The sequence below is a fragment of the Thermobia domestica genome, chromosome 2, assembly GCF_964235325.1.
Source record: "Thermobia domestica chromosome 2, izTheDome1.hap1.1, whole genome shotgun sequence".
NCBI classification, from domain to species: Eukaryota; Metazoa; Arthropoda; class Insecta; order Zygentoma; family Lepismatidae; genus Thermobia; species Thermobia domestica.
This window is the reverse complement of record NC_137455.1, coordinates 144,015,115-144,159,293: the sequence shown is the minus strand read 5'-3', so window position 1 is coordinate 144,159,293 and position 144,179 is coordinate 144,015,115. Positions and strand designations below refer to the sequence as shown.

Sequence of the window (144,179 nt, the reverse complement as noted above, 5' to 3'; positions counted from 1 at the left end):
TCTTACCATTTTTACTTAGACTTATCTAACTAATTTAACAACCATTTCTCCTATTATTCCTCAATATATACCAATAGATAATGAGATAGTTTGGGGAAAAAAACTAATAATACAATTTGACAAACTGTAGATGAGTTACCTCGAAATTTTTCATGTTCACAGGTGATTCGAAAATGAACATCAAAAATGTGGAGCGGCAGTAATCATCACTTCAAGAAACATTCTGATAAGATACAAATTACCAACTTCTATGTCAATATTTGAGGGAGAATCCTTTCCTATTTGGCAGGCTCTGCTACATATAAAAATAATTAGATAACATCCATGTGCATTTGCGCTAATGTTCTAAGTGTACTAATATAATTATCAAAGATACATTTGGACACCAATACTTCATGGGTTACATTAAATATTTAATCTTTATATAAGACATTAATAGCAAATCAGAGATATACACAATTTATTTCCACGAAGGTGCATGTAGGAATAAAAATACCATCACAGATCTGGCTCCTAAGTTTACTTGTAATGAAGGTAAAGCCTACCTAATGAAAATACAGGTACCATATAATTATATTATAACAGAAAGTCAAAACACAATTATAAACCTCTGAAAACAACACAATCGGTGACAAGATGGATAACATTACTAGTTCTTACAGAGGTAACCCAAATTAAACATTGGGAAACTGTAAAAAAAATGAACGAGAGCAAAAATTATTCTATATTATAGAATGTTATTTCATACGACCTTAACTCCTACAAAAAATATCATATCGGAGAAAAAGAGTACATATCACTGCTGGTGCGGCAAAGGGCCAGGGACTCTAGAGCATATAATCTTCTCATGCGATTTATTTAAAAACAATGACAATATCTTCTCATAGTATTACATAGTCAACTAGTAATATAAGGAGTTAACGTACACGCCTTTGGCGTGGGAGACCCAGGTTCAAACAGCTAACAAACTATACAATCATCTAATTCAGAATGTATACTGTTCTGATGTAATACATCATAAAATAAATTGCATAAGTTTTTGTCAGTCAAACCACACCTAGTGTAAATATCAGTGAACTATCTTAAGATTATGTTAGAAGTTCATTTTAGTTAGCTTTTGGCCCTTTTGTACCCCTCCTCACTTCCCCATTACTTCAACCTTTACCCTATTTGAGCCCCGACAGGACGAAAACTAGCACCGATTAATGAACGATATTTCTGAACTAATAAACTTTATATTAAAAATATCATGCAATTTGTATTGATCTTTCACGAGGGGCACGACTAAATTTAAGGATGAAGTCCGTACGCCGTGTGATATAAAACTATTATTTTCGGTATAAAAATATACCCCAAAAGTGTCTGTCCCTCTTCTTGCACCATTGTCACTAAGTCAGTAAGTTAGTTAGTCAGGATTTATTTTATATACAAAGATAAATAATCCGAAACTATATACCGTAGTGCTCTTGAAAACAGCACCTGAAAAATATTTAAAGCAAAGATTTTTAACTTGAGTAAAGAGTGAAAGATCTGAAAACAAAAAGAAATTAGGAATGCAGTTACCGAAATCTACAATTAACTTGCTTTGTCGCGTCGCGTTTTATGATATTAACACTTTTCACGTCACAATAAACAATTGCAACTCAAACGATTTATGAATTAATATGCAAATAGCCGGGTGAGATTAATAATTTTAAACATCATCATGCTGTCAGATTCCAATCAGAAATATTTATTTTAAATAATTTACTTTTTAATATGTTATTTTTTATACATAATGCCACTGTTAACGTCTGTGCAAATATATGTGTTGCACATACGATAGACCCGACCTTGCACGCAAGATATTACAATTTTTAGTTATAACAAAACTATTACAATTACTTAACAATCTTATAAAAGACCCAGGGAGCGGCCAAGCTTCTGCTGTTTGTAGTTCTTCCTTTCTGAAATTATTTACATGTTATATGATGGAGGATAAATACTTAATATATGTAGATAACACAAAATTACATGAGGTATTAAATACTTAATAATAATAATAATAATAATAATAATAATATCTCAATTTTCAAATATCCTACTCTTTAAGCTGTTTTCTAAATTTGTTAAAAGTTTGTAGTTCTCTGATACAGTGTCACGGATAAGGCGTTCTAGGCCTTAATGCAATGATACCTGATCCTTTTGATATAATTTAATCGTGGTCTTGGTTTTTGAAGTGCTTTGTTTGTCTTTGCATAGTAATGGGTGGATGAATGCATAGTAATATATTCTTGCCATCGATTCCAGAAATATTGTTGATATTTTAAACATTAACCCAGTGTGTAGTGAAACTTTTTTCTGATTTGAGAACAATGTTTCTCCTACATGAAATGCTAATCAAACCAAACACCTAGATATTTCATATTTTCAATAACTATTACTTTTTGAGAGCTTATTGAAATAGGATAGTCATTAATGTTTTGCATTTTATGTTTGTTTCTGAAGAATACGCACTTAGTTTTATCAACATTTAGGATTAATTTGTTAATTCGAAACCATTGTGGTAATTTATTCAACTCAAAATTAATCATTTCTGTATTGTGTTAAGTTCTAATCCTTTCATGAATATATCTGTATCGTCTCCAAACAAACAGCAGCGGGATTCTTTTAGTACACATGGTAGGTCGTTAATATATAAAAGGAATAGGAATGGCCCAAATATAGAACCTTGAGGAATTCCACAGTTACTAATGATGTGACTGATGTGTGTCCATTCACAGTAACATAGTGGCCTGTAATTAGTTTTATGTTTATTTACCGCCTTTGTACGCTAGTATTACTTTTGCGTTTTTCATTCCATCAGGGAATATTCCTGTTTCTGATAGTTGTTGTGTTTATATGGTTATATCCTGCACTTGATTTGTTAGGTAATACCGTAATTATGCTACATATTTCAATTTCACTTACAGGTTTCAGAAATAGACTTGCTTCAACGTTTCCACATATATGTTGAAAATAGTCCCCTGGTAATGGTTTTATACTGGCCGCCAAGTTTATCCCAATTCCTGTGAAAAACTGTTGAACTCGTTTGCTACCTTTACCGAGTCATTAATGAGGGTTTGAAGTTCATTAATTTCAGCATCATTTTTCCTTTGTTTAAACATTTAGTGCCGATTTGTTTGCTCACACTTTTCTTAATATTATTCCTTGTTTTGATCATATTATTTATATCATATATGTTTTTGACATTCTCGTTAACTTTCTTCTAAGTACTGCCATATTGCTTTATCTTCCGCGAAGCCCTACATTGAATGGATTTTGAATACCTTTCCCAAAGAGTACCTTTCCTTTCTCTTAATTGAGTTAAGTATAGTCATCGTCATCCAAGATTGGATTTTTATGTTGTATTTATTAGTACATCTTTTCGTTACAGTGCATTCTTCTATATATTTCTCTATTGTTGTTTGAAACATTTCTAAGGCCTTTGATGAATATGCTATAGTGTACACTCCAGTTTCGGAACATTTTGTTTTTCTTTTATCTTCTGCTTTATTTTCTTGTAATCCCGAGTAGTAACTTACCGTACTCTTTTGTTTGAATTTCCTAATGTCAGCATTGTTGACATATACACAGGAAAGTGATCACTAAGGGATGTTGTAGTTGACCCTGACACTATTTTACTATTATCATATTTGTCCCAATATGGTCTATTATACTACGTATATTTCCTTGAATACGGGTGGGAACCGTTATACATATTTTGTTACTATTGCTATTTAGCATATGCATGTACTAGGCGCTTTCATGCTCATCATTTAAGTGAATGTTAATATTCCCTCTTATACGCTATATTTATTTTGGCTATTTTATTTAGTATTAAATTTAAACAATTTTGGAATTCCTAATAATTTTTATCATTTGACCTATAAATAACTCCTATGACAATGCTCTTTTTGAAATTGGGATTGGTTATTTCATCCCATAACATTTCACATAAGTCAACATTATTAATTTTATTTAAGTCTTCACGAATAAAATAATTTAATGAAGTTCTAATGTACAGGCCTACTCCTCCATGTCCTTTTCGGATGTTTTTTGCAATTATAATTTCTCAATTTGTTTACAAAATTATAGTTGGTCAAAGTTATATATTTTTTCTTCATATTTGAAATGAGTTTCACTTAATGAAATGTCATTGAACTCAGTTTTTATTTGACTTAAAATGCTTAAAATTCGTTGTACTTATTATTTAGGTTTTGAATATTTAGATGTAACAGTGAAAACTGATCGTCAGATGGGATGTCGAGCTCATTTGATTCTACACTCTTACAGGTTAAGAACAGGCTAACGTAGTTAAATATTGAGTCTTCGTTATCACTGTCGATCATACAAGGATTTTAGTTATTTTATACAATATTACTACTACTACGATGTTACTATTTTCCAATTTTTATTTATTTATTTTTGCATTGCTCAGATCGGAACCTTTCAGTTTCGGCACCTGAAAGTTTTTACCAAAACAGGGCTATCATCATAGCATTGCATCTTTTTCCTTAGTTTTTCATCATTCATTTATTTTTTATGAGAAAAATAGTGGAATTGGAAAGGAAGAGGAGAGGTGAGGAAAGAAAAATGAGACACACAGACAATGAAACAAAACAAAACGAAACAAATAAAATTTGAAAAGAATAACAAGTTTTCAATATTTATATGTACTATCTGATATATGATAAAAGATAAATATCAAAATTAGTTTATGCTACTCTCTGTTGTGTTGACTCGAGTTAAGCCCCAGCCCCCGCCAAGTGAACTTTGTGGTGGACAAACACCGTGTGCGCGGGTTTTCTCGGGGTTCTCCCGTTTCCTCCCACTTTCTTCATTCCACCATTTCATTCATTACCCATCATCACCATCTCCTTTAGCCTAACCGGCATAATCGTGCGACGTAAAACTCAAAGATTTCATTTCATTTTTTCGAGTTAAGCCTAACTCTAATCTTTCAATTTATTCATCATTCATATTCTTAAAAGCTTTACACTTAACCTTCTTTGTATGTTAGTAGTATCTCCTTTCCTGGTTCGGGTTTTTCAACATTCATTGCTTTTGTAGCTTTTATACTTAACCTTGCTTGTATTTTAATGTTATCTCTTCTCCTCGTTGTCTGGGTTTTCACCTTGTATGGCTTGTTTTTCACCTGTTTTGGTTCTCTCCTGTATGGTAAACACTTTCATTATGTGATCTTCACTATCACTTTTATTTGTTATTGATTTACCACATCCCCCTAAAATATTTGCTATAACACATTACACTAACACTTCGCTAACACTACACAACTTACGTATAGTTTTCATTCTTACGTGACCTAAAGCTGCATTTATGTAGGCATGATTCACACCTTAAGGTTAGTATTATTTTCACTTTTAACACTTACGCTATACCTTCCATATTATTTTATGTATTTATTTCACTTATTTCGCTTTTATTTTCTCTATCGTTCTACACTTTCACTTTCGCTTATTTTTAAATAATCAATTTCCAATGTTCTTCCTATTTTATATTTATATACATCTATTTTAGTGTATAATGTTCCCGGTTGGATTTCCATATAACGACAGACTTAGGCATACCGACTTGAGGTCCAGGGCCCACTTGGAGCACTTAGTGCAGGCCCTGGTCAGTTTTGTCCTTCCGCCTTGTACGCCCAGTCTGAGACCTGCATGCCATTTGAGGGCGGCAATGCAGATACTGGATTGTGCTTCCGTTCCGAAACATTTTTCATTAAAGATGTTTATATATTTACTATTCACACAAAACACACTTCCCGACACACGCGAAAGAAAAGCCAACAAAACACAACACACTCCCGATACATCCAGAGTTTCTATCCGGTTTTATCCGGGGATATATCGAGTGCACGCGTACAGTTTCTTTCTGGGACACGCGGAATGCCAACGTTCCTGGAGGAGTCCTCCGGTCCAGAAAGATTCACAGCCACTCTTCCATTCATTCAGCTAAACTATTATGACGTCATTCCTATTTCTTTGTATCTTTGGTTATTTACAGTTTTTAATCATTTGTCCTATTATATTGCCATCTTCTTAATTCTGAATAGTCCTTTGTTCTTTTGTTTAATATCCTGTACTCCTCTTCATTAGCTATAATTTCATTTATGTCCTTCCTTCTTATTAGATCTCTTCCCTCCAGCCGTTCTTCTAGTAATGGACACCATAATATGTGATGTTCTGGTGTGCCTATTTTTTCGCATTGACATCTTGGATGGTCTATCTGTCCCATTCTGCAAAGATGTTGTTGAAATGGACCATAACCAGTAAGAAAATGGACTAAGCTTGGATTCGGATAAAAATGTTTCCATGTTAATCTTATTCCAATATTTGGGATTATCCTGTATAATTTTCTTGACTTATTTGTATCCTGTTAATCATTATTCCAAATTTGTTCTATTTCAGTATTTATTTCATCAAGAGTTGTTGCTTCTCTACCTAATATTTCCAATAATTTAGTTGTATTTGACTTTTTAAACCAATAGCATGCAGCTCTTTTTCTAATTATCAGACTTATTGGCTTAAATCCCATCAAGACACTTAGAGCTATATGCTGTGTTGTGTTGAAAGTTCCACTTAATCTTATTATTGTAATATATTTCTTTGCGGTCTGTCAATACTTTGTCTCAAATGTTATTTTCTAGTATTCTGTGTGCCCAGACACTTGAAGCATATGCCATTGAAGAAATTAAAAATGTTTCTTGATATGTCCGAATTATTCGTCTTGGCAATCTGTATTTATAGTTTGCTATCATTACTAATTTATTTCCTACTTTGTGACCTCTGTCGACAATATATTTTATGTGTGGTCCAAAACTTACATTCTTGTCAACTTGAATTCCTAAGTATTTAAATACGTTGACTCTTTTAATGTTATTAGTTCCTGTTGTTTTCTTTTCAGATATGCGTAATTTAATTTTGTTTACACCAATTTTGAAGTATGTTGATAATTTGCTCTGTCTTATTTTCTAATTCATTACGTGAGTTTGCTGAGGTTATAATGGCTATGTCATCAGCAAATGCTGTAATTCGATCTGTAGCCACTTATATTTAGGGCAGCGTTTCCCAACCTCTTTCAACTTGCGGCACACTACGTTTGTTACTTGGATTCTCGCGGCACACTTATAGATATTATTTGTAAATATAAAACACAGTGATATTTTTCTGTGATTATTGATCTCCTTCTCCCAGAGAAGAAAGCTCGATCACTTGTTTTCCCGTGGTATATCATTATCCTTATTTTTCATTCTAATTTAAAAATAGAAAACAATTGCAATGAAATATTGGACACAAGTTTTTAAAAATACGCTTTCTTTTTATAAACTGTATCCAACCTTTTACTAAGAAGGAAAATCACTATATAACGACGAACAAACAAATCTCTTTTACTTTTGAAACACAAATGTAGGTAATTTGTCGAAAGGATTGAATAATATTTTAAATTTTCAAGTTGCAACAATAAAGAAACATTAATGGTCATAACAATGACAACAAATGCTTTTTTCTACATTAGAAATATACAGAACAGTAACAGTATGAAACTTAAAATTGTAGATTCGTAGTAGAGGTTCATAGTAATGTGAAATACAAATATACTTTTCCCCTACGTTTTACAATTTGATTGCTATAAAATTGATAATTTTGTTTCGATCCCTCGCGGCACACCAGCGGCCCATTCAAGGCACACCAGTGTGCCGCGGCACACCGGTTGGGAAACGCTGATTTAGGGTCTCGAGACAGGGTTGTAACCCAAATCCCACATTAATGGGCCCAAGATTGAACCTTGAGAACAGCCTTTCTCCGTATTTACTATAAAATTGCCTTGCTCACTTGGTATTATGATTTCCCTGTCTGTGAAACAATCCTTAATTATATTTATTAGGTATAGCGGTAAGCGCAATTTCTGAAGATTGTGTATCAGAGAAGGTAACCATAAATTGTCAAGAGCACTTCAATGTCTATAAACAGGGCCAACGCATATTTACTAGCAGATTTGCTTACTTTAAATTGCTCTATAAAAGTATTCAAAGCATTTTCTGTCGATTTACGCTGTCTAAAACCAAATTGTAATTCATCATTAACCATGTTTCTAAATTTGTTTATTCTATCTGCTATTGTTTTTCGAAAATTTTGAAAATATTCTTCAGAAGGCAAATAGGTCGGTAAGAACTTACATCCATGGGGTCCTTTTCTTGTCCTTTTAATAATATTGTCAATTTTGATTTCTTCCAACTGGTTGGAAATGTTTGTTTCTTTAGTAGTATATTGAATAATCTAGTTAAGTTATATATTGAATAATCCATATATTTTTCTTCTTTTTATAAATTTCATATTTATTCCATCAAGACCTGGAGCCTTTCCATTTTTCAATTCATTTATAATGTCTTCTACTTCGTTGTTAGATATTTGATCAACATTTTGTTGTTCTTCTAGTGAATTGGTATTTTCATATTGTCTTCCTAATTCTGATTGATACTCCGTTTCATTTTCTTTTATATCTCTTGGGAAGAATTATTTGATAATTTCTGTAGTGTTTCCTCCCGTGTTAGTGTATAAGATGCATCGCTATTTCTTATAGTTGATAGGATAGTGTTGTTTATTTTTTGCGTTATTAGCCTGTAAGGACCGATTTCAATATTTTTCTTAAAAAAAATTCCCAGCTTTTCTTCTTTACTGCAATTATTTCTTCTGTATATTTCTGTTTTACTGTTCTATAAATAGATAGTTTTGTTTGCTTAAGTATGGGCGATATATCTGCTTGATGGCTTTTTCTTTTCGCTCTAACAATTGTTTGAGACGTTCTAATTTTGGTGTCCAAAATACATTATAACTTTGTTTTATATTTCCTTTCGGAGTAGATTTACATACAGCTTTTTTGTGTGGCATCCTCAATCTGCAATACCACATCTTCATTAGTTTCTAATTGTGGTAAATTTAATTTTTTCTTCAAATGATTCCCAATCGATTTTCCGAAAATTAAATTTTTCGTTTTGATCTTCTTTATGTTCCACTACTAGGTCAAATGTTATTACCTCATCGTCACTTGTAGTGATTTGATCTAGAACTATTTTCCTACTGTTAATGCTATTGGCAATATAATTAACAACTACACTACTTCTACAAAAAATACTAGTACAAATTCTGATACTAAACACATGTGGCTAAATACAACACGAAAGATACACCTAGGATACTTTTTAACTTATGAGAAATTGATTTTAGTTGAGCAAACCAATATAATGGGAGTTTGCTTTGCGTGACGATCCGTAACGTATAACTACAAGATTTTGCTGTATGGGCATATCCTCTATATTATAACATCTGTGGTTATTATATACGTAGTTCGTTCGTACTACAAATGTGTTCTATTTGCCTGTCTTCGCACATTAATGCTCCTCAGATCCACTGGATTTCCAAAGGAAGTCTTTCGTTCAAGTATTCCTACTAGATGTTGAAAATGAAATTTTAAAGACTTTAAACGTTAACTTTATGCAAAAGACATTGTATTTAAATACATTAGGTACTAGACCGATATGATTCAAGACTTCCACTTTAATTAGCTTTTCATCTTTTAATATTTACATCCTGACAGCGAATATAGATAGCATCATGCTACAAACATGTGGAAACCATACTCACGAAGAAATGAAATGTCGACAATACAGGAATTCATGCTATTATTCAGTTCAAAATCACTTGTCGCGAATTCTGTCGAGCAATTTGAAGTTTAAAATATATAAAACGATAATAATGTCTGCTGTTCTGCATGGTTGCGAAACATGGTCGCTTAATCTTAGTGAAGAACGTAGACTGAAAGTACTTGAGAACAAGATCCTGCGAGGAATATTCTGATCCAAGAGGAACAGAAATGGGAAATGGCGGAAACTTCATATCGAGGAACTACATAATTCATACTTTTTATCAAACACTTTAAGGGTAATCAAATCTAGGAGGCTCAGGTGGACAGTTCATGTAGCAGAACGGAAGAAAGTAGGAACGCTTTCAAAGTTTTAACTGGAAGTCCAGTCTGAAAACGGCCATTAGGAAAAATTAGGCGCAGATGGGAGGGCCATATTTAGATGGATCTCACAGAAATGGAGATACAAAGTAGAAACTGGATCCAGTTGTCTAAGGGCTAAGGGTAGAAGTCAGTGGAGGGCTTTTGTGAATGCAGCATTGAACCTCCGGGTTCCATAGGCCATAGAGTTAACAGTTTAGTTAGTTAGCTACAAATATGTAATTCAATGTAGAAACTCTTCGGGCCTCTCTCCATAAAGGTCATTGCAAAATTTACAGACCGGAACCTAAATAATGCAATAATTCATTATAAGTGATATACCAACCACAAGACAAATTTTACGTTGCGTTAATTGTAACAAGAATTGAATGAGAGCTCACTGATAAGGTGTTACGGAGGCCCGTAACAATAAGATAAAAGAAATACTGTGTGGTGGTGACACATGGCGTAGCTTGAATAATGCCTCGGTCAAGACACTCCCGGTACATCTCGATTTCAGCCGAAAGCTTGGTTGAACTCAAGCGGTCGAATCGCACTTCGAGAGAACCCGAAGTGTTTAGGGTTCTTTACTGGGTTCGGCGTCCATCATGTACCATCGAGACCCAGAAATGGTAGAGCATTAAAGTTAATCACTAAACTTGGCACCTACGAGAGGTGGGCGATCGAAACACTGGTATTTGAGGATTGCACCTTCATACAGCATGTCTTCCAACATAGGAAAGAAATTGACCTCCTTACTACATATAATTTCCTAAGGGATTCTCTGGAAATTAAATTAATTCCCTCAATTAAATAGCTTTATTAAAGAAATTGAAAAAGAGAAAAAATACAAAAATGTATTAACAACATACCACTCGGCTATGGCCGAGAATGATACCTCGATTTTAAATTTCTAGACTACTGCTGGCTAGTTTCACATATATGAGTGGTCATGAGTTTCCCTGAAACACTATAAATAATCACAGAACCAGCTGTTTAGCTTTTCCATTGATGTCTGCTAGTCGCGCACAACTTGAGTTTGTAAGAAGGCTGGAAAAATTGAAGTAAATCTCAAAATGAACCAAATTTGTTTTTGGCTTGCACTGAGACATGCATGGCTTAATCTTTGAGACAATCATATGACTACTGGCAGGATCAACCAGCGACGAGTACGTTTCTCATTACAACAGAATGAAAATTTATGAAGTTGTTAAAATTATTCTTAAATTCTTAAGTTTTCGAGAAATCTAATTAAAACACATTACAGCATTAATTCAGACTATTTCTGCCTAATACAGTTTGAGTCTACAGTGCATAGACTTTCCTACGATACCCAACTCGGCTGGGATCAGTTTATGCTTGCTGACACAGCCGACCAACGCGGCCACAATAATAGGGAAAGCTTTAGATTTCTTTGGTCTGCCATAGGCAGAGACTAAGTTCGCTTTAAAAATCGCTTAACTGTTAATAATTCCTAACTTGGACAAAATTCACCTTAGAACTCCCGTTTTTGGGACGGAGGAGGAGTTTGCTTACTCTCGGTCTTGTTCCTAAGTTGGCGGACATGGGTGCATGTCGACTACCTTACTGTCTTTAACATCCGCGCGCTATCTTTTATTCTCCTTACATGTTTGCGAGTGTTCTACTCACCGTGTGGATTCTATCTTAGAGTAAACTTTAAAACAACGCGTATCGAGTTCAGATAGACTCTGCGAAAAAGCTCCTGTAGGACCACGCGGGGCTCCAAACTCGCGTTTTTATACTCGCAAAGTAAGGTAACCATAACCTTGGGTCGACCCACAAAAGGAGGGATAGGATTCCTGTAACCTTGGACACGCCTCTTTAGAGTGAGATGGAAGAAAACACAACAATGGAGAGAGAAGATGTTATTTCTGTATTTGTCTGAATACCGGAAATCGCACCTTTTCATGAATCCCAATTCTTTTATCAACGCAAAATTTTGTATAAGAAAACAGATGGAATTTCTTGAAGAGAACAACGATTTAGCAAAATGCATTAAAGTAAATTTAATGGGAGAGAATATTCACCATATCGTCCAGATCAGGTACTTATCGTTTTCAACAGCGTTTTTCTTTCTTATCTCTGTTAAACATCAGAGATCGCCGTTAATTCTGCCTACCATCACTCACATACACATCTCTCTTTACCTAACAAGTCCTCCTTACCTATTGCGTTCATTACACTCCTAACGCAAAAGCCGGGAATCCAGGTTCCGACCGGTTCCAAGCAAGTTTACGGCCTTGTACGGCTTCGCCAGTGACTTACTTCAAACCTAGGATAGAACTTGCACATGTTAGGTATGATCATGCATACAGTCGGCCAAGCTTCCTGTTGCGTTCAGCCAACCAAGTACAACTCAGTCTCATACTTCGTCCTCCTATTACCTAACATTTTCATGTGTACCGAGCTCGACTGAGAGTCGAACCAGGACACCTCTCATTCGTGTTCCAACCCAGCAGGAAAACGCTGTTTTTCTATCATTGTGTCATTGAGATTGTAAGGTGAATATAAAATCTATCCACATTATTGACTCATTATTATGTTTTAAATTTTTATTTTATTTTTTTAAAAATTATTCTTTTCTGTTGCTTATAAGTACTGTTTAAACTTACAAAGAAGTAAATTTCCTATCTGTCTGCGCTTCCGGTGCTAAACTCGGCGACGATTTCCGGCAACAATCTATAGTAATGTTCATCATTTGTGTCTCTCTCAACTTTACATATCTGGGGTACGTGTGTTTGGTGCCCGGTTACAAATCGAGACAGGGCCGTATCCTAAAAGTATAGGGGCTCAAAACTTGTATCGTAACATCCTCCTCCACCCATTGGAACTGAAGGTCACTATATGACCTTCAGTATATTGGGCGCCCTCTCTCAATTTATACTGGGGGGGGGTATTGGTATAGCTTGAAGTTTATGAGAAAACAAGAAGGAAAGAATCAATTTATGTTTACCTAGTTTCCTTACAACTAACTATGATCTTGATACATTACTATTTCTACTATTACTCAGGATACTACTATTACTCAGTTTGAACTCATTAAGAGTACTCATTGTTTTTTTAATATATATATACTCAGTAGGAAGTCATCAACACTGTTATGACTTATTAGACTTCATGGGAAACTCATAACCTCTATGTGAAACTGCTGAATTTGTAAACAGTTCTATTGTACTCTACCTTTTTTCCACTTTGGTATATATACATCTATATTTCTTTTTCAGGTCAGCAACTTAATTTATTAATTGGGTTTACAATCTATCTGATGTATACCTTAAATATACTTTACTATTCATGCCTTATTCGTATTATATTGTTCTATTTGCATTTTTGTTTTAACCTTTAGATTTCCTAAATCAATCTCTTACTATTTTCTTCGTTACAAGTCTTCTCCGTGTTTCCAGTTGTTCGTATAGAATGAATATTTCTTTTGTTTCACTTTGAACATGATCAGTTCACACACTCACTAGTATGTTTTTCATTATGTTACTCACAAATCATTGCATTAGAACAGTTATTACTTGATACTTGACATTATTACTTATCCATACAGGTCTTTGATTTTGTAGTTCCTCACCAGGTTTCACGTAGGCAAGAGTTCGGCTATGATAATGTTCGCATTCACTCGTAGTTATGCATTTTCTTGTGATTTCATGGGCAAGTAAACCATTGGATCACTGCAAAATTACTCTCAGTGTTTCACCATTATCCATTGGACATCTTGGCAACATACTTCTTGCTCGGCTTCATTGTGAGCTAGGTGTTAAATCCATTGGTGAAAGTAGTGGCATGAATCTTGTTTTTGGGTATGTCCAGTTCAGACCAGTTGGATTCCATGGTTCACACTAGAACGTTTCCATGGGTTTACTTCCTTCAGTGGGGGCTTTTTAAGTTACGAGAGATTTAGCCCCAGAGGCAGATGGGAGGCGTGACTGTGCATCTAGTAATTTAAAGAAGCTGGCCTATCCAATCCATAGACCAGGTTGGCTTAACTGGGAAGTATAGATGCTAGAGAAGGCCGTGTGTGCTTAGGGGTATGACCTTTCCTTCAGCTTGCTCGCTCCGATTTGATGGCCTGTCTTTCCCTTTGAGTTTGGATATATGACATCTTCACTGTGGGGTGGGGTGGCGTATACTGCCTCTAAGGTTATATGAAATTCAGCTCCACTGATAGGGGCTTTTAAAGTTATTCGAGATTCAGCCCAAAAAATAGATGGGAGGCGTAACTGTGCCTCTGGCATTATAACGAAATACTGGTCCGTAGACCATTTTAGCTTGTATTTGAAGTATAGATACTAGAAGAAGGAAACTGAGCTCTGCACGAACGTGACGGTACGTTTCTCTCATATTCTGGACTCTCAAAGTGGATGTCCTGGGTTTCCTTCTGTTTCGGCTGGTAATGTAGACGATACGACGATAGCTGTCTTCCAGCTTAAGTGGTGGAAGGCTGGTTAGTGGCTTTTGAAAGAAGGTATTGTCTCTCTGATGTGGAGGTGTTATGGTGATAACGTCTGTTTCTTTATAGAGATTCAATGGATGAAGCAGGAGAAGAGAATTGTGTAGCCTCGCAATACTTCTAGGATTCCCTCCGTTTGATCCTGGACTGCCAGATCGGATCTTCCTACTCCTTCGTCCAAAGGAGGTACCTCGCTCGGGAATGGGCCAGTCTAGGCAGGTTGTCTGGGGTGCACATCTGGGCATCGCTTTCGTATCTGTTGGATATCGAGAACAAATATATTACTTCGATTATACCATTTTGTTTTGTTTTGAACAAATACCACCAATATTATTCCTTCTGCTTACACTATTCCTAGGGGTTCCTTGAAGATGGAGGTCTAAATAAAAAAAAAACTTTTTGTGTGAGTAGTGTAGTCAACTATCACCTTGTGTACATACATAAATAGATCGTAATTTAATGACTACTTGTACGTGGTTGTGTGTGTAATGAGGTTCTACTGTATGGGATAACATCCGCGCCAATTATCACTAGTTCATTCCGTATGGGTATTGTTATCTTCCGGTGTTTGAAGATGCTTTATTTTCTGTATGTTTTCATAGTTTCAAAGGGGTCAACCTCTAAACTGTGTCACTATTGTATGTGAGTCAAGGTCTGTACTCTAATCGTAATGACATTAGTTGGGTTACAGCACCTAACATGGAGGAAGCAGAGCCGGAAGTCGTTATCTCATTCCTCCGTTTATTGACTTATGAGTTTGGGTGAAGCCAGAAGTGTCTCATTTTGTCGGAGATGTCTTTCCCTATGACGGCAGATGACCGTATGTCAATAATAATTCTTGCGTGTGAAATTTGTGTGGTGTTTAGTTTGGTGTTTATTAGTGTTTATGAGTGCAGCATATTCGTATTTGCAAGGAGCAAGAAAATATTATTATTTATATATTTATTTATGTATTTTGTGTCTTATGTTCCATGTTATTGTGATAGTGGTGTGATAACTAATCTTGAATTCATTACAGGTACGTGCTTAAAAGTATGTCTGCTGTATAAGCAAACTAGGGTTTGTCATGTTCTTACACCAATTTGTCACTGAATTGGCACTGGGTTTCGTAATTAGAAGAATACTTTTATCAATAACGTGACCACAAGTCATTATTCACAAAGTCACTATGTATTCCTACTCACTACGTATAACAAACGACATACTTTTCAGCACAACCCAAGGATAACTTAGTCTAATTGTAATCAGTTTTCCTACTTATATATATATATATATATAACTTTAGCTATAAAAGATTTCCAATATTACTGAATAATATATGATCAGTATGGGATCAGTATGGTTTCCGCAGGGTTGCGCTCGAAATTGATTTTTTTTTTTTTTTTGCAAGACAAGATAACGTTTTTTTTGTTATCTTGATATCTTAATGGAACAAACAAACAAACAAAAAAAATCCTTGTATTCATATCCAAGGCCTTAACTTTGGTCAGGTGTTTCCGAGCCGAAACAGAAATTCGCGACAGTTCGCGCAACCTTGCGGGCATTTTCTATGATCGGCAGAGTGAGCACAAACAACCTTGTTCCAGTATATATATATATATATATATATATATATATATATATATATATATATATATATATATATATATATCCTTCTAAATCGCAGGAGAATCTATCAATTGAGTGAGGAAATCTAATGAAGTCAATTGGTTCTTGTTTTATAGATATGCATTTTTTTTTCAGGTTTTAGAGATCACCTGTGTTTCTTTCAATTTTATCTTTAACATTAACCTTACACTTACTGTATGTGAGTTGGGTATTTGATCAAGTTACCGGTTTGATTTTTGTTTCGAATTAGTTTCATGCAGGCAAGACGGGACAGTCCAGTCTCGAAATCTGCCAATATTTCCTCGATATTCTGGATTTGATTCGGAATTCCATTTTTTTAACGGTTATTGTCTTTATTATTATTATTATTGTCATTATTTTTATTATTATCATTACTATTATTACCATTATTATTATTATTATTATTATTATTATTATTATTATTATTATTATTATTATTATTATTATTATTATTATTACTTCTTCGCTACCTGTACCACCCTAAGGGCTAGTATTTTATACTCCTCCTGCATTCTTATACTCCCATACTGACCACTTATATCGCAGTCATTGAGGACTAAAAGGATAAGTACGGTAGGTAGAACAAAACAAAAGGATCTATACTTAGAAGTAGTCTCCTTAAAGTATGTCCATGTTGAATTTTTGGTCGGTAGCCGTTTGGTCCTGGATCGTAGGCTTAACTGATGTGGTTTCCCTACTCAGCCCCTTCCTTCTCCACTTAGGCACGGTTAATCTGTATCTGTAAGAAATACTCGACACAAACAAAGACACAGAAATATACAGGGGGTGACAAGATTTCATATTTTTTTTTTTATTGTGGGAAGATTGCTAATATGTCTATTATAATTCATTCACACGAGAAAATTTTCGGTTCTTGCCTTTGCTCTAAAGTTTTTTTTTTTTTAACTAAGATATACTCGCCTGGTAGTATATGTTAGCGCGTAGTCCTATTTACTGCCAATTCTGATGTATAGAGTTCATCTATAGTATTATTATGGTAGAATGAATTTTTTTTTCGTCAGTGGCTGATCCCAAGTATTCATTCTGGGCGTAGCCTCTCAACCTTTCGAGGGGGCTTAGCCCTCATTTTACTTTCCATATAACTACAATAGAGGTTCATTCAAGCGCTGTACTCCATAGGGGCTAAAGACAAATTCGTTATCAACTGTCAGGAATGACAGTTTAAGGCATTACTATCATTGTTATTTTGATTACGAAAAATTGGGAGGGATTTGGCCCGCGGGACTCAATTCGGGAGTAGCTACTGATTGATCAATGTACTTCTCAGGTGGTTGCGTTTTTTAATGACTGTATACCCGTCAACTGCCGAAAGTTATATTATTTTTTTTTTCATTTCTACTTTCTAGGTAAGTACTAGCCTATTTGGATTTAGATGAAGTAGTTCAGTTAAGAAAGTATTAGACATGCCCGAGCTCATCAATTTAAATCTCTTCGTCAACAACAATTCCTCAGCTATCAAATTGGTTGGCTCGCCAACGGAAGGAATACAGTTTTGACAGGTGTTCACTCTGTTTTATTAGGTATGTTTTTTTTAATGGTTTTAATGCTTTCAATGACTATCATTTACGAAAGTATTTCTAGCTTGATTACTGTTAATCGCAGCCGTTTACATTGCTGATTCACCGCTGCCATGAGCATTATTCCTGGCTTAGCATTGTCACATTACTAAATTTAATACGTACAAGAAGTTATTATAAGTTTTGTTCACAACTTTCCATGATAAATCTTAAACGGCTAAAAATGCATACACAAGAGAGAATATTTTGAAGCAAGAGCGGATGTTGACTTCCGTTGAGTGTGATAGATACTGATACACTCGGGTTTTATTCCCTTATGCAGCCTTTTGTTGTATGTTCTATATATATATTTGAGGCGAAAAACGTGGTGGGGAACGATCTTTGATGTCTATTACACGAAGCCGTGACTAGGGGTATGAATTACCGAACAAGATTCGTTTGTATATTTATTATATATTCCGTAAGCTATTCCTCGTTTCACGTTCATTTCCGCTACTAGATAGAGTTATATTCTGCATAGAATGTCCATCGTTTTACCGCGATCATCATTTTCTTGGGTAGGGAAGTATTGTAACAGTAGTGGTGAACTCTTTAGCTCATTAAGCCTTGATTGGCTTAGCCACTTGATCATATGTGAGGGACCTGGAGTCCCCTTCACTCCGCCACTGCTAGGGGGAGAGCATATATGTTTTCTCCGTGACAAAATGCCATAGGCTGGAGTCCGTATACCTATCCGTCAGATTTTCATTGGCTTCTCTCCGGATCTCGTTTGATGTTTTTTTTTTCTTTTAACTTATTTACTTTTATTCCTTATAAGTAGCCGACTCTTGTTTGTTTAAGGTTTTATATGATTACCTGTACAACTAATCTAAGGTTCTATATGTACTATATTAAGATAATTTAAGTCTGTTACAAGTTACCTTAACATATATTTTCTATTATCTGATGCACTTATGTATATTAGAAACACTTGTCTTTGTTAGGCATATACATTTGCCTTGCCGGATAGCAAGTAAGCGATAGTGGGCATTAGTGCATTCAGCCAGGTGTCAGGCGTATTATATGACTAAACACATAATTAAAATATAGTTTATATATTGCATACATATTCTCTACAGATCTATCCCTACATTTATCATATTCATTTTTGGGTATAAGTATATTTATATCTATACCTTAGAAATATTTAAATCTATATTTCTATCTATGTCTATATCTATAACTATATATTTTAGCCTACGGACCGATATTCTGTGCATGCTATCACGAATATATATGTACTATGTGTGATCATCATTTCGTTTTCAGGCATATATATATATATATATATATATATATATATATATATATATATATATATATATATATATATATCGATACCTATGATACATAAATCCTAGAAATTCTATAACTCTATAGCCCCAACAAAACACGACTATGTCTATATTAATATAACCATTCCATATTATTCAAACTATATCGAGCTTAAGAATATTATGATATGAATATAATACCATTAGTGTACTATATAAATTCCCTTAACTATTTATAGGCTATATTTATAAGCTATATACAAGCTTAATTTACTATAGATAGGCCTATTAGTAATTCTGTTTTATGTAGCAAAGCGTGATATAAATGAAGCCTGTTGGAGAGGGTACAGGAACAAATTTGTCCTCTATGAGATATAGACGCGTTCAATGGTGTGGATTGGGGCGCGGCAAACGACGCATTTGTTTACTGTGTAAGCGCACGTCACGCATAGGGTAATGTGGGAACAGGGGCGGCATATTATTTGTAATTCGTTCTCGTAGCAGACTTTACACAAGAATTTGGTCTCAAATTGTACCTTGTTATTCGCATTTTGCCTTTGGCCATCCATTTGTTTATTTTCCGATTCCGTCGACCTTTCTTCAGTGCCGACTAAAAGGGAAGGAGTTAAGGGAATTACAATTGTTTACAAATTCAGTTCCCTTCATAAGTAGTAGATAGGCACAATGTTTAGAATACCTAGCGTGTTCAATAAAAGGTGAGTCGTCGGGGTTCTAATTTTTTAAACCAATACCACAGAAAAAACATTTTCTTGATTTTTGATTTTTCCGGATAAAAGAACCCAGCTTTTGCAAACTCGGCTGGCTTTTGTCTTAAACCAATTGGCCAGTCTTTAAAAGAGGATTCCCGTTTAGCCAAACTTGAAAATGCCCTATATTTTGGTTGTTGGGATTGGCCTTCTTTATAAAGTAATGGAGGAGTATGGGACCTTTGTAAGTATTGTTCCCGCTCAGATCGAGAGTGTGGGAGCACTTGGGGCTCATGCCTATAGGTACCACATACATCATAGTTTGTTCGATAAGGAGTTTTTCAGGGAATTATTGGGACATTACCCACATCATAGCTGCGTAGAAAAGGACAAAATGGTGATCATCGACCGTGGCTTGTTTCAACCCGGTCTTCGCGGGTCCAGGAACTTACTTCTAGATGACAAAATACACATTTGACTGTATCAGGAGGGTTGAGGAAATAAAAGCCATCGCGTGCGAGCACTTGTGGTGAGATGTAACTTACACTCCAGTGAGCGAAGGTTGCCAACCGCTCTCGTTCGTCCTTCAGCAAAGAAGAAGGTTCGTTTTCAAACTCACGTCCCGTAGATGTAGACGGTCTGGTTCCTTGCTCCATCTGTAGGAGAGGATAAAGGTGTTGTTTTGATTTTTTTAAATACATGTTAAGCAACTTCTAAATATTCCGGAGGTGAGTCTCTCGGTCTTCTAACGGAACGGGGAGGCCTTTGACAAAATGGACGTCTTCTCCGTTGTAGGCGATGTCGTCTTCGCATAACTATAGTAATAAGCAGTCCTGACGTAATAGCAGTAATTAAAGTAACTACTGCCAACACGATGTTAAGGGTAGCTTGCAGAAAGATCCTAGTTTTCATTTTATTGGGTCCCGGATGTTCTATTATCAAGTTAGGGGTATAGAAAGCAAACGGTAGTGTAGGTTCTGTTATTTCCGCCAACCACTGTACCGGTATTAGTTTGATAATTCGGGTCACCTGCTCCTGCTGCGTAATACAAGGGAATAATGCTCTTTGCTCTTCCCGTCCAATTTTTACTCTACAATTACACCCTAGATTTAATAGGAATGCTCCAATATCCACGTCGGCCATTATGTCCGGAATTTCTACTCCTGGGCATGAAACGTGGATGGACAAACCCTTTCTCATGAGAATAGTTACAGTAGTCAGATTAATTCTGTGAAATAAATCAATGTACGGATCACCATAACAATTCATTTCACAGTGTTTTCTCACGTTCGTGGCGTTATTATGTAAGAGTGCCGTGATGCAAGCTAAATCAGCCAATTCGTTTGTATTTATTTCTCGTACCAACCATAGATTATCTCTAATAGAATTGCACGCTGGAATTAAGAGTCGCTCTGTGGGTGGTGGAACAACTATTTTTCGAATTGTTAATCGTACATGACAAACTTCTGTATTGTGCTGAAATAATATCGGTCGAAAGTGAATTAATTTGAGAGTTGTGTTCCGCGTCCTGAGGGGTAATTTAAGGGCCATTAATATGCGATTTGGGGCTATAACACATTCGCTGAATTTATTTGAATAAAGAACTGCAATGTCTGTTACTGGTACTACAAGCTCGTAAGCAGTGCTCTTTAGTTTCTGCTCAATTTCGGTTAGCCATTGCAGTAGATGATTTGGGTGGAGCAAATCCGGATTAATAGTTTGAATTTCGCACGCAATAACTAGTCGCTTCCAGTCGATCGAATTATTTATGGTGTTCAGTGTTTTCCATTGTATCCACGTGTTATGTTCTGTGGACTGTAGTCTGTTGAGGAAAGCAGTTAATTGAGCGTCCCGTATCCATCTTTGCTTGACGTGTAGTTTGTTGATAAAAACAAATGGGTATCCGTTGGGATTGTGGTATTGCATCAAAATTTCCAATTCGTTCGTTGGAAGGTGATCCCACATCGGGATGGGGGGTACAAAAGGTTGATATTTATATTCTATAACCAACGGTAATGAGGATTCGTATAGGAGAATATTAGGATTAACGTCAGTCAAGATTCCTGAATGAGCAAACAATCCCAAGTCTAGAGCTCTGACATTTCTCAGGCTTAACATGAAGGCTAGTACAGAAACTCATAATTGTCCACCTGTGCTGGAGGGTGATGGAATCGTCCGGTTACGAGGTTTTAGTTCTATATGTTGCTCAGTGGGGTTTGGATTCATGCGTAAGACTGGGAATAATCGTACACAGAGTAGCTTATAACAGAAAAGCAATATAATCGCAAGGATAATAACAGCAAGTAAGGCATATAAAAGTGGCTCCGTAAGATCATGAATAAGAGATTGAGCCTTCGCAGGTATTGCTGGTACAAGCATTGCCGGCCACAAGAAGGCTCGAATTCGTATTCCTATATATAGGATTACAAGCGACAGTATAGTATTCCAAATGAATAAAATCGTTAAGTAAGGTCGACCTTGTATTTCCATAATATGTACATCTGAGGGAAGTGAGGGGATCCATTTTTCTGGTTGAGCGTGGCGTTTAGGTTTGAAAATTCAAGATCCTCGAAAACATTCTTAGGTAATTTGAGCGTTTCGATGGGTAGCCACATGAATGAAATGATCTGGTGCAAAGTGGATGCTACTGGAGAGTCCTGTGGGCGTGGAAAGAGTTTGTATTCTTACCTTATTCTCAATGAGTAGTGTGCACGCACAGTGTAGTTTAAGGCGTAGCGCACCGGGTTTAGTAGAACTACTAGGTAGATATTTGCGGTGGTCTGGGCAAACTAACTCCATTTTACGAGTTGGATTAGTGATGATATATTCATTTTTATACAGTGGAGTTATTAAAGTTTTATTATGTGCCTGACAGTGGAATGTGCAGTATGCATTAATTTCAGCTATAGAGGAAGCTTTCCATAAATGTGAAATGCAACCCGGGGCTTGGATTGAAGTAGTAGTTATTTCTGGGATTTGGCAGAGATTGTCGGACCTTTTTAGGCAATGTTGCACATCCGGTGTGGTTATGATAATTTCAGTTTCCTGATTAGTGGCCAAAATGGCCTCTTCATGGGTTATTTGGCAAGTTCGCCCCTGATAGTGAAACGGAATGGGTCGGACAGAGAATAAATGAAACGGCTTCGAACCACGATAGATGGGAACTTTGACAATTAGTGTAACATCGTCCTGTCGGAAATGACACGTGGTAGTTTTTAAGCTATAATAACGGAAGAGTTCGTCTCGGGGTATGGCAAGGGAAAAGTGATACATCTCCAACTTGTTTTCCAGTGCAGCGAGGTCTTCTTGTAATTTTGCGGGGATAACAACGCTCACGGGGAGGGTATTGCGGATGCAAGAACTGTGGATCTCTTTATTCAGCCGTTCATATTGCAAATTCGCTACTAGCTTGGTCAGCGTTAAGACATGGACTAACATGCCCGTTTCCAGATTTCTAAATTTTTCCTCAATAGTCCTCGACACAGATCATTGAAACCTCTGAATTTGATACTGTAGGTTGTGGAGGGCATTATCCACTTGAACGGAAAAGTTCTTCGCAATTTCCCGAGACAGCAAAATGTCCTGATGATTTAAGTGCACTTGAAAAGCTAGTTGTCGTGTAATCTCGTTTAATCTTCTTTGGTTAACCAGATAATCTTTAAATTGATTGGAGGTTACCAGATTGCAACACCAATGGAAGAGTTGACCGACTATCTCTAGCTCCCGTTGCAGTCGTTTGAGGAATAAGGTAGTAAGATTCATATATTCGGTCTCTAGTTGTGTCTCCATGACACGTTGTAAGTGATTCGTGGTATCAAACATGTCACATGAATGACGGGATACGTTCCGCGATTGTTCGCAATAACCATATGCAAACGATACCCGGATACTTTGTAACTCTTCATGTAGGGAGGGCATGTGGAAAGTTGACAATGTATAAGTAATAGGCACAAGCATATGAAAGGCTACCTGATCCGGAAGAGGTTGCCAGAAAATTCCTGTATTCGCTAACACTGGGAGTTGACCAGCTGGCTCAACTATGGCGGAGACCTGTATCCATGGCCAAATCAAGAAGGTCATAACATTGAGAGACATCATCTGGAAAGAAATGAAGATTAAGTCCGTGCTAGTTATTATCGGTGTGTCGCTTAAATCTATTTTTTTAAATTGTTAAACTGTTCCGGGTATTAACGTTACAGGTTAGAGATTCTGTAGCATGTTTCCTTCCTGTAGGAATTCATACCAAGTTATCAAGCGGGGCGTGACCCGCAGGGCAACCGTCTGTAGCGTAGAATCCGCTATCAGTCGTATTTTGAAGGCATAACCATACATGGCATAAATGGATCTCACCCATGTTTTAACCTTTCTCTGGAAAATCGTAAGCCAACATTTGAAGATACAAAAGCTCTTCAATTGAAAGTATTTTATCACGAGGTAGCACCGCACGTAAGATCGTAGGCAGGAGGGAAATATTTTTATTGACAGTGTGGGAGGGATATTACCAAATAATTCTTCCCAAAGGGTTTGTTCCTGTTTTACGATATATGATCACACCCGAAGGGGTAAATAAGGGCCTTTAGACGTGGTACGCACGTTGGTATGATCTCTAAAAGTGTAATCGGTAATGCGCCGCAGTGCCCGATAGGGACAAGAAATGCATCCGTTGGGAGATCCGAGTTTTTTGCTGGACTTGTTTAATACCATGGACAAGAAATTCAGCAAGAGTATGGGAGGTGTCTAGTATCCCTTCAGTAGTTTGCTCGGTTCGAATGATGTCCTCACAAAGATGTTCCAGAGATTCGAAAAAAATTTCTACCAGGTGAGGATACACGATACGGAGCGGATATTTTTGATTAATGGTGATAATTATTGTAGATTTTATAGACTGGGTCAGATAGGTTTGGTAAGTGATGGGAGTAGCGTGACGTTGCGTCATTAGCTAAGCCACGATTGATTGCTAAGCCACGGAATATTGGATAAGACTTACGTGTTACTTGAGCTTGCCTATTCCGTGGCTTCTGTTTGAACTTTCAGAGCACTGCAATAGAGAAATTATTACTCGCACTGGAGGGAGAATAAGGCGAGCAAGGACGAGAGAGAAAGAAGAAAGTTGAATTGCACTCATCTTTTATGCTAACCAAAATCGCTAGGCCAGTCCCCTTTTCAGATTCACTCCCACAACCCCTACAGATGTCGAGCTTATTCATAAAACACGGATATTTTGTTCCTTTCCGCTCTCATTTCCGTCCATGCTCATGCTTTCTCGGAACTAGTTAGTAGTATCTATCGCTGGTTGTGGATTATGTCGTCCGTACTGAGTGCTCGTCGCAAACTTATCGATCGCTTCTACAATAAGTTTCTTAAATGGTTACACACAAGCTATCCGTGCGTCAGAGGCGATCCACGTGCCCATTTTGTGTTTTTGTTCTTCCTGGATTCCCAGGTACACCAGAAAGAGGGACTCATCACTGTGTATCAGATGCCAGCAAGTCATAAGCGTAGTTAAGGCTTGGATTGCTGCGGAGATTGTTCTCCGAGGAGGTAGTCCTCTTCTAAAGGCTAGCTTGGAACAGGATAAAGAGTCCATTCGGTGGACCTTACGTTGTGATACGTATATCACTGATTTCTTGATCGGGCGTGGCCTCCCCGAACTTTAGTGGAGATGTTGGTAGGTACTTTACTTTCCCTATTGTGGACCTCAAATTTACAAAAAAAAAAAAAACAGGTGGGGAATAATCGTGAAAAACGGCACGCATCCACCTCTGAGTCGGTAAATATGACAGAACCGGCCGGAAGTCGGGACTGAAGATAATCGACTGCCTGTTGCAAGGTACATTCTCAGTAATCATAGTCTGCCCCAGAGAGCACTTCGTAGGCCGTCATAGCGACTTTATCATTTTCTGGTAAATTTGAAAAACTGATTTGGGGTGCAATGATATAGGTTTCCGGCGTTATTAAGACTGGTTCGTCTACACTTCCGCCGGGGATGGTCAGAAATACTATCTCTTTTGGTATATACAACAGGTTGGATAATTCACAACCCGTCATGGCTATGAAGCTCGCTTTTTCGAAATGCGATTGGGCTCTTACCAGGTTTTGATACAAGTTCGCCATTTTCGTTTTATTTAAGGAAACAACTTACTCCTATTCTGTAAGGTAAAAAAAGAATAAAACAATAATATAACACATCATTTTATCCCTTACTCCTAAAATAGATAAGCTATTCTTAATCAGTCTTAGTAGTACTATGTGGGGTGTTGACCATAGCAACTTGTTGGATTGCATTTATTGCATCGTCATCTGTTATTTCCGTATCAGAACGCGAAGAGTTAGTACTGCTGTCCCAAGATAGTGTGTCCCAATCCAGGGGGTACGCACGATGGGTAAATGTTCGATACATGTATTCCACAATAGCATGACTGCAGTATGGCATCGCAATGCGGGTATGCCCTGAGATAGGGCATCTTAAATTAAGAGGCGCAATTTGATATTGTTCACGTGGTGTCATAGGAATGCTCTCAGTTTGGAGATCCAACGTAAAAAATTTTGGGCACCATTTTTTAATGATTCTTGAAGTGTGATTTCCCCAAGTAAATATAACGCTACCAGCCGGAATCTCATCGGAAATCTCGAATAACGCGGTGCTTAGGGAATGTCGTCCTGATCCACACACCATATTTGTCTTCTTTTCAAAGTGTGATATGTACATACGATGGAGGACAGGCAAATCGCGTGGTTTAACAGGAGCAACTAGTCCGTAATGTTTGGAGGTGAATTTGGGTTGTTCCTCGGATCTTAGGGGATCTATTTTTAAAAATGAAAGCTCTTGCGGTATGTACATGGCGGGTTGCACCTCTAGGCCGACGGTAGCAATGAAGAAAGCTTGGGCGACTTGAAATGCATACTTGCTTTCGAAATTAACAGTCTCTCCGGTCATCTGATCATCGTCTCTGCTTGTCATAGTGTTTCTCTATAGTTATTCGGTCTGTATGGGGAAATAAAAATTGTTAATGTTTATTACGGAATCGTAGGGTATGTGACATCTTAACATCCGTTTAAAAGCAACTGGAATAAATAGCTTTACGGGTAAACTGATGATATAAACTATATACTCGTATCAATTTGGCGTAACTACACACATGAGGCTTGTAGGGACAATAAAGGTTTGATATGTCCGGACAAGTCATATACTCAGGGGTTAGGTGTCGCACATAAGGTTGCAAGTCAATCGCAATTATTCGATCAAGTGCACGGCGGAGGTACATTTGTACTTCTTCTCCGTATGTTAGTATCCTTGCCCCCGGTAACAAACGCTTTCGCACCCAGGTGATAGCTTCATCGGGTGTAAATCCTCCTAGTTCGTATACACCATGAGATTGTTGCTCATACTCGCACACGATTTCTTTATCCGGTCTACTTAAACTTTCGAATGGGATGGGCGGTTTGAGAAGAAAATTCACGGGCGTTATGGGACCTTGACTATCTTTGGGAATGAGTAGGATAGTAAGTTATTTCCACATTTTGATCCCATTATGTAACTGTACACCCTCCATAACTAACAGGTTTGCGGGGATAAACAAGCGGAAACTGCTTACCTCCCTTGATACGCCACATATTTCCTCCATATTTAAGACAGTTGATCTCTCTCCACTGCAAAGTGAGATTCATGATTATTGTAAAACGTAATTATAAATAGTTCCTAGATTTCTATTCTACCCTTACGTAATAAAAACCCTATCATTGTTTACTTCCTAATATGATTTAGATATTGTAATCTACTTACTTATTTATTTATTTCTATCCTGCAATAACGCCTGATTAAATAAGTTCGCCTGACCTGTGCACTACATGTGTCTATGAATCTTAATCTCAGCTCCCTTTAATTTCCTTGTGATTGAGATGCTGGAGTGTTCTGCACGGTATTTAATGTCCTCGGCTGACTAGGCCTATTGTCTCCTCTTGTATTGAGTGCCCCGTTAAGGGGTCCATTAACTTTTCTTCTATCATCTTTTAAGGTTCCAGCCTGAGGTTTATTACCAGGAGCTGAATCTTTCAAAACAATCCCATTTATGTGAGTTGTGGCCCAACATTCTCGTTTCATATGCGAGGGGCGTCCACATCTGAAACAGGTATACTGCTTGCTTGCTTGCTGCTGTTTCTGCTTGCTGATCTCCTTCTGCGATACGGTTACTGTTTGCAACCGTTTTGCCACTGCCCGGGAAGTGAGGGATCTCTTTCCCTGTTTTCCCGTGGATTGGGTGTTTCGAGTACTACTAACTGATTTTAAAGGTTGTTCCTGGTCCCTTCGTAACTGTGAGTAAATACGAGCCTTTTCAAATCTCTCCAAAGCACTCTTAATCTCCTCTTGCTTATCACACCCGCGCTCAATCACGTAGCCTAACGCATCAGAAGGCAAACCTCGTAAGATATGCTGAATCTTGTCATCTTCACTCATTTTTGGAGAGACCCGTTGACACAATTTCAGAATAGAATAATAGTATTGAGAATATGTTTCGTAGGGCACTTTCCTTTTACTCCATAATGATGCGTGCGGGTCGCTCAAAGAATCAGTTGTTCCAAACGCTTCCGGTATACGTTTAGCCGCATCATCAAAACTGGTTACTCCTAACAATTCCTCATAATTCAATTCATAAAAATCTCGAGCGGGTCCATATAAATATGCTACCAGGTATTTGATGCTATCCGCGTCAGACCAGCGATATAATTTGGCCGCCACGCGATACGCTTGTAAGAAGTCCTCAAGGGATCCCTCGGGTTGTCCGCCATATTGATCTACCTTGATTTAAGGAACTTTAGGTTGAATAGTTAGCGTCCCATTAGAAGTAGCCATTTTGCTGTGCCAGGCAATACAAATCAAGCCTTTGGGTACTTACGTAGAAGCTGGGAGACTACTTGGCTCAACAATTGGACAGTTGTACTACCTGCAAGGAAAAATCCTGTTATTCTTGCATCTATTACCACTCTATAAATGCATGCATGCAATGTTCGAATAATTCCCGTTGAGATGATATTTTTTTCATCTAGTCGGCTAGATCTCTTCTACCTCGTAGCATATTGGTTTCTCCGTTTCAGTTTCAATGAGCTCGTCGTGTTGTCACTTTCTTTCCTTGTCCTACTAAGAAGTATATTTTCGGTTACACACACAAGCACATGAGTGCTAGTGGGAAATATTGAATTTGCACGAAGAGTAGGGGAAATAGTACTGTTCCATACTGCTGCCAAAAAAGGGGGAATTTCCCAACCAACACTGGGCTGTTACTCACCCATTCACTCCTTACAAGTGTCAAGTAGGACATTCCCATTTTACTCCTGAATCCATTCAATTTCATTCACTTGAGTTGTCTCCTGCTTTTCTCGTGAGTAGTACTTCTTTAGTCGTTCGATGTTAACGACCTTTATCTTCCTAGGGTTCGCAACTAGTTCAAGGCGACATGCATTACCTGGAAATATTTTTCGCAAATAATAGGGCCCGACATAACGCGGCATCATCTTTGTGCTGACATCCTTCTTCTGGGGATACCATCGGCACAGCACCAATTCTCCTTCTGTCAGTTTAATCGGCTGTCGACTAACATCCACTCGCTGTTTGGTCTTCCCTTGATTCCTCGTAATGGCTTCCTGTGCCAATTTTCGTATGAGACGCAGGTGTTGCTGATGTTGCTGAACCGACGGGTACTCGTATCGAACCCTCGTTTCGTTAGGAAAACGTGCCTTCTGTCCGAAAAGGACCTCATACGGTGAGTACTTCCGGACTTCCAAACGTGATATATTATAGGCATAGGCGCATAACTTCACATACTGCGCCCAGAGTTTAGGTTGTTTCGTAGTATATTTAGTTAAGAAAGCCGCTATTACAGCGTTCACTCTTTCTGTTCTTCCATTAGTACTCGGTTTAAATGATGCTGTCCTTTTGTGCTTAATTTCGAACAAGTGGTTAAATTCTTCCATTAACCGAGACATGAAATTTCCTCCTTGATCCGTTAGTACGAATCTGGGAAGTCCGAACACCGTGATTAGGTTCTGTAGAATTTCTCTCGCTACTGTCGATGTCTTGATGTTTCTCAGAGGCACGCAAATAAGCCAGTGACTTAAGTGTTCCACCATTACCAAGATATATGCGTACCCTTGACTTCTGTGCAAAGGGCCGTATATGTCTAGTCCCCTCAAGTTAAATAACGAATTTTCCACCGGAATAGGATTCAACAATCCCTGCTTTTTCTCCCGGGAAATATTTACTCGCTGACAGAGATCGCAGCTCTGTACGTATTCCTTAATGATTTTTCCCATACAAGGAAAATAATATCGTTCGTTGACCTTCGCATACGTCCTAGAATATCCACTATGAGCGCCATGAAGGGGTTCGTCGTGCGCCTCTTCCAAAACCTTTCGTATCATCTTCTCAGGAACCACAAGTTTGAAATCCTTTCCCATGACGCGGTACAAAATTCCATCTTGCAAATAATAGGGTCAAACTTCGGTACCAGTCGGATCTTGCTCCTTAAGTTGAATCATTCTGGCTACTGTGACGTCTTCGTGCTGCGGGTCCTTCACGTCGAATTTGGTTCCTACGCGACTGGGATCCATTACTAGATTAGCCCAGACCACTTGTTCTTCGTTTATTTCCTTCTTTCTGTAATGTCTTTTTCTTGTTGGGAGGGGTAACGCGACAATAAATCAGCTACAACATTGTTACTTCCCTTTACATGAGTGATTGTAAATTGATAAGGTTGAAGCCGGAGGGCCCACCGCATCAAGCGTGAGTTAAGCGACTTATTTTTCTGGACTTGACAATCACTAAATACGCTAAATGGTTTGTCCGCTAGGTAGTAATGGAAATGGAGGATAGTCTTCACTATAGCCAGTGCTTCCCTTTCGGGCGACGAGAACCTTGTCTCGGCATCATTAAGAATTTTCGAGAAATATGCCAATGGTCATTCCCTTTTATCCTCTTGAACCTGCGCGATATAACCTCCTACGGAATTTAGACAAGCATCCGTGTACACCAACACCTCCCTAGCGGGATCATAATGGGCAAGCACGGGCGACGTGTCCAGCTTTTTCTTAAATGTATCCCAGGCACGTTTCTCTATCTCGCCTACTACAAATTTCCGGTTCTTTTTAGTAAGATCAGTCAGCGGTTTCGCAATTTCTGAAAATCCTTTCACATACATTCGGTAGTACGAGCAAGAGCCGAGAAATGATCTTACGTCTTTCACCGTTTTTGGATAGGGTATCTTCCGTATAGCTCTAACTTTCTCTGGGTCTACTCGCACTCCATTCTTCCCTACGGTGTGACCTAGAACCAACGCCTCTTCGTAAGGAAAGAAACACTTCCCAGGGTGCAACTTCAAATTGTGTTCTCGCAACCGATCAAATATTCGCATTAACCCATCTAACATCCCCTGAAAGGTCGAATGAGGCACCATAATATCATCCAAGTATATTAATAGGGTTCGCCATTTCATATCACTGAACACCGCGTCCATGGTTCTCTGAAAAATTGCGGGTGCAATGTTTAGTCCAAACGGCAAGCGTTTAAAATTGAACTTACCAGCGCTACAGACAAACGCTGTCTTGTCTATATCGTCCGGATGTAAGGGCAACTGCCAATAACCGCACCTAAGGTCCAGGGTTGATATTAATTTTGTCCCATTAAAGTGTGCTAGGATGTCATCGATGCGGAGAATCGGATATACCAGGGGTCTGATAAGTAAATTTAACTTACAAAAATCCGCACAGAGAACGATCGGGCTGGCGTACGGGCTGGCCGAGGGCTCTATAATTTGTAAATCTAACATTTTCTGCACCTCCTGAGCCACCAACTCGTGTTGTTTAGGAGTTTCACGATATGGTGGATACGCCACTGGTATGTCTGTTGTTAGTTGGGAACGTACACATTCCTAGCTGCTGTAAGGCAGGTTTTGTCCCAGGCAAAAACGTCTCTGTATTCCATGATTAACCCTAACAACCGCTCTCTCTCTTCGGGGGAAAGGTTCGGACCAATATTCAACGCTTCACTTAAGTCCTTTGTGGTTGACGGCGTCTCTCGGGTAGGGGCCGCCAAGATATCGTATTCAAAATCATCGGTCTGTTTGGATATTTGTATGACCTGATGTACGTATGCCTCTTCATCACCAGAAACCTCCTTTCCGGTCTCTGGATATGGCTTTAATATGCCGAGGCAAAATCCTTTAAGGACGGTTTTTGTTCTCTCTCCAGAGTTAGTCACAGATATTCTTAGGGTACCATCAAAGTTGTAAACCGGTCCCTGATGCATAAGGCGTTGATATCCCTTCCGCGCACCTTGAGATGGGGTAAATTCCCAGACACTTACATCGGCTTTAGGAGCCCTTATTTCTACGTGCCGTTCAGAATGGGGGGAATACACAATGTTTTTGGTAAGATGACTTCATACGGATCAGCAGTTTCTCCTGCTACTTCTTCATTCTCGGGATCGTCTGGAGGGGTTACTATTATCTCGGGAGTAATCCCAAAGATCGTTTCTAGTTCGCTCTCCGTCGAACCTCTTTGGGCCGGGCTCTCCCCAACCTGGAGGTTTTCGGTCGGATTCCCTCCACATCTCATATTATGTCTTCTCTTCGCCACACCTTGAAGTCTTCTAACAGTCGAAAATTTTCTAGTCAGACTCTGATTACACTGGGGTTTCGGGCTAATTAGCTCTTGTGGCGCGGTACTTATCTCAATGGGCTGGGTCACGATGGTGGGTCGCACTTTCCACAATCGTCCAATAGTTCTTTTCCTCGGAGGCTTAAAGGGCCAAGTTCGCCTTCGATTGCAGTCGTGCCTGTCGTCACTCAGCGATGTCGTCACCTCCCCAGATAATATCCTGTAGCTCGGTGGGATCGGTTTCCATTGCTTCCTCCGATTATACCAAACAAAATATCTGAGAGGTCTACTCGGTGCACGGCGGGAACGTCATATTTACGAGGGAGTTCGAAATATACCTTACTCGTATGGTTCCCCTCTCGATCAATCATTTGTAAGTGATTTGGTTGCACGGAGTGCAAGAATTTATTCAGGAAATCGGCTCCCAGAATCACGTCAAAAGGGGATTTCGTGTCTAGTCTAGTATTAACGTACCGTCCTACCGGGGGACCCGGACGATCCTTTAAGAAACACAACACCCGTATGACCGGTAGATAGTCTGACAGTTGTAAACCCACTCCTCTCACACGAACATGCCCTTGTAGGCAGTCGGGGATTGGGAAGCGTTGGGGTAAGAATCTAGGGTTCAGAAGACAAATCTGAGATCCCGTGTCGACCAGAGCGGTTCCCGTGCGACTTTTAATCCGGATCTGAACGGTAGGTAACAATCCATAACCGAAACCAAAACCATGCTCGTTTTTCTCCTGGTTTAAATACATCCTTTTCCTAATCGTGAGGGCATGGGCCTGCACTGCTTCTTCCGGGAAAATGTCATTCTCCGGCAATGCGTCCACAATAGAGGGATTCACCACACGGTCCCATTTAGTTTTAGGGAGTTATGATGTCCATGGCCAAGTCTACGAGTAAATGCCTCTGCTCTTTCAAACCTCCTCAAAAGCGGTATCCAGTCTCTCCAACTAGCTGTCGTTTCGTCCACACTTTGTAACAACCTCCAGAGCAAATACGGACGTAGACCAGCTAAAATTCAATGATTTACTTCGAGGTCTGTGGGTGTTCGACCAAGTCTGCGAAGATCCCTAATTAACATGTAGATAAACGCTTGACTACATTTTCCCCCTTTGTTTGTTTTCTTGTTTTTACACTCTGCTCTAAACGCGCCTTGTACTCAAAAGAGGGAAACGCGTTCTGTAATAGTATCCGAAACTCGTCGTAACTGATGGATCCTAACGGTTCTATTTCTAAAGTCCACCAGTCAAGCACAGGACCGGACAAATACGCGCTGACGTAACGCACTTTACATTCATCTTCCCAGCCATATATCCGTGCTACCACCGAATACTCTTCCAGGAACCGATCGGCGCTTTCCAAGGGAGAACCACTAAAATTTGCTAACTTCAATTCAGGGCAAACACGTGGAAAATCTCCATCAGATTCAGCTTCCGAAAAGCTAGGAGAATAAGGTTGCGGGGGAGGACTCGGGATATGTGGCCTCTTGTTTCGTGGAGTTCGTCGAGATTCGCCCTGCACAAGTGGTGGAGTAGAGAAGGTGTCATTTTTACGTGTAGCTGGTGGTGGTTTGTTACTCTCCATTTTTAGATTTGAAGTCTCATGATTCGCTGGTCTTTCACTAATAGTGGACCTCATCGTCTGATTTGCCGGTCCGGTCTCTAAGATCGTCGTATAACTTTCATTCGGGCGAGGTATAACTTGAGATTCTGCGGGGCCACCTGACAAAGGACCAACGTCGGAAGCCCGTGGCGGCTTAATATGTACATCAGGGTACAAAGACGAGCCAGCGATCGAAGTTCCTCCGGGCCATTGGTTATCCACTTTACTCTGCATCGTTTGCATGTTGTCTGCAGGTAGTTTCACATCTGTTGAATATGCAAATGTCCAGGTGGAGTATTCCGGGCTCCCCGGGTGTAGCAAAGTAGCATTAGGAGCCGCGTTTACCGTACCATTGCCTGTATGTGATTCCTCCGTAACATCACTATCCAAATATCGTTTTAAAATCCATACCGGAATCGTCTGCGCACTTACCGATACTAACCCTGGTAATTGTGCATTTACACCCGATTGGACCGCACACGACCATACGAGCGGTTCAGATTTTTCAATATTAGTGTCCAATCCCCGTAATGTTAACTCAAGATCTGCTCTATCAATGCACCTAGGGTCGTCGGCTATCGGGAAACTGCCTGCTACATCGTCGGTTTGTATTGACCGTGTAACATATGTTTTTGGTTCCACTCCCTTTGCCTTCTCTTCAATTCGTTCCAGTATTGTGGTTAAATTAGTTAAGTCCTGCGTCGCAATTCTCGACGGAGGAGTAATTTTCTCTGACGCTTCTCGCTGAATTGCTTCATTCAGCAGCGACTCCGTATCCGATGAAGGGTTTGGGTCATGTATACCAGTGGATGTTGTAGACTGAAAATCATACTTGGGATCCCATTCCAAACTAGGAAGTTGGGACGTATCACTAAACACGTGGACGGGAGAGTCAGCCATCATGGCTGGGCCGGTTGAAGCCGGGGTGCCTGCATCCTCCGCGATTCTGGTAGGTCTCGCCGTTTCCCGATTTTCTATAATCGATTCCGCATGTTCGAACCGAGGTGCGATACTTTGATCATCTTCCATTAGTGCAGGTGATGAATGGTTTGTTTCTTCCGCCCTTTCAGCCTGAAAGCCTGCATAGTCCGCAGGTTGCACAGGATAAGACTCGGTATCGAACTCCCAGGCAAGCTGCTGGTTCGCGACCCCCTCTTTAAACAATGATTCTAATTCTTCGTCTCCACTGAGACTTTCAGCGTCCTCATCGTCTGTAAACACGAGGAACTTTCGAGGAGCAGGGACAGGCTTTTCTTTCTTTACTGCCGTAGCAGAAGTCGAAGGTTGGGCATCGTCGACCGGACTCGAGGCGGCTATCGGAGTAGGCCTTCTCCCTCTATCTCAGCCACCGCGCGGGGTGCTGGAGATTGTGCCTCGATGGGGGAGCCGCTTTCTGCCCAAGTATCAATAAATCTTTTGTTTTTCTTATCATATTTCCATCTTCCCCATTGAGGTTCGCGAGTTCCTCTCTTCCAAATCTGATTACAGGTGGTTTTTGTACAGTAAACATTACCAAACTCGTCGATACAAAAGGGGTGTTCGTGATTAATTTCGTATCATATGTTCGGAATAAATTTCCTTTTTATTTTCCGTAATGTCTCTCGGAAATTCATGGTTATTCCCTTCCGGTGAGTACCCGAGGTTGACAACACAATGTTATTACACTAGAGCCACGATTAACGACACACTAGCGTCCGTGCGCACTAGGTACGCCTCAAAACAATTCAAAATGATATAGTACTTACATGAAAAATGAACAATATTTCCTACAGCAATATCCGTAGTTATAACCTTAGCATTTTCACACTCTATGTATCTCACTTATAAAAATTGCATTCATCACATTACATTGACACACTACCTTTCCACATATATCAAACACAAGACAACTACGTCCTCTTATTTACTTTATTCCACAAAAAAACACAAATATCACTTGATAATGAGAAATCATACGTTGACAGCGAGCGGTGGTACAAGTACAGTAAGGTAGCTGGTGCAAGGCAACTCAAATACCCGGCGCCGAAAACACCAATTATGTTACGGAGGCCCGTAACAATAAGATAACAGAAATAATGTGTGGTGGTGACACATGGCGTAGATTGAATAATGCCTCGGTCAAGACACTCCCGGTACATCTCGGTCGAATCGCACTTCGAGAGAACCCGAAGTGTATAGGATTCTTTACTGGGTCCGGCGTCCAACATGTACAATCGAGACCCATAAATGGTAGAGCATTAAAGTTAATCACTAAACTTGGCACCTACGAGAGGTGGGCGATCGAAACACTGGTATTTGAGGATTGCACCTTCATACAGCATGTCTTCCAACATAGGAAAGAAATTGACCTCCTTACTACATATAATTTCCTAAGGGATTCTCTGGAAATTAAATTAATTCCCTCAATTAAATAGCTTTATTAAAGAAATTGAAAAAAAGAAAAAAATACAATAATGTATTAACAAAAAAACCACTCGGCTATGGCCGAGAATGATACCTCGATTTTAAATTTCTAGACTACTGCTGGCTAGTTTCACATATATGAGTGGTCATGAGTTTCCCTGAAACACTATAAATAATCACAGAACCAGCTGTTTAGCTTTTCCATTGATGTCTGCTAGTCGCGCACAACTTGAGTTTGTAAGAAAGCTGGAAAAATTGAAGTAAATCTCAAAATGAACCACATTTGCTCGGAACAACGGGAAAATTACACGCTCGTCGGGCGTTATTAATATTGGTGCTCATAGTTCTAATTCAAGCTGTCAACAAGGGACGGGTACGTTTCAGCTCGTTCCGAGACTATCCCATTACAACAGAATAAAAATTTATAAAGTTGTTAAAATTATTCTTAAATTCTTAAGTTTTCGAGAAATCTAATTAAAACACATTACAGCATTAATTCAGACTATTTCTGCCTAATACAGTTTGAGTCTACGGTGCATAGACTTTTCTACGATACCCAACTCGGCTGGGATCAGTTTATACTTGCTGACATAGCCGACCAACGCGGCCACAATAATAGGGAAAGCTTTAGATTTCTTTGGTCTGCCATAGGCAAACAGAGACTAAGTTCGCTTTAAAAATCGCTTAACTGTTAATAATTCCTAACTTGGACAAAATTCACCTTAGAACTCCCGTTTTTGGGACGGAGGAGGAGTTTGCTTACTCTCGGTCTTGTTCCTAAGTTGGCGGACATGGGTGCATGTCGACTACCTTACTGTCTTTAACATCCGCGCGCTATCTTTTATTCTCCTTACATGTTTACGAGTGTTCTACTCACCGGGTGGATTCTATCTTAGAGTAAACTTTAAAACACGCGTATCGAGTTCAGATAGACACTGCGAAAAAGCTCCTTTAGGACCCCGCGGGGCTCCGAACTCGCGTTTTTATACTCGGGAAGTAGGGTAACCATAGCCTTGGGTCGACCCACAAAAGGAGGGATATAATTCCTGTAACCTTGGACACGCCTCTTTAGAGTGAGATGGAAGAAGACACAATCAATAGAGAGAGAAGATGTTATTTCCGTATTTGTCTGAATACCGGAAATCGCATCTTTTCATGAATCCCAATTCTTTTATCAACGCAAAATTTTATATAAGAAAACAGATGGAATTTCTTGAAGAGAACAACGATTTAGCAAAATGCATTAAAGTAAATTTAATGGGAGAGAATATTCACCATATCGTCCAGATCAGGTACTTATCGTTTTCAACAGCGTTTTTCTTCCTTATCTCTGTTAAACTTCAAAGATCGCCGTTAATTCTGCCTACCATCACTCACATACCAATCTCTCTTTACCTAACAAGTCCTCTTTACCTATTGCGTTCATTACACTCCTAACGCAAAAGCCAGGAATCCAGGTTCCGACCGGTTCAAAGCAAGTTTACTGCCTTGTACGGCTTCGCCAGTGACTTACTTCGAACCTAGGATAGAACTGGCACACGTTAGGTATGATCATGCATACAGTCGGCCAAGCTTCCTGTTGCGTTCAGCCAACCAAGTACAACTCAGTCTCATACTTCGTCCTCCTATTACCTAACATTTTCATGTGTACCGAGCTCGACTGGGAGTCGAACCAGGACACCTCATTCGTGTTCCAACCCAGCAGAAAAACGCTGTTTTTCTATCATGGTGTCACTGAAATTGTAAGGTGAATATAAAATCTATCCACATTATTGACTCATTATGTTTTGAATTTTTATTTTATTTGTTTTTTTAATTATTCTTTTCTGTTGCTTATAAGTACTGTTTAAACTTAGAAAGAAGTAAATTTCTTATCTGTCTGCGCTTCCGGTGCTAAACTCGGCGACGATTTCCGGCAACAATCTATAGTAATGTTCATCATTTGTGTCTCTCTCAACTTTACATATCTGGGGTACGTGTGTTTGCTGCCCGGTTACAAATCGTATCCTGAGACAGGGCCGTATCCTGAAGTATAGGGGCTCAAAACTTGTATCGTAACACCCGAGCCTTATCTATGTTGAAAATTTTATCGAGGTCGGTCTGATGATTCAAGAGTTACTAAGTTAGAAACATAGTCACTTTCATTTTGATTGTAATAGATAATCTGTCGCACTAGAAAACATGTATTTGTTTAGATACAGGATTTTGTACATAAAGTTTATATAAGTGTTTATATTAAAATATTAAATAATAGTAATTATATGTTTTAGTGCATGAGTATTAGTGAAATTTGCCTACTGCTATTTTTCTTAAGAAGTAATTTGGTTAAAATTAACAAAACCAGACCAAAGAGCATATTGAGAACTCAGTTTTATTCAAGAGACCTATTTGTTGCAAGAGAACACTTCATGTTGGTAGGCTTGTATGTAACTGTAATTAATGCATGTAACTGTATGTAACTGTAACTTCTGTAATTAATGCACATCGACGAATAAACGACATAACAGAAATGAGTGCAGAATATTAATTTTCAACTAGCTGAACCTGCGCTCTCTACACAGCGCAACATTAACGTACGAGCATGAATCTCCTTGTCATTCCTCATATCTCTACATGTTCCTTTACAGATATAAGTGAAGAACACCTTCATAAAAATCGGCAAGGGGTATTATAAAGGGGAATTTTTTTCGACTATTTTTTTTTAATATCTCGCACCGTTTGCAAGATTTGAGCCGACTTGTGGTTGGAATTTCTAATTCATATATGACCAGTGTTTCTTTCTTTTTGCATGTATTATGTAATAAGTAAAGAAATTACACACACAATTAATTATGTCAGTTATATACGGAGTTCTTTTTTAAAAAAAACTCTCCAAACAATGAAGATTCATCTTACTATTAGATTGGAGAAATGATTATCCTTCGTTTTCTTATCATCTGGCCATGAAACAAAGACCTGCGAGATATACAACCCCTAAATACAACTATGTGATGTTGGAATATATAACTTGTAGGGTATGAAGCTTTATTTTTTAAAAATTTCAGTACTTCCAGCGTACTTCAAAAAATTAATAAAGAACTAAAGGTCATGTTTTGTTTAAATATTCATTAGAACTGGACAATTTACACAAAAATTTGGAATCGACCAATGAAAAAGGCACGTTTCTAGAACTTATGGGTTATATATCTCATTGTCGAAACAACTGGAGACAAACATATAAACTTTTCTGTGGCGAGAAACATATACGCGTAAATCAAATATTTTAATACAGACAGATAATACAGAACAGTTTTATTTTCGAGTGCTATATTTTAATATTCGCAATATTGAAATTTTTGAACTTATATTTTTCACGCGTTTGAAAAAAAAAAGGATATCATTACTAGTAAAATTAACCTAATACAAACATTTTTAATTTTTTCAATGTTTCCAATTTTTCCGGAAATAAATCGAAAAAAACTGTTTTTTTTACCAACAGGTTCAAAATTTCCGGAAATTTTACAACACTAGTTCAGACACATTTGTACTTGGCCCAGCATTAAACTCTGACGTTAGTTCCGACGCAGTTCGCTGCCTGTCCTGTTTTACCAGTCTACTCAGTCTACAACGTCCAACATATGTAATGAGATGGCGGGCGCCCAACACCTCGACGTTTGGACATCGTTACCCCTTGGTTTCGCCACTTGTTGAAGACACTCTCCACAGCACTTCTCGAACACCTGACAAGTCCTGCAGTTTCCGAAATTCTCGTGCCGAGTGCTTCTAAAGAAAGATTTTCGATACATTCGAGTCGAGTCGAGATTTTTACGAGCTGTCTCGACTCGACTGGTGTCTCGACTCGAAAATTCGAGTCGAGAAATACATTTGTCTCTACTCGTGTCGAATTTTACAAAGTGTCTCGACTCGAATTCGAGTCAAGTCGAGTCGAGATTCGAGACATGTGAGATTCGAGATGCGCATCCCTAGAAAGAGAAAATACGTGTCGATTTATTTTCAGTCTAGTATATATGTGCCAAGTTTGAAGAAAATCGGATGATGAGAAACCCTTGTGAAGCTTTGTCTTTTACACTTTCACTTTTTGCGCTTGACGGTTTTTTGCCCCAAAGCCTTCAATTACTCTTTAATCTTCCTATTGTTTCTAAATACATAATGGAGAAAAATAGAGATTTAGATTTGTAATTTATGAATGACATAGGTTTCAAGCGGCCATCTTGGATTGAAGGTGGCCGTAGATTTTTCAATTAAGTTGAGTTTACATTTTGACCCACCGCCATTTTGCACAGGATTATCGTACAGAGTCGAGACCTGGTCCATCTTCTTTTGATTTAACAACAGTTTTCAAACAATGTGCTACTTAACATCCCTTGCCATTTGAAATTTTTGAGTTGGGACCCTCTGGGAGACCCTAGGGCAAACTTTTTATCCCAGAAAGTGTGCCCTTGAAAATAATGGGATACGTGTTCGCCGAGTTTTCATTTACCGAACCATTTCCGAACAAATGGCTCAGTTCAAACTATTCTGCCACGTAATTTTTTGTACATTTTACATTACATAATATATTGTAACTCCGATATTCCACCCGGTGGCACGTATAACTTTGAGATACATCTAGTTATTCCAGGGGTAAAAGTAGATCGGAAAAGGTAGGGGGACGCATGACGTTACGCCGTACCCCGTGCCTATCTTCCAGAAAGTGAGTGAACGCCATAAATATTTTTTGGAAGTGGGGAGACAACGTCTCCCGCGTTCTCCCTCACTTTTACCCCTGGTTATAACATATTAAATGCAAACACAATTGTCTCGTTCGGATGTTACCAGATACACTTCGTGACCCTCCCTTGTGAATATAAAGCATTGTTCTTGGGCTCAATTCCATAACTATTTGCCTCAACGCAAATCCAAATCTGCTTATTAGTTTGAGATATAGACATAACAGTTATAATTAATATTTGCAAGTTCTGTGTTATTTTACTTCACACATTTTGCGAAGAACGCCAGGGAATTCACCCCCATGAAAGGAGCCGACCATCGTAAACATGCTTGGTATTCACAATCTATGTATTTTGTGACAGTATAATATCGAAAATAGAGAAACAATTGAATAGCAGACGACGTTTAATGTATGCAAAGAAGGAAATAAATAAATTCATCGTGTTTCTGAAGACAGAGCTTTTTCGCATTATTAATGAGCTTTCACTTTTGTTATCTTATTAGACTAAGACAATTTAGACAAGTAGAGTAGAGAATAATGTTACAAAACGTTATCCAGATATTGAAATACGGAATACATCAACATAGCAGATCATTCCTACTTTCTCCAATAGATGCCATGATATGTCATGGGCAGTGCTCAAATAGGTCTCGGGGATGTGCTTAGAAGGATGTTTACACATCGTAGACAATTTTACGCAGCTTGTAAATATAACCTTGTTCTATGGCCTAAATGTGAATGCAAGTGTGGAAAAGAATTAGTGCCAGTATGTCAAACTGAAATATTTTAGAGTTTTTGCAGTAGTTTTGGTGCTAAGGGAGTGTTTGCGGTAGACAGGCATCTCACAAGTCTATCGTACTGGCTACCGACGTACAAGGCCCTGTAGGGCCAGGGAGTAGGTTACCGTCGAGTAAAAAGTCTCGAATGGGTGCTAGTGAGGGTGGCAAGGACAAGGATGGAAGTGGTGCACAGGGACCAGCGCCAGTGGTCAGCCACACAACTCGAGGTGGTTTACGTATTTACAAAATTGTTGTTCTTGGCGATGGGGGAGTTGGCAAGTCAGGTTAGTTATTAATCCTAGCTAACACACATTTACCAAATTAAATAATAGACGCATGTAGTACAGCGGACATAGTAATACACGGGTTTATCTTTATATTACAAGTTAACGAATAAATTCAGTTTAGCCTCGCCACTATTATTTATATAATGGTATATCGAACAGCAACTACAGTAACGTAACTTAGATCTAACATATTTTATAAGCTACTGAAAGTTAACGGAATTTATTCTGAGTTAATAGTAATGATGGAATCGATGGTCCGGTAATGTCCCTTTGTACTCGATTTTTTTAGTCTAGCGACCCTTTGTACTCGAATTGATGTCTGGGTTTTCTTCTATAGGTGATATGTTAATGGCTGAATTTTCTACCATCATACAAGCTTGAATTTTAAGCCTGAATCCAGTAGTAAAATGAAGGATCACTGAAAAACGAAAAATATATCAAATGCTTATCCATTGACGCCCTCGTTGTACACGTTTCCAAACATAGAAGAATAAATGTATGAAGTTAAATTACTTGATATAGACGTACCGGGAGTGGGCGTGTAGCCGGCATTTCGAATTCGATACAGCGGACGTCTAGTTCGACGAGCAGTCTTCCCGGCCAAGTTTCAATCTGATCCCACTCCGAGTTCGAAAGCTAAGAGCTAAAAATTCCTCTATTCAGATACATGAGAAATGAATTTTTACGTTAATAGTAATGGTAATAACACACACACAATACAAAGCATTATATCTCACAATCAAATAAAAGTAGAATTAACTTATCCTACCCTAATTAAAAAGTAAGCCTAAAGAATTGAATTCCTATGTCAGTGCAATGTGTTATTTTCGATAAGGATAAAACTATTCGCCAGGTAAGGCATCTAGTAACATAAAGAATATATTGTGTTGCCACTACCTTCGCTGACGCGCCTCCTCTCTGTGGACGCACCCTCGCGCGAGCCCACCAGTTTCACCCTATCCTTACGCGGATTAGATACAATTCGTGCTTTTTAGCGAGTACCTATCACAGGTTGGTTCATATTTTTTGCACTGTCATTATTACGACATATATCCATGCGCTGTATTTAGCCTATATCCATAACGGTTCGGCGTTCCTGAAGTGAATCTAGACCTACACCCAAGAATGCAACTCATGCACGTAAACAGCATGTCCTTTAGCAAAACATAATCAGGACATCAACTGAGTTCAAGTAGACTTATATACGAAGTATTTATTTTCTCTAATTTCTATGCGACGGTCTGCGATACCCCATCCGACAGATTACGAAAGTTTATTCAGTTTTCTAGACAGCATATTCACGCTTCGCACTTGATTGATTGGAGGATTAATAGAGATACTTCTCACGTACGTGGAGATAGGGAGCGTGATAGCTCAATGATAAGAACGCTCACATGTGGTACAAGGGATTTGGTCCACTTTCGTTAATTATTAATCTTTAGCCTACAAGGCGTAAGTGTAGAACATGCAACTGAATAAATAGAACGATTGTGAGGATTTATAGGTGTTATGTTGCGTACAACCGCATCTAAATTGTTATATTAGAGCGTTTATACGCAACATGTAAGAATACATTAAAAAAATTGATACACCGCCTAGTGTACTATTGGGGTGATATGTGGTCATCACATCGCCTCTCCTTGCCGTTCTAGCTTTCCAGACCGGAGTTCGCTACTTCTTTTTTTTTTTTTACTTATCTCTTCAATTGTTCTCATGGAACTGAATGGACGCTTCATTGCCAACAACGTCTGGCAAGTACAAATGGTCTGCCGTCTTTTCTCTGACCAGATCTGACACAGCTTGATTTCGCTAATCTCACGAAAAGCCGTATTCCAATCAGTATGTTTAGGACACTGAGTAAGGAAAATCTAGCCGTCCCTTGAAACTTGCTTATTGAACCATCATTCCTCTTCCACAAAGAATTAGTAAGTCACTATACGAAAATATTTTCTGCTTAGTGTATTGTCAATGGAAAAATTGACTCTGGATTCTTATTATTGCAGATTAATATTCGTGTTTCTCCGAGGCGAACTCGTTCTCTAAATTTGCTAACTTACGAGACACCTAGGTTATCAATTGTTCAGCGCTCTTTGTTTTACAGACTGGCGCATGATTACAATACAGTTTCAACATGTGTCAATATTTTCATTTCTGAACGAAACTAGAACTAGAACTAGAAGTTGAAGATAATATTGTAAATTGAATTCTCTTATGCTGTTCAGTTTTAGTCAAATGGCCTTGTGCTGTATGAAACTTAGTAAATAAATAAATAAGTAATAAATTTAATTTTAAAAAAATATATAGTTTAAAGTTAAAAATTCACAACAGAAAATATGACTTTATAGTGATTTAATAAGTGCTGTGTGGAAGAAGCTGTTCTGGGTATTTATTTCACGTAGTTTTCCGCTATAGTAGTGTAGCAGGAGGTCCCTATAGGACTGGCTTCCCCCAAAATTACTGTAGTTTTCAATAGGAAACGTTCATAGACCATTATTGGAAACCAGTTACAAACTTGAAAGTCGAATAATTAAAGACAAGACAGCGTATAAGAAATGTAAAGTGTGATCTCCTCGCTGATCTAGTGGGTAGCGCACGTGTCTTTGGTGCACATGATCCCGATGGGAAAAGTTCAAATTTGAACGCATTACGGTGGTTCGGATTCCAACCTAAATCATGGATTCACGTCTTGCATTGCCTCGGTGCTGAAAAGGGACACTAGATTTCAATAAACAAATAAATAAAAATCATGAAGCTTTGATACACATCTGTATATACACGATAAATTGTTAATTTGCTCAGACCTGATCTTTACAAGTCTACACGTATGTGAAAAATTGACCCGTCAAGTTCCATATGAAGCTCGGTATACAGCTCCTCGTTAAAAATAAGAGGAACCCTGTCCCAGCGTTTGGAAAATTCTCGTTTTAAAGGCAGACACAGACACACACACATTATATATATATATATATATATATATATATATATATATATATATATTCTCCAGTTGAGACAACGTCGTCTGTAGTTCCTGATCGTATTACAAAAATACGGTTGAATTGAATTTCCTGACAGTATGTACCTAGAGGTAGCTTTCTATCATGTCACTTTGATTTTTTTAATGGCGTATCATAAACAGAATGCGGGGGGGGGGGGGGGGAAGGGGGTAGAAATTTCGATCAAAAATAGAGTACCGGTATTTCAGGCGAAGTTATTACGATGAAACTCGTTAAATAAATTCTTCACTAAAAGTAAGCTAACACGTGTCCCATCGTTTACGAAAGTCCAGTGTTAAAGGGGAGAGGGGTTCAATTCTATTATTGTTTTCACCACATTGAAATCGACGTGTTCAGTTGTTGGTGATCGCATCACGGGAAAGCAACTGACCCATTTGAAATGAATTGTGGAACATAGTAGTTACTCAACCTGCATTTTTTTTTTATCATGTCACCTTAAGAGGCCTCATCACTGCGAAATTAAAATACCGCTAATTTTACAGTTAGTATGTGATATCTTCAAATAGAAAAAAGGTAATCGAAAAGTGGAACAAGACCTCCCTAGACAATATTATTTTGCGTGGGATACCGTTATCAAGAGTCACTTATCTGCTTTCCATTTGCAGCCATTCAGAAAATCGGCATTTATTTTCGCGTTTCTAAGTAACTACAACCGCAAAGCTACTCGGTGACTCGTGATAACGCTACCTCATGCAAAATAACGTCGTCTAGGGAGGTCTTGATCCACTTTTCGATTATCTTTTATCTATTTGAAGATATCACATAATTACTGTAAAATTAGGGGTATTTTTAATTTCGCAGTGATAGGGACTCTTACTTAAAGGTCTTATCCTAAGGGAGTTAGGAAGTTCAAAATTTATTCCTGAAATTTCGGATGGGCAAAACCGGTTTTTATAAAAACCGAAAACCGGTTTTTATAAAAACCGAAAACCGGTTTCTATAAAAACCGAAACCCGAAAAACCGACATTTCGGTTTTCTCCAAAACCGGTTCGGTTTTCACCGAAACTGGTTTCGGTGAAAACTTTTCGAAAACACATAAAACTATTTCTGTGGAAATGAATTCGGTTTCTGGAGAACAACGAAACACCATTCTGGTCAGAAATAGAACAAATTTTGAAGAAAACCGGTTTCGGTGAAAACCGAACCGGTTCCGGTGAAAAACTGAAACCGGTTTTTTTGGAATTTTTCAAAACCGGTTTCGGTTTTTCTAAAGACCGAAAAACCGGTTTTTGTACCCACCACTGCCTGAAATAGAATATCTGAAGAGCTTTGTCATTTACACTCTCATTGAAATTCGTATCCTGATGAGGAAAGGAGAGGGTTCAAATTTTTTCCGTAAACCCATTCTCTCTGTGCGAAGAGCAGGCATTTCGGTTAGTACTTAATATACCCTATTTCAATTAGTCATTACTGTAGTATAATATTCTAGTTTAATTGTATGTTTTCTTGATAGCATATCCCATAAACTTAACGAAAAGTAGAATTAATGTCCTGCTAGGTTGCTAAAATATTACATTTACACCGGTTCACTCGTTCAGTTAATTCATTAACTTTGATATTCAGCTACTGAAGCTGAGGGAAAGACTTTAAAACATATCAATCACTCGCAGAATTCGAGTCGAGGATACTCTAATTATGAAGTACGACATCGATACTACCCTTCTTCTTTAACCTAAAGGGCATAATGTGGGATGTTAAACTAAAACATTTCATTTTACTTTTCATCCATACTACGTTGTATCATATTTATAACGTAAAATACATAACCAAATACAGATCAAGAGCATTGAATAAGTTTAATTAATTAATTTAATTGTTGTGCAGAAAAGGGATTTCAAGAGAATATAAGGAGCAGTTGTCGACTATAAATAGATGAATATTACTGTGTATAGTCCCCAGTCTTATACAAGATGTCCAAAAAAGAATGTAACTTTTTCAAAAAATTATTCTCAGGCTCCCTAATGTGATATTAAAATCCTTTATGTACAAAGGCAAAGTAATATAAAAGAAAGAGTTTTTTTCTTTTTTTAACTTACCTTGCAAAGATTCAACGTGGCCCTTCGTGACATGGCAGATAACTAGTCGACAGTCCATTTCCTCCCATACTCGAATCAACATATTTCTTGTAACGCAGCAAAGGCTTCTGTAATCCAGTCTCGCAGCTCTGTCAGATCTCGAGGCAGTGGTCTTTGACAAAGCCCCTTACAAAGAAGTTGCATGGTGTTATGTCTGGAGACCTCGGGGGCCATCTCAGCAATGCTTCATCATCAGGACCAGTGCGACCTATCCAACGCTGTGGGAAATATTCATTTAGATACCCTCTTACGTCATTGTAGAAGTGGAGTGTGGAGCTCCATCCTGTTGGAAAATGAAATCTCGAGAGTTCTCTTTAAGTTGTGATATCATCCATATCTGGAGCATGTCATATGTGAGTTTTCCGTACAGTTCTTTGTGCAATGAACGATTACCATAAAGCTTCGTTCTCCACATGGCAGCAACGAGGTTCAGCTTTGGAGAATCTCTGATATACTCAATGATTCACAGATGATGTTCTGAATCCCAGATTCGAGTATTGTGCTTTTGACTTTGCCGTTAATGTGGAAGGTCACCTCATCATTGAAGACTACCCTGTCCCTAAAATCATTTTCCAGGTACCCCAACAAGTCTACACTGAAGACAGTGCGAAGTGTTTGCAAAAGTTACAACTTGTTGCTTGTGCCCAGATGCTTTTACCTGTCTCTATGAGTTGTGTATGCCAACGGCTAATGGAGTTCTTATCAAGTTGATCGACCTTAAACTGTCGCCGAAGTTGCGTCTAACTTTAATAACCAATGTTGTTTTTGCGTGTTCCACAGCACAAAATGCCTTCTATTGTTGTGTGGGTGCCATCTTGAAATAATAATGGTCTTGGGAACGGCGGGTATTTCAATCAAATCTTCGAGTATTTAATAGCTATCCCTGTCAGTAACACCCCTCTCCACCCACTGGGCACCTAGGAAAAAAATAATAAAAAAAGAATACAGTCTTTTTCGGACACCCTGTACTTAATATTCTAAACATGTTTTGAAATAGATAATATAATTCGATACAGACCGCAAGGAAGACATTATTAGAATAATAAACTAAACCTAGTATTAATAACGTTTTTAAAGTTCAGTACTTAACTAGAGTAACTCTTTAGTAGAGAATCACTAGAGTAATAGTCTAATCGGAGGCATTTCAACCATAAATTTTCGTCATTATCGGTACGTATTTAAAAATACATAAATAAGTAAATAGAACTTACTTTGTTCGAAGGATTATTTGTCGATGATTCGAGCACCGGCGATAATTTCAAGATAAAATTGCCTCCCTTCTTCAGTATTTTAATGCTTTACAGATGTTTTACAATTTTGTTCTTTCCTTACATAAATATGACTCTTTACAATATTATGGTGCATATTTTTGTCATACAAACTTGAAGTGCGTTACTGAAAGATATTTTTCTCACTTGTTTTTAGTTATCTTTAGTTGAAGTAGAGAACTTAAAGTGTATCGATTTATAATTGTAAATAGTGTTAAATATATAGCCTATAAAAAAAAAATTGTACACACGAATATTTAGCTATTTTAACATTACTTGGTTATAGTGACTACGCGGATTCTTCTGTATTGGAAACTAGATTGTGTCAAATCTATGTTGTTTCGTTTAGTTCACAAGTGGTCCACAGTGTTTCCCTTCACTAGTATAAGGACGTAACGAAGATGCAAACTTGTACGCATTATAGGTCTGAAAAATGGAGATGATTTTCTCTTGAAATATATAGAATATCAAGGTTAGTTTATTATTCAGATAACTTATTCTTTTGATATAATTTCAGAGGGAAAATTTGCGACTGAGAATCGAGCCCAGGTCTTCAACTTATTGTACCAGTATGCTATCCAGTCCTTTCTGAAACTAGCCATATATTTTCCCGCTTGAGGGCGATGTTGTATGTTGATTGCACACATTGAGATGTTCGTTCAAAATAGTCACTGGGTTTATTAATCACAATTTTAGTAACAGTTCACGTTATTTAAGATGTACAACAATTCCATCAACAGAGAAAGTGTGTAGCTGGTATTGGAGAGGACTCAGCGACCGGGATTCGATTCACGGCCCAGTTACAATAACCGTGTGCATGAGTTTTCGAGGGAGTTCTTCCGCTTTCTTTATTCCACCCTATCATTCATTCTTATCATCACAGTCTCCTTAAGCCTAAGCGACATAACCGTGAGACGCAAGATTAAATTATTTCCTTTTTATCATACCTATTTAATCGTTAATAAATCAGATTTCATTATATGTTGCAAATATTATTTTAATGTAATACCTTCGAAATTTTTTGTATTAGTGTTAGAATGATGCATTTAAATATACATATATATAGGGCGTGAAAAATCTTACTTGCAAGTACTAGTCAGCCAAAGAATCTAGCCAGACCATTTTGCAGTCACAGTGTGTATACTCGCCAGTGGCGAGCAGGCGAGTGGATTTTTCAAACCCTGTATATATATATTCTAATACTTGCTAAAAAGTTAACAAAGTATTGTTTTTCTTTTATAGCACTGACATTGCAATTCGTCAGTCACAGCTTCCTTGAATACCATGACCCAACTATAGGTAAGAATATACGCTTTTCAAAGTATAATAACGAATTCAAAAATTCTTTTCTTGCAAAACATAATAAAGCTGTTGCAGTGTCTGTAAATTATAAATAAATAAGTAAGATAAGACTAAACAATTGTAAATAAACGAAAGAATAAGTCAAATTCTTATTTTTATGGTAGATGTATAATAAAAGTGTACTTTTCCAAGAATATTGAAAAGTCATTTTTAGGTTACAAAAGTGATTTTAAGAACAAATATCAGCATATGGAGTTTACAAAGCATTTTGCAGCTATGATGAGCTCTACTTCTGCCTGACGAAGATAAATATTTCCACCTGGGAAAAGAACATTCAGAATAGGTGCTTCTTCTGGACTATCGAGATATCTTTAAGCTTTAAATCACAAAGTCAAGGTTGACGCACTTCAGAGTTTTTTACTTACTGAAATGATTGTATTTCAATTTTTCTTTATCAGAACTAAAAACGCAACGTAAAATTTGGGGAGAGGGAACCTTGATAAGAGATGAGACATTATCATGAGCAGCTCCGTCGAACACCTATTATGAGGAAATAAAATATTACAACGTATATAATGCATTATTCTTCATTTATCTCTCTATATAAAAGAAGTCCTGACTGAGTGACTGACTTACTGATCAACGCCTAGGCCAAAATTACTTAAGCTAGAGCTTGAAATTTGGAAATTATATCGGATTTGTTACATAAAGCACCACTAAGGAATAGTTTTGAAAATTCGACGAGTAAGTAAAGAAAATGGAGGTTGGAATTACTATAGTAAGAGGCCCATCTGTTAAAATTAGAGACATGAAATTAGGTATTTCGAGTTTTCATTTAGAATAATTAAACACGTGTTTCAGTGTTTCTTGTACTTGATCTAGAAGGAAGTAAAAGGATGGAGGTGATTCACAAAGATGTCCATACAAGGTGTTCGAATTTCCTGCAAGACCAGTCATTGCGTTGAGACGCAGCAGGAAGAACGCAAAATATTTCCTGCCGTAATACGTGAGAGCATTTGCTTTTCGGATCTACTGGTGTGATGAATCACCATTTTTATTGCATTGGATGGGTATGTATGTGTTTCAGACCTTATACACGATGTCAACAGTGCAGTCTAGTGGCGGTGAATGTTAAGGCGTGGGGCATGGTTACATGGCAAGAACCATGTCCTGTAGTGGTTGTAGAAGAACGCAATGATTAGTGCCCGGTATCGCTGTTTTCTGACAAACTGAGTTTATTCCATTGTGCTGCACTTTTTACCGCATAGCGATAATGCACCTAAGTGTCGTGCACGCCCAGTGCAGGAATGCTTCAAGACTTCCATCATCGTAGCTCTCGAAATTCCCGGATCTCAGTCCTGTTAAACACTTGTTGGACGCTATGGAAGGGCACATTCAGTTCCTTAAGACATTCCACACCTCCGTTTCGACATCGAAAACTCGTATTGCTGGTTATTCATACCAGGAGACAAGTGCATACATCTCATCTCATAATTACTAACAGATGCTGTAGGATACGCTTTAAAATAGAACAGTGGACTTACTTTGTACTCGTCGGGTACGAAGTTCAGTTCATTGTTCTATCTTATTTCATCCTCGGCACTTCAGATCACTGCTATGTACGGAAGACGAATGGAGGACTTACACGCTGTTAGATAGGAGATCATATTCAGTGATTGGTCGGTATATTTAGATATAATATAAAAGGAAACAGTATGTGGTATTCTGTAGTTACAAAAACACAAATAGAATTAAGTAAGATTAAGAATATTTCTCTCGTGGCTTGTAATGTTTGTTGCTGTTTTTCTTTCAGAGGATGCTTATCAGCAGCAGGCTGTGATTGATGGCGAAGCAGCTCTTTTAGATATTCTTGACACTGCAGGACAGGTGAGTTAGCCTTAAAGTTGAGAGGCTAACTAAGAGTTAGCCTGTATGAATGAATTCCAAGATGAATTTATCTGAAATCGAACCACCTTTTGGAACTGAACTGAATTCAAAAATTTAGAAATACGCCTATGCCAATATACATCATAGCTCGGATAGTGCAATAGTACTTCATAGTCTCCGTGTATCTATTACACATTGCATACAGCACATCGAGTCTGTGAGGAAGTAGAACATTTTATTTGATTCTGAGTGCAATTTCTGTAATATCTTAAAGCTCCGTCGAATGTCCAAGAAAATATCACAAATTAATAGAAGCTAACCACACTCAAACAACACAAGGTCTACTACTCACAATCCTTTTAATGGTCGAACATCCTTATTGCAGTGGTTACTAACTGGTGCAAAATTTTAGAACCTAAAAGTCATGAGGCATTCAATAATTAGTTAAAATCAATTTGAGACAGATTGTATCACTCAACACATCTACTGGTAGCAACCATGCTCAGTCTACGTATAGCCACTACTTTATAGAAGCTTATAGAGTTACACTATTATAATTTGTAATATGACTACTGAAAATTGAAACAAGTGTGTCACGATATCGGGCCCAAAAGAGGTTGGAAATCTCGTTTCTTGCTTTTCGTTGTTATTCATGTGTCATCCTGGGTCTTCCGTCACCTCTGTTATTAGATCAAGGCATCCACTATTTTATTATGTATTCTGCTATTAAACTTGATTCTTATGGAAAGTCTAGTATCAAGTTACATTGGGGATGTTTTTCTATAGGAGATTTTTTTTTTCATTAGTAATAATATAATCCCATTACTTATTCAAGCTCCCTTTGTCCAAGCTTACTTTCGGGTACTTTGCTCTAATAAAATAGAATTCATAGACTAGTCTTTCTAATAACGAGAACGTCTTATGTAAAATGGGTTGAGTCACAGTGGTTTAATTCCATTAAATTTTAACAAGACAGTGCATTCAGCATTGGCTTAAAGATAAGAAATTATAAATTACTTGGAAATATCCAGGATTACTAAAATATTAGGACTGTGTTTGCTAACAAATTATTTCTCTTTTGAAATGCACGACATGCTAGCTATACTCCCCTAAATGAAGGTCAGAGGCGACTAGGATGTGGAATTCAGTGATCCCATTACGGAATGCCAGATGTGAGTTGTGAATAACGAGTGCAAACACATTTTGATTTTTTGTCTCATCGGCATGTTTATGGACATACTTACTGCCAGAAATAGAGTAACGACTTTCATTTTTGAATTCTACCGTCCTGCATTTGCCTTACCACTGAACTCTCTTTCAACACTACAGAAGACGTTCTCGGCAACAAGTATGTGTAAGAGAGAGAAACCATGAACATAGAGTTGCCTCCAACAATCAATTGTTCACTCTTCGTACAAAGAAAAAAAAAATGTCTGTGGTTGGCCTGACTCCATTGACGGTTACCTGTTTGCGTTTACGGCGGCCTGAAGGATCCTTCCGTCCAAACTCCTCGGTGCATGGCAGCGGCACTGGAGGTATGGGAAGTATATTGTGGTAATTTGTATATCATCATGTACAAAGAAAAGAAAGGCCACTGACACATCATGACTCCACGAGCGACAGTTGTATGGCCGGCCTTTCATAGCTCTACCATACGCCCGCGCCAGAGATCACTTAATTGCACAGTAGGCTTTCGCTGACATCGTCCTGACATTGCAGACATAGACTGGTCCACACACAAGTGCGCTTGCCATGCTCAGTCTACGTATACTTTATAGAAGCTTAGAGTTACACTATTATAATTTATAATATGATTACTGAAAATTGAAACAAGTGTGTGATGTCTTCAAACTAGTAAGAGCGTCATGCTGAACTCAGTCACTGCAATCAATCAACCTGCCTTTTATGGTGGCTGGTATGCTGGTACCTTCAAATTGAGTTCAGCATGACCGCTACAGATATTCCGTTCGAATCGAGTGATGTACATGGGAGTTTTTTAACTGAGTTTCTATAAGTGTATTTGAGATAAAGTATACTTACCTACACTCACTGTGATTACCCTATGAAATTCAGAAAAATTGGGCGCTAGTGCTTGAATATGATAATTTAGCCCCCGATTTGGATTTAAAATTTGTAGTTTGACAAAGATGTGATATAATTTATTTAGTTACTGAAAAAATCTTGAAGTCAGGATTATTTGTATCATCAGCTTGGATGGATCACATAAATCTATCACATGATAAAGTCGTTTCGGACTATTTTTACGCATATTTCTGATTTCCTGATATCTTGGTCATATTTATCTATCTCATTGTTATTGTACGTAGAACCCGGAACGAGGACAAACCTTACTTGTCTATTATAACTATGTGAAAAACTATGGCAGTCTTAAATGACCAACTTTGGAGAATCTAATATGATTTTTCTTTTAAATGGTAGGACAACTATGACACATGGTTAAGTGATATATGAGATACAACTCCAACAAATGTTAGATGTTATTTTACATGGATTTTGATGTTTCATCCGTGTCTTATTTCGCTGATGTTTCCAAAACCCATACCCAGTTTGTTACTTAATTAAATTATTTGTCAAAAACCTATTATAGGTCATATTCTCGCTATATTGGTTTTTCTTTTTTTTAGTTGCGTAAAAGTATCGCTATTCTGTACGATTTCAAGCTAACCTATTTCACGAATGTAAAATTTATATAAAGGTACAATATAGCCTGGATATTATATGTGTACTTCCGTCCCATAGAATTTGTTTAAGTAAATAATAATAATAATAAATAAATAAATAAAATAAAAAATAAATGAAATTTGTGTATCATTTTGCAGGTAGAGTTTACAGCCATGAGAGACCAGTATATGCGATGTGGTGAAGGCTTTATGATCTGCTATTCTGTAACAGATCGACACAGCTTCCAGGAAGCAGTGGAGTATCGTAAACTTATTAGTCGGGTGAGAGCTTCAGAAGATATACCTCTTGTACTTGTTGGGAACAAATATGACCTTCAGCATCAAAGAAAGGTAATTATATGTAAGCTTCTGAGCTTATAGAACTTCTTTAACCTCATCCGGTCTTCTTCGTTATGAAATACAGAATGTATCAGGAGAAATTGCAGATATTTCGTAGAATAATGGTTTTCGAGAAAAAAGACAACACCAATAGCTCAGGACCCACTGGATGATAATGTCGAGACAGACTATGATGATTAGGTGAACTTAGCGTCTGTGCTACATCCACATTATCTAGATCCTCCCTACACCCGGGAGAGTGCGCGACAGTGGGGAAGCAATGTTGTGTGGTTACATCATCGCAAACATGTCTGTGACTTGCTTTCAAGTGCTTACTCATGCCAGCCGATTTGACAAGTGAAGAATATGCTGACACAATATTTGTTGATTGATATTGTAATGTAAACAGCCACCAAGGAAAACTGTGAAGAAATACAGGCTGCTTTTCTGACCCGTAGAATTCAAAACTCCGAGTGTTGAAAAGGGTGTACCAGCCATACAGGAGTTCGGAAGAGTGCCCAATGCTGGAATTGCTTCGAGAGAGAGAAAAAGAAAGAGGAGAATGGTACTTCAGACATGCCAGCAAAACACGTAATTCTGTTAAACGCAACCCAGTATTGTTCGTTGGGATCGGGGTCGGGTCCCACATGACAGTATGGTGGGTATTAGTGGACGAAGGGCTACATCCTTGTAATTTCCAGCGAGTACAAAGCTGAGTGAAACTAATGAAATCTTGTACTCGGTGGTTTGAAATCAACATTTATTCGTCAAATTTTGTTCACCAATGAGTTTATATTTACTAGAGACCTTATCAATAATTCCCACGATGAACATAATTGTAGTTTATCTTAAAGAATGTTAAATATTTACCGACGATACAAAAATTATTTTCGTAACTTCTCTTTTGCTTATAAAGTATTTAATTAGCTTTTAATGGCTAGTTTTTGTTTTTTAAACTCGAAGGGGGAAGGTGCATTTTCACGTGACTAAAACTGTCTGCCCAAAGATACCGTTGCCAACTGACGAGAAATTTCACCGTAGTGTCAACCTACATTCGTGCGCACATTAGTATTGTCACTTTCACTGATTTCAAGTACGAAAAAAGGTAACACAAAAAGGAATAAAAGTACGGCCAGAAAGAATTGAATGAAATCTTTCTGATTTTAAGAAAAAGTAAAATTTTACTTCCATCTCCTTTGCTTTTTTTTTTTCCTCTCAACCAAAGAAAAATATTTTAATCAAAAAAGGAAAGAGAGAGGAAATGTTGTTGCAGCTTAACGCGAGATTCGAACAACTTGTGTCCCCACCGGGAATCGAACCCAGGATCCTTTGATTACAAGGCGGCGAGCGTAACCACTCATCCACGGAGACACTCTGAGTAAAAAGGCAGTAATAATTTCAGGAAATGGTCTGCGGGATGTTTTTTCAAGTACTTCAGTTTTATTAGGTCTATTATTATTATTATTATTATTATTATTATTATTATTATTATTATTATTATTATTATTATTATTATTATTATTATTATTATTTAACCAAGCTACAGCCATAATCCATATCTTTCCAAAACGATTAACTTATTTGTATTAAATATAAACGCTAAGTGTAAAACTTCTTAGGCCAAACACTGATTCATGAAGTGTTTCTCGGAACATCTGAGTTCGATTATTAATTATATATAGGCCTATTTATTCCTCGTCGGGAAGGAAATTTCAGCGAGAATTACTGCAGGACGCATTTCATATTTCTTTTATCTTTCGTGCATTGAAATTTCTTTGGGAGTTCATAATTGACTGATTTCTGTTGGTTTTCATAATAACATTGGTTTCAGAAACTACACCAGGAAATAGAGAGACAGTTTGGTGCGGTGGGTGGGGCCAATAGCTTACCCACTGTGTCGTCTATTGTCGCGCTAGATGACTCATGTCAGATTCCAGACGAAATTCTTCTCTGTTGTGTCTTTGCTATTGTGCAGTGTGTGGCGGAGTGTGGTCTCTGAACATTCGGCATTTTCTTGATTGTGTTCATTTAATTACTGTGCTGTTCTGGGAGCAAAATCGCGCCGTCTGTGTGTGCATAGGTGCGTGAGTGTGTGTTAATATATCAAAATGGAAGAAATTAACAGCCAGCACCTCTTTTAAGCGTAAGAGTGGTCAAGTGTTGAAGAGCAAAGAAAGGGCTATTGTTATGAACGTGTTTAATTATTTAAAGCAGAAAAACCCGGGTAAAAGTATAAGTTGGGTTGGGTTGTGATGATGATGATATGGAAGGAATTGATTCTTTGGAGTGCGATTGATTCAATGTGTTAAGTTGTTTATTATTATTATTATTATTATTATTATTATTATTATTATTATTATTATTATTATTATTATTATTATTATTATTTGTTAATCGTTTTGGTGTGGATTTCTTTTTTTACTACGTGAGTTGGCAACATCAGTCGGCAGTATAATAAAAGCGCGATCTGTTCTGCATTTGTTTTTAATGCTTAACTTGGCATCGCTGTTCTCATAAGACCAACAGTCCACTCTTAAGTCTGGATAAGCTATAATTCGAGTCTATCGAGATGGCGAAGGTCGAGTTTAGGAAATAAGCTAAAAAAAAGTTAAGGAGTCACCTAACTCTACCGGTTATTCATCTCCAGTTTCATCCGCTTCTACATGTAGTAGTTGTAAGCAGAATCTCCTAATGCGTGTAAAAAGTGTAAAAACTTGCATTTCAGAGGTTGTTGCCCAGCCTGGGGGCAAACGATCGTTTAAATATTTCGGGTCGGACCATTTCGCACAGCGAAGTAACGTCAAATAGAAATGGATCATATACAATCTGCCCCCATTTGCCGGACGAAGAGGATGCGTTAAACATTCTAGAGAAACATAATATGAAGGACTTAGCAGGTGTCTTGAGGTTAGATACTTTAGAGTGGGATGAAGACAGGGAAGATCAGGTTTCAGACAAGGCAGAAGACTTGGGACTCTGGAAAATGTTTGCCATCTCACAAACATCCTTGATACAAGAAAGTCAGAAAGAAGATTTTGAAGTCCTTGCTAAGAAAAAGACAGCTGAAGATAATTGAGGACAAGCATTGTTCAACTCTAACAGAGCACGCTAGAAGAAATTCGAAGAAAAAAAAATATATGTGCTTGGGAATTGAGAAAGTCAGTGAAGAAGACATACAGATCAAGACTAAGCGGAAGTCGCAGCCAAAGAAGAGCAAGAGAGACCAAGAGAAGGAAGAAGCAGTACAAGGGAGAGAGAAATTAAGGGAGCCATTCCAAGAAAAGGAAGTTATCACTGGGGAAATAGAAGGGACAGGGACAGAAAATTGTCAGATATTTTAAAGTATATCCAAGAAGCGAACAGGAAGAAAGGTGGGAAGATAAGAGACTTAGAGGATAGGATAAAGTTTTTCCAGGAATTGTTAAGGCGCAGAAAAGACTGCGCCAAATATATGTTAGTTGTACTTGTGTATAATAAAGGGCACTTACAAACCAAAGAACATTTAGACTTATTACATGAAAGTGTGACCAACTGACTCTCGATAAGCCTAAAGAAGATAATCTTAAATTATCGGCAGAGATACAGCTTTAACTATTATATTAAGTCATTTAAACAAATACCTTAACTTCTAGCTTCAATATATATATTTTTTGACTAATTACCCTTGAATTTACACACCATTGTGTGATCCACCGATCGTGCTTTAAATGATAATACTCATTTCCTCGATTGACATAAGTGAATATTATTTTCAAAAATTAACCTTGTAATATATTTCTGATGTAAAATCCACAAAGTATAATATTTGCGTCTTCTTCTGATACAGCCTGTATACTTTTGTAAATTAAGATAGGCAATGAAGAAGGAATTATAAGATACCATGTTTGCGATTTTACATCATCACGAGGCTGCGGTGGCTCATTGTACAGCGCTCACTTCTGCTGCATGAGATTCCTACTTCGATTCAGTTCACGCCAAATGAACTTCCTGGTGGACAAACGTCGTATGCGTAGGTTTTCCTTCTCGGGGTTCTCCCACTTCCCTCACTCCCACTCCACTTTAGTCTACAGACCATATCCGTGGGGCGTAAAACTGAAAGATTTTTTTTCTTTTTAATCATCATCACTTTCTACTAAGAGTAAGATAAATGTATATAGAGAGAAAACACTGAAAATAATAAATTGTTTACCACTTACTTAATGCAAATAATTTAATAATGTTCGTAGTGTTAATATAAGACAAGAAATTTGATGCATACGTTAAAACTGTAATAAGCCTATTTTAGATTAAATACTGAGAAGCCATCCACCACTTTTTTTTTTAATTTTTAAATACAGTATAAGCTTACTTTCTTACTGTAAATATTTATTATGAGTCAAACTTCCTGTATTTGGAAAATACAATAACGATACGTTCAATTTTTTGGCATCTGAATACATTTACAAAGAGAAACAAATAAACATACATCATTATCTGGCTTATCTCTCTGATTATTATCCATTACCGAACCAGTTTTTTTTTGGGGGGGGGGGGGGTCTGTAGCATTTGAATTTTTCATTTAAATTGTTCTTTTTCTTTCAAGCTTGAAGTTTCAGCACGTTTCGAAATTTTTAGAGATAGTTTTTTTTTATTATTATTTATTTATTTATTTATTTTTTAATAAAGCTTTTATCCTATCTTCTACTTTTTGAATGATTCTTAGAGCTGTTCTTAGTATCTCCTGTAGACATAAAAAAAAAAAAAAAACCTGACGTTCGGTGTGTTTTAAAGTTTTTCCGTGACTTACCTTAATTTCCCTGATTTTCAAGGTCAGTGTGAATCCTATACTACTGGGAGACACGGTGGCTCAGTGGTAGAACGCTAATCTTTGATGCAACGGGATCTTGCGTTTGATTCGACACTGATAGGAGGGTAGTATGTAAGAAAAAAATTAGAAAAACAGTTAAGTAATTCACTGTTCAGAAGAAACCCTTTATGATACAAGTCAGAGTATAATAATTCCTCTGTAAATATGATAATATTTATTTTTGCTACTTTCTTTAAAGGTTTCGCCTGAAGAAGGGCAAGCTTTGGCGCAGCAATTTGGATGCCCATTTTTCGAAACTTCAGCTGCTCTTCGACATTTTGTGGACGATGCTTTTCATACGCTTGTACGAGAAATTCGCCAAAAGGAGAGAGAAAGGAGATGCCAGTCAGAGAAATTAAATAAACACCATAGCAAATGGAGAAGGTTTAGAAATATATTTACAGTAGTTTTTAGACGGAAAAGACATCACCATTCGCCCTAGTCATTTATCCAGAAGACAAAACTATTTTATGGTCAACGATTTGTAAATAGTTTATATATAATTCAATGTGATGAGAATGTATGTACTGTTCAATAACTAATTAAGATTGAGTGTATTTAATATTTGTTTATATCAGATGGTCTATTTTGTTAATTTTACTGCATTTTTACAGATTATATTTATTTTTATTTCACATCACAACGATATTAATTTGTAACTTTTTATACGAGGGAAATTATTTTTAATTGTATTTCTCTTTCGTACTGGCCTATGAAGAATTAATTCATGGTAGAAGAACTAGAACAGTTACCAGTGAGTAGAACTGGAACAATTATCAGCGAATTTTCATTAAACGCAGCTATGAATGGCTTTAATTATGTTCATTTTTAAGAGGGTTAATGTGTAGGATCCATGTTTCGAATTGATAGTATTTTATGTACCTGTTCTTAGGGTATGAAAAGGTAATGTTATTTCTTATTACCGGCAGAAACTTTTCAAGGTTTGGTCTATTTGAAAAAGTTCAAAGATATGCTTATTCTTTTAAACTTCTATCTTTTGTTTCAAAATATACTCGTATATTATATTAAAAAGTTGTTTCATAGGCGTGTTCCTTGGAATTTGTTAATTTAACGGGACAAAAATAATGAAGCTTTTGAAACCTTATTGGGTAGAGCAAACTAGGTTGAGTGTTCCTTACTCAGACTTATTTTGTTTCTTGTCGTGATTAGTTTATGAACTTAGGCACTTCCATGTTACAGAACTTTTTATGAAAGTTTAATTAGAATTTTAAGTAGAAATCTTCCCTATACATATCAGAATTATCTTGCCTCAGGTTGGAACATTAGCATCCGTGGAGAACTAGGGTTTTGGGAAAAGTAATAAAATAAAAGTTCAGATTTATGAGTCTGACGAGAGTGAAGAAACCTGGAAAATATCAAGCATTGGTATTACTATTCGAAGTACACTTTCAATATTGAATTCATCTGTGTTAGGTACTATTTCATTAGGCTTTCCGTTTATTGAATATGGGTGACTATTGTTTTTGAAGCTGTAGAAAAGTTTGTTATGCATGTGCACTGCACATTAGCACAATAGAACATTTACTGCTTTTATTAGTTACCTGATATGAGAACCAGGTTTAAGTATCATTATTTAGCGAAAATGCTTACAGGATATCTACCTTCTCTTGTAGTGAGTAAGGTAATGTTTTTACTATCTTCTGATTAGTAAGTTGTTTTCCACTCTCGTTTCAAAGTTTCTGTGTTGCAGTTATATTTATGGAATGCCGAATATACTCTGGTTCCTATAGTTGTATTTAAGAGACGAAACATGGATTCTGCCATTCACATTGCTAATGTTGAAGTCTAATAGGGGTATTCGTCATTGGGTATTGGTTTATATTATAGACACACGAACTATTTTATAATCATACACTGTGTTTCTTTCTAAAGACATTTACATTATTTGCTATTACGTTAATGCGTGATAAAAGATGAATAACTTGCTGTTAATGACGTGTAATAATTTATAAATTATACTCAGTTTTTATTTATTTGACAAACTTGCTTAATTAGCTTTCAATTTAAAATCGTGAAATTAAATGCGCGACATATACAAGAGTTGTTATATGAAAGCGCAGTAGTTTTAGATGAAATTTACTAAAGGGGTACATATGATGTTTTATTTACTATTTCACGAGCAGTTAGCTTCTTTGACCATAATTACCCGTAAAACTAGTCAGTTATAATAGGTAATATTTTTATGTATTCGTGGGTGACTTTTTTTAGTGTATGTTTTTTGTTTAAAGATGACAGGAAAAATAATCTAAATTAGTATCGTATGCCAAACAGTATTTTTATTTACCTAATTTTGTTTTATACATTTATAAAGATAAGTGTTGTTAATGTGTATCGAAGTTTACTATATAAACCCAGTGAGAAATGTTCGTTACGGGAACAGCGTATCTTTTCGACATAAGTTTCATGATCGTTGTCTTATTGAAATACCGTCTGTCACCATAAGTACATACTTAGTTGTAAGTGAAATGTATTAAATTGAATATGATATATTTTAACATTTTGCAGTAACATCACAATATTGTACCCGTACAATGAAAATTTACGTGGATTGAGAAAGACTCGTGTAAATCACCACCGCAAGTATGCACCCGCCTCTGTGTGTCATTTATCATCATCCTGTAGTCTTGGATTTGTTTAAATATTTTTTTTCTTTCTTTCTTAGCGTAGGAAGAGCATAATTTTCTATACATTAGAGGAAACCATATTCAAACCAACGTCTTTTCGTGGCTAACACGCATGCTTTGTGTGTGTGTAGTTCTGTATTTGATTCCTAGGGGGTAGTAACCGCAGATACAAACCTGATTAGAAGTTCGGATCCCACTTTAAACAGTAGGTCCCGATTTATATAGCATTGGTGCTAACGGGAACAGTAAATTCCCATCAACGAACATACGTATTCAAATTGATTAAGTTATTCCGGTTATTGGTCAAGGAAGATATCGGATGGGAAATCGGACTTCTGTTTTCTGTCGAAGTGATATTACTAAAATATAATATGATGTGATTGAATTTAATATATTCCACTTACAGCTAACATGGAACATCTGTAAAGTGTTGCACGCCGATTTCTACGAAATTTTGCAGGTAGAGATACTAGACACAAAATAAAGTGACCTGTATTTTTTCGTTGCTGCGGAAAAACTGTTTAAATGGGCCTAAGCCCCTCGCGAAATATTTTCAAAAAACCTCGAAATCTCCAAAAGAACATGAGCAATTTGCAGAAAAAGGCGTATACACATACTAGATAGAAAATTAAGGAATACGGGTTTTTTCTTTTGTGTAGGAAATTGTTGCAGGGGGAGCAACGACCCCTATTCAAATATCTCCAAAAATAATGACAGAGGCCAAAATCGAAAAAGAGCACAAGCGATTTAGAGGAAACTATGCATGCAGACACTGAACTTAAAAATAAGAAATACGTATTTTTCTTTTGTGCGGAAAGACTGTTTGAAGGGGATTAAGCCCCTTCCGAAATATTTTCTGAAAAGCTCTAAATCTCCAAGACCTCACAAACAATTTGCAGAAATTTCCAGCATATATTTCACATGCCCAACATATATTTCTGGGGCCCGTTAATCTTTCTATTACGAGCCAATGTATATGTCCCACTCATGGAGAAACTACACGTAAAAGAAACAACTTCTGAAACGACATACGAATATCTTACGTCTCACAGACAGGAAGCTGTTCAAGTGTCATTTACTGAACAAACAATGCGAGAGATGTGCATTCTGAAGAACCGTTTCAAAGGTTGAGTGCATATAATTGGGCAGCAGAAGATATCTAACTGTATTATGAAATATGTATAATGTTATCTTGCAGTAGCAATCCTACGAGGTGGTTATGTTCATCGCTGCATATGATAAGTTCGAGGGATAGTAACTTTATCTGTGTGTGCAAAACATATGACCGATAATTGACAAGGCGATGTACAGATTCTGAGAATGATACATGAATGCCACAAAAGAACACTTCAAGATAATGAGGCACACGTGCAAAATGAGATATCAATATCTACTATTTGTACACAATATGTAATCAAGAAGTTAAGTACATTGCGTCACACATTCATGTGTGTATGATATAAATTAGTTGTTCCGTCAGCGTGTTAAAGAAGAGAAATCCACCATGAATTCCGCTAACATTCTGCATTTACTGTTTGTTGCTTTTGAAGTGATACATCGACCAGAGTCGTCAATAACAGCACAGGAAAAGGATACAGCACACATACTGCAATGCTTGCTGGAATACTGGATGGACAATATGGTTACGTTGCACACAGAAGAAACATTAACATTAGCATTTGCGAAGGACGACAGGGAAGAGGACACCGCCCAATATTCTTCTGTGGATGACGACGTAGAAGAGTGCGATGGCGGCACAACCGTACATGGTCAAGCAGACATCACCTTTGCATACAAACAAAAGACTGTCAACTACTAGAGAAGTGGTATTAAAAGACCGCTATCCCTTCGATCCGTACAAGCAAAATTTAGAAAGGTAACCTCAAGGCAGCAGCTAGAACGCTGGGAAAAGCAAGTCATTAGTGGAGGAACACGGAAGGATAAGATATCGCAGGTGTCTCAAGACGTTCTTCGGCAATTCCAGGACGCTCGTGAGGCACACTTTCCAGTACACGATGTTGATCTACGACGATGGGCTCTGCAGGCCAGGAATAGATTTCGCCTTCCATCATTTAAGGCATCAAATACCTGGCTGTGGGAGTTTAAAACAACACACAAAATCGTATCGCGAAAGGTGAAGCAATTTATATCTACAACACATACGTCTGAAGCTAAAGGGGACATATTGAGAACCGTAAATGCCTTTATTGATAATGTAAAACATCATATTATCCAATTCGGCCCAGGTAATATGTACAACTGCGAACAAAGTGGTTTCCAACTAGAAATGCATAGCGGTCGAACCTTGACTGCTCAGGGAATGAAGAAAGTGTAAACAGTTGTCCAATCCGTGAGTGCGACAACACACAGTTATACAATACAACCGACCATCTCTGCCGATGGTGCTTTGCTGGCACCATTACTCATTGTTCTGAAGGAGCCAACTGGTGAGTTCGGTCCACGCGTGCACAACACTGTGTTTCGCCCCCGTTACGTATACCTTGCCGCCTCAAAATCAGGAAAACTCACAAAGGAACTTTACCGTCGTTGGCTAGAGCACGTGTATTTTCCTACAACACAGCGTCAAACAGTTCTTCTATTGGACGCTTGGAGTGGACATTGTGAAAATACCCTACAAGCCATTGAACCGGAAGAATACTGTGCTACTTACAATACCTCAAGGTTTAACTTGCAATTTGAATTGGGGTCGTTGTTCTCCCTGCAACCCTTTTCTCACACAAAAGAAAAAAAAAACGTATTCCTTAATTTTCTATTTAGTATCGGTATACGCCTTTTTCTGCAAAATGGTTCGTGTTCGTTGGGAAATTTCGAGCTTTTTTGAAAATATTTCGGGAGGGGCTTAGGCCCCTTCAAACTGTTTTTCCGCAGAAACAAAAAAATACATATTTCTTACTTTTAAGTCTAGTATCTGCATGCATAGTTTCCTCGGAATCGCTTTGTCGATTTTGGCCTTTGTCATTATTTTTGGAGGTATTTAAATGGGGATCGTTGTTCCCCCTGCAACAGTTTTCTTACACAAAAGAAAAAAACCCGTATTCCTTAATTTTCTATCTAGTATGTGTATACGCCTTTTTCTACAAATTGCTCATGTTCTTTTAGAGATTCCGAGCTTTTTTGAAAACACTTCGGGAGGAGCTTAGGCCCCTTCAAACCATTTTTCCACAGAAACAAAAAAAAAAAAAAAAAAAAAAAAAATACGGGTCACTTTATTTTGTCTAGTATCTACCTGCAAAATTTCGTTGAAATCGTCGTGCAACACTTTACGGATGTTCCATGTAAGTAGTTTTTGTGTTTGTATTTCTGAACTTAATATATACGATGTGAGAAATGAAAAAAAAAAATTATAAAAAAAGAACTAAACATGTAACCAGATAGTTGTAATGTGTTGAAGAACACAAATTGTTATTAAGACCCAGAAAATTAGTATCCAAATGATATATCTATGCTATTATGTTTATTATTTAATGTAAATTAATACATTATATTGTAATGTTCTATAATTCTATAAATGAATTGCAGATCAGAAGAAGGATTACCACGAATATAAAAATAATCTGTTCATTTAGTTACAAACAAGCATAATGGTGATTGTGTACAGTTTCTATGCGATAACTGTTAATGCTATGCATAAACTATACTTTGTTCGCATATAATTGTAGTACATGTACAGTCATGATCAAAAGCTCTAATTAGTCAATTATAATTGTATTTTTTATAATTTTAGCTGACTCTTCATTACAGTGTTATTTCTTTGTTTTCATTTAGATAATATGCTTTACTGTTTAAAATATGAATGCAGACTAAACGTTTTCGAAAGCAATCTGAAGAAAAATCTATGGTACAGAAAGAGAGATCAAATGGGTGAAAAGGCAACAAAATTTCACAATATATATTTTTTCTGAAAATAACGTTGATCATTAGATGGAAATGACTAAGATGAGTAGACGTCGCTAGCATGAAAAATACCCGCGTGGTGCATATAGTGTTAGTTAGAAATCATTGGAAAACAATAGGTTAGGTTGGCCGACAATAACATGGGACATCATCATCAAATTTGACCTGAACTAGGTGGGCAATCAGATTAGAGTGGACTTCAGAGCATATGTTTCTAATGATCAGAACAAACATTTATTATGAAGAAAAGGGGGAGAGCACTAAGTAAAAGAAAAAACTGTTGTTAGATATCAAATTACCAACCCAGAAAGGGAGAGAAGTCACTAACTATATCGGTAATCGGATTTCGTTTTACAGCGGAGAGGTGAGTTGTACTTTTTTACGATTATGTACCAAGGTTAAAGGAAAAGATGATGATGAGATGGATGATAATGAATAGTGATGAAAGTGGGAGAACCCCGAGAAAACCGATACACATTGTGTGTTTTCCACAAAGTCCACTTGACAGACCCACTACGAGCCAGGTGAGCGCTCTACCACTGAGCCACGCAGCTCTAGTTGTACTTTCTCTTAAGTCTAATGATGTGTAATGTGTGCCATATATGTTATGTTAAATCATGATTGGTTTGATATAGAATAGAATGAATTGGCAGGGTTTTGGTTTTGAGGGAATCAATCTTCGATTTTTTTTAAACCAATATAATTATATATACGAGGTGGTATCAAAATGTTTCGATACTAGTTCTGTAACACGCCAACAGATGGTAGCGCAAAGCTGTACGCACAGGCACAGGGAGCACCGACCTTCATAAGTCAGTGTGCGAAAATACATCGTCCTGTGTACATCGGGAGGTATACAGCTGGTGCTGTTCTAACCACGTATATTACCACATCTGTGATTTCATTATAGAGAGCAAGTCAGAACAATGAGCGAACGTGAAATTCTGTATGAAAGTGGCCGAATCCGTCATAGAGACGCTTGACATGGTTCTGAAAGTGTACGGCGATGCTGCAATGAGTCGTTCGAGGTGTTTTGAATGATAGGCGCGCTTCAGGAGCGGAAGAAAATCATTGAAAGATGACGAGAGATCAGAAAGAACCTTCGACGAGCACAACACCCGAAACTGTTGAAATCATTCGGCAACTTGTAAAAGAGGATCGTCGAAAAACAATCCACAGCTTTACTGCCATGGTTGGTATGTAATACGGAACAGTGCAGACAACCCTTACGTGTAACTTGAACATGCGCCGTGTCGATTGCGAAGCTTGTCTCCAGGCTGCTGACCCAGGAGCAGAAGGAACCGCATCAAAGTCTGCCAAGAACTTTATCAGCGTGCCGTGGATGACCCCGTTCTTAATGTCGAGGATCATTACCGGTGACAAAACTTAGGTATACGAGTACGATACTGACAAGGGAACATCTTATATTGATAGTAGCATTGCTCGATCAAATAACGTGCAATCGATAGAAGAGTGAAGAAAAGTGAGAAATCCAAAGTTTTACGGGCCGACACCCAGAAATACAGAAGATACAGAGGAAAGAAGGATCTAGACTCATGTGAAGATAGCAATGCAAACGACATACTGACACAGAAAGAACTAGAAAATGCTTAAAATCATCAAAATGGCATTTGCACAACAATATAGTAAGCAAACATTGTACCCACAGACATACTCAATAACATCATATGTAATGCAGTGTTGCCAACTGAGCACAAAATGAAGTTTTGTTAAATAGCACGGAACACAAATTATAACATCTAGAAAATCTAATTATGAGTAGAGCCATACCTGTGAAGTCGTGATGTAGAGTGTTGCCAACGTTTGAAGATAGGCCTATATGAGTTCCTAGATATATCTTGGATGTAGAAGAGTACATACAGTACACGATTCGAACTAGTTAAAACAAAAATGAAACCACAAACAAGAACATAATCACTGAAGTAGGAAAATAAGGCACGAAGCACAATATCGAAACAGTTTTTCCCAAGTTGAAAATCAGAACAGTATCAAACACAACACACAAAACTGAAATGATGCATGCGCTTGAATTGACAATTGATTAACAGGTTCAATTTTCTGATGCACGTAATATTGTATCACTGTATGTACTTCTCTACATCCGAGATTTATATAGATCAGGAACTCATATAGGCCTATCCTCAAACGTTGGCAACACTGTACATCACGACTTCACAGGTATGGTTCTACTCATGATTAAATTTTCTAGATGTTATAATTTGTGTTCCGTGCTATTTAACAAAACTTCATTTTGTGCTTAGTTGGCAACACATATGATGTTATTGAGTATGTCTCTGGATACAATGTTTGCTTACTATATTCTTGTGCAAATGTCATTTTGATTACTTTAATCATTTTAAAGTTCTTTCTGTGTAAGTGTGTCGTTTGCATTGCTATCTTCACATAATTCTAGATCCTTCTTTTCTATGTATCTCCTGTGTTTCTGGGTATCAGCTCGTAAAACTTTTGATTTCTCACTTTTCTTCACTCCTCTATCGATTGTATTTTGTTTGATTGGGCAATGCTACTATCAATAAAAGATGTTCCCTTGTGAGGCAAAGCAAAAGTATTCGCAATGGGAGCCGCAGCTCTCGAGCAAGTGCATGCTCATCGTTCTTTTTCGACATTCGCGGCATTGTGGATCACGAATTCGTCCCCAAGGTCCAGATTGTCAATAGCGAGTTCTACTACCAGGTTTTAAGGCATCTGGAAGAGAACATTTGGGGAAAGCGACCAGATCTGCGGAACACAAAGAAAAAAATGGCTGTTTCCCAACGACAATGCATATAATCACCGTGCTCTTCTCACACGTGAGTTTCTTACTAGAAACAAGATGACCACCTCTGCATCCACCCTATTCGCCAGATATGGCTTCTGCAGACTTGGCCATCTTCCCGAAGCTGAAGATCCAGCTCCAAGGTCGCGGTTTGGATACCATTGCGGAGATCACGCGAATCGCAGGAAGTGCTCGATACGCTTCGAAAAGATTTCCAGGACACATTCCAGCAGTGGCAGAAATGCTGGAAGCACTATATTGCTGTACAATGTGACTACTTTGAAACTGATACTGTGTAAACATAGATAAATAAAGTACTTTCTTGTAAAGAGAACTAGTCAGGAAACTTTTTGGCACCATCTAGTAGTTAACGTATACTAGACCTATAAATTTAAAAAAATAATAATACCAAGTCATTCAAAATTTACCTTAAAATGTTTTCCTAATCAGGAAGGAATTTTGAACTATGAGTTTACTATACGTATGTACATATTCAATATTTTACGTATAATATTATAAATAAACGCATTATGTTTTCTATTTAACATATATAAATATATATATATTAGTTTTTAGAGAAGTTTATGAGAGGAAATTATTAATGCATTAAGTAATGATGAACATACTCAATGTTTATGATCTCAAGTAGCAACAGTTTGTATTCGATAAGTTAATAACTTTAGAAACCATAATTCTTGATTTGTCTCCTAGAAAAGGAATTAACCAAACTTAGTGGAAGAAGTATTTTGCAATGAATTTCCCCATTAATTTCAACAGTGCTTCTCTTTGCTAAGCGTCATACATTTCCTTCGAATCGTATGATTAAAGAATTCTCGTATTAGTTACCCAAAATATTTGCAGGTTTTGGAGTATTTAACTGCTTGCGAAATATAGATTCAAAATACATAAGTTATTTATATTTGTAAATTATCTTAGTTTTCTTCTGATAATTGTGCCCTGTAAGCTCATGGAAATTGAGCTTCTTTAAAGAGCTGCACCCTAGATATTTCTTGTCAAGACACACACAAGACCTTGTGTATATATTTTCGTAAATAGAAAAAAAATCTGATATTCACATTTTAATTAAGAACTAGCAGTTATTATTAATAATAAGAGCCAAAGCGAAACGTGCCATTTCAGCAAAGCTAGTCTTCTACTATATATATTAATTAATATGTATAATGTTAGTAATAAATCTTAACAAAGCAGGGAGTGTAAAACTTTAGTTATATGCCGAAAAAGGATATTTAGAGCAGAAGTGTAGATGTTTCAAAAATTATTCCGAATGTAAATTTTATTCCCAGATACAAACTCACATTAGTTATTAGTAGCAAACAGATATGTGCAGCGTATAATATTACAGTCAATATGAGTAGTAACTTTTTCGATACTTGAAGCTATTGTAACGAGCTAGCACTTTAAAATTTGTAAGATAATTAAAAATTACTCTTCTAACTTGTTATGAACACAAATATGGGCCGTTTGCGCAGAACGTAAATGAAATAAAATATACTGTATATTGAAGTAACATTTTATATAGAAGAGTACTATTAATTACATAGACAGTAATTGAGTATTGAAACATTCTTAAAGTAAGATTTCACTGACTTTATTACAAATTCACAGAAAATAAAAGTAAAGTTCAAAAAATTAGTTAAATTAAAATGCTTAGTAAAGCAATGTTATATGGAAAATAGTTTCATAACTAATATATTAGAAACAAAGAATTTGAAGCACTATTTCAAAATTAAATATGCCATAACATGAGTAATTATATGTTAGTGTCACGTACTATTACTTATAAATGCCCATGGAAAATTATATTAAGAGTTACCAAGTTTTTGCAAATAAAAATAGAAAAGCAAATAGCGGATAATTTAGGTATTTTAACATAAGGTAATAGCACTAAAATCTCATTTCAGTTTAGAAATTCAAAAGAATTGTCTACAAGACGAGAACGCCGAATAAATTTTACATTCCCTTGTACGGAAATAATTAAATAAATGTAAACTAAAATGTAATTTTTATATGAAATGCATGTAAAAATAAATAAACTGAATAAGTTCGTTGCCTATTCACAGATAACAACGACCTCTGTAAGATAAGTTCTAAATGGAATTATATTCAGAAAAGTACCTTTAACACAGCTTATCACTGAAAAACAGTATTAGCAATTTACAAATGGTACAGGACGTTGTGATTTTTTAAAAAAGAAGTTTCAGATTACTTTCTGTAAGTATTATTTAGTTTTAATCCAATGTTGGTTCTATCATTTTATTTTCGTTCTAAGCGTAATGGGATAGCAGTATTAAAACAAAAGACTGCAGCTATGTACTGGGATTATTCAACAAAACTGTTCTACTGTTTAAAATTCCTCTTTTTATAATATGTGGCTACATGTAATGTAAAAGTTAAACTTCCTTCCGTATAGTCTTATCTAATGTGCGTATGTAGAAGTTCATAGTGAAGTTAGAGCAAGACAGAAGCGCCGTATATGACTAATTCGTAAAAACTTCTACGAAGTAAAACTAATACAAAGCACAAATAACGAATAAACAAGTCGCATGTGTGGAATCACTTTCAAGATCCAGAAATTTCGGATTCTTGTAAGATGGGTCCAAATGGTTTTCTGCTTTTTACTATTTTCCTACTAAATTTACTTTCATGTTGAAATAGCTCGAAGCCCATGTAAATAGTACGTCTCGTTCTATGTAATCTCGGCATTACATAAAAAAGTGAAGTAAAAATCAATCTAATTATCATGTTTATTCGTTATCTGTGTTTTGTTGTGTTATTTTTATCTGATGAAAAGATTTTTCTCTCTTTTGGCCTCTTCCTAGTTACAGCCTTATTCCGTGTGGTTAATAAGGTAGTTTTCAAGTCTTTCAATTTCATAGGTACGACAATAACGATTTCTTCAGTAGTACAATTTGTAGAATCAACCTGCTTCTTACGCTACAAGTATTTTCTCAAATAACCTAAAAATATTTCAAATAAATAGAAAATATAGTTACTATATTGTTGTATTTTTATGATAATAAAAATCTAAATGTTGACGTACAAAATATATTGTAGCTGATAAATGAGCAATTTTCGAGTAAAAGTATAACTAATACGTATACATTTTAAAATATAATTTACTAGCGTATCCCAGAAGAAAAGTTTTGCTGTTATTCAATATAGAGAAAAAGGTTTCAGTATGCTCAATAGTAATCGTTAAATAATCAGAATACAAATCGGTGCACCTTCGTACAGTTAAAAAAAAAATTCTCTACAGTAACTTAATAAGTTACCTTGCAGTTAAGAATAACTTCGTCTCTATGACACAGACAGAAATAAAGTAAATACCAAAATAATTTCTACAAGTACATGTAGATGGATAATTTTCTATAACGCTGTTGTTTCCTATTTACAGTATTACGAAAATCAATAATCAGGAAATGTATATACGGTACTCTGTATACACAACATGAATAAGCTGTATTCTTCCCTTTGCATAATACAAAAAAGAATTGGTAGAAATAAGATTGTGGCAATGAAACGAGAACGCTGTATTACAACGCTAGAAGTCTGCTGTACTATTTTTTTTCGGCTTTTTAATGCAGTATCTATTTACAATTATATTTTCTTTAAATACTTTGATCGCAAAACTCTTAATAGCCTCTGTTGTGTACATCGGCCTTAAACAAACAAAGAATATGTGCTTTTACTGAAGTCTAATCCACGGATGAAAGTAACATGATTGTTTTCAACATACCTCGTTAGATATTGAATTTCAGAAAATATTATCCCAATTTTTAACAATAGATTTAATGACTATTGTCATAATATTCCACTAGAAAGAGGGAGAATCCAGAATTAAAGCAAAATAGAGCAAGAGAAACATACTTGTGCATTATAAATACTATGCATTACATTCCCCAAACTTTACCACTTTCTGTAATATTTAAATAAAAATATAGAACAAAAAGACATTAACGTGTAACATAACAATGAATTTCACCAAAGAGAAAGTTCGAACAATATCAATGTCAACCCTAAATCACCACGTGTTAGACACACTGCCCCTTAAATACTATTTTTGTAAGTATGTCAACACTTGTATCTTGTGTGTGTGGCATATTTATTTGCATAAAACTAAATCTGTAAAACTGTGTAATAATGTCCCTTATTTTGACCACTATTATGATTATAATCACGTTCGTATGTAATATGTTCCTTTCAGGTATGTTCAATAAATACGCTGTGATAACATGATCTGTTGATGATGAAATAGAAAACATAAAGTAAATAAGAATATTTTATTTCTTATTTTAAGATAATGTATGTTGCAAAGTTCCCTATAAAATATGAATATTGGCATAAATTATTTATCAGGTAGCATAGTGTAGAAAATTGAAATTCGTTAATACGTTTTTATTTGTTTGTATTTAGTATAAATCAAATGTATTCTTTTTACGCTACTCTTTGAAATATGATTGTTTTAGATAAAGGAATATATAAGTAATTATGTTCGAAATGTAGTATACATTCATCACTTTGTGATGTATATTATTTAAATATTATGTAAAACCAGTTTGCACATAGAGTTCCAGATTAGGGATTAAGTTAATTTCTTTAGTCAGGTTCTGATTTTAAGTGTGTTGATTCGCAAGAAAAAGTAAAAATGATATTACCAATAACGCTTTCTGTTTTTGAGCAGTAATTTGCAACTACTTGTACTTTTATAATATACACTACTCTGACTTTAATGTACAAATAAATAAGTAGACAAATGTAATTGAAACGAGAAATTGGACTCAAGAATGAAGCATGTACATTTAAACATACACGAAAATCGTAAGTATACACTTACATATGGAGTAATATTATTTTGTTGTATAAGTTGAGCGTAATCTCATTGTTTAAAAACATAATATTTGGAGCATAAACATACTAAACTCTGAGCAAGTCACCCTCTTTAATTTACAATAATGACGCTTTATTTAATCCGGATAAGCATACTGTTTCTTGGATATGCTTACGGGAAAGATTTTAATTGCGAGCATTTCAAGAAATATAGAATAACGTCGTAAATGACGAAAGACAGGGTAGTGTTTACCAGAAGCTTACATGATCATACCTATGACTGTTGTAACCAGAGGTGAAACTCCTATCAATGAAGTTCCCAGTACGTAATATTAAGTTTAGTATATTTGCCGAGCAGGCATAAGCTAGTGTAATGATTCCCAACCAAAGTGTCGCGCAGTCCCATAGAGTATGTCGCGAAATTTTATAATTTAAAAATCACGAAGCGTTTAATAAGTAGTTAAAATCAATTTAACACAGATTGTAGCAGTCAACGCCTCCAGTGGCAGTAACAATGCTCAGTACTACATACAGTCACTACTATTATATTTTGTATTATTATTAATTAAAAAATCAAATAAATGTGTCGCAATGTCGTTAACGTTCTGCAAAGTGTGTTGTCAGTTGAAAAAGATTGGGAACTATTAGGCTAGTGTTATCGTTCTTGCTTTGCTGAAGGAGGTTTCGAATTGGAATTCAGTCGTCGAATGTTTTGACGGAGTTTTTTTAACCCTTAATTCCACGAAGTGAATGCCGGGATTATACCTTTAAGCAAACCTGTACCCAGTTTCAGTTAGTGATTCCAGTGTAAACTACCCTTGGGGGTTGTATCTGGAAGTTCATTAAATCAACAAAATTGTAAATAATGATTACTTTCGATTAAGTGAATCTCCTGTTGCATTTAAATCAAACGTTTAATGTCCTGGAACTGGGAAATTTGAAAATAATGATAATCACAATTTTTCCCCCAATGATAAAACATTAAAAAAATAAATGAAACAAAGAATACCGAGATAAAAAATAAGAATATAAAGATAATTCAAAATTAATGATTTGGGCAATGATTATTAATTGGGATTGTGTGAAAAAAAATGTAACGATCAGTCTAGGGGAGAATTTATTTAATAGCAGTAACATTAAATATAATAACGCAAAAATGCATTATACGTGCATGTCATTTCACTAGTTGTTGCGCCCGAGCCTTTTAACCGCTCTGGACTGTAGGTTAAAATCGTGCTTAATTAAAAATGTTAATTGTTACATTTAACAAATTCATTTTTATTATTTTTAATTTGTCCACAAACCAACACGTGGTTTCACACATTAATGCTCAAATCTAAATACGATTACGCTCCTTCTAACAACAAACAGTAAAGCACGTTAAATATTATTACTATTTATTTTAGTTATATTGAAAAAATGTAAAAATGAAATGAAAGTTTTACGTCCCACGGTTATGACAGCTAGGCTAAAGGAGACAGTGATAATGAGATAAATAAAATGGTGGAATAAAGAAAGTGGGGGAAACGGAAGAACCCCGAGGAAACCCACGCACACGGTGTTTGTCCAGCACAAAGTTCATTTGGCGGGATCTGGGATTGAACCCGGAACCCCCATGCACCAGAGGTGAACGCTCTACAACTGAGCCACCGCGCCCTCTTGAAAAAATGTAGTTTAAGTTGCAATCAAGTCATCACTCTATGTTAGCCTAGATGTTGAAGTGGAAAATGAAGTAGACAAGGATGATGAAAGGGTTTAGTATTCTCCGGGATTAGTTAAAAAAAAAAAATGTCCGAGATTAGGAATGGAGACACAACCGAATTCATTAAAAATATGGGAGACAAGGGCAAGAAAGAATTTTTACGACTGTGCAATGAAATATATGAAACAGGAGAAAGGCAAAAGACATCCTGAAGACGATCATGATACCATAGCTCGTGCAGCAAAAATTTTGGTTCGAATTCTGAACAGAAGGTTGTATGGAAACACAAATGAAAAAGTTGAGCGGGAACAGTTCGGGTTCAGAAGAGGGAAGAGGCACAAGACATGCAATTGGATTATTAAGGGTGATCGGTGAAAGGTTTACAGAAAAAGGGAAAGAAGTGTATGTTGTATTTATTGATCTGGAAAAGGCTTTTGACTGCGTAAACTGGAAATTGTTGTTGGAAGTTCTAAAGAAAGTTGGGTTGGAATGAAAAGATCGAAGACTCATAAGAAACATATATGAAGCAACAAGTAAGTGTTAGAATAGGGACAGAGGAGAGTGCAACTAAAAGGGGAGTTCGACAGGGTCTCTCGCCAACAATATTTAATTATCTAGAAGAGATAGTGAGAAAGAACCTAGATAATGAAGACGCCATTTCGATAGGAGGCAGAATGATTAGGTGTATACGGTTTGCAGATGATATGGCGCTTATTACGGAATCTAAAGAGAAAATCAGTAAGTTAGAAAACTTGAGGAAGGATTGTGAAGAATATGGAATGAAAATTAATGTGAGAAAGACAAAAGCCATAGTGATTGCAACGAAGGGGTCGGTGTCAAATGTAAGAGGGGAGAAAATAGAACAGTGAATAGTTGTCGATACCTGGGTAGTTTTATTAGTGATGATATGAAGTGCGAACTTGAAATAAAAGCAAGGATAGGAATGGCGAAAGAAGCCTTTAGGAGGAAGAAAATACTATTTTGTGGGACCTTGAATAAAGAGTTGAGGAAAAGACTCATAAAATGCTTCGTGTAAAGTATTGTACTGTATGGGTCAGAAACAGACATTACACAAAAATGATTAAATACGACTGGAAGCGTTCGAAATGTGAGTGTGGAGAAGAATTGAGAGAATTAGCTGAGTAGCAGAAAATGAATTAGAAGGTCTTAGCAATGGTAGGGAAAAAGAACAATTTTAGACATTATTAAGAAGAAGACGAGAAACTGATTAGGACATTGGCTAAGAAGGAACTATATCATGAGTGACGTGCTAGAGGGATGGTGACAGAAAAGAGAGGGAGGGGGCGAATAGACGATATCAAAATAGAAAAATCGTACGTGAAGACGAAATTAGCGAAAGACCGTAGAGCATAGAGGTTCCTCAGTTGTGGCAAGTGACTCATCAATAATAGCAGAATACCTATGATGATGGTACATTACTGTAGAAATACAAAAATATTACTGCTCAAATCAACATTGTTACAGTCTTTGTTCTATTTTAAAATAATTAAATTGAAACAATACAGTTTTTTAGTTGCAAATAAATCGTTTTAAGTCTTAAATCTGCAAATTACTTGTAAGCTAGCGACAAGCGTAACGCACTGAGACATTTGCCGTTAATAAATAGAATTCAGCCGTTAATTGTTCATTGATTTCAGTTTCAAATAAGGTTTTGTGCAGGTAGTAACTTTTTCCAAAATAACTTTAGAGGTAGAAGTTAGGGTATTATAGCATAAGGTATTAAAAGCATTTGCATTTCCGAAATACTAGAGTGTATATTTGAAAATCTTGAGACCGGATTCGATTCCCGGCGGGAATTCACGTGGCTCACATTGCGTGTGGAGTCTCTTTTTGAGATTACAAATTTTTGCTTTATCTATATATATAAAAGAGAACGTACAAATCCTTTGTTCCCTCATCACGCTAATACGGCTGAACCAATTTCTTTCATTTTTGGGGGGTTATTAGGATTTGGACCCTAGATTGTTTTTATCATATCACTTTAATTTTTAATTACCAGTGTCTTGAGATAATTGACCAATCAAGTGTCCATAACGTACAAATCCTTTGTTAGTTCATCATAGGTAAAAATAAACGTATTTATATGCAACCCGCATGACCGTGTCACTCGGCGGGTTAACATAAATGACAGGCGATATAATGTTAACATTTACTGCAATCTTCTATGGTTTTTTTATCTAAGTAACAAAGTTTATTGCGTTCCGGGGTGACCGCAGCGAAGCGGGGCGGGTTAACATAAATGAGAGGCGATATAATGTTAACATTTACTGCAATCTACTATGGTTTTTATCATATCACTTGAAAGCGAAAAAGTAAAAATTATCTAAGTAACAAAGTTTATTGCGTTCCGGGGTGACCGCAGCGAAGCGGGGTGAACGCTGCTAGTAGACATATAAATGTTGAGCACAGCTTTCGATGAGTTTGGAAACGTAGGTTAATGATGCTTGAATACGATCTTGACTACTACTGTACACTACCGAACTGATACACAGAATATGTTTATCTTAAGCCACAAATTGCATTAAACTATGTAACTGGAAAGTAAAGATAATAAGTTATAGGTTCTAAGAATTCCTGAAAATCCTATGTTGTGTTAAAATCTAGAGCGATCTACTTTCCCATCCTGTATAGACAAGGAGGGTACTTTAATACTGCATTTAAAAAGAAAATTTAAAAGTTTTTTCCAAAATAAAATGTTGAAAACACATTTCGTTATTAAGATTTTCTTAAAACGAGACCTATGTAAAAACTGTTAAGCTTCTAAATATAATAAATAATCGGGACTTGACATAAATAAAATCTTACTTTGTAGTAATAATATACTTTTTACAATTTACTTTTAATTTCAATAATGCTATTCTGTAGACTAAATATGAATAAATGGTTAAAGAATATTGCGTAGAAAAGTAATAATGAAACCGAAGTGCCCATGGAAAACAACCTATGTAATGATATTCAAATCAAAAAATGATCTAGAATCGAACTTGGATCTTTAGAAATGTACACCCTTCTCACTGCGCATAATTTGTCAACATATTTAGAGCAAGTGTGTAATCTAGATACAGTCAAAACAATCTACACTGCTGGAGAAAAAAATATTCTCGAGTGCTTTTTATTCTTTTCTGGATTTTAATGTTTTGTCTTCATACCTTTTGAAGAATATTATTGCCTTGTCTTTTAAAGATCGGTGAGTGACAAGGGCAATCACAATTTGATTTATAAGACTAAGCATAAAATCTGTGCTTGAATTTATATTCCGAATGTTCCATGAAATCACGAAGATTAATTAAGATTTGTCTTAAAAATATCTATAAATTTACATACAATTTTCAACTCGATATTCAGCTGTGAGGTTCACATACAGAAAATGTATTAATTTTGTAACTTATTTAAATTGATTATTGAATCTATTTAACAAGTCTGGATGAACGCTACGAAGTGCTCACATTTTGGTATATGCTGTGCAGTAGGTTTTTATTAGTTTTTTCATTTACCCTATTAGAAATATTTCCTGAGATAATAGCGAGCCATCTTGAGGTAATTGATTCATCTTGTATTATTTTTTGTATCTGACAATTCTTGAAAAATAAATAAATTAAAACCTGGGTTCATTTTTCAGGCATCCGTAATTAAAATAAGTTAACAGGATTTTTTAAAAATCTCTCCCTCGTAATTCTGTATTATTTTATTGACACACACTACCCTACCTCAATCTAAGTTGCATCCAATGGTTAATTGTTGGATGTTTATACATGTTTATACATATATGTATGTATGTATGTATGTTTATGTAAGATTATGTATAAAGTCAGAATTTGTATTGACGTAATAACGTATATTCCTGTTTTTGCCAAATTTTGTATACTAGCACAATAACTATATGTAAAACATACTATAATTTGTGTAAAAGTAATATATAACTGTACTAAAGCAAAGTCGCTGAATAAGAAAGATCTACCGAATAAATTATTAGGTAGATTCAATGTTGAAAAGGAATAGAAAAAAAACGTTAATCACCAGGCAGTAATAACTGTGTAAAGAAGAATAAATGCTGTCCAGTGATGTCCTGATAGGTCAATTTTTGTAAAATGGTATTAACATACAACTAGTTGATTTTTAAATTATTATTTCTTAATGATTGTTTTCCATCTCTTGGTAAGCTAAACAAATCATTTTTCCCATAACATTTGATTTTAGCGTACTCGACTTACATCATTGCATGATTTTGATTTTGCATTAGTTACACATGACTTGTCCAGACTTTAGAAAATACCATGGAAGCTTACGGGGTTTTACTTTGAAACATTCGCTCGAGGATGGACCCTCATCGCTCAACGTAATATTATTTCCTAATTCATAAAGTAGTATGTGTGCATATTTGCAGTGTAGAATTAGCACACAGGGTGAATCTTTTAAAAGAGGCCCCGTGGAACATGTGTGATGAGTGATTGAGTAAATACAGTGCAATGTGACAAGAACTTATGTAGAGGAGCTGCTGGAAGTGTCCTCCATTGAGCTCGAGGTACGTGTGTAGAAGAGATTACATGTTCTGAAAAGCACGGGCAAGACATCTTGTAGGATTAGCCTCGATAGCTGTGATAATGTTATTTTAGAGTTCATCGAGTGTGTGAGAGTTGTTGCTGTACATCTGTTCCTTTAGAACTCCTCACGCGAAGAAATCACAGGGTGATACATCTGGAGAACGAGGTAGCCAAAGTTGGTTTGTGCCACGGCTAATGATGGTGCTGTGGCTCCATCCTGCTGAAATTAAACGTTCTTTTTGTTCATTTTCATTCAGTTGTTCAGCAAACACATTGAATATGTTACTGACGGAACGAGCCAGTTCACAATCTTATGGAAGAATACGAGGATGATGCTGCGTGACGACACGACACACTAGACACCGCGTCACTGGTGTAAGAGAATAGCAACCTACCTAGAGGAGGTATGAGAAGTGACCTTGAGGCAAGCAGCATGTAGAGCATTGAGTGAAGATGAGAGGAGTGTGTGGGCAGCCTAAGATTATTCCTTGTGATACAGGGAAAGGCTTTCGAATGAACACGCCCAGCTTTGTGGTTGGGGGCGCGGTGGCTCAGTAGTAGAGCGTTCACCTCTGGTGCTTGGGGTCCCGGGTTCGATCCCAGCCCCCGCCAAGTGAACTTTGTAGTGGACAAACACCGTGCTCGTGGGTTTTCTCGGGGTTCTCCCGTTTCCTCCCACTTTCTTCATTCCACCATTTCACTCATCTCTCATAATCACCGTCTCCTTTAGCCTAACCAGCATAACCGTGGGACGTAAAACTCAAAGATTTCATTTTTTCATTTCGAGAGGAGTGTGGTTCAATGGGTCAGCATGGTGTTACTGGTGCAGCCGCCTATCCTTGTTATAGAGAAGTATGCACGCCTCGGTTATTGGAAACAGTGTGCAGATTTGTTTACTACGGAGTTCGAGGTGGATGGACTTTCAGCAAAGGCTCCAACCAAATCAGAAATGCAAAAGCTGATTGCAAAATGACGAGAAACCGGATCTGTACTGAATAGGCCAAAAGTGCGTCCACTGTCTGCACTGAGGCAAAGGTGGTCGACGTAGCGCAGCTACTGATACGCAGTCCATGAAAAACATCCCAGCGTTTGGCACAAAGTTGCAGGTGTCCCAGTCAACCGCTACCCGGATCCTAAAGCAGGACTTGAACTTATATGCATTCAAAGTTACCGTGATGCATCAGTTATGGGATGTGGACAAGGCAGCTTGCGTGCAATTTTGTGAGTGATTTCTGTCCCGTATTGCTCCGGAATTGCTGATGGCCATTTCCTATGAATCATAGTTCCATCTGTCAGACTACATAAACTTCCAGAACATGCGACGCTGGTTAGATGCCAATCCACGCGTGTTTATGGAGGCTTCACTGCGTATTCAGAAACTTGGTGCCTGGTGTGCCGTGTCGTCACGCCGCATCATCCCTATGTTCTTTCATGAGGCCATGAACTCGGCTCGTTACATCAGTAATATATGCAATGTGTTCGTTGAACAACTAACAAGATAAGCGAAGGAATGCTTACTTCCAGTAGAATGGATCCACGGCGCATACAGTAAATGCAACGATCACGCGCATTTAGTCAGTGTTTCCGCCTGATCGAGTTATCAGCCGTGCCAAAAATCAACCTTGGCCAACTTATTCTCTAGATTTAGCACCCTGTGATTTCTTCTTGTGGGAAGCTCTAAAGGGACAGGTATACAGCAAAATTCTTACACGCGAAGAACTCCAGAAAAATATCGCAGCTATCCAAGCCTCCTGCAGGATATCCTTTCCTGTGATTTTCAGAACGTGGGTCTCGTCTACTCACGTACCTCGAGGTTAATGGGAAACATTTCCAGCACCCCTTCTAGATAAGTTCTTGCCACATTGTACTGTATATACTCAATCACGCATTCTTATTACACATGTTCCACGGGACCTCTTTTAAAAGATACCCTATATTTTTAACAGTGTATCTCTTCCAAGCATATTGAGTTTTCAAGTGGGGTGCACCGTGAATTACGATATTATTCTGCTTCAGCATCCCATATCTCTAGCAATCTTCAGGAAAAAAGAATTCACTTACGTAATTTCTTTTCTCAAAAACTTGAAAATGAAGACAATTTTTTGAGTGTGTTTTTCTATAATTTAGAGAGTTTTTTTCTCCTTCGTGTTACTGGGAACTATATGCACATCACTTGGCATATTCCAAACCATTAAAAAAAAAAAGAAGCGACAGTGCATTGGGAACATTTAGTAGTAGATAGCACGAGCGCTTTGTGTTTCGTAGCTGTTCTGTTCTCGTAAGCTCAATAGTATTTACTAAATCTGAATAAGCCATATATTTGGTACTGTAAATCATAATGATGCGATAAAAGATTGATTCATAAACCTGACATAAAACCTGAATTTAAAAAGTTACATGCAAAATCTTCACTTTAGCAGGAGGTGGAGTTGTAATACGTTTGATCTAATCTGTTACATTTCCCGCGCAAGTGTTTAGTACGTGCGTTGCTCAGCGAATCGCTGAACAAAAAGATTCCGCCATTTGATTTTTTATTATATAGTAAAGCTGGCTGTTGCTACGTGGTTGGAACATGCTCAATCATTATATTATTCTGTATAAATTACTTTTCGTCTAGCATTAGTGAGCAATGCCGGTCAGTTGAATGCAACGCTGCTGCTGTTTGCTCCATAATTATGCGTGGGACCTATAAGAGGTTATACAAAATGTAATTGCTGATGGTGAAGTGAAGATGATAAACATTAATACTGAGCCACATACACTGTTACCTGTAAAAATAAATGGATATTAATTTCTGTAATACAATTTTAATTTAGAGTATAGCTTGTAGCAAGAATTGAAACCGGAACTACTTCATTTGAATTTCGTAACGAAAAGTATTTATAGAAAAATACTAACATTGTGCGATGTAAGGGAGCATAAAGTTGGGTCCACTTCTGCTCAACAGTTTTGTTTCCAAAGTAAGCAGTATATACATGTTTGAAGTATTGTAGGATATAAAAATGAAGAAAGAAAAAAAGACAGATTATGTGATTGTAATTCTGACAACTGGGCAAGTGTGTTTGTATCTACTATGAAGGGCAAATGTTAATACTCGATGAAACAATAGATTCCTCTCTGATGTAAACAAACGAATTTGTACAATAGACAGTAAAGTTTTTCATCAAAAGCAGTTAAGATTCTTTTCTTTTTTACCTTGTATGCCAAATACAGAAGCTTAATATCAGAATTTGTTCGTGATAAGTGACGAATTGTACTACTGTGTTTAGATATTTTGTTTTTCCAAATGTATGAATGGTTGGCAACAAAGTTTAAAATAGAAACAACATTTATAATCAGTTTTGAATACGTCTGAGTGATTTAAATTTATAATATAACAAATGCCATCGATATCTTCTCTAGTTATTTCAAAAGCCATGAAGATGCATGCCTGTACTTTATAATACACAAGTTGCTTCCAACCCTTCGGCCCTCTGTATAACATAGGTTAAAAGATGTTTAATTAAAGCTCTAATTCTTTACTTCTAATAATAAACAGCATATTCAGTATCATCATTATCCATTTGCAGATAATTAAATGGAAACAACACACTTTAAATTGCAATTAAATCATCACAATAATTTTTAAATCTACAAAGTAATTGCGCGCTAGCGGCATTTATAGTTTCAGACAGGCAGGTAGCGCAATTAACAGCATCTATTAGCTCAACCAGGGAGGTAGTGCATGTAATTAGCGACATCTATTAGTTTGTGTGAACTATTAGGAATCAGCGTTTCTCACAAATTGACATGTTGTGAATGGCAGGTTAAGTGGAAGGACTTCGTTACGGGCGGTTGAATGGAGCGGATGTGTGAAAGTAGAGCTCGACTACCAGTGTTACAATGTTTATTTACGAAAGTGTGTTAGTTTTTCTACACTTATTGTGTACTCCAGTTCTGTGATTTAGTTTGAGAAGTATTTTGATCAAGTTTCGATACAAGCAATGCAGGAACATAGGAAGAAATCAGTCAAATTTGTATTTGACAAAACCACGCGCAGTAAACGACCTTCGCCATCCGATTTATATTCCTGGTTATGCACACATTTTGAGAATAAATTTAGAATTTCAAGACTTACAATTACACAATGAGGACTATAGCATGTACACCCATGTCCAAAATTATTGTCACATGTCTATAAATATGTTGTTATAGGAATATAATTTGATAACGAATTCGCCCGGTATTTCTTATAATGTTAGTATGTGTATAATCGCCAAATACATGTATGTGGCAAATTTCATGTCAAAAGAGCAGTAAATAAGAACAATAAAACGAAAATAAAACTTTCTTGTTTATTTAGCAACATTTTGGTTTACTCATTCTAATTTTCGTATTTATAATTCTTTTCCCATGAAATTTACCACATACATACATTTCCTGATTATACACATAGTATCAGTATTAAAAGTACCCTGCAAAATCATTATCAAATTATATTCTTACAAGAAGGTAATTATAGATATGTGACAATCATTTTGGACATGAGTGTACATTCAATGCAAAAATAGTGCATTACATAAACAATTTCTTAAACACGTACCGGACAAACTGTCGTTAATCCATTTCGATCATTCCATCAGTGATGTCTACATTATGGATGCACAAGTATATATTACCCGTGTAAAGATCATGGCTCTCCCTTTTGATTATCCAAATGACAAAGTTTCCCAAGTGTTAAATGATTATGGTAATGTACTCAAATTGATCACGAAGTCTGGAATACTTCTATACTTACTACTTTGTACTACGTGAATCTATAATGGCAACCGAGTGTTTTCCATGTCCTTGAAAAAACACATTTCTGTAGACTCATTCTTGATAATGTAAAATGCAGTGTGTCTTACGGAGGTCAACTTCAAACTTGCCATTTTGTGGATCTTTGCAACATCTTATCTCTGTATGTCCGAAGCGCAGGCACCCAACTCGTCTTATGAACCCAGACATCAAACCACTAGTGATGACGGATCTTCAAAAAGTGTACGTTACCTGAAACAATTTCGTAGCCTGACCGAAATTCCATTTCTCTATACCAGTGTAACTGAGCTGATACGTGGGATTCCGTCCCAGAACCTACCGCTCTCACTGCCAAAGAATTTCCACCGCTAATGCTGAAATCCCGAACTATTGTTAGTGTGCTCAAACCCCCCAACATTACTTGGGGAAGTTAACGACGAAAAGAAACATCGTACATAATACCACCACCGACGACCATACCCACAACCTTCGTGATAGAAACCTATCCCCTGCCTCTACAATGCTTCCAAAACAGACGACCGTGCCGCTAACAGATAAGCATATGTTAACACGGATCTGTCGTTTCGCTTCCCCGCCCCTCCACCTTCTAGTGACTCCAGTAGTGCCTTACATAATGTCTCCAATATTATCTGTAAAACACCTTAAAAAACGAAAAACAAAAGAACGTGATTCTCAAGGTGACCTTCAGGATGTTGACTGTGAAAATATGGTGTACACAGGTTATGCTTAGACACTTAGACAAGCGCTCTACACACCAACAAAGCATATAAAGTGTTTGTGACTATAATGCGCTTCTGTTTTTTGGTGAACCGTGGCAAACCAGTGTCACATGGTCAGAGGCATTGCACTCTCAAACAATATTTCTTGATTCGTTCACACACACACACACTCACTCTCTCTCTCTCTCTCTCTCTCTCACACACACACACACACACACACAGAGAGAGAGAGAGAGAGACAGACGTGAGTTACGATTGTGTGCTTTTTACTATTAATCGCATCCGGTTACTGTGGTTGGACGTTTTGATGTTGTCTCTATACAAGAGTCACTAACTTGGATAGGTGTTTTGAACATGTTTTTGTCTATGCTTTATGTGTTTATAAGATGATAGCCAGTGTGTTTATAAGATGATCTGGAACATTAATTCTATTGGTAGTACGACCAATAAACAGGTGTTAGCGCACTTTTTACTCCAGCAAGATAGTAACATCTATTGCCTGCAAGAGCTCAAATTCAGTGATCTACCATTTGTTTACAATTATACGTCAATAATGAATGTAGCTCTCAACGTGTAACGTGCAGCAATTTTCTTAAAAAGAGGACTGATAGCTTCACACATACAACTATCATCCTCTTGCAGAGCGATTAGCTGTGTCGTAGACAGTTTATGTATTCTCTGTGTCTACGGGCCTTCTGGAACAGCAAAACGTGTGGCCCGCGAGCGCTTTTATGAAGAAGAGGTTGTTACACTTACCCACTACATGTTACCCGATTCTTCTCCTCGGTAACACAAACTGTCTTATGTCCCCCTAGGGCACAACTGGTGTCTTTAATCCATGTGTAGCTTTCCAAAAGCTCATCAACCAACTAACAGATATTTGGCTAAGTTATCATCATCATTATCAATTTACATACAAGTCGGCGCGAATTCAGTCTCGCTTGGATGTGTTTTATTTCAAAAGAATATCTACCTAGTATATTAGACGTTCAAAATTTACCTTTGAATTTCTCGAATTACTCATAATTAAAGCTCATGTTAAGATGCAGGTGGAGCATTGTTGGTCTACCTGCATCTTGTGGATGATTCGTTAACATGATATTCCACTGCACAAGCAAAAAGCAGAAGATAATACGCACAGCTGCAGGACATAAGGTTGTTACACATCGTTAGTGGAAAAGAGATAATTTTCTAAGTTTGAATTTGCTAATTAAAAACAAGCACTTTGAAATCGTCTTAAAATTTTCATTTTTAAATATTTTTAAAATCTCATTGTCCACAAATCAAAATTCCGTGACTTTCAGCAGAATTCCTTGACTTTCTGTTTTCTCAAATTCCCTGACATTTCCGGCTTTCTAGGTTTGTCATCACCCTATTCACATCGCCATGTAGACAACATTCATACGTAAGGAAATTAATAATTAATTATTTTATTTTATTTTATTTATTCATTTTTTGCAGAAAGTAAGCTTTGCAAAACAGTCCTTAATTTCTGTGTGAAATTCATAACCCACAATGGGATAAAACAAAAATACGATTTGTACATTTTAACCAAGCTTATTTACATATTTTAACCAAAAAAAAAGTCATGATCATAATATATTACAAAATATTTTGAACTTTCCATTGCATAAAAATTTCTCGTAACTTCGTTTTTTCATCATCTTTAGCAAATGAAAATGAGATTGCATCATAGTTCAACTTCCATAAATCTGTCTCCGAAAGATTAAATGTCTTGGCTGCTATCAATGTTTCTTCGGATAATGTTGTGACGAACACTCCTTTATCGTCTGTCTGAAAAGATAAAATTCAAGTTTCAAGAGCTATTTTGCATAACAATAAAAATATCAGATGGTTATAATCAAACTCACTGAGTTCAGAGTGGTACAGCACGGGCTGTAAGAAGCGTATGATACTGAAACTTAGTAAATATGTTAACTAAGCAATACATTCGTGAATTATGCACAAAAAAAAAAAAAAAAAAAAAAAAAAAAAACTAGGTAAAACTCTGGCGCTGTAGGCAGTCAGAATATGGAATTTTTCGAACTCTGATGACGTCGATGGCATTGTCTAACCGTTGTTTGAGTTCCCTGGTTGTTGCTTGGTGACGCGTATTGGTGATTCCTTTTGTGACGTGAGTGTTTGAAAATTACGAAGGTTGATTCTTTTTTTTTTTTTTTTTTTTCATGTGAAACGCAATAGTTATTGAGAAGGAAGACCGTGCACCACTAGTGAAGTTAAAACCACAATAGCAGCAATAGCAACCCTACACTGTGAGAATATCGCCTACAAAATGAATTGATAAGAGGGGATCCATGTTAAATAATGGGTTAAAAACCATGACGAAAAACTTCGAGAAATTAAATGTCGCACCAGAAAAAGGAAGGAGGGCCATCCTCACGGAAGTTGTTGGCGAATTTGCTGTTGCTGTAGTTGACAGTGCAGCGCATGCCTCAAATTCTGTAACCAGTGCTCGAGTTGAGTCACGTTAATTGTCTCTTGCCTAGTTAACAGTTCGCAAGATTTCCCCAACGCCGTTAGTTTGCCCTTCGATTTTTGGCATACATGAAAGTGGATAGCATGTGGCTAGAAATATTCTAGGTTGGACGAGGCGCATTTTACTCTAATGACCCCATCATCTCTAGTCAATTTCTGGTTAAGTGGCCTGCAACATTCTCCAACCTAAATCAATGACTTTTGGTTGTAGAAATATTTGAAAGATCATGTTTATCAGGGACATATCCATTCTTTGCCTGATTTAAAGCCAGCATTCAACGACATGTCGCTATGATTTCACCAGAAATGCTGCAAAGAATTGTCGACCATGCTAGGTACGGATGTAGCATGTGAGTCGAGAGACCATACTGAACAGTTACTGAATCATATTTCCTAATAAACGTGTAAGAAATACAAATATCAGTGTTCATCTTTCTGCCTTTTTCTGTACCAATACGAAGTTCTGACTACCTACAGCGTCACATTTTTACTTGGTAGCAAAAATTTCAACTTTTTTTTTTCTCATATTCACGAGCACATTGCTTAATTAACATATCTACGAAGTGTCAGATTCGTACCCTCATTACAGCCAATGCTGTTCAACTCTGAACACAATCAGTTTAATTAAAAGGAAGCACCTGGTATATTAACTATTTATTTGCTAAATACCTCTGGTTTGCAAAAATCAACTGGTATTTATAAAGATAGAAACTAACGCATTTTCAATCAAATTATTAAAAAGACAAGTGAAAACACTAACCACGTGGATTGCGTTTGTAAGTTTTTTACTGGGCGGTTTCGGCCACTTAATCTGTGCCTTTATTCACATAGAAATTTACTCACATAAGGATCAAACCACTTTATAAAACACACACATTTAGTGCAAGGGTACAAAACTGGAATTAGGTCTCTTGATGAACTGCTATTTATAAAGTGATTCGATCTTCATGTTACTGACTTGACTTAATGAACGAAGTCACAGAATGTGACCGAGACCATTTAAGAAAAATCCTATAGACGCAATCACCGGAGATAGTATTTTCACATGTCTTTTTTATAATTTTCTTCTTAAGTAACTAATTGGTAGATTCTTCTTCAATGTCGGATCTGTTGATCGAGAACCATTATGTGATAAATATTTAGCGCGAAAAGAATCGAGCAAACATGTGAATTTACTTCTGTAGAAAGTTATGCATGAGAAATGAGATCACATGAGAAATACGCAACGTCCCACGGTTATGCCGGCTAGGCTAAAGGAGACGGTAAAGATGAAAAATGAAGAAAGTGGGAGGAAACGGGAGAACCCCGAGAAAACCCAAGTACATAGTGTTTGTCCACCATAAAGCTCACTTGACATGAGCTGGGATCGAATCAAGGACCTCATGCACCAGAGATGAACGCTCTACCACAGAGCCATCGCGGTCCCGAAATACGCAAATGAGTATAGAGTCCTAGTCCGGAAACGTGGGAGAAGGAAACTGTTGGGATACCAAGAAGACGGAAGGATTACGTAAAACAATGTTAGTAGCACCAAAGATGTTACTGGAGTGTAGATGAATAAGAGAATAGAGGAAAAAGGATATAGCTCATTACGTAGCACAGCATTAATTAAGGAAGTACTGATAAAGGGATTATGTATTTCTTATGTATATGCATTTAGAAAAGAACAAAGTTGGCAACTATGATTATCCGGACTCAACGCAGGGAGGAATGAGGATTATCTGCACTTAATGCAAGTAAGAATTAAGGATGAAGACTTCGTAGATGATTACTTGCTTATTACAGATGGTTTCACTGGTAATGTTCTTTCTGTATTGTGGAAAGTGGAAGATGATTAGTACTCTTTGGCAGAATCCAGCAAATAAAATTCTTAAGAGAACAGAAGTTTATGGTGGCGTGGTTTTAATTGTTCGAATGATGTTAACACGCGGTCAAGAATTGGAATGGAAAGAATTGGACGAAGTAGGAAAAAAGTAGATAATCTAAGAAAGAAAATAGATCTTGGATAGAATATTTGTAATGGTGAAGCAAGTAATGTGAAGATGTAGTTGATGTTGCATTAGTTGTGAATATGATATCGGCGATAAGGAGCTTAAGAAAATTGGTTGGTTGGATTTGAGTTTAGCGTCCTTTCCAGCAGCAAGGTTATATGAGACAGGGACCTACAGTTTAACGTGAGACCGAAGCCACATAAGCTCCCGCAAGGAACTGAACCCGAGTTTTCTGCGCCAAGGCGCGTAAGAGAGCTCGGAGATTATGAAAATGTAATTATATTAAATAGTAGATATGGAATTATGTGAATATAGCTGCAGATGTAATGTAAGTAGTATAAAAAAATTATTTCGGTGCAGATGAAAAAGAAGTTGAGGAAAGAGGACATCACTGTGATTACTTAAATTATACAAAAAGTAGTGGCAACACTGCTCTCACATGAGAGGGCTGTGTCTCAGCACTACAAGAGTTCTGTAGTTGATAAAGGAATCTGAGGCGAGTGATAATGACTGTGTTATTCAGTCAAAAGTATCAGTGCACTAAAGTACAGGAGGAAAGTGGAAGTGTCAGAACAAAAAGTTTTGGAAAGACGAAGAAAGCGAGTGAATCAAGATTGAAGTGGCACGTGGGTGCGGTGCACCACTATGTTTCCAAGGACTTCGTGACACCCTTCTTGCCAAAATGAAGGAACCACGCGTGTTGCGGTTGCCGATTGTTTTTTCTTTTCAATGTGTCATGTGGACTTCCTCTTCCGTCAGCAGTAACTAGTTCACCTGTGAGTGTTGTGTTGTGAAAGTGGTGCGGTAAAATGGGCGACCTGACAGACTTCCAAAGAGGCATGATCGTTGGTGCCCGTCTGGTTGGAGCTTTAGTGGCAACAGTGGCGAACATTGTGGGGGTATCGAAAGGCACTGTGTCCAATGTCACGAGGGCATACACAATTCATGGACAAACGACGTCTGCAAAGCACAACAGTGGCCGAAAGACAATCCTGTCAGATAGGGACCGGAGGGCATTAAAACGGATTGTAGCAGCTAAAAAGACCACTGAAAATTACGTCTGAACTCAATTCCGGCCTACAGAACCCGGTTTCATTGAAAACAGTGTGACGGGAACTTCATAAAATGAAAATTCATGGCAGGGCCGCTATCGTCAAACCCCTGGTCACAGCAGTAAATGCGAAGAGGGGTATCCAGTGGTGCAAGGACCACAAGGCATGGACTCATGAGCAGTGGAAACATGTAATGTGGTCCGATGAATCGACCTTCACCTTATTTCCAACAATCGGTCGTGTTTACGTATGGAGAACACCGTCGCAGGCCTATGATATAGACTGTCTGCTCCCAACTGTAAAGCATGGGGGTGGTTCTGTTACAGTATGGGCAGTGATATCGTGGTTTTCCGCAGGTCCCATCATAGCCCTGCATGGAATGATGAATGCTAAGGCGTATGAGGCCATTTTGGGGGACCAGGTTCTACCCATGGCCCAAATATTGTTTCCTGATGGTGATGGCATCTACCAAGATGATTTGGCACCCTGTCATGCTGCAAAAACGGTGAAATCATTGTTTGAGGAGCATGACCAGGAGCTATCACACCTCTCCTGGATCCCACAATAACCAGATCTGAACATCATTGAGCCATTGTGGTCTGAGTTAGAAAGGCGTGTTCGGTCTCATTACCCTTCACCAGCATCCCTTACGGAACTGGAGCATGTTTTGAAGGAATAATGGTACAAAATTCCACACACCACGATTCAGGAGCTGTATACGTCCATTCCACGTCGGATCCAAGCTGTTTGGACGCAAAAGGAGGCCCCACACCATGCTAGGTATGATTTTCACACTTTTGCAAACGTTTTAGATTTTTTGTCCAACTCCTGTATATAAGTCAACTATCAGAATTTTACAGTACCTGGATAATAATCCAATCTGAAATAGCCTGACACAGAAATGAAATTTCTGTTTCTGTGGCTGCGAATGGTTAGTAAGAACGGAAGTCACAAAACTCAAATTGCATTAATAACCATAAACCTTTTTATGCACCTTGTGTTTCCTATACTGATGATTAGTTTACTGGGATCATTTCAGCAACAACTTTGTTGCTATTATCTACAAGATACTTAATTAGAAAGCATGGGGCTCTAAATAAATTTCCATATTATTCAGCTTTGTTCTCTTCCAAGAAAGCACTAATATCAAAGTCGTTATTTAAACTATTGGTAATGACCCACATACAATAGCTTGAAACCAGAACATGACATATAAAACACGCAAATATACATACATTACACACGATTTAAAAGGTTGAACGTTGCCAAGTCTTTATTTCAATTACTTGAAAAAATTTCACATGCCAAAACGTCTCTGAGCACAACCGGAAAGTTGAGTTATCTATTCGATTTAACATTGTTGAGACTGACATTTTTGAATGAAGGTATTTTAAACATTAGCCCATTTCTTGTTTAAGTTACCTTCATCCGAATTTAACGTTGGTGATTCTAATGTAATATGACTGAAATACATTTCTTTGTACTTGTGATAACGTTCTCCTTATAATTTAAATTTCTTTTAAGTTGTATATGGATATGCCTACTGTGCGGTTAAAGAAAGCCGGTGACTGGTGCATACTGTAAACAAAACGAAGGAGAGGGATGTTCGCCAATTACTACAATATTTTTTCACACTGTTTCTAGGCAATCAAGGCCAATGTCCACGATGTGCCAGTAACTGAATGTTGAATCCTCTCAAATATTCCAAATACTATTGTTCTTTCAATTTGGAAATCATACGTTACAATTCATCCTGTTATAGTATTACAATTAAAGAATACTATACTTCTGTTCAATGTTATGTTCTAAATTTGTTGCCAAGCTACTGTCTCTATTCTTGCAGACTGCCTCCAACGTACAAAATATTCTACTAAACTGTCAAACTAGGTCTTCTTAACTGCACAATAGGTGTTTTGATAGGCCAGAAATCACATAATCTTGATCCATTGCATCTCGTATATGTTATTTTCTTCTAATTCCTATATTTCTCTTAGACATATCAATTGAAGAACTATCACATTGATAAATAGACTGATAAATACAGCATGTACAATGTTGTTATTCTATATTCATTTCCAATCTGCGGTTCAAGATCAGAATATCGTCTCCCCACGCAGTTGCCGATTCTCCACCAAACACAACATGCACACGCAGTGTTGCCAATGGATCTGCTTAATAGCGATAGGAAGAAAATTTTGACTGGTAATAATACAATGATCAAGTAGGTGTTTAAAGCTCAGAACTATGAAAGTAACTAACTTTAAGTAACTAAAATAAGAGATCAACTTACCAAATACAGCAGTACAAATGTTACAGCAAGATATCTTCATTTTCTCCACAATCCACATTTGCACTGATATCCATACTATGGTCTTCGCTTTCGTCTCGCAGATTAACAATAATTCTTTCAATGCGTTCGTCTCGAAGTCCTTCTTTTATGAAGTCTTCATTTTGCAGAGTTTCTGCATGGCGAATACAGTTCTTCCAGTCGTCCACACTCACTAGATTTATGGCATTTTCAAGTACATCTTTAATTTTAAAAGTACTGTTTTTATCGGCCACCTCGCTTTTTCTTTGGGCTCATTGCATTATATTGGCAATGATATGGTGGTAGCCGTACTAATTCATGTCCTATTTCCAAAAGTCGTCAAGTACATATTTTCTAAGGTAGTCACTGTGCTTACCTAACGATAGAAAGTAATTCTGCGTTTGTGTGTGATGGCTTATGTGGTATATTATTTCTTTCCAACCACGACACAATATCCGCTTTCTGGAGTTTCACAAATTCTGTGCGCGATGGGTTCTGAAAAAGCTCGATGAAAAGCACAAGCGAAACCATGTGAGAATGTGTCAGCATCTACTGGACCGTTACACTAACTAAAGTGAAGTGTTTCTCAGGCGAATTATCACTAGAGGTGAAACGTAGATTCGTCACTTTGAACCAGAGAGCAAATACCAGAGCATCGAACGGAAGAAATCTCCCGTCAAGAAGAAATTCAAGAGTCAACCTTCTGCAGGAAAAGTGATGCTCACAGTGTTTTGGAATTCACAAGGGCCAATTCTCGAACATTACCTGGAAAAGAGTTCAGCAATAAACAGTAGAAGGTATAGTGATATGCTGGTACGTAAGTTGAAGCCTGCAATTCGTAATAAACGCAGAGGTCGATTGTCGGAAAGCGTTGTTGTGTTGCATGACAATGTGCGTCCACATACCACAGCCCTCACCACTCAAATTCTTCAAACGCTGCGTTTCGAGGTGTTGGAGCATCCTGCATACAGTCTTGATCTCGCCCTGTCTGATTACCATCTGTTTGGTCTACTTAAAGATGCTCTCAGAGGCCGTCGATTCAGCTCCGATCAACAGGTGAAAGAAGCGGTGCATTCGTGGCTTGCTACCTAATCAAAAACCTAATAAGGCATTGAGGAGGGCATCGAAAAGCTTGTGCAACGGTGAACCAGGTGCATTGAAAAGCAGGGTGACTATGTTGATAACTAATATAAACAAAAACATTGTACTCTTGTAGTAATTAATAAAAATTGATTGTAGATATTTTTATATATTTGGTCTAGGAATTAATTCGTGCGGTTGGTACGCACACATTGAAGCTGTAGTACAAACACAAAATACATAAATACCTTAAGAAAAATATTGTCCATCGCTAGCCACCACTTTCGCCCATCTGTCAGGCAATGTACGGATTCCGTGGCGAAAGAAGTCCTCATCCTTGGAAGCGATCCAGTCAGAGACCCATGTTTCGATATCTTCTGAAGAAGTAAACCGCTGTCCAATCAAATCGTTGTTCATGCAATCGAACAAGTAGTAATCCGAAGGAGCAACGTCTGGTGAATACGGCGGGTGGGGTAAAACTTCCCATCCGACATTTTCTAAATAGGTTTTGACCGGTTTTGCGACATGTGGGCGAGCGTTATCATGTTGAACAATAAGTTTATCATGTCTGTTCTCCCATTCTGGTCGTGTTCTGGCCAGAGCTTGCTTCAAACGCATTAATTGTCGTCGATAACGTTCTCCATTCATAGTTTCACCCGGTTGCAGCAGCTCATAGTACACCACACCTTTCATATCCCACCATATGCACAGCATAACCTTTGCACAGTGAATATCTCGTTTTGGTTGTGATGGACCTGGTTCACCTGGTTTCACCCAGGCCTTTTTTCGTTTAGGGTTCTCGTAATGGATCCACTTCTCATCACCCGTAATAATTCGATGCAGAAACCCCTTTCTGCTCTGTCGTTGAAGCAGCAATTCGCAAATGGTTTTTCGTCTTTCAACGTCTCTGTCTTTCAATTCATGTGGAACCCAATGTGACATCTTTTGAATCATTCCCATGGCTTTCAAGCGTTTGGAGACTGTTGTTTGATCAACGTCTAATGCTGCTGCAAGTTGTTCCTGCGTTTGACACGAATCCTGTTCGAGCAATGCTGTCAATTCTTCGTCTTGAAATTTTTTTGGCTGTCCAGCTCGCTCTTGGTCTGCCAAGCCGAAATCATCACTTCTAAACCGTGCAAACCACTTCTGACACGTTCGCTCAGCTAGAGCATGGTCACCATACACTTCCACCAAAATACGATGACTTTCAGTCGCACTTTTCTGCATGTTAAAGTAATGCAGCAGGACACCCCGCAAAAACACTTTATCAGGCACAAATTGCGCCATGTTCACTTAACTACAAACTGGTGTTGTTGACGCTTTAATCCACTGCCCTATACTACGAACGATACGCGATGACAGGGGTTTGCAACACATGTGTGGATACACGGAACTGTGGGACGCTCCGTTCGTTGCGTCATCTCTTGTCCACCCGCACGAATTAATTCCTAGACCAAATATACTATTACATACATAATAGTCCTGTGAACACAATAAATCTATACACCTTCAGAAAGAAATTCAACATCAAATTAGACTTAATGTTGTATGAATGAACAGACTTGTGCATGTAGAAATCACAAGCAGACCTGTACATTTTATTGTTGAATCTATTTAATGTTTAACCAAGAAAATCCAAGCTAATACTCTTTTGTACTCAATTGTAAATTTGATTTTTGGGTGAATCTGATTAAGTACGTGACCTCTAATTCTTAATTTGTTCTGTAAATGCGACAGTATCATCAGCGTATCTGTAGTATTTCATTTGTATATAACTTTCATTTTCAAGTTTTGAGCTGGCGTGTTTAAGTCATTACAATAATTTTAGTATTATCATTTTCTTGGGAGAGGACTAAGAAGAATAACATGTAAAAATATTCGGCAGCCAACGTGTTTCAATTTAAAGTCTGACTGATGTTAGCAACAGGATTAATTGCTGAAATGATCCCAGTATAATAATCAGAACAGGGATCACAAGACATATACATATAAAAATGTTATTAATCTTAACAGAAATGTAGCAGATTTCGTTTGAATCAAATTAAATTATTTTACTTTTCAGTTAATTAATGCTTTTGAATATACATTATTTTTGCTTCATGTTATTTGTTGCGCAGCCGCTGATAACATGTCAGCTGGTTTAACCCAAATAATTCAGTTATTGACAAGTCGAAGTAACATATAATGCCTGTTATCAAACCTGCATAGTGTCGTAACTCAATTCCAAATGGTAATCGAGATGTACATATCCAACACTGTTTATTTGAAAAGTTCAATCAATTAATCTCAATGTTTTTTTTTTTTTTTTTTTCTGTAAAATCGAGACATCATTACTGTCCATTAAGAATTAACACAAATAGGGGAAGTCATATGTTCCGAATTCGATCCTCTTGGATGGTTAGTTTTGACAGGAAATTCTTAAAGTACTGGTACTAAATGTTTAAAGAAATAACTTCTAAATTCATATATTATTTAGAACTTCTCTCGAATAGGACGTTAAGAAATATATTAATGGTTTATGTGGTTCAATTTATACTTGTACAACGTAAGTCTTTTTTTTTTTTTTTTTTCATCTGTTATAAGTTAAGTGTATTCCTCATCCGAAATAATTTCACTTACGATTTATCCTTTATTTTGATGTGATAAATTTATAGAGGAACACGATTATTTATGTTTATAAATGCAACTATCTACTTAGTTGTGATTACACGAAATGTTTTCTTAATAAAGACTGAACGAATAAAAAGTAATGTTAAATTTTATACTTACAGCAAGACACACAGGATGTTCGGCGTTATACAGGTACTGGAAATGATGACTCTCATAATCCTTCACAGTTCTTGTTTTTACATTCGATGTTAGACATAGCTCTAATTCACGTGAACAAAAGTACAAAAACATGAATAAAAGTATAAATATATTTCATTCTTAATGTGTTTGTATAAAGTACTTAGGTCAACATTATATCACGTGAATACCATATTAGGCTACATCTATTTAAATAGTTTTAAATGCATCTGATTTTAAATGTGGATTCCTAATCATCTTGTGCGTCTGTCTTGGATGAATGCACTGGATATTATGCATTTATTTTATATCAATAGCAGAAATTCAAGTAAATTTTAATGATAGAAAAGTACGGAAAAAAGGAATTTTTGGTCAAAAAGTAGGAGTAAGTAGCAAGCCGGTAGCCAGCATAAAAATGTAGGAAGCGGGGACGATCCAAATATATTATAGTTCATCACCATATTATAGTTCATTTGCCAGCCTATCGTGAAAATTTTAGGGGGGCAGTAAAAATTTAGCTCCCCCCTAGATCTCTCATGGATACGGGCCTCGTAAGTAAGATTACGAGTATAAATCCTTTCTATATGCGCTCACATACTAGGGCCCTTTTAATAAATGTGAGGTAGTTCCGTGATTCGCCTAATGTTTATTAACTATGTTTGATCAAAAGTTATCAATTCTGGCTATCTTTCTTTCCGGAGACACACAAAGAACTTTATGTTCTATCTCCTAATTTGAGGATTCATCATTCCCTGTTTGTTCTGGGGAAATAATAAGGAAAGAAAGAAAACTGAGATTTGCTCTTTTGCGATCTTATCTCAGTGAAGTAATGGGTGTAGAAGGCAAATGTCTCCGCTAAGTTTTGATAAACAGTTTTTCAGAACAAAAAGGGACAATGGTAATTTTAAAAAGGTAGGTTCTGTGGCTTTTTAAATAAAATCTTTTCAATCCATAAGTAAACAGATTGTGTTTCAGTTTTCATTTCTTCTAGTTTTTTAAAGAAAATTTGTTGCTAAAGAAATATTAGCCATTTTATCTATTTCTTATATACATAGTATTACAACCTTGACATTATAAACTATATTAAAATATGCATAATAAAAATTCTAGTGTACGATTATGTGCAAATGCATATCTATTACAATTTTATTTAATTAATTATTAATAACAAGAATGAATATGATGTTTATGGATGATGAAACTTTACGACACTACATAATTTATACTCTTTACTTGAGAACATTGTAAATATTGTCTTACCAACAGGAATCTTGGACTCCAGCAACTTCTGCCATAGCACATCACAACCTCCCATTGCTTGGTGAATGCATGTTCCATGTCCCAAACGATCTGGCCTAAAGTTAATTACATTACGCACTTCATTTTCATTTGGTACCTGCAGAGAGAACAGAAAATGTAACTGAAGGTCAACGACATACACTAGAATTATACTTTTTGATTTACTTTTAATTTAATATGGTAGAACAACTCATCAGAAATAAGAGAACAGATTGCAGTAAAAAATAACTACTTATTTTTGAAAACCGAACAAAAATAAAACAATAATTAAATATTATTATTCGTATTCAGTGAAATCTGCTAGTCAATATGTTGAGTATCCGGATTATTCATGTTGTAAGCTGTACTTTATTTACAAGTTTCCTTCGTATGTAATCAGAAATACGCACGATGCAGCTACAACTCCAATTTATACATATCAAACTATCATTTATTTTCATTAATTTGAGTTTAAGAAATTAAGTAAACGGTCTTAAACTCTTTTACAACAACTTTAGTACAACCTTAATGAATATTATTACTGTTGACTTCACTCCTATGTTCAACAGACCCTGAGAAAAGGAGCGTATGTGTGGTCATTCAGTAAGTACTAACAACAATTCCTTCAACATTCACCTTACATTTACTCAATAAACCTTTTTTCCAGAGCATAGGCTCCATTGCGAAATAAAAATGTAGCAAAGTAGCAAATTCACGAAGGCCCAACTTCTATGCTTTTGAACAATTCAAAAATATACTGATTTTTAACAAATCAGAAGAAGGCAACATTTCACTTATTCTTTGAAATGTAGAAAGTGAATGTTATTTAGTACCTGTCTGTTTTTGTTTTCGATCTTTTGTGAACATAGAAATAAGAAGAACAAATCGAGTTTCATATGTACAGTTTACGGCTATTTAATTGAAATACAAACCAATTATTACGTTAAATTTATCTTGAGTTACCACCAACATAAATCCATGTGAAATTCTAACCCATAAAGTCTTAAGAAGAGTTAACTTAATCTGAAACTGAAATCGCAATGTTTATTGCTCACGACAATATGATCTGGACATATTATTTCCTGATAAAATGAATTAGGTCAAATAATATCTCTTATACGAGTACATTCTATATACCGCTGACGCTTACACATAACACGACTAACTCCATTCTCAGGGCTACTTACTATATTGGCTCGAATACAGTACAGTATTTTTCGTACGAAAACAGTTTCGTAAAAAAATGTACTCGTATTATAATGGCAGTCTACCCTTGTAGTAACCCCCTACAATATTTACGGTGGATTCATTGTAATTTTCATTTACTGCAGTGTATTTTAGTCTTCATTGTTAAGTTTTAACATTTTTTTTTATATAAAATATAGGATGTTACGGTCTTCTAAACTGATTAATAAAGACTAGGTGATATTTTCGAATTTTAACTAAGTGGAAATAACATAGCTATATCGCAAAACTCATCTATAAGTTATACAGTTCCATTGCAAAATAACTAAATCGCTTCGTTTGGACAAGAGCGTTTCTCTTTTGTTTATTTCAAAGAAACTACCTTCAGTTTTATCTGTATTCTGTCAATAAGAGCATATTCGTATTTAATTTCAAGCAACTTTACTTCTAATTAAATTCTATGGACAAATAAAATCCAATCTTCCATAACCAGATTATTTTACGTTTGTATGTGTTATTCATTTTCACGTCTCCTTGTACAGTTCGCTCTGCTCCTTTCTGTTTGTCCCATCATTTTAGTATGGTATGACTTTCTTTACATTCTTTTGACCCGACGTCAATATCTCTATTTGCTCGAGAGATATCGCACTGAGAAGAAAGAGGCCGGCGAAATATCGCACGTCTGCTGCTTAAAAAGCCGCCACATTTGGCCTGTGTTTACTTGAACTTTTTTCTTGATTTTATCTGTAGAATCACCTCCCGAAGTTTTTCGGTCTTGTTCCCTTCCACCCTGTATATAGTTCATAATACTTTTTACAGCCAATATTATTTTCGTTTATTAATATATATAATATAGCATAAGATAAGTGTAATATTTCATAATTGTTTTTTCAAGTACGTACAAGCCAACTTGGAAGCTTACTCCTATATTTCTTTCTTTTTCTTTCGCGTTGCGCAAGAAGGTAGTTATCTTGATATTATTCTTATTTATACATATTTCAGGGTATTACCGGAACCTATGACCTTAAACTCATCACGTATGAGATCCCTTTGCGAGCATACTATCCGGGGAAAGGAGGAAGCGGCCTTGGATCTGTATGTTGGGTAGCATTCCGGCATTTGCCTGGTATGAATGAGGAAAACCAAGGAAAAACCTCACTCCAATGGCTAGCATGAAAAAGCTGTTACATCATTTTAATCGAGTGTCCTCACTGAGAATCGACCCCGAATTGCTCGCACCAAAGATTGTAATCTCATGATACAGTACAGCATAAGATGACTGTCTTTTTAGTAGGGCGACAGCTCTCTCCTGGCTAAGCGGTTAGCATATACGCGTTTGATATGGGAGACCCAGAGTTTGATTCGCGGCGAGAGCTCATGTGGTTCGGATCCTACGTTAAGCTGTAGCTCCACGTCTCATATATCCTCACTGCTGAAAGGAAAGCTAAACTGAAATTTAATCAAAATTTAGTATGACGATTTATGCCTATCGCTGTTCATGTTTTACATAAACTCTTAAACGATTAGCTGTTGAAGCAAATATTTTGCCAAGTGAAGTTACAAGTACTTAAGTTACTATTAACGTTGGATTATGTAACTATTAACTCTGATTAAAACGGATTAGAAATAAAAATGATTACCATCCGTACTGAAATCGGATTGGAAGCATATCCAGATTAAATGTGAAGTTCGATTATGTCAATGTCATGTAAATAGTTAATCAGCAGAATTCCATTTGTCATTCAAGTTCAAAACAAAAGTGATTTATAAACAACTATAATTTCTCTTGGATATTTGAATACGAAGAGAATAGATTTGATTCATTGACATTAACGTACAAGATATTTATGTACTGTATAAAATTGTAAAAGTACAAAGAAAGTTTTAGTGCAGTACCTATTGACTTAAAAGCATGGGTCAGTGAAGTAGATTTTACATATTTGTCAAATCTTTTTTGAGATCACAATTGTAATATACATGTATTTTGAAGCTTATTACAGAACATTAATACAACAATTCATCGTTTTTAATTATACTATTAGTAGAATAATCTCTCTTTCGTGTGCACACTGATAGCGGAATCCCAGTTCTACTGTAAAAGAATCTATAGTTTAAAATTTTTATAATCTTATATTTTAATTAAAATAACCACTACAAAACAACACTAGTTGGAGAAACTAACAACTAAATAATGAAATTAAACTCACTAGTTTAGCTATTACACGAAGTTTTCTGGTATTTGCTTGTCACTTTTCGAACTTCTTTACTTCATCCAGGATCATCGTCAAGGCATTATCCTGATATTTATTTGTCGTGCCAAAGGCCGTCAGAATGTTTGGAAAGGGCACATATAAATAACACACATTACAACGAAAGTACGTAAGAAAAACGTCCTACTACCTCCTCCATCCTGACTGCTAAGAAATAACATCTTGTAAGCGACGAATATAAAAATTTCTCCTCCCTCTTTCCCCCGCAAGAAAACAAAGAAAATATAATAAAGATGTACCTCTGCACAGTGTATTGCAATTCGAAGTCCTTCCTTTCTTGCTTCCTCAAGTATTGGTAAATAATCTTCTGTTTCACCTTTCGATGGATCTCCGCTTAGATCTAGTCCTACTACAATATCTGGGTCATTCTTTCTCGCATGCATAGCTATAGACAAGGTCTCTTTAGCTTCTACAACTCCATTCCTCCTATCTATGGACAACAGTAACTTCACTGATATTCCAGGATCTTTGATGGTACTCTTATTGTTTCTAAACATGAAGATAATAATTCGTGAATTAGAACAAAGCATCAAGAATCACTTTAAAGATTATTGAAATACATGACAATGACCTAGATGACATTATCATTTTATTTTCTTCGAAACTTTATTTGTTAAAACATTCCTTGCTGACACTGAAAGGCTTTAAATTGTAGTTTTAAACAAGGGAACATAAAAAGTGTCTAGAGGGCTTTTCAAAACTCAATACCATGCAGTAGTTGATGAGTAGAATATCACAAATACAAACCGAATCAAGAAGAATCCACGAGTTCCTACTCCAAAATTGGATGCGTCTTGGGAACTCATCGCAGATTAGGAATTCTTTAATCTGTGGCTTGAAAAACAGTAATGTCTTACTGTCGTAACATTTTTCTGCAAAGCTCTGAAAGCAGTTCTAACTGAAAGTAAGACATCACTTCCCCAATTGAATTCACGACATTGACAGAAGAAGAATATAAGTACCAGTAATTTTCATAAACCTGTGGCAAATCACTATTCGATTTTAGGGATGTTTCCAGATAACGATCCAGTTTTGATTTAACAATTGCTTTTTTATTTATTTATTTTTGGTTTTATATCTGATTATGTTGTATCATTTGTGCGGGGAAACAGAGAAATTTCACTGTTTACAAATAAACAAGTGCATGTATTTTCAAGGTTTTAGTATTGGCGACCGACAGGCGACCAAATCAGGAATCTGAAGACTTAACAACGCAAAGTTAGAATGACTTGTCTCAATAATAAAACAAACAAAGAAATTTCTGGAGCATTCGTAAGTAAAACTAACACAATTCTCCTGCATACAATTTTGACAAACACTTGTTGACACATGCTTTTTCCCCAAGGCAAAAGCATCTTGCCCACCTCTGCAACACTGTTACTGCTTTTCAGAAAGAGATTTGCAAAATTTTTGCAGTGAGTGGATGGCATTCAATCGAGGCCCCTCTTTCATCTAATCCTTCCTAATATTCAGAAATAGATTTTAGATTCACAGACGTTGATGCCCTTCCTGATAAATGTCTTAAAAGACAATGCAGAACAAAATAAGCCTCATTCTTTTATTATTATTATTTTAAAAATTAATACTTACATTTAGACATAAGTGTGTACCAAATTGCAAAAACAATGAGATCTGATTATCAAATAGCATTATATTTAGCCTAACTTCTAGCACTCTAAAGGATAAAAATTTAATCTAGTTTTCTCTCTTGTTCGCTATTTCATTCCAAGAGGCCTGTTGGAGGAATGTGACAAAACGTAAGCTGCCAAAAGGAATACAGAAATGGAATACAAATATTAGTGAGTTTACACTTACCGTATAGCTCTAATGACTGAATCGATGTATTCAGATTTTGTCATTTTACCAGGAATGCACCTTGGTGTAGTACGTAGTTCTAAATAAACTACTCCATCTTCTGCAAATTCCTCAATGACAGAACACGTTGCTCTGTAAATGGCTTCAGGCGTGCAAGTTAAAGAGTGAACTATTTTAAAAAGTTCAAAACACCTGCAAAAGACGTGAAGTTTCAAACTTTTGTATTCCAAAGAAGTACACATTTACTGAATTATTAAAAAGTGCACATACATACTATACTGAGATTTTGTTTTCTGGTATTTTATTAAATGTAGTTTAATAAACCAATACGACACTGTATTAGTGATATTATGAACATTGCTTTTAATTACGGTTTTGACGTTGATAATTTTATTTGTTCGGTTCGACTGATAACGGTAATATGAATATTAATAAAACAAGTTATTAGTGTACAGAAGTATTATACTTGTATACAGTTGATAAAAAAGTATATATCAAGCAGAATAAACACCCAATATTATACAGAACTAGTTAAAACTCAATTATTTTCCACTCCAAATTCATAGATCAAAAACTCTCACGACCATCCCTTTCTACAAGATTTATCTTTGTCCTCTACACTCTGTCCATATTCATCCTTACAACTTTGCATTATTACGCGACTTTGGACAAATACTACATCCAACTAAACTCTTCTCAGCTATTATTTTCCTTTAACTTTTCCCTTATTACTACTTCTTCCCTTTCTTGTCTCATAAAGTGAGCCGCGAAAGCTTGTAGATGCGAATGAAATGTCCGCCTCAGCTGCGTTAGTTGCAGAAGCCAAAAGAATGAAAATTACAATATCTGGTTAATCAAAATAGTTACCACATACATTTGCCATCGCTCAGTCAATAATTGGATTCCGTGATGAAAGATTTCTGGAGTCAGTAATGCGAAGTCGTCAGCTTCACGTTGCATTGCCAATCATCAGGGAAGGTATCCCCCCCCCCTAAAAGTGATCGAGATGTTGAAAGAGGTAGTAGTCAGAGGGAGAGACGTCAGAAGATGGGATGGGATGGGATTTAGATTTCTGGGCTTTCGGCATCTAAGGCCATTTAGCCCTTCACGTTTTTGAGGGATGACGTCCCTCGGCGAGCACACAATCCGGGGAAGGGGAAGGAAGAAAGGATTGGGAAAGGAAGGAAGCGGCCTGGGACCTATAAGTTTGGTACCACCCCGGCATTTGCTTGGTGTGAATGAGGAAAACCCAGGAAAACCTCATTCAAGGTGGCTGGCCTGAAAAAGCGTTTTACACTTCTTCGACCGAGTGCCCCCACCGGGAGACGTCAGAAGAATACGGTGGGTGAGGAAGGGTGCCATAATGTAACTTACGAAGAGTCTGCACTATTGAGTGACATATGGGTATCAATTTCTGCAACATGAGGACACCATATCTGTTGAACATTGCTACATGCTTGTAGTGATGCATTTCACGGAGTTCAGCACTGTAACGATCTGCACTAACTGGTTCACCTCGTCTGAGAAAGACATGTTACATCACTTCTGCCATAGACTATTATACCAGCAACAACTCCTCCTATGAATAGAGAGGTGGTTCCAGAAACCACCCTCTGAATGTTGATCACGATCCAATCATTGTCGTGACCGCTTACGATTGCTATTAGCAGATCTTTTTTTTTAATTTGAAACGACAATCCGATTCAACAAGCTTTCCTGCTTATTCCACATGCTCAGAGAACAGTAAACCTCCAGATGGTGATTCTTGTTGGCTGGTGTCAACTCATGTAACCATTTCACCTTACCGATTGCACGGAACCAACAAACGACAATGGTATGGTGTATGCCTTATTCAACTATAATGCCACAAATCTTTCCCCCCCCCCCCCCCGAGGATTTGCTGTCACAGTGTTCTTGAGGAGCCCATGCAAACAATGTTGTAATATTGTGTCATCGGAACGAAATTTGATAAGCCAACGGCTAATGGTGTGTTCATTTGCCATTCATGACTCAAATGCACTGTACTGTTAAATGTCCTTTTCAGCTTGCTATGAAGAATGTCCCAGTTTGAATTTATTAAGGAAAACCATTCGCAATTGTGTTCTCAATTCTGCACTTTTAGACAACCCTGTTTAGCAATGCATTTCCACCTGACTGACTGGTTGTCTGGGTATGCCAACCTGTTTGTTGGACGCGTACTGAGCCTGTGGCGCTGGATGCATTACCTTAGTTCATCCCTGTGTTGTGTTGCTGAGATGAGAATTCCACCAGATTTCAAACCAAACATTTCATTCGCACCAACCTAATACTTCCATTAAATATATTTTCCTTTTATTTTTAATATTATCTGATAATTGTTTTCCATGTCCGTTTCGAGATTTTTGAATGGACCCGTATTCAGCCTTCTATGTCAAAAGCTTTCGACTTTTCTTTCTATTGATTACCAACGTTCGTGCAGTGCCTAAATTCTATCCATCCGAGATCTACAACCCATTACTACAGTATATTTGACAGAACTTCTCGCATAAATATCCTCAAAATCTCTTTCCCATAGTATTTCATATCCTTCAAAAGGAGAAGTAAAGACAATTACATTACCATTCATTCCGCAAAAGCGCTTCTATGGCTTTGGTTGATTGGATTGGACTTTAACCTCCTTTTGAGCATTGAGGTTATATGAAACGTGAACCTACAATTTAACATGGGATGCGAATTAAATGAGCTCGAATCAACGAAATGAATCAAAGAATCGAACCCGGGTCTCTTGCGCCAAAAGTGCACATGCTAATTATATAGCCACGACGGAGCTCTTTCCTTGGTCTTAACGATCTATAATACCCCACCTTTCATGTGACACTATCACTTTATAAATACTATATAAATACAATAATATCAACACTGTTATTGGTCGACACAATCAACTTACTCTGAAAGGGTCCTCTGTTGCCCACGATCAATAATGGCTTGTAATACCTTAACATCTTCGCTTTCTGCTGGGACCTTCTGTAGTTTACACAACTCCTTCAATGTTCTTTCACTCAATGAACCATTGATATGGGCGTGTAATTCCTAAAATATTAATGAGCATGTAGTCACGTATATATATATATATATATATATATATATATATATATATATATATATATATATATATATATATATATAAACACTAGTAGTAGTAGTAATAAAATCAAATTTTAGTTTAAGATATTTTTTATGCTCTTGTCAGTTTAAAGATAATGCCTTTAACCATTCCTTTCAGGTAGAATGATTAATGCCAGATGCCAGCAAAGATGAACATTTTGGTGAAATAATGACAATGAGAGAAAATATAACAATTGAAAGAAAACCAAAAGACATATTTTGGAATGTGTCAGAATATGTAGTACACAACGAATGAAGTAAACTTTCAAATTTTATCCAATTCACAGGTTGAATCATGGTGAAGTATTGCGTAAACCGAGAGGATGTTATTGGTTATTTATTTTACTAAACAATTATCGACATAAGTACAACTTGTAAAGACAACTAAACAATATATACACATTGCTTCTAATGATATAAAAGATCAAATTTAATATGTTTTAATAGTTCTACCACGACTTCGATTTCAGATGCTCGTTCTTTGTGATTATAAAATTTTATTGCGCCTTTCTTTCCTATTCAGGGTGTCTACTGAGTTTCATTTTCAAAATTCCAGTATATTTTCAGTATATTCAGTGTAATTATCAGCAAAATTTCAATACCTAATATAATGATTTTTAACCACACTCTTTAGAAATAACCACACTGTTGATGATTTCAGGTTTGTAATTGTTTTATCATGAAAAGAATTTTTAATAAAGGAGGGGTGGCCAAAAGGGCCAAAATCGGCCCCCTTGATTTTTCAATTCATTTATGCTATAATGGTAGTACTAGAGCAGATATGTATGAAAAACAGAATGTTAATCAAATATATTTTGCAATTAAGGTTTTACACAGCACCATTTGTTAACAAAAAATGCACAATCGTATTATATTGTAGGTAACATGGACAAGAAACTAACATTACTGAAGAAAACGAAACAAAATGAATATTAAAAAGACAAAACGTTTCCTTTTTTTATGTTGTCAAAACACTATTTGTGGTATCCCCTATTAGAACTTCGTGATATAGGCCTACTACAGAATGACAATATCACAATAGTCATTTTATTAGTTTGTTCTTCACAGACCACTCAGTGCCGTAACACAACATGTAGAGAGACACATGGTTCTATTTTCGCCTTCCTGTCAATCTAAGTCCCCTGCTTTGTCATTATCAGCATCTTCGTCATCAGACCAGCCAACTGCAGCATCTTGTATAAAATATTGATAATGTACGGAGTGTCTTTCTTGTTGGTGATGAAGGTGTCGATAGTAACGAAGAAACCACAGCACAGAAGCAATGTGAGCACAGCATTCAACAACACGTGCGCCAACTTTACACTGGCAATACCAAGATTCAACTGTAGCTATATTATACTGTATCCATAGAGTGTGTATCTTGGACGATGTATGTCGGCTCTGAATTAAAACTCTTATTACATCTGAACATTCTCTGTATGAGAACAACTTGTAAAGGCCTAGTTCATCTGTATGTTCAGCTGTATAAGAGGTCGCCTGTTTCAGCTGATATATGCCCAAGGTCAGTTGTTTAAGTTCTTCAAGTGTTAAACGAAGGAAGTCGGTCAAAGTATCAGCAGTCATTTCTTGCCAAATAACCCTTTTTCTTAACCACTTCTCTGCAGTCACCCGGTGTTGCAACTCATTGGGATGGAAGTGCAATGCTAAGATTCTTTCTCCAATTATTTTTGCACTTTCATCATCTTCCATTATTCGAGGAGGCCTAAATGTATTGCAGATGCTACTTACAATTTTGACATAGTCTCCTATGTATGGCACTTGAGAATTGGGCATGACGTGAGCTAGTACTTGAAAAGTTTTTAGTAAACCATTTGAGGCTTTTACTACCCATCTCACTGATGTAACTAATCTCGACTCATTAACCTCTTGTGTAGTATGTTGACTTTGTTTCTGTAGGAAATGTGGCATCTTTACTATTAGATTCAAGTCTTCCAAAAGATTCACACTGTCTCTGAATCCTCTATCTACGATGATGACAACATCAATAAGCCAACGTCTTAAACCCTCTGCTTGTTGTCGCATATGCGCTGTGATAATAGAGGCATCGTTGTTCTTCCCAAGGGGATGGGTTTTATTTTCACTATGAGCGCTGTGGAGTACTGTGGCCATTTTTACAAATATTGACGCTTATCCACTCCTACACAACATACTTAAAAATCATTTTCGTACTCCGTTGCGCTATATACGTAATAACTTAGTAAATGTCGAAAAACAACCCCTTTTCAAGGATTTTCTTGCAACAAGTCTCTTTCCACAAATATTTTCCTATAAACCACTCTGCACCGTATGAAAATGCTTATTATTTTTTGACGTTTTATATCTTATAGATTGCTCATATAGGCCAAATTCAGTCCGAACAGCTACTTTAAAAACGACCTCCCGTGGGGGCCGATTTTGGCCCTTTTCGCCACCCCTCCTTTAGTTAGCCTTGATTTTCTGAAATACAATAATTTTTAACATTTTTAAAAGAACTTCCCAACTCCCCTTACAGCTCCCACTCCACCCATTGCTTTAAATATCTAATTACAAAACGTATACAACTCTTGCTTTGGAAAAATTTACAATCTCAATGGATACAAAATTGTTTCTAAGACTATTAAAACAATTACAAAAAAGGGTTGTTGACAAATTATCAGTTTCATGATTTTTGCAGTATGTGGATCAAAATTCCAGTATATCTCCAGTATTTCCAATATCAAAATTAAATTCCAGTACAATTCAAGTATTTCCAGTATTTCCAGTATCAGTAGACACCCTGCTATTCAGGGTATAAATATTTTTTTTTCTATATTCAAATGATTTCATTTAGCTTTATGAATGTTTTAGATTTTGTCTACAGCTAATAGACAGAATTGTATAGGTGTAAAAATGAAGCATTCTTCAGCAAGCACTCAAAGTACAGATGAAATTAGTATAAATACATCCATAAATCCATAAAAGTACCATAAAACTCTAAGTAATATTTTTTCATAATTCATATACTACTCATACTTACATTTTACTTATATTCCTTTGATTCATTTGTATTTTACACTAATGTCATGAGGAAAAGGAAAAGTCTACTTTATATTTAGTTACTGCATGTAAATGGACACAGTCCTTACGTTCCATATCGCTTGGTTCTAAAAACATCTTTACACTCAGGACAAAACTATTCGTACAATTAGTTTAGCAATATCGATTATATGTATATACGTATCACGAATAGGCCTCGATACTCACAATCTGCAATCTGAATATTTTAAGATTTATTTATCAGGGACGCCCATAGATTTTATGAGGTCTCTTTGCTGACAACTCCGTTTTTAAAAAAATAGCCAATTGTTATTCAAGGTCACTAAATTCCTGTATTATCAAACAGTAAAGTTTATTTTTATTACCAAAGGGTGTCTAGAAAGTCGCTAACTTCATATTTTTAAACATCTAAACTATACTTTGTATAAGTGTCGGATGTTTTATAGAACGGCTGTCGACAGGTACCAGGGCAAAAACGGTAAGAGATAACGAGAAGCGGTTTTCTGCAATCGATTCAGTCTCCCAAGAATAGATTCTATCTCCTCCGTTAACCATCTATTCAAACCGAAAGTGGTTGAAATTAACATTTACAGCCATAGAATAAAAACGGTGATAGATAGCGACAAGTGGTTTTCTGCAACTGATTCCATGTCTCAAGAGAACATACCATCACTACCAGCAACACTACTAAAAAACAGAACTGGTTAAACTCTACTAGTAATTCCGGTTTCAATACTGATTTATATACAGCAAAAACGATAAGATATCGAGAAGTGGTTTTATGCAATCGATTCATCGTCCCACGAATAGGTTTCAGTTCCTACGTTAACCATCTATTGAAACCGGAAGTGGTATAAATCAACCGTTTTCGGTTTTAATGATGATCACAGAGAACAAAAATGGTTAATAGATAGCTACAAACATTTTTTAGCAATAGATTCAGTGTTTCAAGTGAACATACAATCACCAAGAACAACATTCTACCAAAACTGGAAGTAGTTGAAATTTACTAGTCCTTCCGGTTTCAATACTTTTCATAGAGTAAACTCGGTACGAGATATCAAGAAGCGATTTTTTGCAATCGATTCAGCATCCTAGAATAGGTTCCATCTCCTTCTTTAACCTTCTGTTCAAACCGAAAGTGGTCCAGATAAATCATTTCCGCTTTCAGAGATTATCACTATGAAACAAGAAACAGTAAGGGATAGTTAGTAATGGCTTTCTGATATGGATTCAGCGCAAGAGGCACAGATTCTATCTTTGATCTTATTACTCTATTTTATCCAATAGTTAAAGATCTAGTACTTCAAATTTTCAGTATTCACCTCGCATAGTTTAGAAGTCTACCATAATTTTGCATTGTGAAATGAAACTCACTAGTTTAACTGTAAATCTAATTGTATTTAACTTGATGTCTAGAAAAATTATGATCATCTTGTTGGTGTCGGTGATTTCAAACTTGAAAAATTACACTTGAATGAAGAAAACGTAAAAACAATCACGGGTCCCCCGACATTAATTGGGGCTGTCTCACACTATGGGCTGTCTTGATTATTATTATTATCAGCATAGTTTCAGTTCTTAGTTGAAATATAAACTTGAATAACATCTTTGTAACGTAAGGGGGATTTTTTTTTCTTTTTAAGTTCAAATACTTTGATAGTGATACAAAGTTGGATGTGAGATTTCACACAAAGATTCACCAACTGAAGAAGGTGAGAGAGTTCAATGAAAAACTTTATCGTTCTTAGTAATAACACAACGCATTAAGTAAACGCTTTTCTCAATAGAATTTTAATATAAAGGTAAGCAACAAAATTCTGTCGCTTTTTTGTGAAGGTCTATGTTCAATTGGCCCACACACCTTGAGTTGAATGTGAATGGAGACAAGGCGAAGGTCAGACGTTGGTGTGGGTATATCCATCATACTACCTGGTTGTGGCAGTTCAGTTACACCGTGAACACGTGTAAGGATAGAGTGAACATGGGACTTCCACAGAGTGTCATAAGAGCGTGTGTGCTGTACGAGTTCAAACTTGGGTCAAATGCCGCTGCACCGGGACGGAAGATATTCCAGGCCTTTGGTGAGGGTGTCGTGACTACGCGGACAGTGAAGCGGTGTTTAACAAGTTTAAGAACGGTGACGAAACACTCGAAGACGCACCACGTACCGGAAGACCAACACATACAAAATGAAGAGCTTCAGGCAGCAATTGAGGCGAAAGTGGTCAGACACGTGCAGAACTGGGACTATAATTCAGTATGAGTGGAGAAACCATTCGGCAGCACCTCTATTAACTTAGGAAGAACTGTAAGTTGTGTCGATGGATACCACATGATTTGACTCCGGGCCAGAAGGCAACGCGACCAGACACCTTTGTTTCTTTGCTGTCTCGTCTGAAAAAGGAGTCATTTCTGGACAGGGTGTTGACATGTAATGGGAAGTAGGTCCTGCACGAAGCTCCAGGTGCCATAATCATTGGTTAGCATCCCATGATCCGGTTCCAAAACAGTCGAAACCAGCACTGCACCAGAAGAAGATCCTCCTGTGTTTGGTGGACTGCTCGCGACATCGTGCATCGGGAATTGCTTCCAGCTGGTCAGAGCATCAATGCAACTGTATACTGTCAGCAGTTGAGCCATATTCAAGAAAAACTCAAAACTCTAATGCCAGCAATTCTGAATGGTAAAGGGGGTCCTCCTGTTACACGACAACGCTAAGCTCCACGTGGCTAGGATGGCCCGGGACACCATTCTACGCCTTATATGGGAATCACTATTGCATCCACCATACTCCCCGGACACTGCACCGTCCGATTATCACCTGTTCCATCCCTTGGACGATCACCTTAGAGGACGCTAGTTCAAATTCCTAGCAGAGGTGCAAGATGCCCTTGATACCTTCTTCGCTTCACAGCTCACCAAGTTCTACCGCGATGGAATCCATGGGCTTCCAGATCTTGGCACAATGTCGTCGATGCTGATGGGGACTATTTTTGATCTTCCAGGTACGCCTTAGGTGACATATCGATGTTCGAAGGTGGTGAGTGAAAAAGCGACAGAACTTCCTTGGTTACCTTTATAGTTGAATCTAAACAATGAAATTATACTTATTTTATCATCATTAATTTACAACCATACATACTACTTTCGGAAGAGCTTTAGCGTATGTTGCCAAAGTATTTTCCATCTTGATTCTGCCGTCCTGATGACACGGCTGCAATTGTAGTTCCTCTAAAACGAAACGTAAATCATTTTATACTCTATAAAGATGAACTTTATTGTTGAAAGGAAGAATATTCTTATTAATGGGTCAAAATGGTTATTATGCACTGAAGGAAATTAAAATTTCACCTATTCAATAATTCTACGAGGGCTAACAATCTACAATTGGAATCTCTGCTAACATAAGTTCAGTGTTTTTTATATTGCAGCTCCCTTAATCTTTGAAACCTCAGCATAAAACCAGATTATGATTCAAATAAAGTCAATAAAGCAGAAAAATATTATCTTTGTAAAATGAACATATTCTATTATTGATTAATATGGTCGTTTTCAGAAGGGTTATTTTGTTTTTCCCTATGTTTTAATATGGTCGATTTCAGAAGGTAATTATGTTTTTCAGTACGTTGAAGAATATTTTCTTCCCAGGTTAATTACGAAAATCTAACTACGTAATCCATAGATTAAGAAGGGGAAGTCATCAACTTTTAAGGCCAATTAAACTTCTAATTCTAACTGCATGAAACATGCTCATTTTAAGTCATACGGCTAAAATGATTCTTATTTTGGATGCAAGAGACTAGGGTTTAATTTCTGCTGGGAATATAATATATACGAGGGCCATAGCAACAGTCATGGCAACTATTTTTTATCTCGAAAATGGTAATGAATTAAAAAATTCTAAAATATGCAAATGGAAGGTTAGTTCATGTGTAAACATTACATGTAGGGAGATGGATGAACACACATACCATAATAAAGGTATAGCATGAGAAAAAAAACGAAAAATATTTTGTCATTTCAAACGTGTTTTACTGTCTATTGCAACAGTACACAATAGTACAGGACAGGAACACGTGTCATGATGACTTGCCATCTTGTGGACTCTTCGGGAGACTCCTGATGCCATGGAATGCGAGTAGTCTCTAATATTCTATTAATTGATTGCATAGATGTGAATTATGTATTTTTGGGGAGTTTTTGTGTGTCTTTAATTATGGCGCTGTTCTCTACTTTCCTTTTTTTTTCTTTAAAAAAAAAAAAAAAACATTATTGAGATCTACATTTTTGTCGCTATCATATGACGACAAACTAACTCATAAAAATTTAGGAAGGCTAATGTCTTATTTAAAATTATGTATGAAGCAGATTATCCGTTATAAAGAAAGATTGCGTCAATTTCACACGAACATGTATTTGAAAAACAGTTGGATTTGTGGTTGTGATGTACTAAATGCTTTATTCTGTTTTCCGTGTTTTCTTCGAAGGTGACGCAAACTGGACAAATTCTGGTGTCACTGACAGTACATATTTGGGATTTTTTTAAAGAAAGAGAAGTCAACAATACATTTAAACAATATGTCACGGTATATTTTACTTTTTTAAAGTATTTAAGCGTGAGACAAAACATCGCAGCACGCGTTATTCCGAATACAAGGGACCGTAGTGCTGATGGTCCCTATCTGACATCCCGCCGAGGCATTATATGTTCACTACTCTCAGGACTTGCCTACTTGGGATCCACCTTGAAGGATTCTATTAGGAGCATGTCTGGGAATTATGCACCCTAGGGGTCCCTTGAGCGCCCATTGCACGTTGTTGAATTTAGAGATGCAAAAAAGCCGGCTTTTTTGAATCGATGGTTTTTTTGCACATAAAAAGCCGGCTTTTTTGAAAAAAAAAACGAGAATTTTGGCTTTTTTCCATTTTCATGATTTTTCTATTTAAATAGCTTTCTTATAGTATACTCTAAAGTTAAATAAGATTTCATGACTTAAATGCTATATTTCGCTCTGGAATTCACCATCATGATGGACGGAACACATGTTTTATGAATTAAAGTAAACATAAAGTACGTAGTATTTGAGAGAAACTGTAGAAGGTATTTAACTTTATTTTAACTTCTGAGTTATCAACATTTTTTTCTTTTCTACATCATTTCCTTTTAGTCATCCGTGTTTCATTTCCTAGAAGTTAGCAGGCCTACTGTAGCTTCTAGCACATAAGTTAAACTTTCGTTTTTCAATATATCCGTCAGAGTGTACGTTTGCCAGTATATCTGTCAAAGCGTACTTCCACATTCTTGATATACTTAGCTGTGCAATGACTTAGCAATAATCTTCCGGATACAAACTTGAATACAATTTTATACAAATAATCAGTAGCGGATTCAGAAAAATATTTTGGGCGGTGTTTCTCTGTTTAATGTTTGGTTTTTCTAAAATTTTCTAATTTTTATTTGGGAGTTTATGAGCACAAGCATAACTAATGTTTCGTTTTGTTTGTATATTCAGCAATAACCTTCCGGATGCACCTGAAGACCATTTTATACTGATAATCAGTGGCGGATTTAGAAAAATATTTTGGGAGGGGTTTTTCTTGTTAATGTTTAGTTTTTCTAAAAATACCTAATTTTTATTTGAGAAGAGGTTGAAGTTTATGAGTAAAGGCATAACAAATATTTCCTTTGTTTTAGAAATTCTGTAATTTCGGGGTACAAGCTTCCCCCGTAAAGCATCCCCACCCTAACCCCCTGCTGGTAATTAGTAATAACAACGATTTAAAAACGATAAGAAAGCAAGTCGGCCAGAACTCACAGTACACGCATTATCTCTACATTCACAGATACAATTAAGAAAAACTTTTGTCAAAAAGGTCGAATGTGGGGCTGAATCCCGGACTTCCCGATAGAAGCGCAAAAACTAACCATTCACTCATGGTTGTTGTGCAGTTGTGCTTAACTTAAATATAATCTCTCCCTCTATGGCTTATGGAATCCGAAGGCTCAATGCCGCGTTCACAAAAGCTCTCCACTGACTTCAATTCTTAGCCAACTGGATCCAGTTTTTACTTTGTATTCTCATTTCTGCGAGATCCATTTTAATATTGTTCCCCCATCTGCACCTAAGTCTTCCTAATGGACGTTTTCCGATTGGATTTCCAGTTAAAACTTTGAAAGCGTTCCTACCTTCTTCCATTCTGGTTGCATGACCTGGCCACCTGAGCCTTCTAGACTTGATGACCGTAACGATGTTTGGTAAACCCTATAAATTATGCAGTTCTTCGTTATGAAATTTCCCTCATTCCCGTTCCTCTTGGGTCCGAATATTCGTCTCAGGATTTTATTTTCAAATGCTTTCAGTCAGCGTTCTTCCCTCAACTGACCATGTTTGACAACCATAAAACACAACAGGCATGATTATCGTTTTAAGCTTTAAATTCCTCGACAGAATTCGCGACGACAAAATACTTTGAACTGAATAATAACACGAATTTCCTGATTTCAGTCGACATTTAATTTCTTTGTGGATATGATTTTGGTCTAGTGATATTGATCAGAGATATTTGAAAGTATGCACTTTATCGAAAGTGTTATTTGATATTTTAACGCATCCATAATTTGCCATATTACGATCCCGGTGAACTTCCATGTATTTAGTTTCCTCTACATTTACTTCTAAATCAATGTCGCTGCAAGCGTTTAATAGGGACTCTGCATTTCTTTCTATTGTTCTCCTATCATCCCCTATTAAATTTACATCATCAGCATACGCCGTAACCTGGTGAATACAATTCAGCTCTAGGGCCTGGTTGCTATCTTTAATTTTCCTTATAGCGTACTCCGGAACAAAGCTGAACAATAGTGGCGATAACGCTTCTCCTTGTTTCAGGCCATTCTCGACGTGGAAACTCATGGACAAGAATTTTTCTGCTCGGACTTTACTCTGGGATTCATTTAAACACATTTTAATTAATCTAACTAGCTTTTTCGATATTCCGAATTCTGTACGAATGTTGTACAATGTTTCCCTCCTATCCGAGTCGTAAGCCTATTTAAAACCAATCAACAGCTGATGTACTGGGTATTATATTTCCATTTCTTTTCGAGTATTTATCGAATAGTAAATATCTGGTCGATAGTTGATCGATTTCCCTAAATCCACACTGATAATCCCCAATAATTTCATCTGCGTATAGAATCAATCTTGTTAATAGAATGTTAAGAGAAATGCCTCGATAATTATTACATTCAGTTTTGTCGCCTTTCTTGTGAATTGGAACAGTGATTGATTCTTTCCACTTTTCTTAAATGTATTCCACAGTTTTTCTCTTTTTTCTAAAAAAAAAAAAAATAAATAAACAAAAAAAAAGTTTCGTAATGACATGTTGAATTCCTGTCGTTAAAAATTCAGAAACCTTCAGAACTGGGTAAACCATGATGGTGGTTATAAGTCTAGGAAACCGCACGATCAGATGAACAGTCTATTACGCATATGATCCATTAACAGAAAATTTGGTACTTTCCCGATTCTGAACAAGCTTAAGGAACAGTCAGTGCATTATAGAATTCGGAATTTTACCGATTTTGCAGATTCCAAGCACCTGATAGGTGGTAATATTATTACGTATATGATCTATGAATGAAAAATTTGTTTGAAATATTCACACAATGTTTATGAAAGTTAAAACTTAAAAATTTCAAGAATGTACAGAACCACCCGAAACCAAGCTCTTGATGTGCAGCTTTTAAGATTTCATACAAAAGTATTTCTCTTATGTTTTATTTTTTATTTCAAAAAGAGGGTGGGTGATATTTTGAAGTAAAAATACTACATACAATTTTGCTAGTTATTTGTGTATCATTTTTTTTAAATACTTATTTTTGTGTATAAGAAGTTAAAAAATTATTATATATATATATTGGTTAATCCTTTGGAATTCATAATGTAAGTATGTTAAGAATTTTAAAAAAATCGTTTCGAAATTCATGGTTTATTTTAGAGGTTCTATATTATCATCTACATCAACCATTAATCAAATGAGCTCTTGTGCTGTAGAGAAGCGAAACAGTCTGCTTTATCAATTTAAAGCAAAATTTTGAAAAAAGCCCAAGCAAAAAAACGAAGCAGAAAAAACCGATTTTTTTTTCAAAAATGCCTGTTTTTTTTCCGAGCCCTTTCATCTCTAGTTGAATTAGACATTTTTGAAAAAAAAATGATATCTTTAAGTTTAACGTCCCACGCTTATGCCGGTTAGGCTAAAGGGGACAGTGTTGATGAGAAATGAATGAAATGGTGGAATGAAGAAAGTGGGAGGAAACGGAGAGAACCCCGAGAAAACTCATGAGCACGGTGTTTGTCCACCACAAAGTTCACACGGCGCAAACTGGGATCGAACCAGAGACCCCAAGCACCGGAGGTGAACACTCTATCACTGAGCCACCGCGCCCCCCTAGACATTTTTGAACAGCTTATGTGTGAATTCTTAACGCTGCTATGGACCGCCACTTCGGTTTCTTGAATTCCAATTAACGCGTGTTGCAATGTAGCTTCCCACGATTTTGGGCAGCCCTAACCCTGAAAGTATGTACTTTTCACTAAATTTTCCTCTTATTTTCATATAAGGAATTGTCTCGTACAGTTTGTTGGTAAAGTTCACTAACACTCTATATCTACCTATCACGAATTATTGTGTAATAAAATAATTATAAAATGAGTGTTATTTGTGCCTTTGCATGATATTTTTTTTTATTACGGATATGCTATTTTACCTTGCACAATGTTGGCAATACCACTTCATATAGTCACGAGCCGCCACTGATCATAATGACTGAATTTTATTATTCTATATCAATTATCGTTACTCATTGTCTCCTTCAACAAATAATCATATAATAGAAGTAAATCTTTAGCTAATGATTTTCAGCTCATTATAATGAAAAATAATACTGTGTAAAAATTACATCTTCAATGTCTCACACGGAAGAATTGGCGGAATGAGAATGTGTAAAGAAATGGGAGAACCCACGCACACAATGTAGTTCCACCCAAATGCACGTCGAATCAAGGAATTCTTCACCAAGCGCTCTTTTACTGAGGCACCAAGGTCCGTATACGAGATGATTTGTATTTTAAACAATACCACAGAGGGAGAATGTGGTAGAACAAAATAACTAGAAGGTAAATAGAAGCAATACTTCCTTGTTTAATAGTGAACGTGTGTTATTCTGGTTCATCTGAATAAGAATGCCTAGACAATTTTATATTACTTTAGATTTGTTTCTATTTCTTTCAATGAACAACCAAATACTTTTCACTCATTTCATACAAACACATTACAAAATATCTCCGTATTGTACATTCTAGCCAAAAATAAGCTCATTACCAAAAGAATCGCTTTTGAATGTTAAATCATGACAAAACATTCCGAGAAGGGGACGAAAAACTTAATGATGGAGCCTCTTTTCGAAATATCATTATTCATCAACCTAATACTGAATGCAAACAAGTGAAAAGTAAGTATAAACAAATATACAGGATATCTCAGAATTCTTTTCCTGATTACTAACATTCATAAGGCATAATAACATGACACATACACAAATACTTTTTTATCTTGAATTGCACGTAACATATTCAAGTTTTTGCATACATAATTAATAAATTTATACGTTTGATCCTTTCGTTGTTCGAAGAATATTCAGGCGATATTCCAATTCTACCCATGTGTTGGTCAACATTATGTGAGGGATGGATGTTATGACCAGTAATTCTGCGCAGTAATGTTGTGGTGTCGTTCACTGGTGTATAGTAAACCTTGTCCTTGACATAACCTCAAAGGAAAAAATTCAGTGGTGTTATGTCCGGTGATCATAGGGGCCAGTTTATGGGACTATTACGGCCGGTCCATCTTCCCGGAAACGTTGTAATTAAAAAAAAGAAGCAATTTTAATTTTTACGTCCCACGTTATGCCGGCCAGGCTAAAGGAGACGGTGATGATTAGAAATGAATGAAATGGTAGAATAAAGAAATTGGGAGGAAACGGGAGAACCTCGAGAATATCCACGCACACGGTGTTTGTCCACCACAAAGTTCACTTGGCGCGAGCTGGGATCGAACAGGAGTCCCCATGCACCAGAGGTGTACGCTCTACCACTGATCCATCGCGGCCCCGTTGTATCCAAACAGGCTCGGACATCTAACCCCCAATGAGGTGGCGCACCATCTTGGTGAAAAATTAAGTCCGGAATGTTCTGGATCTGTAGCACAATAAAGAACTGCAACATATCAAGGTAGGTATTGGCTGTGATCGTCTTTTTACTGAAGAAAAAAAGGTCCTATGATTTTATTGTGCATAAGACCGCACCACACGTTCAGCTCTAATGGTTTCAAACACAGCATGGGGATTCTCGGACCCCCAGATCCTAGCATGTGTCGGTTGACAACACTGTTCAAATGAAATGTTGCCTCATCTGAGAAAGGCGCACGTTTCAGGTAGTTAACCTCTTTCTCAGTCTCAGACAGCATGGGAACAGCAAAGTCATAACGAGCACTGTAATTTGTTGGTTGTAGGAACTGCACGATCTGTACATTTTGCGCATTCTCACGAAGGCGTCTCTCACTGTCTGATTTGTCTGTGCACTAGGTCCAGGCCTGCCTGTTCTAGGGAGATCACTGACACTGCCTGTTTCTTTCAACTTACCATATCACATCTTGATGCTTTTAACATCTGGTGGCTGTCTACGGTATGCCGTCTGGAATTGTCTCTGGACTGCTTTTGGTGACTGTGTCTCGTGATACCAGAGAACACATTGGGCTTTCTCCTGGTTTGAGTACATGTTTTTGCAAATGATGTCCGATTTCGCTGTTGTTACATCACTGGGCCATGTAACAAACAAAATAACAGTGAGTACGTACACAAAACCTTGAATATGTTACATACAATTCAAGATAAAAAGTATTTATCTATGTGTCATATTTTATGCTTTATGAATGTTTGTAATCAGGGAAATCATTCTGGGATACCCGGTATAATAATTAAAATTGTATAATCAATTAGTAATGATTAAATGTAAGATTCACAATCCAAAGCCTGAATGAATGTCTGATCCAAAATTCCACGGTTCATTGTTAATTATTCAATATTGTTCTCATGAATGTTCATCAACAAATAAGTTTATTTATTCATAAATTAGTAACAAATGCACTCGTGTATTGCCGTAGTATCAATATTTTGTAGCTCCTTCTTTTGTGTTATTCATACTGAATTGATGCAAGAGAACAACACTCACATTCTCAAATAAACACTCCTAAACATCAAATTTTGTACTCTGACAACCAGTGGTTCAAAAGAAGCCCCTCTTTTCGTTTAAATCAGCCATGCTGAATGCGGCAGGTGAACGACACAGTCATACTCTTTAGATAAAAACTCATCCTCACCCTAAATTTCACAAATTTACGTTCAATGGTTCAGAAGAAACGTGTAAAATAGTAAAAATTTTCACAAACATATACCACGTGTGTGAGTTTTCTTAGAGTTCAATTTCAATAAAAATAGTTATATGATAAAACTCTTGAGAAAGTAATCACCAGTCATCATATCAACAATAATCATCGTCGTCAACAAAACAGCTTTTATGTAGTGATGCTTTTTATAAATGATTTTCCTGTTTATAATAATTTTATATTCGAAAACTGCTTTTTAAGCAACGTGATCAAAGATTACCTTTCAGTTAACTATCAATACAAGGATCCTTTATCTTCCTTGTATAGAAAGTATATAGTTATTGGTCCCTTCGAGGTATGAACTATTTCCTCATGGGTAATCATTAAACATGCTGCCAAGCCATACGCTAAACAAGGAATACCTACAAATATATAAAAAGAAAATGAACTATCATTAACTTAATGAAAATGAGAGCCTTATCTAAAGATTTTACAATATTAAAAACATCACTAATAAAAAGTGAATTCCTCATTGGGTGACGCCCGACATTGTACGGAGATGGATGTGAAGGATAAAAAGGAGTGATATATATATATACATATACCAAAGAGTTCAAACTGTTTATAGATCGTTGGAGGTGGAGCAGTTAAAGATAGAGTAGCAGAACGTTGTCATTTTTTTTTTAACTTAATATATATCGTCAAATTGTTGTACTTCAATAATATATTCAATTAAAGAAGTCCAGTTTTTATTAATCTGCACTACTCTGGAGTCAGGATTCCCATAGATATATGTATACTGTTTTCTTATATTTGTTTAATTTTTCCACTTTTCGTAACCTCATTAGTTTAGTTAGATGCCTAAACTAAAGGTAGGGTAAAATGGGTCGATCTACAAAACATGCATGACCAACTACATATATATTTACTATCAGCCGTTGAGGAATTTCACGGTCCAACTCCAAAGATTGTTAGTAGATCCTGATAAAATTTATATGGAACCTGCGAGAGAGTACACTCTTTGAAACTAAAAGGAATAATCAAAATCAGTACATCTGTGTTGAAGTTATGCGTGAGTATGAACACATTGAAGTCGGTGAAGCTATGTCGAAATTATGTGTGATCATACACACAATTATGGTATGAACACTGTCAGCCATTGTGAAATTTCATGGTCTAGCTCCGAAGACTATGGTTAGATCCTTAAGAAATTTATGTGGAATAACTGGAAAATAATATTCTTTCAAACAAACAAAGTACCATTAAAATCGGTGCCCCTGTGTCGAAGAGTTATGTTTGAACATACGCACAACACACACACACACACACACACACACACACACACACACACACACACACACACACACACACACACACACACACACACACACACACACACACACATATATATATATATATATATATATATATATATATATATATATATATATATATATAAAAGTGGATCAAATTGGGAACCTCGTGTTTTTTTTTTTTTTAATTCGGTTAAAAACATGTATGTAATCTAAGTTCGGAAGGTTAGGGACACCACATTGTCTACATTAAGGGATTCAAGATACTGTAGCTCAACAGCTCAGAGACCATTTTATACTGGATATCTGACTACAACAACAACAATGGAAAGGATCTGGGAAGGTATCGGCCAGAGCCTGTTTTAGTAGGCATCATCCCAACATTTGCCTGTTAGAACTAAGGGAAACTCTGGAAAACCCCAGTCAGGATGGTCGGCAGCGGGAATCGAACCCATGATCTCCCGAATGCGAAGCCAATGCTCTACCACTCGAGCTACTTCGCTTGGTAAAGTTAAGAACCTAACCACAAATTATGGCACAACACATTCGTAACTTGTATAACTTAATGCACCTGTAACTTATTATTCTATATTGTTGTATTGTGTCATATCTAAATCCCAAATAACCTTATTACTTCAAAGTTACCTTCATTATCGAGAACGACTACTTGGTTTCCCTGGCATTAAAGATCTTTTAAATAACATCCCTGGCATTAAAGAACTTTTCAATAATTTCTCTGACAATAAAGAACTTTTCTTCAATTTTTCTAATTTGTTCCGACATTCCCTGATTTTCAGGTTTGTGAGAACCTAGATTGATACATTTTATTAAGGAAAATATTCTTCAATCTCTGTTTCTAAGTTAATTTTGATTTGTGAGCACTGTAAACTGACTTGTTGATCAATTTCCCGCAAATATTTTGACAAACCTGAAATAAGGCATTATTTCGACATCTCTTACTATCAGTCTTAATATTGCTCTTTTGTCATACCTATAAAAATGCAATGGTGGTTGCACGTGGCTTTATAAACACTTGAAAAAAAAAGGCAATGTAGTTTTTTCTGTAAATGATTTTCACCTGAGATAGACTGAAATCGTATATGTATTGAATATATTTTAAGATGCTTGAAATAAATAAATAAATAAATAAATAAAAAAGCAAAGCTAGAGAATTTTTCCTAATATTATTTGATGCCTCTTTTTAGTATGTTCAAACTTTGTCGAACTTGAACCCTTTTGTATAGTTTCAATTTTATAGCTCCCTTATTCACCCAAGTAAAAAAACGATTGTCCATTTTGACTTGAAGGTTAATAAAATAAGCAAACGTTCGGATGAGAGCAGGAAAAATAAACTTAACTCTACTTCTTTAATTATGGCAGAAAAATAAAAACTGAACTTTACTTCTTTAATTCTGGGACATTCCATGTCAAATCAACAAGTCATCAGACTTGACCATCTCAGATTTTTGTAAAAATTGGTGTACAGCTTTATTACAGTGGGAGATGAAAAAATACCAAATATTTCCTCCCCCCCCCCTGAAAGTGTCTCCATACAGGGTTCCAAAAATGTCAAAAAATTGCATTTTTTCAGTTACAGTTATTATTAAAAGTTGTCATAAAATGGTTAATATGTGCACTAGAGACGTGGAACAAACACCATTGGAAAGCTTAAAGATTGCTCTACAAGTTGTACTATATTGAAAAAAACCTGTAAAATAAAAAAAATAACGCTTCAAAAATTCAAATTAAGTTTTGAATTTTGAATTTCGCATAGAAATGTCCCTCTGAATTTGTTCAAAATTGTCCAGATTGTAGTCTCATATATGTACTAAAACACCACAAAGTTGCATTTTTGGCACTCAATGGGATCAGATTTAAAATTCAACATAAACCAAGCATTGCACGATATTGACCATGTGGATATCTGGGTTCAGATCGATAACCATTTGCCTGGAGCTATTTACCTGCAGCATCAAAGGAATTTATATTCAATTTCATTTGTTTTTTGATGTATTCATTTGAATTTACACAATTATCCACCTTTCGAGTTATTTAGAGAGGTATTACGTTTCCGAACAGTACTCAATACAAGTCATTATTCTTGTTAATCAGTATGGATATTTCTAAATTTATGTTGGCTATATTGATACATGTTATTTTCATTCCTTTGTTTCAGGATTGATGTCACAGATATGTGGAATTGGATAGTTGAAATAGGAAAAAGAATTTATTGACTAATTGTTTGTGCTGAAAGTGTGTGAAGTGATTGTTAGCAGTGTCACTGTGTTTCATAACACATTTGATACAAATATTGTGAAAGGGAGGAAATTATATCCCTCCCTTTCATATGTTCTGTAATAGCAATCCTGAAACAAAGGAATGAAAATAACATGTATCAATGTAGCCAACATAAATTTAGAAACATCCATACTGACTAACAAGAATAATGACCTGTATTAAGTACTGTTTGGAAACATATTACCTCTCTAAATAACTCGAAAGGTGGATAATTGTGTACATTCAAATGAATACATCAAGAAACAAATGAAATTGAATATAAATTCCTTTGATGCTGCAGGTAAATAGCTCCAGGCAAATGGTTATCAATCTGAACTAAGATATTCACATGGTTAATATCGGGCAATGCTTGCTTATGTTGATTTTGAATCTGATCCCATTGAGTGTCAAAAATGCAATTTTGTGGTGTTTTAATACACATATGAGACTACAATCTGGACAATTTTGAACAAATTCAGAGGGACATTTCTATGCGAAATTCAAACTTCAAATCTTAATTTGAACTTTTTAAGTGTTATTTTTTATTTTACAGGTTTTTTCAATATAGTACAACTTGTAGAGCAATCTTTAAGCTTTCCAATGGTATTTGTTTCACGTCTCTAGTGCACATATTAACCATTTTATGACAATTTTTAATAATCACTGTAACTGAAAAAAAAAATCCGTTTTTTGGCATTTGTGAACACCCTGTATGGGGACACTTTCAGGAGGAGAGAGGTAATATTTGGGATTTTTTCATCTCCCACTGTAATAAAGCTGTGCACCAATTTTTACAAAAATCTAAGATCGTCAGGTCAGATTTTGCGATTTCATTGGTTGATTTCACATGGAATGTCCCTATATCAAAATAAGTGCTCATGCAAATTTTCGCAACTCAACAGCTACTGGTTCGGCAGAAATATGTACTTAAAACTCCCGCCCTTTGTATTTTAGTAAAAGTCGCCAGATGATGAAGACACATACAATTTAACTCCTAATTAAAAGACACACAATTAAAACACACGATTTATACCTCATTTGAAGTACTATTAAAGTGTTCTTTTCTTTGGTATAAGACTAATCTGAATACTACCAAAAACAGGGAAGTTTTGAAAATTTCACAACATAAAATGTTCGTTGTCTTATTTTATTCTCTTATAACCTGGCAATATTGCTTCGAGACCAGGAAAAAAGAATGTACGCATACCCCACTACAATTCGCAGATATGTGAGTGTTATGCTCATTACTCCAAGGTGTTTGAGAAATAATATGGTTATGTTTTTACTTGTAATGAAAAAATAGGAAATTAAATTTATCAAAGTGCAAAATAATATTAATTCATACACATTCTACACCTGGCGGGTATTCAAAATTTCTACCAGGGGGCTCTCCAGGGCAGATCGGGGAACATGGAACACCCATCAGATATGATGAGTATCGGGAATTTCTCCGGGAGAACCAAAACCAGTTGCTGCTGCTTTGCAGACGAGTAAGATGCATCTACAAAGTCAAGGGAAGAAAACTCTGACAGAAAATTACTTGGTCCACCAGGCTGTGAGTTGGATGTAGGGTCGCCAACACCCCTGCACCGAAAAAAATGTAGTATGTTAAAAGCAGACAGACAGCAGGAGCTGAACAGAATGAACTGATAGCGAGCTGGCGTGGGAAACAGATTACGACGTATGGAACTTGGAACGTAAAAAGCCTGAATGGAAAATAAGTAAAACTCGTACGAGAAATAAAAAAAATAAATAAATAAAAAAATAATAAAAAACAGAAGTAAAGTATTTGGCCATAACGGAAACTAAAAACAAGGGGATGGGCTGCGAGATACTGGAAGATGGATTTATGTTGCTTTACAGTGGAGTACCAAAGAATGACAGAACTAGAGCAGGAGTAGGCTGCGTTATACACAAAGAAAATGTAAAGGATCTTATAGACTGAAAAACTATAAATGAAAGAATTATGGTTGTTTGCGTAAAAGACGAGAATATTAGAATAAATACGGTAATAGCTTACGGAGCTAATGAAGATGACATGACTGAAACGAAGCAGAAATTCTATTAAGAGCTGCAGAAAACGATAGACGATAACACAACGGGAAGTTAAAGAACAAGTACTAAAGAAAAAGGCATGGCAAAAATATTTGATAACGAAAAAAGATGAAGACTGTAAACTTTAAGGAGAACAAACAAAAGAAAAAGTACAGGCAGTAAAGAAAAAACATGGGAAGAATTTGGCAATATCATGGATACCAACAGAAAACACAAAATTGTTTTACAGAATACTGAATGGCCAATAAAATATATCAGAGATAAGGATGGAAAACTACTAACAAAGAAAATAGATATTATGAACAGATAAAAAGAATATTTCACCAAATTAGTAGAAGTAAATAAATTAGACTCACACAACGAGGAAGATTAAGAAACACAAAATTCAAATTTGGAACTACAAGACGATGAAGACAGAATTACGGAAAAAGAACTGAAACAAGCCACAGGAAGGTAAAAATTGGGAAAGCCACGGTCATGACATGATAACATCAGAAATGATCAATTACATGGGAGAAGCAGCAAACAAATTACTATTACATACAATTCGACTAGCTTGAAAATACAAAAAGATTCTCCGGGATAACGGAAGAGCTATTTCATTCCTATATACGAGAAAGGAGACAAAAGACTATGTAATAACCACAAAGATATATCATTCATTGCTGAGAATCTTGGAAAACAGACTAAGACAGGAACTTGAACATCAACTAGAATAAAACAGGTATGGCTTCAGGTCAAATCGAAGCACCCCAGATGCAATATTTACTCAATACAGTATTCAAATTTTCCCGGGTTTAACATTTAAAATTTTATTGGACTGAGAGAATGAGAAGTAGTATTTTTATTTCTCATGGATGCAAGTTCCTACTGGTGCACACTATTTAACAACTCAGCAATTTTATAAAGTTCAAAATTCAAGTCTAAAGTTTTTATGAACAATTAGACATTGAAATTGAAATAGTCGTTTACTTTCAATGCATCATAAGCTATAATGATGCACCATGTCAACGTTAACAACATAATTATACGTTAACAACATGTATTTTGATCCTCCATCGTTGGATATCCGTTTTGCACATATGGGAAGCGTGCAAGGCAGAAGAAAGAAGAACTTGTTCCAGTGTTCACAGAATGGGAAGAGGATCAGCGAAGAGGAGTCATATAAGGATTTTCTAATGAAGTATACTTGTATCTCAACCACTTTGACTGTGGACTGCGAATTGGCAAAATAGTTAGTGACATTTTCTGTTGGTATAAGTTTAACCCTTCACTGTAAAAGTGAACTAAATAGTGACGACAAGTTACCACATAATTTCTTTTTATTGTTCAAAGTATGATATCTAAATATTAGCGTTTCATATTTTATCCCAAAGTTTAGAATGAAAACTTATCATCCTTGAACTTACTTTTATCATTCGTCCTCTTGGGAGTCATTTATAATAGTCATATTTTATGTTATGTGGAACATTACTTTTATTATAGTAAAATTCGCTCACTGAGATAATTTTCCGCACATTGGAATATTTTTTGTGCAGTAAAACTCTTTTATATATATACTTCATTATTCATTTAAGACAATAATATATTGTTCTCATTTATCACTAAGACCGTGAAAATGTCCAAGTTCAACAGATCCCAGGTTGGTTGCTGCTGGTGCTTGAACAGTAGTAGCCAATGGTAACGTGCCTGGAGACGATGCGTGAATAAACTGTAATAAATTAGGCATTTGTGAGTATAGTTTTTAAGGGAGGAATGAGCCGAACTGCAAAATCCTGTGCAGCTCGATATTACCCAAGCACAACATGCATTACCTTTGCTCACCAACCGTAATATTTTCCATAAGTAGAAGCTTTGCTTGTATACAATTAAATTAAACAAACTGTTTGCTGAACAAAACAATATATTCACATTAAAACACTACATACGCGTGACAGTTTTACCAACCAACACTAACTTCATCAGACACTATCCACACTGATAGTGTCTGATGAAGCCAAAGTGTTAATTAGCGAAACTGTCACACACAATTTTTAATGTGAATATATTGTTTTGCTCAGCAAATAGTTTGTCTTGGTCACCAATTTTGCACAGGACCTGCGTTTTCGAATAGTATTGCTATAAAGTATACTTTTATATAGTGATATAATATTGTGTGTGCTCATCACCAGTTTTTCACCGGCCTGGCCGGAAATATTGCTGTCATTTTGATTAAAGCCGGTGACCAGTACCAACTTCTTACCAGCCCCTTTATGACTGTTTTTTTCAAATTTGTATCTAGTTTGAAGTAATTTCATCTAGTTCGAAGTATAGATTTAAAATGTATCTTTCATTCTGTAAATCCAAAACTATCACTTTTCAGCATCTATCAACGATTAATATATTTTGTTTATCTGTTTAGATAATATTAAAGAGATGACAAAGACTGTATCAGGGAAAAATTGAAATTTACTTGTAAGAAATTTTATACATTTATTGGGAGTGAAAAAGGATTTCTTAAAGCAATTTCCTGTAGTTAAAGTATAAGTTTAAAGAATAAATTTCATTTTCCAAATCAAAATTGTCACGTAAAGGTTAATATACTTTTGTTCATCTGTTTCGATAATTTTAAAGAAGTGACTGGTAAATACAATAAAATGATCAATGCCGATTTCAGTTTCTCATTTATAGCACATGTATCTATTAAGTTTATTAGGAATGTACTAAAGATATACAGAATACAGGTGCTAATGCATTTTGTTCACGATAGAACATTTCCTTCCCATGCATGGATCCCAATAGAAATATTTCATATTTAGACCTGTATCATAGGAAAGTTTGAAGGGGGTGCCGGTTTTTTATTTTCCAGAGTTGGCAACCCTACTCATCACCCATTGTAAGTATGAATAGCATCTAAAACAGTTATATATTAATCAGTTCATGTTATCTATAATTTGTCTGATTCCTACGTACGATTTTTCCACGGGAAGAATGCAGAAATTCTTATGCTGTTTTTCTATCATGTTTGATGTGTGACATCTTTATCATGCGTCCTTTCTTCTGTAAATTGTGTACCGAAAGGTATACAATTATATATATTTTTCGCTTTATTTTGACTTTTAGGATAGAATAGTGCTCTGTAGTCCTGGGCGTCATTTCTATATCTATCTATCTATCTATCTATCTATCTATCTATCTATCTATCTATCTATATCTATATCTATATATATATATATATATATATATATATATATATATATATATATATGTTATTTACTTACCTAAGTTTAAAGTTTTGATAAGTCTAAAAAACGTATCCTCTAGCACCAAATTCTGATAATCTCTTTTCGTACAGTGATACTTGATATATGGAAAGCATCCTGTACGTAAAATATGGTAGTTACTTGAACCAACCTTCCAGTTGAAATGAGATTCTCCAAACTGGTCATCAATAACACTTGAATACTTTACAAAATACGAAGTCCATGGAGGTTCTTTTGTTTGCTGTAAGTAACATGTCAAGACTTCTGATGCTGGAGGTCTTGATCTGAAACTCCTCAATATATAGGCTGTATGACGATGGGCTCTGCACAAATTGCAAGGCTTGATTAATTCCTGCATAGAAGTTACACCTTCACTTCGTATTATCCCACTAAAAGAAAAGAAAGAAAATTGCAGTCTATAGGACGCATTAAGTTGAATTGTTTCTAAGAACAGAACATAATACAGCAGACTCTCGTTAATTCGAACACAGTTTTATTCTCTCGAAAACTACCGAAAACAACGGTAAAATTCGTGGATCGGAATCTCCTGCTTACATAATTCGAAGAAATACAGAAGATTTTTTAGTGTTCGAGAGATTGCAAACATAAGAATGTAGTTTTAACTTGGTTTCTGTTATCGAGAGGCAGCCATAAGGTGGAATAACACAAAAACACATTTCATCTGATGATTAAAAAAAAAAAAAAAATGAAGATGAAGATGAGATACGTGATGAAGTAAATAATAACGTACGCCAAATTCATCTTAAGTTTCTGAAATGCTTAAAAATTTAAGATGATTTATTGAATGTCAACCAAATGTTACTAATGATGTAACTCATGCAGTGAAATTGAAGAGTTTCTTCGCCTGTAAAGGGAATCAATCAAAACAAACGAAGATCACGAACTTCTTTAAATCAAAACAGATAAAGCTGTTTCTCGTACACGTGGTTTTGTTCGTAAATTCAGTGTATGTGATACCGCACGTGAGTCTGTATGGGTGGCGAGCACCAAACTAGTATAAATTACTCTTTTAGTAACTCTTACTTCTTTAGTCTGAACTACTTTAGTAAGTTACTTCCATAGTAATATACTCTTTTAGTAACTGTTGGAGATCTCAATTTATATTTACTTCTTTAGTTGTAACTAAAGTAGTAACGCCTTTTTACTAAAGAAGTAAGCCATTTCTACATACTGCTGGTACGTATATTTCGTTTGTTATCGGGAGCTGAAGCTTATCAAAAGATGCGCCCATGAAAAAAAGGCAGAGAACATGCAGTTGTAGTGAAGAACAGGAAGTTGTTGGAAAAAGCAGACGAGCTTTTTTCGTTGAAAATGCGTTTAATACGAGAGGAATATAATGCAAAAATGTTGTTAATGGAAAGACAGAGAGAAATCATAGAAAACAACCTTAAAATGGAAGTTATGACTAAGTTCAACAACGAAATGAAGCAAACTTTAGGTTCTGGTTCTTCAGGCAATGTGCTCGAGAAATTTATGTATTTGTAAATGAATATGAATATGTTTTATATGTATGAAATATATTTTATTTGATTGATATTTTTTTCCAATGGTTAATATGGTCTTGTTTTCAACAGACGTAATGTTTATGTTTATTATTTCAGCATCAGTACATTTATTTTTTCTAATTACCACATACTAATATTTATTTGTATTAGCAACATTATAAGGGTAGACGTCTTGTTTTTCTTAGAAATAATCAAAACATCTTTATTGTATAACTTTGCGTACTGAAGTAAGAAATAAATTGAAAATGTTAATCCCTACTTGCAAAAAAAAAAAAAAAAAAAAAATCACCATAACTATAAAATTATACATAAATAAAATGGGTCACATTTCACTACAGTAGTGACGATCCAGTGCCTTATATTTACTTAAGAGGGAAAAGTCTTTACACAACTTCTTATTCTAGTATCAAATTAGGTACAACATTAATTAAAATAATTAAGTATAATAGACCTTCTGACAGCTTGCCCTGCAGCATCTGCTTCTGGCTGAAATGCATATTGCTTGATGTCATTCACATGCACAGGATCAGGGTGAAACACATCTCCAACTTCTATTCCAGAGTTGTGCAGATCTGTAGTAGCCACAATAACATTCCCACGTTTGTTTTTTTCATATCGCATTGTTTCAGTGAAAATTTGGAAACGTTTCTTGCAAACACCGAATGAACGTTCTATTATACATCTTGTAGCAATATGGGCTCTATTGTAGCGCTCTTCGGCTCCTGTCTGAGGTCGAAACTCAGGAGTCATAAGATGTTTGGAGAGAGCATATCCGCTATCTCCAACAAGCAACCCATCATACTGTCCATTTTCAAATTCTACAGAAATATAAGATTACCAATGTCCCAAATGCATGCATTATACGTGAAACCCAGCCACGGCTTACCAAGTTCAAAATCTTCATATTGGCATCAGAAATGATTTGTGTATTACTAGAAAAGAAATTCTTGATTTTCTGTATAGCTCTACTTGCTCCAGAAGAACGAAGTATGGGTATATGTATACTCATGTCAAAATTATTGTCGCATATCTATAACTGTCTTCTTGTAAGAATATAATTTCATAATGATTTTGCAGGGTACTTTTAATACTGATAGTACGTGTATAATCGGGAAATGTATATTTGTGGTAATTTCATAGGGAAAAAAAAATAAATACGAAAATTATAATGACTAAAATAAAATGTTGCTAAATGGCCAAGAAAATTTTATTTTCGTTTTATTGTTCTTATTTACTGTTCTTTTGACATGAAATTTGCCACATACATGTCTTTGCAGATTATACACATACGAACATTATAAGAAATACCGGGTGAATTCGTTATCAAATTATATTCCTAGAATAATATATTTATAGACATGCGACAATAATTTTGGACATGAGTGTACATAATCTATGGCCCTATAACATTCGGGAATCCACCAATTCGATAAATTTCCTTCTGTTCCTTGATATATATTTTCTTTGTTCTGTGGCATGGACACATACAATGGCTTTAAGGCAATTAACATTTTTTATCACACCGTTAAAAGCTCTTCCAGCAGTAGTACGATGAATGTTAATGAGATCCCCTGCTACGATTTGATAATTACCAGTGCGAAAGATTCGTAATACACAAAGAAGTTGCAACCTAGGAGACAAAGCACGGTTCCTATCAGAACTATGATGCAGTAATGGGTCCAGCATACCAAGCAGCGACTCAAAAGATTCCTTACGAAACCGAAATCGCTCGTTGAAATCATGGTCGCTATACATGGCTCTCTCCATTAAAATCCTCATTCTTGGGTTGCCTACTTCTTCCTACATCTCCATATATTCTTCGTAGTCCAGATAATCCATAAAATTCGATATTTAATACACAGAAATCAAAGAACACATCTTACTCTCTAACTTTACTCCTACTACTGCTTAGGAGTAAATTTTTGCCTTATTTCTTCCTTAAGTTACTAATGTAGTAGCGTACTCTTTGATGGTGCTCTCCAGCAGTTATGGAGTAAATAAATTTACTACAGGAGTAAGTGAAAAATTTACTCCTGTAGTAATTTACTCCTTTAGTTCAGTTCTCTCGACTGGAAGTCGCCGATTTCCTTCTCTCTTAGTAACTTACTACTTTAGTTTCACTTACTCTTGGTTGGTGCTCGCCACCCTATATCTGGCTTAATTTATGTCTGAGTAAATGTCGTTTGTTTGCAGTATTGTACCACGCATTATAAATTTATTTATAATATTAAATTAGCTTAACTGACATTGCAGGCATGTTAGGTTCAATTTCTCTAAATTTAGCAATATAAAAATTTTGCAGTATTTAGCAGTATTTAAAACTAGCTTGGTGAAAATAAGTTTAACGATATGGAAATTTAAGAGATCGTCTAAATATTGGAATTCTGGCTTCACACAAACTATTTCACCTTTGGAAATAAATTATTACAAAAAAAAAAAAAAAAAAAGTTTAGATGTGCAGCTTGTTCTCACGACTTTTGGCAAATTTTGTATGAATTATTATGAAAGTAAAATTCTACAGAAAGACAACTTCATGTTTGTAAAATACTGTAGATAGTGAGATAGGTATGACTATCTCCTGGTCTACAAAATTGATAGGGATCTAAAGAATCTACTTCCAAACTTTAACAATACAAAACCTAAAATCAATTTCTCCATAGAATTAGAAACCATTTTTTTTGACATGACCATTAGAATAATACAAAATACAAAAAAGAAAAAAAATCTACATAAATACAAAAAAATCGGAGGAATTCACGAAATTAAACTATCGATAAATTTGTTCTTTAGGGTCCGCTAAATCGTGTAAAAACTGCTAAAGAACTACATTCGTTTATAAAATTGTTTTTTAAAATGGCTATAGAACATACTCATTGCATAAATGGAACCAACAAACTCAAACTACTGACAAAAAGCAAAGTTTAAACTAAATGGTAAGGGCCACTGCACTAAACTTTCTCAATCCAATTCCTTAAACTAGCTAAATCATGTTGTGCTACAGTTATTAATTAAACATTTTCTTATGAAAATATCAACAAAGTTATTAGGCGTTTTCGGAAAACCTTGCCCAAACAAAATTCACCACCAGAAAAAAACTACCCTTTATAGATTTTTCCATACGAAATTACTTATGTCATATGAGGCGTTCAGAACTCAGGATACTGAAGTCCAATTACCAAAGTTATAGGAAAAGGGACAAATTTTGTGAGCTACGTTTAAATACATGGAAAATTAAACTTTTTTTTTTTTTTTTTTTTACATTATAAGAGTTATTTACAATATCTACACATAAATCTTTTAACCATTGAAGGGACCTTCAGGTAGAGGTCCTAAACATATGTCAAAAATGATCAAAAAAGAACTTGAATCTCTGTACACTGAGCGCTCCATAGTTAATGTTATTAACGAGATACTACTACAGTCAATAAGTTCGTGGACTGGGCGCAGTGTGGCGCTAGTGGTATACTACAGCTGAGAAGTGATATCCTGGAGGATGCAGTGGAAGTTCATCTCTCGACTGAGCAAGAAGCAGGTCCCTACATAGAATGTAAACAGACGTACTGTTTCTGTTGTGAAAGGAGCTGATTGAGCCGCGGCGGACTTGGAGAATGTCGCAGTTTGAGCAACGGGCAAACATCAAGTTCTGATAAAAACTAGATAAATCCGCTGCAGGAACGTTGCAGATGATCAGGCAAGTGTAGAGTGACAACGCCCTGGGCGCAATGCAGTATTTAAGTGGCACCAACGGATTACGAAGGAAAGAAACAGTTTAAAGGTTTATAAACTAGTAGGTCGGCCAAAAACAGTCCGAACAGAACGCAAGATCGAAGAGATTGCAATAGTTTTGCGCGCTAACAGTTCCCAGTCGGTAGATAGCATCGCAGCAGCAGTACAGATCAGCCATGGTATGTGTCACAACATTCTGACGAATGACTTGAACATGTCGCGTCATCCAGTACCGTGTCCCACGCATTCTAACACAAGATCAACGATCAGAAGTGCTGACGGTGATGGAACGTTCCTAAACCGGATAATAACAGAAGTTGAAACATCGTGTCTGCTCTATGATCCGCAACCAACGAGACAAGACAGGTCAAAAGAAAAAAATGATGCTTTAACTATTTTGAAGGTCAGTGTGGATCTGTATAATTGTTTGTGTGTGTGGACATTTACATGGAGCATAGCAACCATGAGTTCTATTGGTTGCCTATATACTGGGTACCAGAGTTGTTTTGTTTAAAATAAAATGTTTAAAACAAATTTTATATACGTTTTAAACATTTTGTTTTAAACACGTGTATTTTTTAAGACTTGTTTTAAATATATTTTTATTTAATTTTATTTTTGTAAAACAAATATGCAAGAGAAAGAAAATTGTCTAAAAGTGCTACTCATTCAGAAGACTATTTTCTTCTCATGTGAATGTTTTGGTTTCTCGTGGCTACAGCAAGTAATTGTGGTGATCTACAATTTATTTTGTCTCTTTTTCTCCACTTGTTTTTAACGTTCATTGTATTGTTTAAATGCTTATCAGTTAACTTGCGAGAAAGTGGCGTAGTCGAAGGTTGGACTACTTGTAGAACTGATATTAAAAAATAAATAAAAGAATTATCATGGTAACAAGTTTTTGTGTTGTATTCAGAAAACAAACAAAGTTTCTCTGCAAAATTGCGGTTCTGAAATTAAAATATCGCAGGCATTCGTTGATACGGTAGCCTACATGTTGGTTTTCACAAGGTACATTCGCGAAGTGTCCCCTCGGGATTCGTGTAAAATTGATTCAAATGCAAAGTTCACCGCTGCCTAATGTGTATTGTTCTAAATTTAGCTGTCCATACCGGTAATTTGCATATTTATGAGCCTTCATATATCCGGAATTCAATCATACACTACTATAACGCTCGGACACATAATTGCTTTTAGCTTCTTTAGGTGTCACTGTACATGAATGTGGGCATATGCAAAACAAATTGGATCAAGTACCGCTTCTGACACATGTTACCCACTCCGGCCGCCATTAGATTTAACTTTCGGTTTTTCAAATGGAAATAGGTGCAAGTGATATATCAAATTCATTTAAAATCTTCTCGGAAATTCACTGGTGTAGTGTATTTTATCGTAGCTTGTACCGTTTGGAAGGTATTATATGTTGAATCCCTTCAGGCACTTCGCAAATATACATTGCAGATTAATATCAGTTACGCTTACGTTTTTGATGTTGACAAATCAAAACAATTTCTAACTGGAAAACTTTTTACAACATAGGTGTCATAATCTTATTACATTTCTGCGAGTGATTGTTATTACTTCCATGTTAAACTATAATAAGGAAGTATTGTATTGCGGTCAAAATGCCTAATGTAAATCCAGGTACGACCAGATTTGGGTGAAGACTTACCATTTCCGTATTGACATCTGTGTGTCTGTATGTATACATGTTCAGAGAATATTTCATCAACGATAACTCTCGCAAAGATTACATACACACACGGGGCCCTGCACAACTTTCTATTTGGTTCAATCTTCGTAAAGTGCCCGACATTTAATGGTGCAACTACGGTAAAACTCACTACACCAATGAATTTCCGAGAAAAGTTTACATTAATTTGATGTATCATTTGCACCTATTTCCATTTGATAAACCTAAAGCTGAATCCAAGAAGGCGGCCAAGGTGGGTAACATATTTCAGAGAAGCAGTGCTTGATTCAATTTGTTTTGCATATGTCCACATTCATGTCCAGTAACATCTAAAGAAACTAAAAGCAATTTTGTGTCCGAGTGTTATAGTAGTCTATGATTGAATTCCGGATATATGAAGGCCCACAAATATACAAATTACCGGTATGGGCCGCTTAAATTAGTACAATACACATTGGGCCACGAATAACTTTGCATCTGAATCAATTTTACACAAATCCCGAGGGGACACTTCGCGAATGTGCCTTATCAGACTCCGTACAACATGGAATCGTTTAACATGCGTTTTACGGGAAGAAAAAAGGGTATCATTTGGAACAACTTTCCAAATTTTGATAATCTGTATTTCCTCCGTATTTATTAGATGTAAGGACATCAAACTTACGTAAATTGTTTTGATTTGTAAAAACAATTGTTTTGATTGCTTAGGATTGTTGATTGTTGTATTGTTGTGTTACGATTGTTGATTGTTACAAATTATTTTGATTTGTCAACATCGCAAATGTTCTGTTGGACCTTGCTTATCGAAAGGTTTCTAAAAATGCCTTACTGCCTTCCTGTCCCCACTGACGCCCCTGTCTAGCGGCTGTCATATGAAACTATCCCACGCCCTTTCACGTGGTTTTAGTTATATTCATTTCGGACTCTTGACTGCGAAGATATTACGTGTGGAAACAGAATTCATTTGCTGAGCAAACCTGAACCTTATTGAAAATGGACTTGGATCCATTGTGCTCTGAACGACCAAATATTACTTTTCTTCCATGAATTATTGACTTAAAAAAACAACCAATTACATAAGCTTGCAAAATTATTATGAAGTTAGCACAACATGAAGTGTGCTTCAAACATTACTTTTCGAAAATGTATTATCGAAAATGTGTTCTGAAATAGTAATCGAAGTTTTGCAACTAAAAATCCCACCCGCCTCCACGAAACGCGATCTCAGCCCCTAAGAGCATAATTAGAAAACTTTCAGAAGCAGTAACTCCGAAAGAACTTGTTTTAAAGCTAAGCGTATTTCTTGTAAATTTCTAGCCTTAAAACATGTAACATGTCTAAACTTGCATTTGAATTTTGAATACCAATCAAAGATGAGAGTCATGATGCTTGATAGCACTATTTGATGTGTCAGACCACTTAAAAGTTTCATCATTCTCTCTCAACCTGTTCTACCGCACAAGGGTGGCGAGGACTTTTGTTTCACCATACATATTGATAGATTGTGTGAAATCTCCACAGTAAGTAGATTTTAAAATCTACCTAAAAAGCTTATTACATCCAAGAAAGTACTTATGAGAGTCTCTGGCAAAAGGGTGTAATAAAAAGGGATCGTGATATGAAATATGTTGAGAATTACTAATCTATACTGAAATATTCTGTACCAAACACAGTGGTCTTAACCAGGATAAAATAAATGAAAAGGTCCGTTGAAAGTAAAGAGCAAAAAGTCTTAACAAACAAGTTATTACATGATTTTGAAATATGTTTAAAATCGTGTTTTAAACTGTTCAAAATGTTTAAAACATTTTGAACATCTTTTTCATGTTTTAAACACGTGTTTTGTTCTTTTTCAAATATAACTGTATTTTTTTCCAACCCTGCTGGGTACCAGTCCACGAATTTATTGACTGTACTAGTATTTGTTTATGAAACAATGATAAAATCGCATGAGTTGTATTTTACAAAACTGTGAAAATTCACCCCCCAAGAGAAACTACCCCTTGTTGATATTCTCATGGAACTGATATATGTAACATTATTGGAATATTAATTAAATATTTATTTATGAAGTATGAATAAAATCGTTCTTGAGAAAATTGTACGAAAAATAAATAAATAAATAAACACCTTCACGAATAAACTACCTCTCGTAAGTTTCTTCAAGGCTAATGAGTTATGATATATTGTCAGCTTATTAATGAATATCTATTTGTGAAATATAAACATAATAGGCTTAGTCATTTTTTTTTAGAAAATCGTTCAAAGAAACTCACCCCAAGAATAAATTATTCCTCATAGAATTTTTCAGGATAAGTGAGTTATGCCATATTGACAGGTCATTCATGAAATATAAGTGTCTCAAAATAGCCATTCAATCACAATTTGCAACAGATACAAACAGTGGCGGCGATTGGACGCTGAAAGTGGGGAGGGGGGGAAAGACATGATCTGAATATTTGTATATCAGTGTTAGTTTACTTGGTTGATGCTAACACTTTGTTTGACGAAAGGTTGTATAACTAATAGGATACTATATTTTTCAGTTAAAATACCGTATATCGTATTTCATATTTTATTAAGTAAATTGACAAGAGCAACGGAAGTAGGTACTAGCCCTTTGTATTGTTAAACAACGAAAGTGCAAGAGGTTTGATTTCTTGCTCATGAACATCTTAAAATTCTGTCTGGAAAATTGTGTGATCTTATTATTTAATAACAAATTTGCAAAACAAATAAATAGAAAAGATAATACAGGGTGCGGCAACGTTCATAGCGTAATTTGACTTGCGTAGTACAATGGCATGAATGAGCGCCAGCTCGTGCCGCATTCGTGTACTAATGAGCTGCCATTTCGAGTGTGACAATAATATGGAGCGGTGGAGTGCACAGCATCGTGCCTTTGCTGTTGAAAGTTATTTCAAGAATAACGACTCTGTTATTGCTACCCAGCGTCTATTTCGGCAACATTTCAACTTGGGAAGTCATGTGAAAGTTCCAGATGGACGGACCATTGTGAGGTGGGTACGTGCATTTTGAACAACAGGTTCTGTTTGCAATGGCAAACCGGAAAGAAGTGAAAGAACTGTGCGGACACCAGAAGCCGTGGAAAATGTTCGTGCTGCAATATTGCGTACCCCAAAAAGATCTGCTCGTCGTCACTCGCGAACTGTGCGTATGTCCGATCGCTCATTCAGGAGAATATTGCACGAAGATCTCCATTTTCACCCATATAAGCTGCAGATTGTTCAGGAAATTAGGCTTCGCGATTGGGTTTCACGAGAAACATTCTCGTTAACCATGCGTGGTCTCCTTCGCCAAAAATCCACAAATGTTGCACACCATCCTGATGCCAGATGAAGCTCATTTCGAGTTATGCGGTTCAGTGAATAAACAGAATATGCGTTATTGGAGTGATGTAAACCCGCATGAACTGCACATCAAGCTCTTGCACAGTTCTCGTGTCACAGTGTGGTGTGGAGTTGCTTCCTTTGGGATTATTGGCCCTTACTTCTTTGAGGACGACAGCGGTGTGGCTGTAATTGTCACCAGTGAACGCTACCTAAAGATGCTGCAAGACTTCGTTCTTCCCCAATTAGGTGTGGTCGATGTGGATGTGGAACAATTATGGTTTCAACAAGACGGAGCGACCTCGCATACAGCCAGAATTTGCATGGATTTCTTGTGAAAGACATTTCCAGGTGCAGTAATTTCCCGTTTTGGTGACATTTTCTGACCGCCTCGCTCACCTGATTTTTCATGTGCAGACTTTTTCCTTTGGGCTACCTGAAGCAAGAAGTGTTCCGAACACGTTGTGCCACAATTCCTGAGTTGAAGGATCGCATCAGAACTGCCGTCGGCAATGTCCCAGGGAATGCGTTACGCCGAGTTATGGAAAGCTTCCAACGCCGCCTAGATGAATGTGTTGCGCAGAGGGGGCATCATTTGACAGGAGTCATATTCAAAAAGTAATCCACGCAATGGACAATGACTTACACATTAGTAAATGGCATACCTTTAACTATATATTGACATAAGAGGTAATAAATAAATTACAGTTACTGCCTGATGGTGTGTTTTTAATATCCTACTATGAATGCTGCCGCACCCTGTGTTAATCACAGTAATGAATAACGAGGCTTGTTTTGCAAAAGTTACATTGAAACCGGGAAATAATGAAAAACTTATTTTTAATTCCACACATGCTATGAAATGTACGTTATTACTCTTAAAAAGACAGTAAATACTACGAGCGTATGCTACGACATTTAAAGAAACACTTTTGTAGCTTTCCGAAACATGTTCGTTGCAATTAGGTGCAGTTTTCACTTTCTTGGAATACATATAAACTCAACAATACTTAGAATCACTCCAGTTATACGAAATAATTTTGAAACCTAGAATTATGTTGAATTCACTAAATTTAATTATATATACACTCGTACACCCCTAAACATACCACTTCACTCGTATATTACACTGCAAAACAATGGAAAAGGTAGAAGTTGTTTCTTATTACTCTGTTTTTATTCAATATTCCTTACTACGTATTAGAAAAAAGAAAACACATTTTAGAAACTGTCAATTTTTATGCAATTAAAGAATAACTTGTGAAAGACTTTTTTTGATGAAATGTTATCTCAATTAGTTTCAAAGCGGCTGAATAACATTGTAATTATTGCGCTCCAATAGGTTAAATTTTGGACCATTTTCCGTGGCCATTAAAACTCAATTCCTGTAGCTTTCTTAACACCACGAGAAGAGAAATAACCAATACGTACTCTCGCAACGGCAAATATATGGCATCTTTCTTTTCTATGAACCAGTAATATATACAATAACTTCACATTTTCAAATGAAACTATATATATCAATGGGTCACTTCAGAAAAGTGGGAGGTAACTGCCCCCCTTTCCCCCTCCCCTAATCGCCGCCCATGGATACAAAAGTTACTACGTCGACGGAAAGAAAAATTCGTTATTACGTTTTATGGAAAGTACACAGATCACTGAAATTCAGCACAAAGTGTGGTAAAAGTGGGAGGCACTAAAAATAAAGAAATGGAGGAACAGGGAACAGTTATATATTCAAGTGTGAACATAATGTTGATGGTATATATATATAAAAGGCAGATTATGTATCAGAGTATTTATTCATGTCCTCTACCACAATGCTGTATTATCGGACCAATTTTAGGAAACTTACCGGCTGAATTGTAGAATTTATTTTGGTTTGCGACGAAAAGTGAGTAGCGGCACTGTATGTGAAGTACACTTCTTATGATTTAGTGGCTTGAAAGGCAGTGTGAAAATAGTGCGTATATGTCAATGTTGTGACATATCATGTTTGAGTTTTATACAAAAATAACGAGTGCGTAGTAACCAACCTAAACTGCTAGCCAATACAACGGAGTATTTCTGCACAGTGTAAAAAAGCTGTATTTTGTGTTTATATGTTGAGTGTTACTAGTATGAAATCAAGACAAATGCTCTTGAAATTCGTATCATTGCCAACCCACCTGTTTCCACTATTCTCGCTCAAGGATACACTCACCGTCGCTAACGTGCCTGCTCCCTTCGGATCAATCTCCGCGCACGCCCACCAGCATCGTCCTGCCCTAACTGGGCTACACAGTATTCATGCATTCTAGTGGTCACCTACAACACGTTGGTTCCTGGTTTTTTGCTTTGTAGTTTTTATGCCATACATCCGAACATCTTATTACTGCGCAAACATTAATTTTCTATTCCAAATTGTAAAAGTTTATACGCCACTGTTTTGAATGTAACTGACTTGTAACTGTATCTAACCTAACCTAACGTAAACAAATCTAACCAAATGAAGTACATTTTGGTACTTTTTTTCGATTTTCATGTGATCTAGCGATACAGCACAAATGCCCAAAAGAATCAATTCTCCATAGTTTCCAGAAAGTAGTGTCAGTAGTGTTTTTTGTGAAATCCTCATTTACGGGTATGCTCACCATCGCTGGCGTGCCTGTTCTCTACGAACGCTCCCCTTGCTTTCGCGTGCGCCCCTGCTCTCATTCGGTTAGATACTATGCCTGCCTTTCAGTGGAACCTAGCACAGGTTGTTTCGCGGTTTCTGCAGTAGATTTTATGGCATATTCACGCATGCAGCATTTACACGCAAAACAACATCCTAAAGTGAATGTCTAGCGAGAAATTCTAGACAAATACTTTCTAAACCAGTGACAACGAATTTCCTAATAAATGACAAAATTTCAACCCCTTTAAACCTGAAAATAAAGACTCATTTTGCAGTACATAGGCCACGATAACGATTATTCAAAAATAATTATCTGCAATATTATTCCATACCTACCTTTCATTCGTCTTAATCTTCCTTGCACTCAATTACAATACTGCAATAAAAGTTATCAAACTATTTCTTCCTCTTCTTCTCCTCCTCAAATCCACTAACGGTTAAAAAATACGTGCTCCAGACACAAATCATATAGGCTACTCTTTAAAAAAACAAAAAGTTAAATGTATTCCTCACAAGGAGGATTTTTTTTTTTTTAATGAAAATGTAAATTGTCTGCGTGTAACTAGTTAGATACAATGGTCATGGTGAGAGACACAAACCCCAGTAAATATCACAATCAGGAAAATGACACGTCATAACCAGGAAAACGTCAAGCTGCAGTTTAACTGCACGAATCTACATATTTATAAAATTTACAGAACAAATTTGTAATAATATTTTAATAGATTAGTGTGTAAACAATTGAAACATGTGTTCTTACCTGTGAGAAACATATCTACGTTAAAATACACTAATGAAATCGAACCAGATATGCACTTATTCACCCTTTACATCTTCTCCAGGTTTTAGATGGTAGTGAAAACAACCGGTGTTGCAACTTCATAAAAATAGTGCGGTTTTATGATTGTA

The 144,179-nt window shown here is 36.4% G+C and overlaps 4 protein-coding genes across 6 annotated transcripts; 1 reads left to right on the top strand and 3 right to left on the bottom strand.

The window, feature by feature from the left end:
- Positions 1-41,462: 41,462 nt before the first annotated feature.
- On the top strand, positions 41,463-64,854 carry Ric (Ras-related protein interacting with calmodulin). The gene is made up of 5 exons (XM_081746693.1): positions 41,463-42,138; positions 49,742-49,798; positions 51,615-51,688; positions 54,529-54,720; positions 59,754-64,854. Exons 1-5 carry the CDS (start codon positions 42,000-42,002, stop codon positions 59,994-59,996), a joined length of 705 nt encoding a protein of 234 aa, XP_081602819.1. The 5' UTR covers positions 41,463-41,999; the 3' UTR covers positions 59,997-64,854.
- A 22,115-nt stretch (positions 64,855-86,969) lies between these two features.
- Positions 86,970-102,361, bottom strand: LOC145675892 (N6-Methyl-AMP deaminase-like). The gene is made up of 3 exons (XM_081746686.1): positions 102,226-102,361; positions 98,514-98,649; positions 86,970-87,333 (listed from the first exon to the last, which is right to left on the bottom strand). Exons 2-3 carry the CDS (start codon positions 98,589-98,591, stop codon positions 87,142-87,144), a joined length of 270 nt encoding a protein of 89 aa, XP_081602812.1. The 5' UTR covers positions 98,592-98,649; positions 102,226-102,361; the 3' UTR covers positions 86,970-87,141.
- Positions 99,132-106,088, bottom strand: LOC145679201 (N6-Methyl-AMP deaminase-L-like). The gene is made up of 4 exons (XM_081749789.1): positions 106,027-106,088; positions 103,802-103,993; positions 102,226-102,475; positions 99,132-99,260 (listed from the first exon to the last, which is right to left on the bottom strand). Exons 1-4 carry the CDS (start codon positions 106,086-106,088, stop codon positions 99,132-99,134), a joined length of 633 nt encoding a protein of 210 aa, XP_081605915.1.
- A 645-nt stretch (positions 106,089-106,733) lies between these two features.
- On the bottom strand, positions 106,734-143,814 carry LOC145675878 (uncharacterized protein C15orf61 homolog). 3 transcript variants are annotated; one of them, XR_014129235.1, is made up of 5 exons: positions 143,607-143,801; positions 130,335-130,705; positions 121,710-121,851; positions 113,127-113,215; positions 106,823-106,870 (listed from the first exon to the last, which is right to left on the bottom strand). XR_014129235.1 is itself a non-coding variant. In XM_081746675.1 (4 exons), exons 2-3 carry the CDS (start codon positions 130,672-130,674, stop codon positions 121,724-121,726), a joined length of 468 nt encoding a protein of 155 aa, XP_081602801.1. In that variant the 5' UTR covers positions 130,675-130,705; positions 143,607-143,813; the 3' UTR covers positions 106,734-106,870; positions 121,710-121,723. The 3 variants fall into 3 exon arrangements, 2 of the variants coding, with proteins under 2 accessions (XP_081602801.1, XP_081602807.1); XM_081746675.1 differs by lacking the exon at positions 113,127-113,215 and having other exon boundaries at positions 106,734-106,870; positions 143,607-143,813; XM_081746681.1 differs by lacking the exons at positions 106,823-106,870; positions 113,127-113,215 and adding an exon at positions 120,716-120,862 and having other exon boundaries at positions 143,607-143,814.
- Positions 143,815-144,179: the final 365 nt, after the last annotated feature.

Excerpts from the sequence above, each read along its gene's own strand:
- Ric (XM_081746693.1), top strand. The coding sequence starts at position 42,000 with ATGGGTGCTAGTGAGGGTGGCAAGGACAAGGATGGAAGTGGTGCACAG. Across the intron at positions 49,799-51,614 it reads ATACCATGACCCAACTATAG|AGGATGCTTATCAGCAGCAG; the intron begins GTAAGAATATAC and ends TTTTTCTTTCAG. Across the intron at positions 51,689-54,528 it reads TTCTTGACACTGCAGGACAG|GTAGAGTTTACAGCCATGAG; the intron begins GTGAGTTAGCCT and ends ATCATTTTGCAG.
- LOC145675892 (XM_081746686.1), bottom strand. The coding sequence starts at position 98,591 with ATGGAACATGCATTCACCAAGCAATGGGAGGTTGTGATGTGCTATGGC. Across the intron at positions 87,334-98,513 it reads GGAGTCCAAGATTCCTGTTG|ACAGACGATAAAGGAGTGTT; the intron begins GTAAGACAATAT and ends TTATCTTTTCAG.
- LOC145679201 (XM_081749789.1), bottom strand. The coding sequence starts at position 106,088 with ATGTTTGGTTTGAAATCTGGTGGAATTCTCATCTCAGCAACACAACAC. Across the intron at positions 103,994-106,026 it reads CAACACAGGGATGAACTAAG|GTGTTTTGAACTTTTTAAAA; the intron begins GTAATGCATCCA and ends CGTCTTTTGCAG. Across the intron at positions 102,476-103,801 it reads TCAGTCATTAGAGCTATACG|AAACAATAAGAGTACCATCA; the intron begins GTAAGTGTAAAC and ends CTTCATGTTTAG.
- LOC145675878 (XM_081746681.1), bottom strand. The coding sequence starts at position 130,674 with ATGCAGGAATTAATCAAGCCTTGCAATTTGTGCAGAGCCCATCGTCAT. Across the intron at positions 121,852-130,334 it reads TATCAAAACTTTAAACTTAG|GTATTCCTTGTTTAGCGTAT; the intron begins GTAAGTAAATAA and ends ATATATTTGTAG.